A 144,179-nucleotide genomic window follows, 5' to 3' on the forward strand; every position below is an offset into this window, starting at 1 on the left:
AAAAAATGAAAAGCCATATTACAAACAGATAGTGTATCATGAGATATAAATTGAATTAAGAGGACTTAAAGGAAACTAAATGACCTCAAATATAGCTACAAATGAGGCATAATGATGCAATATGTACATATAGCTAGCCTAAATAGCATGTTAGCATTGATTAGCTTGCAGTCATGCAGTGACCAAATACGTCTGATTAGCACTCCACACAAGTCAATAACATCGACAAAACTCACATTTGTGCATTCATGCACAACGTTAAGTTTGGTGGACAAAATGAGACAGAAAAAGAAGTGGCATAAAACACGTCCTAGAAAGTCGGAGAAAGTTATACATGTAAACAAACTACGGTGAGTTCAAGGACCGCCAAAATTAGTACTGGAATCAGTGAAGCATGTTTAATATAAACAGTGTGCTTTATAACAATTAGGGAGGTTTGTGTCATGTTTGTCCTCCTACAGAAACCATATTAACACAAAAAATATGTTTTTTCCCCCTCATCTTTTTCTATTTTTCATACATTTTTGAAAAAGCTCCACAGAGCCACGAGGGCGGCGCTAAAGAGCCGCATGCGGCTCTCGAGCCGCGGGTTGGCGACCCCCGCCCTAGTTCGTATTTTTACAGGTAACACACGTCGCCACGCAAAAGGATACACACAAAATATGGGAATGGAACATTAGAAGGAAAACAGCCACTTGCGCATCCAAAGTTATTCCAAGACTGATCCGCAATGCCCTCCATCTACATTACGCCGGACCAATATTTATTCCAGATTTGGCTCTACTTTGGTTTTTTGGTTCTGAGGAGGTTGATTGCCTCAAAGACAAATTATTTTGTCTTCCGGGGTTTTATTTACTAAAATACTTAATTATAAGGCACAGACAGCTCGCAGGCGTACGTTTTTTTCCAGAATTGATTGATTGATTGAGACTTTTATTAGTAGATTGCACAGTACAGTACATATTCCGTACAATTGACCACTAAATGGTAACACCCCAATAAGTTTTTCCACTTGTTTAAGTCGGGGTCCACTTAAATGAAATGATTACTGTCACGATTTACTGTATGATGCTAATATGATTTTAGTTCAAGAATATAACTTAGTTACCCCAGTTTTAAATTGCAATTACAGTTGCGAGTCCAAGTCGTTCAGATGGCACTAGTGTCTAGTTCATGGTCTGTTGGCTAGTCAGTTTAGTCTTTGCTGAATCAAGTCTTTTGTTGCGCCCTAAAAAGTGTTAATACTGTAAGTATTGTACTTGATACACACCAGCTGTTTGATTGTAACGTGCATCTTAGTTGTCGTTTTCATTAACACATTTTGAGGGGTTAAAATTGCCATGTAAAATCGACAATGCTAATCAGTAGCATGTCAATAGCAAAGCCAATGTATATTAGCATCAAGCTAGCGCATTATTGGAAAAGTATTCAACTTATGCTGCAGTAAAAGTATCGGAGGATATGGGCTTGATACAAGCAGTCCTGCAGAGTGTTTACTTGTGCAAAGCTGGACAGCCACTTAACATCGAAATGTCCTCCGATAAACACCCGAGGTGAGTCTTTTCTTCTACTTTTGTCAAGTCATTTACAAAAGGTAAACATGCTCGGGGAGGGATTTTCAAACTGTGGTACATGTACCATTATTGGTACGCGGGCTCCATCTAGTGGTACGCCAAAGAATCACTTGATTGAACTACATTGTTTTAATTTCCTATATTCAAACACATTGTTACTGTTCAAACTGTGTGTAATATTACAGTGACCAAAATGTTAAATCCATCCATCCATCCATTTTCTACCGCTTATTCCCTTTGGGGTTGCGGGGGGTGCTGGAGCCTATCTCAGCTACAATCGGGCGGAAGGCGGGGTACACCCTGGACAAGTCGCCACCTCATCACAGGGCCAACACAGATAAACAGACAACATTCACACTCACATTCACACACTAATATACTTGTTAAATAAAACTCTTGCCTTGTTTTTAATGAATACTTTGGCCATACTTGCCAACCCTCCCGAATTTTCCGGGAGACTCCCGAAATTCAGCGCCTCTCCCGAAAACCTCCCGGGACAAATTTTCTCCCGAAAATCTCCTGAAATTCAGGCAGAGCTGGAGGCCACGCCCCCTCCATCTCCATGCGGACCTGAGTGAGGACAGCCTGTATTCACGTCCGCTTTCCCACAATATAAACAGCGAGCCTGCCCAATCACGTTATAACTGTAGAATGATGGAGGGCGAGTTCTTGGTTTCTTTTGTGGGTTTATTGTTAGGCAGTTTCATTAACGTCCTCCCAGCGTGGTAACAACACACAACAACAGCAGTCATGTTTTCGTCTACCGTAAAGCAGTTCGTCTGCCGTAAACAGCAATGTTGTGACACTCTTAAACAGGGCAATACTGCCATCTACTGTACATGCATATGTGACAATAACATCTCGGGCTTTTAGAGAGTGCAGTGCACAACTGCGCACACAACAAGGAGACGAAGCAGAATGCATCATCAGAGAGGGTGTTCAGCATGGTTAGAAAAATAGTGACAGAGAATAGAACAAGGATGGACAATTCAATCCTTAACTCAACAATGAGTAGATGAGTGTTATGTGTGTGTATATGTGTAAATAAATGAACACTGAAATTCAAGTATTTCTTTTATATATATATATATATATATATATATATATATATACATATATATATATATATATATATATATATATATATATATATGTATATATATAATAAAATAAATATATATATATAGCTAGAATTCACTGAAAGTCAAGTATTTCTTATTTATGTGTATATACATATATATATATATATATATATGAAATACTTGGTGAATTCTAGCTGTAAATATACTCCTCCCCTCTTAACCACACCCCCAACCACAATAAAATAAATATATATATATATAGCTAGAATTCACTGAAAGTCAAGTATTTCTTATATATGTGTGTATATACATATATATATATATATATATATATATATATATGAAATACTTGGTGAATTCTAGCTGTAAATATACTCCTCCCCTCTTAACCACGACCCCCACCTCCTGAAATCGGAGGTCTCAAGGTTGGCAAGTATGACTTTGGCCTCCTAAGATACTGTATTTTAATGTTGGTCATTATGGTGGTCTTTGGAGAGCCAAGTTTTGTCTGAGGGTGTACTTAGTAAAAAAAAAAAAAAAAAGTTTGTGAACCACTGTGCTAGGCTTTAGGGTACTAGGAGCTAGCACAACAACTGAGCACACAACAGCACAAAAGTTAGACGGACGTAATGAGTAGAGGTGTGACTCTTTGGTGATTTGATCCGGTTACGATTCTTGGGATAATGATTCGATTCAGAATCGATTCTTGATTCAACTTGTATTATTTGGTTGCTGACATATGATGTAGACGTGCAGCGAGTAAGCATGGAGAGGACCTCAAAATGTATTTTTAGAAATAGATTCTTCAAAAATATACATACATAATAATAATTTTGAAGTAGAAAAAATAAGATTTTTGATGTAAATATATTTTTTTGAGGACCCCTAGTAATGAGTGTCCTTTGGCTTAATTGAACAATATTGCAGTGTAAAACAGCACATTTGTCAATATAAACAAGTATCAAATAATTATAGTTGCATATTACTTACACGTACAAAGTCTTCAAGGCAGAAGTGCATTAGAAAATATCCAGTGACAAACGTGTCCGCATCATTCAACTTACTTCAGACCAATTACCACTCCACTTTAACTTGAAGACAGCATACATCCATTCCAGACGATCAATAACTAATAGTGTAGTGTTTTTTTAAACCTACCTCTTCTAACAATGCACATTACAAAATAATGAAAGGAAGTACGATTCCTGCTGATACCGTATCAGATCGATATTGGAATTCACCAATACTCAAGGCTCCAATATCAGTATTGTATCGGAAGTAAACAATCGGTGTCCAATTTGCAAACCAGAGATGCAGCTCGCAGTTAGTTTTGTTTTTTTTAACAGGCCCGTGGCATAATCCATGAATGAAATTAAAAGCAAGAACACAGAAAAGGATGAGATAATCGGGCCGTGCTAAAGCTAAAAAAAAAATCAAATGGTTACAAAATGAGAAAACTTTTAATATATATTTTATTTAATATTATTAGGATGTCCTAAAGTACTCTGGATGGATTATTGTGTGTTTAATAAACAATTAGGTCAGAATGTAGAAGTGACAATAGGAAGTTAATGAATGAATGAAATAAGTTTATTTGGGTCATATAATCAACCATTAACCATTTTGTGTGAGCAGTTTAAGAGTACAGACTATACATATTTAACAATCATACACATTTACACACAAAAGGAAAAGAAAAGAAAAGAAAACGCATGACCGAAAAAGGAATAGGCTGAAGCCAAAGCTTATATTTGCCTATCCTAAACCTTCACTGAAAATAAGATTACCTGGAACATCAACGTTAAAAAAAAAAAAAATCAAAATCAATGGGATGAAAGTAATTGTTACTATATTCTATCATTTTCAATTATTTCACCTTTCAATGTTTTCTTAAACCTTAACAAAGAAGTACATGTCTTCAGCTCATCACTGAGCTTCTTCCACCATTTAACTCCTAAAACTGAAATACATTTGTATTTTATATTAGTTCTTGCTTTACCTATTTCAAAAATCAATATCCCCGTAAATTGTAGTTTTCTCCTCTTAATTGAAATAAGCTAAGAATACAAGCTGGAAGGCTGTTGTTCTTTACTCCAAACATCTTTTCCATTGTTTTTAAAAACACAATATCTGAAAATGTGAACACATTAGAACTTATAAATAATGGATTGGTATGTTCATAGTAGCACACTTTGTGTATTATTCTAAGGACCCTTTTTTGGAGTTGAATTATTGGGTCTATGTTTGTTCTATAAACATTTCCCCAAACTTCAACACCATATGTTAATTATGGAAAAATAAAAGAATAATATAACATATGCAGACATTTCTTATTCAGCATGTGTTTTACTTTATAAAGAATGGCAATGGATTTGGATATTTTTCCCTTTATATATTTAATATGCGGTTTCCAACATAATTTATGATCAATTATTATTCCCAAGAATTTAGTTTCATATACTCTATCAATTTCCACTTGATTTAATTTTAATTGTGCTTCACAATTTGTCCTTGCACCACTAAACACCATACATTTAGTTTTCTTATCATTTAATGTTAACTTATTGATATCAAACCATTTTTTTAGCTGAATCAACTCAACCTCTATTACTTCCTTCAAGTCTTCTCCTGAACAATATACATTTGTATCATCTGCAAACATAATACATTTCAATGTATTAGATACTGAACAAATATCATTTAAATATAGTATGAATAACTTAGGTCCCCATACCGAGCCTTGTGGAACCCCACAAGTTACTCTTCTTGGCTGTGATTTAGTGAATGCATGAAACATGTCAGGTGCAGCAAGCGTATCAGCAGCAGGTGTCAGTCTAAACACATGTTGATACCTCTTACATGTTGATACCTCTTACAGTCCAACATAGCAGTTGTGTGCAAACGTGAAAGCATTTGATTTCTTTCAACCTCCTCCTGCCTCCATCCCTTCATCCCTTCATCCCTCCATCCCTTCATCCCTCCATCCCTGAGGCCTGTCAATGACTGCAATACAGAACAGATGGAGACAAAAAAATCTGATTTGTTGGACCTTGATTATGTCACACACACACAAAAAAAGGTTGGCGAAACAAGACACAATCAAAGCCATGCATATTTGCTTGTGGAATGTTATGTGTTCCAATGTTAGATATGGGGAAATAATTATAAACTGATAAACAATATCAATTAGAACACACAACACCTCTTTTCCCTTTACTATATTGTACATATCAAAGTCTCCACTCTGGTACATTTTCAGGCAGCTAAAATCGTGCATATCCGCCATCCTAGTCACTGCCGTTGTGTCCTTGGGCAAGACACTTTACCCACCTGCTCCCAGTGACACCCACACTGCTTTCAATGGAACTTAGATATTGGCTTTTACTATGTAAAGCGCTTTGAGTCACGAGTGAAAAGCGCTATATTAATATAATTCACTTCACAAAGCAGGTAACCTACTTTCTTTTTATATGAACACAAGAGTAGAAATATGGAATCAATCGTATATTTTTTATAGTTTTTTTTTGTATTTGTGAATCGTTGTTTTACATACAGAAAATTGTTTTCATACTTGCGAATGTTTTTTTTACTTGTAGAATTTAGATTTTTTTTTTTCACTTGCGAATCGTTTTTTTACTTCCAGAATTTCTTTGTTTTTACTTGCAAATTTTTGGCCGTGAGTACAAACATTTTTGTGTATTTGTGGATTTTAGGCAGGGACTTCACCCCTGGAATAAAAACATATATTTGTCTCAAGTGATAGCCATCATCAAACCAGTATCGTTTTTTTTTTTATTAAAGAAAATTCATTTTATATTTGCAAATCCTTTTCTAGTTGCAGAAAATTGTTTTTATACTTAAAAATATGTTTTTATGTGGCGAAATTGTTTTTTTGTACTTGTGAATCGAAAATTGTTTTTATAATGTTTTTTTTACTTGCAGAATTTTTTTTTTTTTTTTCATTTGTGAATCGTTTTTTTACTTGCAGAATTTTTTTGTTTTTACTTGCAAATTGTTGGGCGTGAGTACAAACATTTTTGTGTGTTTGCGGAGTTTTGGTAGTGACTTCACCCCTGCATTAAAAACACATATTTGTCTCAAGTGATAGCCCTCGTCAAACCAATATCTTTTTTTTTATTGAAGAAAATTGATTTTATATTTGCAAATCGAGAGGAGCCAGATGAGGTGGTTCGGGCATCTGGTCAGGATGCCACCCGAACGCCGCCCTAGGGAGGTGTTTAGGGCACGTCCGACCGGTAGGAGGCCGCGGGGAAGACCCAGGACACGTTGGGAAGACTATGTCTCCCGGCTGGCCTGGGAACGCCTCGGGATCCCCCGGAAAGAGCTGGACAAAGTGGCTGGGGAGAGGGAAGGCTGGGCTTCTCTGCTTAGGCTGCTGCCCCCGCGACCCGACCTCGGATAAGCGGAAGAAGATGAATGGATTTGCAAATCCTTTTGTAGCTGCAGAAAATTGTTTTTATACTTAAAAATATTTTTTATGTTGCAAAATAGTTTTTTTTGTACTAGTGAATCGTTGTTATACTTACAGAAAATTGTTTTCATACTTGCGAATGTTTTTTTTCCTTGCGAAATGTTTATTTTTTTCACTTGTGAATCGTTTTTTTACTTCCAGAATTTCTTTGTTTTTGCTTGCAAATTTTTGGGCGTGAGTGCAAACATTTTTGTGTGTTTGTGGAGTTATTCACCCATGCAATAAAAACATATTTGTCTCAAGTGATTGCCCTTGTCAAATATCGTTTTGTTTTATTGAAGAAAATTTAATTTATATTTGCAAATCCTTTTGTAGCTGCAGAAAATTGTTTTTATACTTAAAAATATTTTTGGATGTTGCAAAATAGTTTTTTTTTGTAATTGTGAATCATTGTTTTACTTACAGAAAATTGTTTTTATAATGTTTTTTTTATTTGCAGAATTTTTTTTATTTTTTCATTTGTGAATCGTTTTTTTTACTTGCAGAATCTTTTCGTTTTTACTTTCAAATTGTTGGGCATGACTAAAAACATTTTTGTGTGTTTGTGGATTTTTGGCAGTGACTTCACCCCTGCAATTAAAACATATATTTGTCTCAAGTGATTGCCCTCGTCAAACCAATATCGTTTTTTTTAATTGAAGAACATTTATTTTATATTTGCAAATCCTTTTGTAGCTGCAGAAAATTGTTTTTATACTTAAAAATATTTTTTGATGTTGCAAAATAGTTTGTTTTTTTTGTACTTGTGAATCGTTGTTTTACTTATAGAAAATTGTTTTCATACTTGCGAATGTTTTTTTTTATTTGCGAAATGTTTATTTTTTTCACTTGCAAATCGTTTTTTTACTTCCAGAATTTCTTTGTTTTTACTTGCAAATTGTTGGGCGTGAGTGCAAACATTTTTGTGTGTTTGTGGAGTTTTGGCATTGACTTCACCCCTGCAATAAAAACATATATTTGTCTTAAGTGATTGCCCTCGTCAAACCAATATCGGTTTTTTTTATTGAAGAAATTGATTTTATATTTGCAAATCCTTTTGTAGCTGCAGAAAATTAAAATTATTTTTTTATGTTGCAAAATAGTTTTTTGTACTTGTGAATCGTTGTTTTACTTACAGAAAATTGTTTTCATACTCGCAAATGTTTTTTTTATAAGTAGAATTAAAAAAAAATTTCACTTGTGAATGTTTTTTTACTTCCATATTTATTTATTTTTTACTTTCAAATTGTTGGGTGCAACTAAAAACATTTTTGTGTGTTTGTGGAGTTTTGCCAGTGACTTCACCCCTGCAATAAAAACATATTTGTCTCAAGTGATTACCCTCGTCAAACCAATATCGTTTTTTTAGTGAAGAAAATTGATTTTATATTTGCAAATCCTTTTGTAGCTGCAGAAAATTAAAAACATTTTTTTTACGTTGCAAAATAGCGTTTTTTGTACCTGTGAATCGTTTTTTTATTTACAGAAAATGGTTTTCATACTTGCGAATGTTTTTTTAATTTGTAGAATTTTTATTTTTTTTCACTTGTGAATGTTTTTTTTTACTTCCATGTATGTATATATATTACTTGCAAATTGTTGGGCGTGACTAAAAACATTTTTGTGTGTTTGTGGATTTTTGGCAGTGACTTCACCCCTGCATTAAAAAACATATGTTTGTCTCAAGTGATTGCCCTCGTCAAAGCAGTATCGTTCTGATACTAACCCGCCAGTGTCGACATTTGTATCGATGCGTCCGCCGCCCTCTCTGGTCGGGAGCGCGCGTTGAGAGGCAAAGGGGGAAGAGGGAGGCGCCGTGATCGTGTCCGCTGCCTGCCTGCCTGTTAGTGAGGAGTCAGGACTGACAGCCAGCTGTGGTGCGGCTACCGCGACAACAACCGCAGCTTCTTTTATTCCCCGCTGGAACCTTTACACCGTGTTTGGAACCTCTCTTGTGTTGCCGAATCGAAGGGAAACGACGCCCCCCCCAAAAAAAGGCAAAGCCAAACGGCAGTGTCGTTGGTGGTGCTAGCTAGCTAAAGACGAGCCTTCGTTCAAGATGAATCCGCTGTGTAACAGATGTAACCGAGTCGTCTACCCCACGGAAAAAGTCAATTGTCTGGATAAGGTAAGTGGACGAACATACATTTGACTCATCGCTCCTCTTTAAAGAATTGTTTTGAAAATATCGTTGTCAATCGCTGCCTTTGTTCTAAAAAAAAACACCTTGCGCTTTTTTTTTGTGAATGAATCGAGCTCCCTGAAGGGAACAGGTATCTACATCGCTAGCATGGCGAGCTAACCGCTAAGCTAACTGGCTTAACGGCACCGAATCGCTCCTTGTTTAGCTACATTCGTAACAAAATATGGCGTCTAAATTTGACGTTTTTAATGCTTTATTCGTTCCGTGTGGTTGTTTTCAAACCTCTACGGCGTCTCCTAACGAGCGAGGGGGGCCAGGCTGAGCTGGTCTGGGCCTGTACTTTGATAGCAACCGTTACCCCTGAGCCGTAAAGCACCCCCTTGACATTTGCATTGATTTAAAATGCCCCCTTTTTTCTCTTTAAAAGTCTATTCTGTGAACGTTGAACAAATCCGATGTGGTCACTTCCTGTTCAGGGGTGCTATCGGTGTCCACGCCTGTTATAGGAGCAGTCTGATTTTTAATCCCAGTGAGGCATAATTAGCTTGTCTAGATTCACTTTCAGTCCACAATCTAATCAATGGTGTCCAATCCCAACACTGGAGCATGATTGTAAATAACCAAATGTATTTCTAATGTATATACTTGTTCTTAAAGGCCTACTGAAATGAGATTTTCTTATTTAAACAGGGATAGCGGGTCCATTCTATGTGTCATACTTGATCATTTCGCGATATTGCCATATTTTTGCTGAAAGGATTTAGTAGGGAACATCGACGATAAAGTTCGCAACTTTTGGTCGCTGATAAAAAAGCCTTGCCTGTACCGGACGTAGCAGACGATATGCGCGTGACGTCACAGGTTGTGGAGCTCCTCACATCCGCACATTGTTTACAATCATGGCCACCAGCAGCGAGAGCGATTCGGACTGAGAAAGCGACTATTTCCACATTAAGTTGAGCGAGGATGAAAGATTTGTGGATGAGGAAAGTGAGAGTGAAGGACTAGAGGGCAGTGGGAGCGAATCAGATAGGGAAGATGCTGTGAGAGGCGGGTGGGACCTGATATTCAGCTGGGAATGACTAAAACAGTAAATAAACACAAGACATATATATACTCTATTAGCCACAACACAACCAGGCTTATATTTAATATGCCACAAATTAATCCTGTATAACAAACACCTCCCCCCTCCCGTCCATATAACCCGCCAATACAACTCAAACACCTGCACAACACACTCAATCCCACAGCCCAAAGTACCGTTCACCCCCCCCAAAGTTCATACAGCACATATATTTCCCCAAAGTTACGTACGTGACATGCACATAGCGGCACGCACGTACGGGCAAGCGATCAAATGTTTGGAAGCCGCAGCTGCATGCGTACTCACGGTACCGCGTCTGCGTATCCAACTCAAAGTCCTCCTGGTAAGAGTCTCTGTTGTCCCAGTTCTCCACAGGCCAATGGTAAAGCTTGACTGTCATCTTTCGGGAATGTAAACAATGAAACACCGGCTGTGTTATCCGGCACAACAGTCAGGGGGTGCATTCTACTGCGGGGGTGCGTTATCCGGCACAATACCTGCCGCAATACACCGCTTCCCACCTACAGCTTTCTTCTTTGCTGTCTCCATTGTTCATTGAACAAACTGCAAAAGATTCACCAAAACAGATGTCCAGAATACTGTGGAATTTTGCGATGAAAACAGACGACTTAATAGCTGGCCACCATGCTGTCCCAAAATGTCCTCTACAATCCGTGACGTCACGCGCAGGCATCATCATACTGAGACGTTTTCAGCAGGATATTTCGCGCAAAATTTAAAATTGCACTTTAGTAAGCTAACCCGGCCGTATTGGCATGTGTTGCAATGTTAAGATTTCATCATTGATATATAAACTATCAGACTGTAGTGGCTTTCAGTAGGCCTTTAAGCTATCTGAACTCACTATGTCAGGGGTCGGCAACCTTTACCACTCAAAGAGCCATTTTACCCGTTTCTCAAATTAAAGAAAACAATGGGAGCCACAAAACTCTTTTGAAATTTAAAATGAAATAACACTGCATACAAAGCTTTTTTTTTGCTTTGTGCTATGTATAAACCAGGGGTCTCAGACACGCGGCCCGTGAGACGTCATTTTGCGGCCCGCACCTTAATATGAAAATGTAATATTACTGCGGCCCGCGAGTTTTGTATGAATGGCGCTTGACAGCGTCATACTTGCCAACCTTCCTTATTTTTCTGGGAGATTTCCGTAATTCAGGGCTGCTGTCCTTTCAAAAGTCTGCTGATTTTCACCCAATCAACACCAATAAGGGTGTGCCGCAACGGCACTGCCATCAGCGCCCTCTACAGCCTGTACTAACAGCGTGCCAACCCGGTAACAAGTTGTATGCGGCTTTTGCCTGCACACGTAAGTGACTGCAAGTCATACTTGTTCAACAGCCATACAGGTCACACTGAGGGTGGCGATACAAACAACTTTAACACTCTTACTAATATGCGCCACAATGTCAACCCACACCAAACAAGAATGACAAACACATTTTGGGAGAACATCCGCACCGTAACACAACATAAACACAACAGAACAAATACCCAGAATCCCATGCATCCCTAACTCTTCCGGGGTACATTATACACCCCCGCTACCACCAAACCCCGCCCCTCCAACCCTGCCCCCCCACACATCAACCCCCTGTAATGTAAATAATTCAGTGTATATACTCTGATGATTAACTTCTGTGATGACTGTATTATGATGTTAGTATATATTTGTACCATGAATTGATTTACGTGGACCCCGACTTAAAACAAGTTGAAAAACTTATTCGGGTGTTACCATTTAGTGGTCAATTGTACGGAATATGTACTGCACTGTGCAATCTACTAATAAAAGTTTCAATCAATGATCCTCTGTTAGATTATAACGTGTTGATTAGTACTTTAAAAATGATTGTTCCATTTATGTTTACTTCTGTGCAAGTGCAACTTTGCAATATGTAAGTCACAAAAATGTAATCATCCATCCCCTCCATCCATTTTCTACCACTTGTCCCTTTTGGAGTTGTTGGGGCGTGCTGGAGCCTATCTCAGCTGCATTTGGGCAGAAGGCGGGGTACGCCCTGGACAAGTCGCCACCTCATCGCCGGGCCAACACAGATAGACAGACAACATTCACACTCACATTCACACACTAGGGCCAATTTTTAGTGTTGCCAATCAATCTATCCCAGGGGTCGGCAACCTTCAGCATACAAAGAGCCATTTCAGCCCATTTCCCCCCAAATAAAACCCACCGAGAGCCGCAAACTCTGTTCGATTCCCAAAATGAAGATAACACTCCGTTAAACTTGTGCTTTATGAAATCAAACATTTGACAAACAAACGACTCACATTTTGTTTCTGGGTGTAATGAAGCAAATCGCCAAAGGAATTTGAACATTAGAAAAAAATACACTGTTCCTTCCCCCATTAATGAATTTTTGAAAAAAATTAACTCGCTCCAATATTCTGAAGGCATACAGCTGCGGCATATTTAATTTGACTAAAAAGGGAAAACAACAACCATGTCATCAATGACGCAAATTAATTAAAATGTAAATAAATAAAATGTTTCTCTTTTTTGATCCTTCTATTGCTCGCTTAAAACCGCTAAAAACAGTACAATTGCTTGGCAGCACGAGATGACGCGTAGGGGCTGTGACATACATTTCAATCGACAATATATTCAAATATGTTTTATTTTTCAATCAATCAATCAAAGTTTACTAATATAGCCCTAAATCACCAGTGTCTCAAAGGGCTGCACAAGCCACAACGACATCCTCGGCTCAGATCGCACATCAGGGCAAGAAAAAACTCAACCCAATGGGATGACAATGAGAAACCTTGGAGGGGACCGCAGATGTGGGGACCCCAACTGTTAAATTAAAATAAACTAACTAAATAAAATAAAATTGAATAAATTAGGTATTTGTTGACATTTTGTTTCAAAGCCAAAGGGAGCCGCAGCGGAGGCATGAGGTTCCAGAGCCGCGGGTTGCAGACCCCTGATCTATCCCCTGGTGCATGTTTTTGGAGGTGGGAAGAAGCCGGAGTACCCGAAGGGAACCCATGCAGTCACGGGGAGAACATTCAAACTGCACACAGAAAGATCTCGAGCCTGGGATTGAACTCAGGAACTTAAATGGGGCGGTATAGCTCGGTTGGTCGAGTGGCCGTGCCGGCAACTTTACGGTTCCAAGTTCGATCCCCGCTTCCACCATCCTAGTCACTGCCGTTGTGTCCTTGGGCAAGACACCTTACCCACCTGCTCACAGTGCCACCCACACTGGTTTAAATGTAACTTAGATATTGGGTTTCACTATGTAAAAGCGCTTTGAGTCACTAGAGAAAAGCGCTATATAAATATAATTCACTTAAATAGTACTTTCAAAATGTATGTTCACTTCTGTGCAAGTGCAATTTTGCAATATGATGTAGACGTGCAGCGAGTAAGCATGGGGATGACCTAAAAATAGAAATAGATTCTTAAAATATATATATATACATAATAATAATTTTGAAGTAGAATCAATAAGAATTTTGAGCACCCCTAGTAATGAGTGTCCTTTGGCTTAATTTAACACTATTGCAGTGTAAAACAGCACATTTGTCAATATAAACAAGTATCAAATAATTATAGTTGCATATTACTTCCACGTACAAAGTCTACAAGGCAGAAGTGCATTAGAAAGTATCCAGTAACAAACTTGTCAGCATCATTCAACTTACTTCAAATCAATTACCACTCCACTTTAACTTGAAGACAGCATACATCCATTCCAGACGATCAATAAATAGTGTAGTACCTTTTATACCTACCTTTTCTAACATTGCACCTTACAAAATAATGAAAGGAAGTACGATTCCTGCTGATAACGTATCAGATCGATATTGGCATTGGCCAATACTCAAGGCTCCAATATCGGTATTGTATTGGAAGTAAAAAGCCTAATCCGACACTTGGGTGGTAAATCTAATCAATGATGTCCAGTCCTAACACTGTAGCGTATCAGCACTGCATGATCCTCTGTTGGATTATAACGTGTTGATTAGTACTTTAAAAATGATTGTTCCATTTATGTTCACTTCTGTGCAAGTGCAACTTTGCAATATGCAAGTCACAAAAATGTACTCAATGTTATCCAATCCCAACACTGGATCATAACATCACAATATAAGGTGATTAGTACTTTTACATGATTTTTTCAGTTATGTCCACTACTGTGTAAGTGCAACTTTTGCAGTACGTAAGCCACAAGCCACAGCATGCAGCAGAAAGCATGCTTAACTTCAGATGTGGGTGCGGTCTGCTTCTTGCAACAGCGCTTTAGGCAAGCAGATAATTCGTCTAATGGACGTCTGAATCGCCGTTGGAAATCGATCCCTGTCAAAAGCTGCTTGTTTGTTGACAGACGAGAACGCGACGCATTATCTTCCAGTAACATCAGCCCCCCTGCTCGGTTGCGTTCTTCTTAGATGCACCGTGACTAATGCTTTCCCCCAAAGTGCTTCAGACGGCGGTGTTGGTTCTGCTTCCCTCAAAGGTCCCTGGTCACACTGGCAAGGGCTAAAAATGCAGTCGTGCTTTGCCGGAAAGCTGCTTATTGAAGTGCTGCCGCGAGTGCAGCCTCCGTGCGCTGTGGAATCTGGCCCCGAGATGAAGCACATTCTGCAGACATTCCCCTCCCATAAAATGTGCTCCATTTGAGGCCTGCAGTGCCGTCTCCACGCCGTATGTCTTCGCTGCCATTCCGCAACAGCGCTCACTCCCTTCCAGAGGAACGCCAAAAAGACCCCTCTCTTTCCGCCCCTCAGTGGGTGTGCTTGTGTTTTATTTACGGCTTAGCTCAGGTAAAGAGTGGAGCCGCCTTCTTTTTCTTCTTCTTCTGCTGCCGCTGATGTTTGTATTCTCAGTCGCTTGTTGAATATCCTCACCTGACAGGCTTTTTTTCTTGCATTTTTTGTGCACCGTTTCAACCCACAAAGGCTTGTTTGTCTGACAGCTGCATTCCATCTAGCCGGGCTGGGCCCAGCAGAGGGAGTGTGTCCTCGGCTGCAGGAAAAAGACAGGAAGCAAATTCTGCTCAGCTTCTTGTCGTTGGTACTTTTCCTTCTCTGTTTGGCTTTTGTTCAACACTTAAAAGTGGAAATGCAATTTTGGGGGAATTATGCCCACCATTCACACTCCCTATGTAAGACAAGAACACATATCCATCCATCCGTTTTCTACATGTTTTTCTTTTTTTTTATCAGCCCTTTGAGACACTTGTAATTTAGGGCTATATAAATAAATATTGATTGATTGATTGATTGATTATGCTTTCTAATTTGTGAAATACGGCAATAACAAAGCAGCCAATGAGAGTACACTATTCCGCTTATAAAACCCTCTAAAAAACATCCAACAATACTCCCATTTGTATCTTGTGACCTGAATATTAACCAAGTATTAGTGCTATTGTTATTATAAGCGCTAACGCAGACAAACTACTTATAGCCGCGCCGTGATCACAAAGAGCTAACTAGCGTATGCTGCCATATTGACAATATTGAGACGGTGAGCAGCTGCATCGCCTCTTAGTTGGTGAAAGTTAATTCTATATTATAAATCATGCCTCTCACTTGTATTGTGAAAGGTTGTGGCCATAAACCAAGATGTTGGTCAACTTTGCAGGGGCGTCCATGGTAACGTTGCTTGGATGGCAACATATGTTGCTCCAAAACCTGTACTGTATGTACCTTTCAGCATTAATGGCGCCTTCACAGATATGTTAGTTACCCATGTCTTGGGCACTAATACACCCCCATACTATCACAGATGCTGGCTTTTCAACTTTGCGCCTATAACAATCCGTATGGTTCTTTTCCTCTTTGGTCCAGAGGACACGACGTCCACAGTTTCCAAAAACAATTTGAAATGTGGACTCGTCAGACCACAGAACACTTTTCCACTTTGTATCAGTCCATCTTAGATGAGCTAAGGCCCAGCGAAGCCGACGGCGTTTCTGGGTGTTGTTGATAAACAGTTTTCGCCTTGCATAGGAGAGTTTTAACTTGTACTTACAGATGTAGCGACCAACTGTAGTTACTGACAGTGGGTTTCTGAAGTGTTCCTGAGCCCATGTGGTGATATCCTTTACACACTGATGTCGCTTGTTGGTGCAGTACAGCCTGTACATTTACTGGTTTAAATGTAACATAGATATTGGGTTTCACTATGTAAAGCGCTTTGAGTCACTAGAGAAAAGCGCTATATAAATATAATTCACTTCACTGAGGGATCGAAGGTCACGGGCTTAGCTGCTTACGTGCAGTGATTTCTCCAGATTCTCTGAACCCTTTGATGATATTACGGACCGTAGATGGTGAAATCCCTAAATTCCTTGCAATAGCTGGTTGACAAAAGGTTTTTCTTAAACTGTTCAACAATTTGCTCACGCATTTGTTGACAAAGTGGTGAGCCTCGTCCCATCCTTGTTTGTGAATGACTGAGCATTTCATGGAATCTACTTTTATTCCTAATCATGGCACCCACCTGTTCCCAATTTGCCTGTTCACCTGTGGGATGTTCCAAATAAGTGTTTGATGAGCATTCCTCAACTTTATCAGTATTTATTGCCACCTTTCCCAACTTCTTTGTCACGTGTTGCTGGCATCAAATTCTAAAGTTAATGATTATTTGCTACAAAAAAAAATGTTTATCAGTTTGAACATCAAAAATGTTGTCTTTGTAGCATATTCAAATGAATATGGGATGAAAAGGATTTGCAAATCATTGTATTCCATTTATATTTACATCTAAAACAATTTCCCAACTCATATGGAAACGGGGTTTGTACATTTATGCAATAAATTGCTGATTAGTGACTTAAACAAACACAATGTGATTTTCTGGATATTTGTTTGAGATTCTGTCACTCACCGTTGAGTAACTATGATAAAGATTACAGACTTCTACATGCTTTGTAAGTGGGAAAACTTGCAAAATCATCAGTTTATTAAATATACAGCATGTATATAAAATAATGGAGGTTTTTGGATATTTTTAGAGCGCTTTATTGGCGCAATAGAGGTAATCCTATTAGCTACATTGTTAGCTGACTTTTGCTGGTGTTTATTTACAAGTTAGAATGCATAAAAAAAATGTTCTTGTCTCACATTAGCATTGTGAATGATAGACAAAATTACCCCTAAAAAGTGAAGTTCCCTTTTTAAGCACTCATTGATTGTAGTAATCTTTACTCCTTATTGGTTATTTTCCCTGAGATGATGAGTAAGATCCAAGCAGATTGTTTGTGGCAGTTGCAAAACATGTTACAAAGTAGCAAGCAGGATTTTAGAAACAAAAAAGGCAGATTTCAGTATTAAAATAAATATAATCCTTGTTATTGTAAGATTACTAATAGTGTTCTCTAGAAAGTGAGCATTCCAGCTAAATTCTTCCTGTGTGTGTGTGCGTGTGCGTGTGCGTGTGCGTGTGAGCGTGTCTGCATTTTGAATCAGTGCATGTTTCTACATGCAGGTGAAGAGTGACAGTCCTTTTCCACTTACTCACACAAATGGGAACACAATCCATTCAGGGATACTGCAGGGTTTCCCCTCAATGTATTTGATTGTGGCGGTGCACAACGGCAACATGTTTCCCCACCACACCTTAAAAATTAGGGTTTTTACATGAAGACACACAAAGTCTGACGCTCTTTTTTTTTTTTTAGCTTTTATTGCCAATCTTATGCTAACAACAGGCCCAATTCCAACAAGTATTTCCTTCGTGCACACACGTCTGTCTCCGTATTTCACTCCTAGACACACAACACTTACTCATTCTCTGCCAACATGGAGTGTTCACGGACCACGGGAAAAATAAACATCATAACCCACCAACTAGCACATTAACAACAGCAGGTAGTTAAAGTATGAATGGATACATGTAGTTTATTATTTGACTCATGATGCAAAGAAAATTTGGCCACCGAAAAAGACATTCACTGGAACACGGCTGCCGAAACAGAATGCCATACACACGGGGTTGTCTGGATCGGAGGCAGCATGTCTGTGACATACTTTAATGTACCGTATTTTCCGCACTATTAGCCGCACCTAAAAACCACAAATTTACTCAAAAGCTGACAGTGCGGCTTATAACCCGGTGCGCTTTATATATGGATTAATATTAAGATTCATTTTCATAAAGTTTAGGTCTCGCAACTACGGTAAACAGCCGCCATCTTTTTTCAACGTAGAAGAGGAAGCGCTTCTTCTTCTACGGTAAGCAACCGCCAAGGTAAGCACCCGCCCCCATAGAAGAGGAAGCGCTTCTTCTTCTACTGTAAGCAACCACCCGCCCCCGTAGAAGAAGAAGAAGCGCGCGGATATTACATTTCATTTCATTTGTGTGTTTACATCTGTAAAGACCACAAAATGGCTCCTATTAAGAGACACGCGTACAACGCAGAATTCAAACTCAAGGCAATAAGTCACGCAGTAGAACACGGAAATAGAGCAGCAGCAAGAGAATTGAAGCAACAAGATGACCTGCGCCACTAAGACAGGGAGACAGTGCCGGACGACATACGCCAACATCTGCCAGTGGATTGTAAATGCCTGGGCGGATATATCGGTCTCAACTGTGGTCCGAACTTTCCGGAAGGCAGGATTCACGGAACTGCTGGACAACAATAGCAACATTGACTCTGATGACTTCGACGAGACGGAGCCGGCCATTTTGGATCCCGTATTCGCCCAACTTTTTAATTCGGACACCGAAGGAGAAGAATTCGAGGGATTTATGAATGAAGAATAACTTCAGAAAGTGAGCGTTATGTTTATTTTGTGTGTTGTGACATTGCTATTGCTCTGCACTATTTTGAATTTTACTATGTTTGTGATTGCACATTTGCACATTACCGTACATTTTGGGAGTGAACAGAGTTGTTAGAACGCTGGTTTTTAATATATTATTAAAGTTTGACTGACCTATCTGACTGTTTTTTTGACATTCCCTTTAGCGCAGTTAGATGCGGCTTATAACACGGGGCGGCTTATAGGTGGACAAAGTTTTGAAATATGCCGTTCGTTGAAGGCGCGGCTTATAACCCAGGGCGGCTTATGGTGCGGAAAATACGGTATCCTAGATATGCCCACGGACAGCGATCTTCAGAATTTAAGATGACATTGGCGGCTTTTGAGGAGAAGAAGGCTCCCAGCAGCACAAAGCAAGTGTAACGTCAGGCTCTCTGCAGCTCACTTTTTGTCGCTACTGTTACTGTGGGACCCCATTTTTATGACTTGATGGGGTCTCATTTTGAAAATTCCTAGCGCCAACACTGTGAATATACGGAGGATGAACTGCTGGTTATAGAAGCGAGCACAAACAGAGGGTGAACGTTGGAGCAGACGGAAGCTGAAAGAGTGAGGTCGGCATGACTTGGCGGTGTAATTTTGGGACTTGGAGCCAAATTATGCCAACAGAAATGGCGTGCTTACCCAAAATCAGGTGGAAAACGTCCCTGACCAGCTTGACCAAACGGAAAACTGTCCATTGAGTGAGTCACTTTAATATTGATCATGATACATGCAGCACATCACCGTACAACTACAGTACATACACTGTCGAGCAAGCTGTGTACAAATTAAATATGAAATGTTGGGCTAATACTTTACAGATACTTTAATATGATTGTTCATGTTTTTCAGTCAGTATAGCTTGGTGTCCTAATGTGTTGTGCATTACATACTCAAAAGATATTCAGCTGCTGACGCAAAAGCAAGCTTATCTCTTGCCGTAGCTAGCTTATGGCTAATGCCGTAGCATGCCATCGCAAGATGACATTTCTATGCTAGAAACACAGTTCCTCAGTTTTCGCTCTTACAAAAACAATGTCGTAACAGCTTGGTTAATATACAGGTTACAGAATGTAAATTAAGTATTGTTGAAGGTTTTGGATGCATTTGAAAGGGATTTAGAGGCGGAATTGATTGCCCCCATTAGCTACATTGCCAGCCACCAAGAACAAGCTGATTTTTACAAATTAGAATGCAAAACAGAACTTTTGTATTCTTGTCTCTCATATAGATTGTGAAGGATTGGTACAATTTAAAAAAAAATGCAGTTCCCCTTTAATAGCTTCTTCTACGAGGCAATACTTCTGTTTTGGACAGTGCACATTGTTTTTTTTTGTTTAGTTTTTTTTGCAAATATTTTTTATTGAATTTTACAATTAAAAGCACACTTAGCAGTCATACTTTGCTCACGCAAACCCTTCATACAAGCACACATCCACTAATACACACTCACATGCACACCTGAGGAGAGAGGTGCACTTAAACTTTAACAACTCAAGGTTTACAGTATAAACGTTATTAGAAAAAATACCCAGACATTGTATATATATCCATCCATCCCGCTCTGGTTCAGGATCAGCAGGCTATCCAGACCATAGCAAGATGGATGAACATTCCTCGGCATCAAGGATCCTCAGGAAGTGATCCCAAGATCACCTCTCGAGGACCTCTCCATTGTTCACACTTAAAAAAGAAAAGGAAAGTCACAGAAATTGATCAGATGCAGCAGTGCACATTGTTAAAGTTAAAGTACCAATGATTGTCACACACACACACTAGGTGTGGTGAAATTTGTCCTCTGCATTTGACCTATCCCCTTGTTCACCACCTGGGAGGTGAGGGGAGGAGTGGGCAGCAGCGGTGCCGCGCCCAGGAATCATTTTTGGTGATTTAACCCCCAATTCCAACCCTTGATGCTGAGTGCCAAGCAGGGAGGTAATGGGTCCCATTTTTATAGTCTTTGGTATGACTCGATGTATGACTATTGCATGCAAATAAATAATAATCTCCAAAAAATTTAGATTAATAAAGTGCAAACTTCTGCCTTCAATAAAATACTGCTCTAAATCAAAATGTAGTATTGGACATATTGTTATATGCAAATAAATAATGAAGTAAGAAATATTGAGAGGACTATAGTCTCAGTAAGAGGATAAAAACAGGATTTTTCATTGTTCGTGCACCATGTCTTGGTGGTGTGCACAGTAACTGCTTTAATGATTGTTCTCCACTGTACTTCATTCTCATCATACATGGTACTTTGTGTAAACGATTCCATCACAGTAAGCTGCTTTTTAGCAGGAGTTTGTTTGTTAAAGGGCTGCACGATTATGGCCAAAATAGTAACACGATTATTTGTCATCAATATTAAAAGCACAATTATTAATCACAATTATTTACTGTTAGTTAAAAAATATCTTATAGCACTTTGTATTTTAAACAAACTGTATGTAAACTTGGCTTTCATTTCAAAATGAACATATTAAAAATAATTCATTAATAATAGATTAAGTGTACAATAGACAATGGGCTAAATAAAATATATACGCCATTGCAAAGTGCGATCATTAAGTGCAAAGATGTGAAAAAATATTATGCATAAAGGTACATAAAAAGGAACACATTCATTGTACTGCTCACAGTACATACAGGACATATGTTTTTGGGTAAATAAAATGTTATTACTTTCGTTATTTTGGCGAGTCTTTGAGAGGTGGATGGATACAGGGTCCCTCGGTGTACGGTTGATGTAACGGCCGTTTGTATTTTGGGCGCCCTTGCTTTTGTAGCTGCTCATTGGGACTTTGTGCTGGTGGCAGGCAGCCCGCTCAGTTAGCAACCAGCTTTACAGTGCGGGCAAATGGTTGAGAAAAGAAGAGAAGTGTTGTTAATGCTTAACATGTCTTCGCAACTCCATTATTTGTTTGGATGTGCACACCAACGCAGCTTTGCCGTGCAACTCATTGTAGCGTTTGTTGTTGTTTCGTCCGCGCAGGAGCCTTTCCAGGTTTCGGGAAACAAGCGGGAGTGCCTAGAGAATGGCGAGGCATGCGGGCGTGTTCCGGGGTTAAAAGCCTGTTGGAAGGGGTGTAATAATGTAATAATGCATTTATTTTTCTTAATATTTTTGGGAGCTCCTAGCAGCTGATCTACCTTCAACCTCTGTTGTCACTCACTCTTACTCACTCTCACATAAGTCCACTGTCTATCGGTTGCACCTTTGTGATTGGCTGACTGTTGGTTGTGAACGTGCTCGGTTTGACATGTAGTGAAGCCTGTTTTAAAAAAAAATGTATATCACCAACGATCACCCTCATTTAATTGTAGCTGCCAAAATTGGGATCACAATTCAAATTTGATTAATTGTTGCAGCCCTACTTGCGGTCTTGTTCGCCTCAAAGAGTTGCAGTTTCTGCACTCGACTGGATGCTTCAGATTCACATGCAGGAATAAGTTTGTTGTGCTGTTGCCTTTTTTAAACAAACTTTACAGCTTGCAGTCATTGTTTCAACGCCTGTTGCTGCAAATCTCAAACACTTTTCTTTTCTTTGGAGCAAATGTCTCGCTCTTGTTAGCATTAGCCATGTTTTGCTAGCTGTGTGAAATTGCGCTAAGGAAGGGATTGCAGGCCGGAGGATCCCGGGACCAAAAAATATGCCACAGCGAAAGGAGAAAAAACATCAATTTTTTTATTTTTTAAATAGTCTACAACGAAAAAAAAATTAATTTATTGATAAAATTGATATATCGCCCTGGCCTAATATAACAATAGTACCGTATTAAAAGCTCTATCATTGGCCATATTTATATAATTCATATTGTCTATATTGCGCAACCCTATGCTGAAACAAAAAAATTAGGAAAACATGGCCGAAACTTCAAACACGGGCTCCCGGTTCACGTCATCACAACATCCAGTTTGGGCAGTCTTTTTTCAGTGATAAAAGTCTGATGAAACTTTGGGCCATTTCCCAGCCAAAAATTCAATGCATCACTAAATGCATTACTTTTGATATTTTTTCCTTTTAATGCGGGGTGGAGTAAAAGCATTTAAGGTACCGACTAGAAAGACTTGGATGGTTGGATGGATGGATTTTTGCACAAATGTTCATTTTCAACACAAACCCGTTTAAGATTAGATACACATTGTACAGGGTAACAGAACAGGAACGCTGATTGGTCGCCACTTACGGTGGGTGCCCCATAAAAGGTGGGAAAAAGGAAGACGCTGGGGAAAGATGACATATTGAACATTGTTAACACATGCAGATGATTTAATTACCAATTTTATATTTGGCCATGACACATGTGCCTGTCATTTAAAAAAAAGACAAGTTGTGGTATTATCTATCTTTTTTGATTGTCACACACACTAGGTGTGGTGAGATTATCCTCTGCATTTGACCCATCACTCTCACCCCCTGGGAGGTGAGGGGAGCAGTGAGCAGCAGTGGTGGCCGCGCCCAGGAATAATTTTGGTGATTTAACCCCCAATTCCAACCCTTGATGCTGAGTGCCAAGCAGGGAGGCAATGGGTCCCATTTTTATAGTCTTTGGTATGACTCGGCCAGGGTTTGAACTCACGACCTACCGATCTCAGGGCTTTTAGTTGGTAGTATCATCATTACATTGTTCACTTTTGTTCTGCTTTTTGAGTCCTACAGTAATATGGCGGTGTTTTATCTGTGGTGCAGCTCGGTAAATTAAATGAAAATATCTCTCTTTTTTTTAAATTTTGCCTATCGTTGACAATCTTTATCAGACACAAGAAACATTTTTTTATTTGTAACAATAATATATATATTTTTTAATTTGTCATAATCGTCTCGTTCTACGTGGCCAGCAACGCTGTTAATGGGACCAATCCATTCTGCCTCTAAATCACTTTAAAAATGCATCCAAAATTGTCAACAATACTTCATTTATGTTCCATAACCTGTATAATAACAAAGCTGTAGCGGTATTAGCAATAAGCTATCTACGAAAAGAGGTAAGCTAGCTTTTGCATCAGCAGCTGAATGACTTTGAGTGTGTAATGGACAACACGATGGGATAAGACACCAATCTGTACTAGGGATGTCCCGATCCAGGTTTTTGCACTTCCGATCCGATACCGATACTGGCCTATCCGCGCATGTATTAAAGTTTAAAGTTATTTAGCCTACTTAGTTGTCAGAATCATGTTGAAAAGGGTTTTAGTACTCTTGATAACAACTAGCCAGCTGAATTAGGTGAGTTTGAATAATACACAATGGGTTGGTAACAAGAAACTGACCTGTTTATTCAAGGATAAACACAAAATAGACAAAATTATACATGACAAACAGAAATGGCATCATTGAACCAGGGCTGGGCGATATGGCCTTTTTTAAATATTGCGATATTTTAAGGCCATGTCATGATACACCATATATATGTGGATATTTTGCCTTAGCCTTGAATGAACACTCGATGCATATAATCACAGCAGTATGATGATTCTATGTGTCTACATTAAAACATTCTTCTTCATACTGCATTAATATATGCTACTTTTAAACTTTCATGCAGAGAAGGAAATCACAACTAAAAAAATCACTATTTTTTTCATACGGTATTGATGTGGAAATGTTTGCCTCCGCATTTTGATGGTGTGGGCGTGTGGCACCGAACTGAGATAAGCGTCTCGACAGACGTTACAATATTTGAATAATGATGACGAAAACTGTTTTCTCTGTCGTGTCCGTGTGTCGAAAATTGTTATGCGCTTATTTTTTTTATTTGATTTTGTGTGAGGCATAGATTTGCCGTGCGCAGAGGACACTTGAGCAGTGCGCAATTGCACAGGCGCGCACCTTAGCGGCTGCGCTAGCATCACAGCTAACGTTAGCCATGCTGCTACCTCTCTGCTGGGAGAGGACGTATACGTATGTGACGTATGACGTGACAGTATGTGACGTGTGTAAGAAGGTGCGCTTGCTGTCTGTGAGAAGGAGACAGAGGAAAGAGTGAGAAGAGCCAGTCGTGTAATGCCAGCAGCTAAAAGCAACTGCGTGAGAATCCACAGACCTGTGCATGTGTTGAAGGTGTGCTGGAAAATGCGGAACGGAAATTAGGGAGCAGCAGAAAAGTGGAATGTATTATTTAAATAGGTGCGTTGGAAAACACGGACCGGAGTTTTTTTTAAACTGGACCTGGATCGGCATTTTCCCATGCCTTGCCGATATGCATTTTTTGGCAAATATCGGCGGCCGATCCGATCCAAATATCGGATCGGGACATCCCTAATCTGTACTGACTGAAAAACATGAACAATCATATTACAGTATCTGTAAAGTATTTGCCTACATTTCATATTTTCTTTGTACACAGTTAGCTCAACAGTGTATGCAGTTGCACTAACAAGATTGATGTGCTGCACATATATATATATATATATATATATATATATATATATATATATATATATATATATATATATATATATATATATTTATAGTGACTTACTCCATGGGCAGTTGTCCGTTTGGTCAAGCTGGCTGGGGAACGTTTCCAGTAGATTTTGGGTAGGGGGTAAAAACGTTTTTACCTCTGCGGGGTTTGTTAGCGCAAACTGTTTGTATTTCGTTGTGATGCAGTTTCTTTGAGCAATGTCCTCCTTGCCAGATACAAGAAGCTTTTCCATCTACGATAACATTGTGTTGCCACTCAGTGCAGCAGAAACACTCCATTTCTGTCGGCAAACTCCTCATTTGCATGTTAAGTCATGGACTCTCTCGGGCCCGTCTGCTCCAACATTTCACCCTCTCTTCGTGCTCGCCTGGCTTCTATAACCAGTTGTCCACCCTGCGTATATTCAGGTTCAAAAATATAAAGTTGTGAATCCTTTGTTATATCCTTTGTTGACGGGAGTAGGAAGTGCATTGCTATGAGCACTGAAATCAAGTTCCGGTAATGTTTAAAATGACTAAAATACGGTAAAAACGTTTTGTGTTCTTGTCTCTCATAATGATTGGGAATGATTTGCCAAAAAAAAGTGCAGTCCACCTTTAAATATTTGCTTTATCCTGATATTGGATTCTGCTATTGCCGGAATTCATGCAGTCAAACATTAAATCCTGTCATTTTGCAAGCACATTAGCTGCACTGCTTCCCTTTTTATCGCTACCTTTTAATAGGAATTTATATCCAGCTTTTTTCTGTTTTTAGACAAGTATTTCAAGAACCGATTGTGATTTTCCAAATGCCGCCCGCAGACAGTCACAGTCACCTGAGTGTGCTTTTTTTTTAGTTCTTCTATCTTAAACAACAAAGAACCAACTCTGTTTTGTTGTTGTTTGCTTTGTGAAACTTTTGATTTATTTCATCTCAGTCCAATCCTGCCTTTTCTTTAAAAGTACACAAATCATACGTGACAAAGCGGAAGTGGCCGTCTGACAACCTCTGGATTCTGTTGAATATCTTGCTTTATTTACATTTATTTACATTTCCGTGTGGTTTGGGAAGTGTGATGATTGCACGCTAAGCACATTTATGGGCTTGGTGTGTCATATCATATTAGTGTCTGCTTACTTTAAGCAGCCCAGACAGTCCGTTTTAGCAGCATGCTAGGCTATTAACAGTGTCCAGATGTCAACTACTTTTGTCTTCAGGCTTACGTTGCCTGCACGAAACAACACTCACCAGACTAAGCAGCTGCAACAAAACTTTATCGTTGTATTAAATTAGTGTGGACGATGCGAGGTTGACTGAGCATGTTTGCTCATGAGTGGACACACAAATATAACCTACTTAGAGTACATGTAGTCTATATTCTTACACATGCCGACATGCCCTTGAGCTGTGAAGATGCAGGAAGACAGTGTAGTTTTTTTAATGACTGTTTCTAGGGCTCCATCTCTGCAGTGTCCTCATTTCCATCTGACTTCCAGGTCAATGTTCTGTAAGCAAACGCTTGCTTTCTTCCTTCAATCCTTCAAGCTGGACGGCTTCCGCTTTACACGTTTGAGAAGTTTTGCATGATCTCCAGTAAACACAATGACTTGACACAATGCAGTCTCCGTTAATTTGCATTTAATTAATTAGGAATGTATGATTCTGCAAAGCAAAATCTTGTTTTGCTTATAATTTACATTGCGATTTTATGCTTTTTTTTTTTTTTTTTACACACATGTTCAAAACCATGTGCTAATGTTTTACAGAAATCATACTTTTGTCTTTACCTTTTTTGTCCTTAATATCAGACTAGTCAGTATAAGAGATGTACAGTACAGGCCAAAAGTTTGGACACACTCATACAATGCGTTTTCTTTATTTTCATGACTATTTACATTGTAGATTGTCACTGAAGGCATCACAACTATGAATGAACACAATTAACAAAAAAAGGTGAAATAACTGACAACATGTTTTATATTCTAGTTTCTTCAAAGTAGCCACCCTTTGCTCTGATTACTTTTTCGCACACTCTTGGCATTCTCTTGATGAACTTCAAGAGGTAGTCACCTGAAATGGTTTTCACTTCACAGGTGGGCTTGAAGCTCATTGAGAGAATGCCAAGAGTGTGCAAAGCAGTAATCAGAGCAAAGTAAAGGAGTGACGTATGCCATAACGCAAGTTAGCAAATTTGTAGTTTTTTGTTTGGCCACCTTCCTCAAAGTGCCAGTAAAATCGATACAGATCCCTTCAGGCCATGACAGAGGTGTCATTCAACTAGTTGTAAGTTGATGTATCATCCCAAAAGTTATGAAAATATTTTATGAAGGTTGAAAAGTTACTTAGTGCTGGTTTAATAAATGATAACTTGAAATAAGTTTTGCAGTATTCACTACACCACTAATACTTTGTTTGCCACAGAATGTTTGTGATGACAAGCAAAATAACAAAATAACTTGTTCTCTTTACCCCTACAAAACGTACCAAAAAAAGAAGCAAAACCGTGCCCCTGTACTGTTTCACCTCTATTAAACACAATTATAAATATGAACAAAATGACTGTTGTCAGCTGTTAGAATATATTACCTCAATCAAACATGGCAGAAATGTCTGTTTGAACATATTGCGAGAGTAAATAGTAGGGATGCAACGGTACTCGCTATAAACCTGCACGAGACAATCCGTCTTTAATTAAATACATTTTAAAAAGTGATCAAGATCGGATAATATAAAAAAAATAATTGTGATAATTTTTTTCGCCATGTCACCTAGCCCTGGATGACACACCTTTGGGCTGAAGAGACACTTCTGCTCTATTTTTGAAAACAAACAAACACAATGGAGGGAGTACACAGCACTTAGACCAGTCTAGGCGCATTCATCACTCTGCTTTATAGTGTGTAGCGCCATTATCCAAATATGGTCTTTAGGAGTACGTGTCCATGTAAAAAATATGACAAACAAAAGACGACAGCCGGATAGATATTTATTTGGCGAAAGTAATGCGTGTCACAGGGTGTGCTAGTGTTTCAGAATTCAGGTTTTGCATGAGTGACGCTGAACCAGCATAGCTGGTGTGCTTGTGGTTTACGCGCCCAAGAGGAAGTACTCGACGGTGTTCCACTTTTGCAGGTGGACCAGGTTTGCCCCAATGGAATGTGGGATAGCAGGTTTTTGTGTGGCATATAAATGTTTGTCCAGTTAGGTCATATCAGCAGAGTACATGCAAAGGGGCAGTGTTGTTTGATCTGGTAGGGTTTCAAAGTCCGAGCTAACCAGAGCCTGATAGGACAACCTTTTCCCCCTGTGTAAATAGTGTATTTCAGCATTTACTGTCACAAAGGGCTGGACAATTATGGAAAAAATAATATTCACGATTATTTTGATTGATATTGAAATCAATTGTTCATTCATTTGAAGATATTAGTATTATTAATTGGACCACCAAAACTCAACTTTAAGTATTATTTAAAAGAACAACTGGATATAAATTAGTAACAAATAAACAACACGTAAAATAATAGTAACAAGTTAACAATCAACTAAAATAATACAAAAAACAATAACATTTAGTTTTTCCTTAAGTGTTTTTGATTTTTTTACCTTTTGCACTTATTTTACCACCATAGTTTGTGCTTTTTGTGTCATGAATAAAATTCTATATCAATCAATCAATCAAGCTTTATTTATACAGCCCTAATCACAAGTGTCTCAAAGGGCTTAACAAACTCATGCAACATCTCCTGATCTACACCCCCAAATGTTTGTTAATTAAATACAAAACTCCTCACTTTTATTTGTGCAATACATCTTTGGACAATTTTGACCAGTATTTTAAATCAAAGCATCATCATTTTGTAAATGTATCGATAATTACATTAAGTACATTATGCTTGTGGAAGGTACTTTATTTAAACCTTCATTTGGTTAGCGCATGTCAGAGTGAATGTTGCGCATAGCGATGTTATTGTGAAGAGGAAAAGTCTGGCTGTTTTAAAAGAGATTCAAGTGTGACTGCTGTCCTGTTGATCTTGCATCGATGATGTCATTCACAACAACACAAGCAAATGTGATGTGTTGGTGCACGGCTTGACGGGGCGGTTTAGTGTTTCGAGGATGAATGAGCAATATCCAGGATTTCCCCTTAAAATATTTCAGGGTTTCCCCTAAACTGGCAAGATACCTGTGGTGGTAAGGCGTGGTCATGGGCGTGGTCATCGTGACATCATCAAGTAATTAGCATAATGTTATGATGATATGATTTTCCTTAAAAGAGGCTAAAAAAATGTATACATTTAAAACAAATATGTTATTATTAATTAATATTGATATATATATTTTGAATCGTTTTGCCATATTTTCAATTGTTGCTTTTTTTTTTGTTTTTGTTTTTGACAGAGTTTTAGTGACTTTTTTTTATTTGCTCGAGTTGGACTTTCTCGCATTAAAAGCTGCCGCTGTCCTCTTAATATTTGCACATTTTGTAGATAGCATTAAGGGGAACCCCTGTAATTGAGTGTGGCGCGCCGCCACACCTTAAAAATGTTATTTATTTATTTTACTTGAAAACCAATTCAAGTAATATAATGTATTGTAGCCCCTAGACGAAATCACACAAAGTCTGACGCTAGTTTTAAATTGTATTAATAATCTTATGATAACAAACGACACAATTCCAACAGGTTTTACCTTCACTTTCGTCTCTGTTTGTCTGCGCTTCCCCCGACACACCACAACAGTTCCTCATTCTCCACCAATCACCTTTCAGGCACGGACAGTTTTATTACAAACTTGGTAAAAACTAACATCATATCCAAACCACACAAACATAAAACATGAACTGGTTGTTACAGTATGAATTGATATATATAGCCTATTATTTTCGCACTATTGACAAGTGATGTACCGAAAACCAAAAAAGTACCGAAAACAGTGCTGCTAAAAGCGGATATAAACAAAACGCATGGCATTGTCTGGATGCATTGTAAGCATGTCTATGATGTCATTTTAATATATCCCAGATTAAGGCTGGGCGATATATCGAGTTTGTAAGATATATCAATATATTTTTAAACAAGATATGAATTAAGAAAGTAGCGTAATATCGATATAATTTATTTCACGTTAAAATGACCAAACGCCGCGTATTTGTTGTGTTCCTTGTTCTCCCCCGCTGCCCCTCCATGGGCTACTAAACCCCTCCCCTTCCTTCTTCCAAGACGTGTTTGCACGTATAAGAACATCCATGATTGGTTGGTTGTTTACTATGATTAGTCATGATTGGTTAGGGACAGGCCAATCAGAGGCAAGATAGGGCGGGTCATCAAACCAGGAAGGGAAATCACAAAGTGCTTGACTGCAAATGTATTTTTTTATCTGAGTTTGATACATTTTGTATTATTTGCACAGCTATGTTATTTATTTGACATAGAAATAATATTTTTCTATTTTATTAATGTTATGTAATTCTGTACTACTTAAACAGTTTCTTTTCTGTGCTGTTAATACCCATCTTGACTAACTGAGTTAATAAAAGTGCCACTGACCGTTTACAGTACAGTTGTCATTCACTTCAATTTCACTGAATATCGCTCAAAAATGAATATCTTTATATGCATACTTTCACCCAAAAATATATATCGTGATATATATTAAATATCGAGTTTCAGTAAAAATATATCGAGATGTACTTTTTCGTCCATATCGCCCAGCTCTATCCCAGATATACCGGCGGAAAAAGTTCTACAAAATGTCCAAATATTAGGAGGACACTGGCAGCTTTTAAGGAGCGAGAAAGTTCAACTGAAACAACCGTGACGTCATGCTCGCTGCAGCTCGCCTCTTGTCAGGTACACCGAGGGACATAAATAAGTACATTCTATAACACCAGAAGAAGATTTTAGATTTGTTGCGAGTTGTTTTTAATAAAAATGTCATTAAAAGTATCTAGACCAGGGGTGCTCATTACGTCGATCGCGAGCTACCGGTCGATCTCGGAGGGTGTGTCAGTCGATCACCAGCCAGGCATTAAAATAATAGTCCTAAAAATGAGCGATCATAAATCTTCACTATGACGTCACTTTCGTCACTTGATTGACATTCACGGAACCAGAGGGTCTTCTGAGATGACGCTGGCTGCTGCCAGCTCATTAAAATTACCGACTGGAAGGCGAGAAACACTTTATTTCAACAGACTCTGGCGCCGTACCAGTCGTCAAAACTCCAAAGACCGACTGCACAGTTGCACAGTTGCGCTAACAAAACGAGTCTCAGAAAGCTGGCGTGCACAAGCTAGCAAGCTACGGAGTTTGCCGACAATGTATTTCTTGTAAAGTGTATACAAAGGAGTACGGAAGCTGGACAAATAAGATGCCAAAAACCAACCACTTTCATGTGGTATTGGACAGAAAGGAGGACTTTTTTCTCCTCCATTCGAAAATGCGGACGTTTTTAGCACCACTGTCTGATTCCTATCAATGCAAGTCATCACAATCAGGTAATACACCAACTTATATTCTTGTCTTCATGAAAGAAAGGAATCTATATGTGTTAAACATGCCTGTATTATCTTTAAACACCTTAACTTGTTAACAATATTAACTATATGTGTTAAACATGCCTGCATTATCTTTAAACACCTTTAACTTATTAACAATATTAACTATTTGTGTTAAACATGCTTGTATTATCATTAAACACCTTTAACTTGTTAACAATATTAACTATATGTGTTAAACATGCTTGTATTATCTTTAAACACCTTTAACTTATTAATAATATTAACTATATGTATTAAACATGCTTGTATTATCATTAAACACCTTTAACTTGTTAACAATATTAACTATATGTGTTAAACATACCTGCATTATCTTTAAACACCTTTAACTTATTAACAATATTAACTATATGTGTTAAACATGCTTGTATTATCATTAAACACCTTTAACTTGTTAACAATATTAACTATATGTGTTAAACATGCTTGTATTATCTTTAAACACCTTTAACTTATTAATAATATTAACTGTATGTATTAAACATGCTTGTATTATCATTAAACACCTTTAACTTGTTAACAATATTAATTATATGTATTAAACATGCTTGCATTATCTTTAAACACCTTTAACTTGTTAACAATATTAACTATATGTATGAAACATTCTTGTATTATCATTAAACACCTTTAATTTATTAACAATATTAACTATGTGTTAAACATGATTGCATTATCATTAAACACCTTTAATTTATTAACAATATTAACTATATGTGTTAAACATGCTTGCATGATCATTAAACACCTTTAACTTATTAACAAAAACATATATTTCATAAATAAGTAAATATAAATGATATATATGAATGAGGTAGATCCCCACGACTTGATCAATTGAAAAGTAGTTCGCCTGCAGAAAAAGTGTGAGCACCCCTGATCTAGACACTTGAAAAAATCGCAACAAAGCACAATAAGCAGCAATAATTGAAAATATGGCAAAATGTTAAAAATATATATTTTGTTAATACAAATTATTAATAACAGACATGTTTTTAAATTTATGTATACGTTTTTTGAGCCTTTTTTAAGAAATATATCATCATAGTAAATTATGCAACTTATTCTATGGTGACCACGCCCATTACCATGGCCTTGGCCACACCTCCACCACCGCAGGTAACTTGGCAGTCTAGGAGAAACAAACAAATGTTCCTTCTCCTCACTATGACAGCATTTCACTTCCATTTATGTCATTTATGTACTTTTCTGTGTTTAACAGCGGATTGCTAATTACTGGCCAATTCTGTGATTCCGTTCGTGGTTACGTTAACGCGGAAATCATATGGCCTCGCTTTTTAATTTAGTTTAGTGATTATTGATTAGGCATACTAGCGCTGTCTCAAATAAAAAGTCGCAACCATGGTGAGATCCAGAAAATAGTTAAGAAGCACTTTGTTAGAATTTTGCATTGATTTAATAATAAAAGTGCTTCACTTTTTTTTTTACACTTTTTTGTCCTTTGCTTAAAAACGCTTGCCATTTATCTCATGACTGTTTCATTTTTGCAGTCATGCAGTTACGACAGTTCAATAATAGCTAACATTCCCCGCTAAACTTGGCCAAATGGCAATCAGCTACGTAAGGGCATGATTTGCGTGTTTTGAGCAGGAAGAAGGCGAGATATATTGGGCATGTTGCACGTTCCAAAGTTAGCGCCTTGCATGCAGCCACCTATCCGTGACTTTTTGTTTTTGTTTTTACACTTGTATGGCAACTAAATGGTTTAAATGGACCTTTGAGAGGTCACCGTTGAACAGTAGCTGTGCAGAAAGTCACACTCCTTTCTATGTAGCTGTAGAAAACGGTGCGGCTGCAGACGTGGCAGCAAGCGCCACAGGAAGCACAGGAAAGGAAGCTGCAGATCCACAAGGGATTTGCCCTCCACAACAATGAAGCAACACATGCACTTGGCCTGCTGTCAACACTCTAGGTGGTCCTCTGCATCCACACATAGAGAAGCCCTTCTTATTGAAACCAGCCTGAAGCTAGATTGGCACTTGATTCAGTAACAAAGTGAAAATGCCGTGTGTGTTTAGCTGTGATTGTGTCCACTTGTCAGCTTTGTGCACATGATGGCAGCTTGGTTTATTGCCAACTGTGCAGCGGACTAGGTTGTCAAACTTAATGGCTGCACAAAACGGAAGTAGCAGGTTCTGCTTTACTGCGCCATGTTGGACAATGTCCTTCCATATTCGTGTTGACCACACGAGTCCTTTTCTTGCTTTTTTCCCCCATTGTGAGCAATGAAAGATAACAATAAAGAGGCCAAGTTAAGGACGTTTCCTGCCATTCCTTCTCTACCCTCGCCCTGTCTTTGCACTCTTCCTCCACCCTTCCTTCCTTCCATTGATGATAGCGTTGGTCTTTTCTCTCCGCCTTGGCCACCCCTCCCTTTTCTTGCTCTTTTTTTCTCCACATTTCCTCCCCTGTCTTCCCATTTCTCCCAGTCCTTCTCAATGCCTTGCTCAACCCTAAGACCGAAGACAGGCCCAGTGCCAGAGGAAGAAGGGAGAGGAGAGAGGACGGCTTGGGTGTTGGAAGGGCCTGTAGAGATTATGTCACATGGTGGTGTCAGAAAAGTAGTTTTGGATTATACCCTGTAACGATATGAACATTTCATGTCACGGTTGTTGTTATCGCGGTGTTGTTGAATCTGAAAAAGTACTTGAAAAGCTGATATCTTATGACCAATTAAAATAAATAGAAACCATTTAACATTTTTATTATGCTTCATTGATAGTATTTTAGTCTTAGTATTTTATCTGTTTTAATGCCGAAGTTTTTATTGCTATGAATATGTGTTTGTACTGTAGCATTTTAAGATGCATTTGAATTAAGTGTGTAACAAATAAAATCTATTAATATTATTTATTATTTTTGGTGGGCATCTTAAGCTGTTCAGCAGTCCTTGAACGTACACCATAAAAACACCTCTGTCTCGTAATCTTTTGAGTTTGTTTACATGTTAGCGTTTAAGTTAGAGAGCTGGTCCTAGTCAGTACGTGAATTGATCAAAGTACAGTCATCAGTCACAATTTTTCAATAATTTTCATTTAAAGTGGTAATAGGCACAAGGGTTAGTGCATCTGCCTCACAATACGAAGGTCCTGAGTAGTCCTGAGTTCAATCCCGGGCTCGGGATCTTTCTGTGTGGAGTTTGCATGTTTTCCCCGTGACTGCGTGGGTTCCCTCCGGGTACTCCGGCTTCCTCCCACCTACAAAGACATGCACCTGGGGATAGGTTGATGGGCAACACTAAATTGGCCCTAGTGTGTGAATGTGAGTGTGAATGTTGTTTGTCTATCTGTGTTGGCCCTGTGATGAGGTGGCGACTTGTCCAGGGTGTACCCCGCCTTCTGCCTGAATGCAGCTGAGATAGGCTCCAGCGCCCCCCGCCACTCCTAAAGGGACAAGCAGTAGAAAATGGATGGATGGATGGAATACTAACCTTTTAAGAGTTTTACCGTGGTTATAATCAATACATTTTATTGTTACATCCCTATCCCAAACAGGGAAACTGCTTTTTTCTTTTCACATATTTCAGCCAGGTGATATTTTACATTCATTCATAGTTGAATAGCTAATTCAGGCCTGCATGCATCAGTCAGAATCGATTGTCGCTCATCTGCTCCATGGTTCTTGTGTTCATCGTCCAGTAATGGCAATGTTAGGGCAATCGATTCAAGTCTTGACGGAGATGAGAGAGTTTCCTTGTCCTCACCTGAGTGGGGAAGCGCTGGCTCATGGGGATAATTAACATTGGTGGCTAAGCTACACATGGGGGGGGGTGTGCAGACTTTTCCCACTGAGACCTGCATATAGCAAAATTTTAGCTGCGTGACAACCCTTTAGACACCCCTGCCCTAAATGGTTCATGTATCGGAATCAATAAAGCTTACATTTTTCCTTGTCATGTGTACGTTCCTTAAGACAGCTGATATTTTGACCTGAAATTGTCAGGACAAATTAAGATTTTAATTAACGCCTGCATTGACCCAGCATGTCGAAGTGGGATACGTCTTTACAATCGTACAAATCTGTAGAGGTCTCTTTGAAAGTATAGAAGGACAAATATGTTACATTCTCTTTTTAGTGCAACACAGCCAGCCAGCCCTGCCCTACAGAGCTATAAACAGCCACCATGCAATTTGCTTGCAAAATGTCTACTGCAAGCGACTGTTTCCACATCTACTTTGTCTGTATCTGGCCAAGTGAAACTTCACTCTACAATTAGCTTTTGTTTTGCTGCGCTCCATGTGTGACTCTGTTTGGAAATGTCTCCTGCTTCATTTATGTTGACATATTTTTGTCTCTCCCCCTCTCTGCTCCCAACAGTACTGGCATAAAGGATGCTTCACCTGCGAGGTCTGCAAAATGACTCTAAACATGACGAATTACAGAGGTTTCGAAAAGAGACCATACTGCAATGCGTAAGTTGTCACCTTGCATGCTTTTGTATGTGTGTGTGTCTGTGTGTCTATATCGTGTTATGCCTAGCACTCATGCCTCAGCTTGCATTAGTAAGCTTTAAATGTGTTGCATCTAAATGTGTTTGTGCATGTCGTTACCCAACACAAGACCCCTCTCTCGCTCCTCCTCTCTTGTTTATCCGGGGCTCTTCTAACCACCCCATCCCTCACAGTAAAGGCCTGTACATGTGCTGTGGGAAAGTTCCTCCCTCCCTTCCCTCCTCCGTGGTGAAAGGAATGGAGCTGGGCGGCGGGGGTGTGGGGGGGGCGTATAATCAACAAAGGAAATTCCTAAAGTTCCTCTCGAGTGATACAGGAGGACAGAGTGCCAACTAGCTTGTTCACTCATCCTCACACTCCACACTCAATCCTCATCAGGAATGTGTGGCATCTCCCATTAGAATGATGCTTCTTTTTCTCTGCATGTTTTGTTTTTTGAACAATAATTCGCAGCCATGAATCAAACTAGTGATGTCGCTCTTCTGCGGTATAATGCTAGCTAATAAACAGTTGTTATTAAAGGATTTGCCCTCCAGTTATTTGAGCCAGTGTCAAAATTAAACAACATCCCTATTTCCCCCTGCTTTAATAAGAAGCATATTTTTTGCTTCTTGCCCTACAATTCTTTTTCCTGCGTGAGGATTCAATTATTTTGGCTCCTGCTAGCGCCCGTTGACACACAGCTAAAATATGGTCTCCGAATGCTGTCCAACTTTTCCTCGTAAGTATTTTTTCCCTCTTGACTTTATTGTCCTGCAAATAAAAACTTGCCTTGTTTAAACAGTGCAATCATCGGATTTATAAAAGGCTTTAGAAGTTCCTCTAAATACAGTACAGGTGCATGTCAATAATTTAGAATATGGTGCAACTGGAGTTCAATTTACATTTTCAAGGAGAGCAATTAAAGCCCTGGGAAGTTTTTGCAATTAAATTGCTGATTAGTGTTAGTTTTGCCACTCACATTTTTTAAAGAGGAACCGCACTTACTTTGGAAGTTTGCCTATCATTCACAATCCCTTTATAAGACAATAACACGTTTTTCTTTTTTATGCATTCTATTTTATAAATACGTCCAATACGAGGCGGCTAACAATGCAGCTAATGAGTGTACGCCCTTGCGCCCATAAATCCCTCTAAAAAACATCCAAACAATTATTCATTTACATCACGTTACCTGAATATTAACCAAGTATTGGCAATATTGTTAATGTAAGCTCTAACGCTGACAAACTACTTTTAGCGGCACGGTGTTCACAGCTTATGCAGTTACAGTATTGACATATTGAGCTGCTACTGCTGCTGTATCAGCTCTGAGCTAGGGAAAGTTCATTGTAGATTATAAATCATGCCTCACAAGATTGTTGCCATAAATTGGTCAACTTTAACAGTCAACCTCAACCCGGCGATGACAAGAAAGACACAAAGACGCCCACTTTTTTATTTAATTTTTTTTGTTTTGTTAGACTGACAGGTGAATACAAGTGGCCTCGGGTTATGGACAAGTTCACATCCGACACAGTAATTGGTGCAACCCAAGTTGTATAGTGTAAGTCAGAATTTCTACCTAAAATATACATAATTTAACTATGAGGTCACTCACACTGCACAGAATACATGAAGGAATTTAAAATGCACAAAAAAGATTAAATACTAGAATTAAATAAATGAAACAATAACAAAAAAGAACTCCTTTTCTGAGACCATTACTTATATTACGTACTTTGTCCCTCACTGTGAAATCAACAATTTATGTGATGCCTCCGCTTTAAAATGCTACCACATCAGATGTTCTGCCATAAAAAGCAAGGTTTGCTCTGCAAATTGAAATGTTTCCATGCTTTTGTTGTTTTTAACCGCGTTTTGTTGCCAGTGGCCGGAGCCCTTTTTGTTCTTCACCAGTCACTCTGGCTCGATCATGTTTGTTTCTGTCTGGAAAAATAGGAGCAATGACGTCACCGACATTTTTGTCAAAATTGTCGACTATTCGTTGTTTTTGTGCATGTATGTTGTCTGGCAAAAAAACCAAAGATGATTGTGCAGTTGCATACCTGTAAACATTGACACAAAATTAACATTAATACTGTGACCCCGAAAGGGACAAGCGGTAGAAAATGGATGGGATGGACTTTGTGTCTAACTAGGGCTGGGCTTTATGGCTAAAAACTGTATCACGGTATAAGTGTTACATATCGGGAGACATCAATAATGGATTTTTTTTAATGACCTATCAGAATTAAGGAGCAGTAGAAAAATACATTAAATATAAATGTTTTTATTTAAAATTTAACCTTTCTCTGATTATAATCCCCTCTGGGGTTTCCTCTTAATGTACTTGATTTTTGGCGGTGCACCGCAGCAGCATATTAGCCGCCACGACTTAAAAATGTTTTTTTTTAATGTGAAAACAAATTAAAGTCATATAATGTTTTGTATCGATATCAGTTTGTTATCCAGCCCTTAACGTAGCACAACCAGCAAGCTAATGTATCTGTTTGAGTGTGTGTGTTGTAGTACTCGTCTATGAAATGTGTTAATAGTATGGAACAAAACCATCAAGAACCTCCTAGTTCATAAGGCTCGAAACCCAACGTCTTCCAAGCACAATGTCTGCGTCTGTGCTCTGTATCCTCGCATGATGAAGCTTGTAACCGACCACCACATGTTTGGACTGCCCGCGCAAGGCGAGCACAGATGTTACTAATGCTACTAACAACAATGGCTCTGTTCACTTTTGCTGGTGTGCGCCCCAGTCTGCATGGCGGTGTGACAGTGGGGCCCAGCTTGTGCTCTGCAAACAGCCATGGACTGGAGCAGCTCAATGGAATTGGATGTGCTTTACCCGCTCGCAGTCCATGAAAATGTTTCTCATGAATAGGGCCTCTTCATTATTGTTGTGACCTCCTCAACGTTTTTTTTTGTTTACCTCCATGAATGAGCGCGTGTTTTTAATATCTTGTGTAGGTAGTGCCTAACTGATTTTCCAAGGAACTTTGTGCATATGTAAACAGGGCTTTTAAAAATAGATATTTTTGCCAATTATTTGCACTGAGTAATATTGCAAGTATCAATATTTTCCTATGTCGATTGAGAATTTGTTGTATGGTAGTACCTTGCAGTCATCTATGACCATGCAATTTAGCTTTTGTAGAAATTCTTGTGAATATCTTCATTCATCCGGGTATTTGTATTCTCATTTAATCAACCCCAACAGGACATTTCAGGTTGCCTTACAAGAAGTTGTGCTTCTCATCCGAGAATGCTTCCTTCATCTGTTCATGCTCATGACTCGATGGGACAGCTCTAGTCTGAGGGGATGAGGCAGGATCTAAAGTATTTATCCTCTAAGGTAGTGAGACATGTCTCAGCAAGAATTGCTTCACTCTTGTGGTGCAAAACGACAGTTGTTATATCACATAATCTAAGCGACTGTTGTTTTGCACCACAACAGAGGATAATTACTTTGGTGCTGCACCATCATCATAGGGCCTGTCCCCACAGAACTGTTTTTCAGTGGAAATGGTGAAGATATATGGGCAGCACGGTGGAAGAGGGGTTAGTGCATCTGCCTCACAATACGAAGGTCCTGAGCGGGATCTTTCTGTGTGGAGTTTGCATGTTCTCCCCGTGATTGCGTGGGTACTCCGGCTTCCTCCCACCTCCAAAGACATGCACCTGGGGATAGGTTGATTAGCAACACTAAATTGGCCCTACTGTGTGAATGTTGTCTGTCTATCTGTGTTGGCCCTGCGATGAGGTGGCGACTTGTCCAGGGTGTACCCCGCCTTCTACCCGATTGTAGCTGAGATAGATTAACCTACTCAGTAGCCTAGTGGTTAGAGTGTCCGCCCTGAGATCGGTAGGTTGTGAGTTCAAACCCCGGCCGAGTCATACCAAAGACTATAAAAATGGGACCCATTACCTCCCTGCTTGGCACTCAGCATTAAGGGTTGGAATTGGGGGTTAAATCACCAAAAATGATTCCCTGGCGCGGCCACCGCTGCTGCCCACTGCTCCCCTCACCTCCCAGGGGGTGATCAAGGGTGATGGGTCAAAAGCAGAGAATAATTTCACCACACCTAGTGTGTGTGTGACAATCATTGGTACTTTAACTTTTAACTTTAGATAGGCTCCAGCGACCCCAAAAGGGACAAGCGGTAGAAAATTGATGGATGGATGGACGATGAAGATATGTACCGTTTCAGCCTTTTATTCCCATGCAAACTGCTTTTTTGTCTCCAGAGTGGGAAGGTCATTGTCGTTTCCATGGGGCGAAGGAAGCTGCCAGAGTACCCGAGAATGATGACGTCCCGGTCTGTCTCCGCCCCAGGCAGGGAGAAGGGGATTCATTTATTTTTTTAACCCAAAAACGAAACACAAACGTTTCTCTGTGGACATGCCTTTAGATTACAGCTGTCCTGTCTAGTAATGAGCATGAATTGAAGAAGTCTGCTAAGACGAGAGGCAAAATGTCTTCTGAGGGCGTGTCCCCACAGAAACGTTTGTGTTTCGTTTTTGTTTTGGGTTAAAAAAAATAAAATGCGTCCCACAGTCAAATAGTCCTATCAATAGTGAGTCACATCCAGGCGGAAACATTTTCTGGGTGAGAATGATGTAATACAGTGCCCTGCCATACAGTAAGTGGTGCTGGAAGCAAACAAAGCCATCGGAACCACCAAAACTATAGAAGAAGAAACCGTGCACGCGCATTAAGTTCTATTCTTTTATTTATTTTATTTTATTTTTATTGGGGCGGTATAGCTCGGTTGGTAGAGTGGCCGTGCCAGCAACTTGAGGGTTGCAGGTTCGATCCCCGCTTCCGCCGTCCTAGTCACTGCCGTTGTGTCCTTGGGCAAGACGCTTTACCCACTTGCTCCCAGTGCCACCCACACTGCTTTAAATGTAACTTAGATATTGGGTTTCACTGTGTAAAAGCGCTTTGAATCACTAGAGAAAAGCGCTATATAAATATAATTCCCCCTTTATTCTCTGCTCATAGATCAACAAAAAAAAAAAGGGATGGCAGATGCACGCAACAAATGTGACTCTTTAATTTGGACTGACGACGAGGTGGAATTACTTTGTTTACTTAAACACACGACAGCCGCAGAGGAGACAGAATGAAGAAAAAGTGTCCGAAGGAGGTGCACACAAATGGGAAAATAAAGAAGAGGATGCTGGGTCATGTTATGTAGTCTTTAATTGTTTGATACTGTATGTGCTCTATTTATAAAAGTGAATTTGGCCAAAAAGAAAGTAACGAAATGGCTGTCATTGTTTACTCTATACACAAAAAATTTCACCAACATCGCCTCGTTCTCATTCCACACTTTTAACAAAAGTTACCGTATTAAAGGTCACTAGTACAGTATATAATGGTAAAACACTGGTTTTAGCAGTAGTAATGGACCACAATGGAAACAAGCCTTTTGGCTTTTTGTGCCATCCATTTGCCTTTTTAAAGCATTACATGGATTCAATTCTTTAAGATGTCAATAACCTTCTCAATCAATCAATCAATCAATCAAGTAGTGTACAAGAGTAAAGAAAACAAACAAGCACTCGTTCTTCTGGTGGTCTGAGCCTGACCTTGTATTTAAAATAATATGACGTGTTTATTATTTATTATGTGTCTGTACTGCATGTCTAGTTGATAGATGATAAGGTTTTGTTGCCATAGTGATAATAGTAGTAACTACTGTACATCACAATCACAGCTTTGTTGTTGACAGCTCTTGAGTGTTCGGGGCGGCGACACAGCGGCAGGGAGGCGGCGACGTCATCATTCTCGGGTACTCGGACGGCTTCCTTTGCCCTATGGAAACAACAATGCCGGAGTTTTCAGACCTTCCCATTCCCGACTGTTTCACAAAAACACAGATTTTGTGGGGATAAATAGCTGAAACGGCAAATATCTTCACCTAAAAACGGTTTTGTAGGAACAGTCCAGCTGGGATCGATTTTAATGCCCTGAGAAGTAATAGAGTACCATTTATTTTCCTTCTCACCCTGTACTGTTTATGATAGATGCAAAAGGCTATGAGATATAAACACAAATGTATTACTTTCGCCTGTCAGTCTTTTTAACTGTTGCACCTGTTGTAGTTGTGCTGTCATCTTTTTTTTCTATCAGGACTAAACTACTTTCCCTGCTAGAGTTGTTGTGGTGCCTGCAGGAAAGAGCGAGACCTCTTTACAGTATATTTATTTGGTCTTTAACCGTTTGTTTACAACAGCCCTTGTAAGCATAAAAATCCTCTGTCGTTGAACTTCTCACTGAAGGAAAGTTCGAGGAATGAGTTCTGAAGTTTTCTGCATGGTAGCTCCTCTTTGATTAGACATGAGAGTCATGGGGGGATTGAGGCAGATTTACATTAGGAGGTCAGAAATGTACACAGATAAATTCCTCACTACCCCTGGAGGCTGTAGGAGCGAGTGGCGGATGCTGTTTTAAGCATTGGTTATTTGAAGTGGGGGGGAAATGATCTTGTGTTTTGCCATAAAAACACGTTACTTTCCCTACTTCACTCTCTCATTGGTTAGCTTTGTGTAAAACTATTAATCTCTTGTCTTCAAACAGTGTATATTTATCACAGTGATAACAATACTCAAAATAAAATAATGCTTTTCCTCTTTTCACATTACGTTTCTAGCCTTGATTGGATGAAGTGCTCTCACAGTTAATAGCTATAGTGCAACCTGTTTTTGCTGTGATTTTGACAGCACCTTAATACCGTTCAGCAGTTTGTTCTCTTCAATGCTATTTGACCACAGGATTGGGAGGGAAAACACCCATGAAACAGCCCAGAACTGGTTTTGTGGGGTGAAGTGTTCCTTAAAATGTTGCCCTTTGCTGTTTCCAGGCCTTCAAGGTTGAATTCCTCATCTCTTGGTCCCAGTATGCGAACATCTCTTCCCTCCTGCACAGTAGGCTGCATGCGTGCGTGCGTTTGTGTTTGTGTGCACACGTGTGTGTATAGCCTCCCAAACACACAACCTGTAAATCGTACTTTGCCTCTAATTTAGTTACTACCTCTTTAGTGCTCACACGTTGCATGTGCCACCCATCCGGGTCTGTGACTCATGACTGTGTTACGCAACCTGACAGACAGATGAGTGTTCTTGTGAGTCACTCGTATGGTCACACACACACGCACACACACTCACTCACTCACTCTTCAATGTCCCAACTAGTCACCACCCTTTTATATACGCTCCACTGTTGTGTGTGCAAAGCAATTTAAAATGGTCCTTCAGTGGAAGAACAATTGCTGAATACACGTCAGTGATGACAGGAAAATTGTTAAAAAGCGGCTGGGTGAGGCCGCGCATACACACTCATGCTTCAGACAAGCAGCGCCTTTGATGCTGTCACAAAGCAGTTACTAAGAATAGATCCGTAATTTCTCAGATTACGCTGCGATGCATTTTCATGGGAGAATCTGAGAGGGTATTTCGGCTGAGATTATTCCCAGGCACACATTCGAAGGAGATATACTTGTTAAAACATGGCACAAGCAAGGCACTTTTAAGGAGTAAACTGGACTTGTTGCAACAGGTTAACCTCAAACAACAATGATGTGTACTTCAGTGGTCTAACTATTCGTTGACATTGTCGCAAAATATCGACAATAAAATTTGTCGTCGACAATAGTCGGTGAAGTTATCACTCGTGTTTTTCCGGACGGAAACGGGTCAGCGCGGCCCCTCGCACAACATCGCAGGTAGAGAGACATGTAAAGTGTGAGAACATCCATCCATTTTCTACCGCTTGTCCCTTTCGGGGTCACATTTCATCTTTATCTCGTTAAAGGCATTAATACTTTGCTCTTTTTGCAAAGTGGACCCAATTTTTGTATGCAGTGCATTCAAAGCCGAGGCATGATGTCGGACATCTGGAGGATGTGATCTCAACTCTGTAGGATAGTTAGCTTGTTACTTTGCTAGCTAACTATCAAGTTTAAGACAAATTGTGTAAAAAATAGATTTAACTATCATTTAGCCAAAGTCTTCCAGCCAAACTTTGTCTAAACCAATTGAAATATACATTATTTTTTTAGTCAGAAACTTCAGATGTGAAGCAGCGTCTGCACAATAAACGTCAATTACACACACGTGTGCCCTCTCAAACAATGGGCACCACGGCACCGATGTCAATAAAGAATAAATATACAATATATTAGACAGCTAAAATGTTCAGAATTATCTGAGTCAATTAGATTGCTTAAAATGCCAGGAGTTAATTAATAATAAATAATATACCTGTGTGCTGCTCTTTAAACACGTAACTAAATGCAGTTTTTTTTAGGTAGTTAAATTTGCTTTTGCTTTTATTTTTACTGTCCTTTGGTTTTATTTATTTTTTTTAATACTGTGTTTTAATAGTTTACCTGTCCTTGCTTTTAAATGGACAAAAGTTTAAGTTATTTTGTTTTTTGCAACATGCTAATGAGCAACAGTGATACTGTAAATAAAATATTTCTGAATGAATTAGTCATTGTTGTGCCGATATTATCGGCAAATAATTGCGTTAAAATGTAATATCGGAAATTATCGGTATCGTTTTTTTTTATTATCGGTATCGTGTTTGTTTTTTTTTTGTTGTTTTTTTTTTTTTAATGAAATCAACATAAAAAACACAAGATACACTTACAATTAGTGCACCAACCCAAAAAACCTTCCTCCCCCATTTACACTCATTCACACAAAAGGGTTGTTTCTTTCTGTTATTAGTATTGTGGTTCCTACATTATATGTCAATATATATCAATACAGTCTGCAAGAGATACAGTCCGTAAGCACACATGATTGTGCGTGCTGCTGGTCCACTAATAGTACTAACCTTTAACAGTTAATTTGACTAATTTCCATTAATTACTAGTTTCAATGTAACTGTTTTTATATTGTTTTACTTTCTTTTTTATTCAAGAAAATGTTTTTAATTAATTTATCTTATTTCATTTTATTAATTAAAAAAAACAAAACACCTTATCTTCACCATACCTGGTTGTCCAACTTAGGCATAATAATGTGTTAATTCCACGACTGTATACATCTGTTGATATCGATATCGGTATCGGTAATTAAAGAGTTGGACAATATCGGAATATTGGATATCGGCAAAAAGCCATTATCGGACATCCCTAGTTGTTAGTTAGCATATGCCAAACATATCTTAAAATACATTTAAAAGCATATGGCTAAATTAAAGCCACTGAATAGGTTTATGTGTCATGACCCGATTGGTCGACTAATTGTTAAAATAATCTCTGACGAGGCGACTCTCAAAATAGTCGTTGTTTGCAACCCTTGTGTACTTGCAGCCATGTTTTTCTTTGAAGACTACTTTCATTATTTAGTTCCACATCTTGATGAGCTAGTCGGGCCACTGCACAGTCTCTGTAGTTAACATAGTAAACAACTGCGTCTGAAATGTTTCTGATCAGCAGTTAGGCTGCGTGCCAGCATTCAAGAGTGAGCATGAACGGTCGAGCATGTGTTTGCGACCTTTTAGATGGATGAAAGTCTTGATCTCGTGCTCCGGGGGTTTTTTGTGTGACAGAGCTTTTCAAATGCCAACAACTCCTTCTTTGGCTTTTAAGTGTTCTCTATTCAACGGCTCTGTCTGTAAAAAAATCACCAAACATGATCCTTCATCACAGCTGGATTAAAGGGGATTATTTTCGTTGTAACATGTTGTCAAGGAAACTGTAAACAAGCGTCTTAAATGGGCAACCCTGCCGGCGCAGTGAGTTAGATTATATTTGAGGTCAGTCCTTACCCTGAGGGAGGCTGGGGATTGCAGTCCATAGGAGTTGTCCTCGCCATGTGTCTCAACTGCCTCTAGGACCGCGCTGCGATGGCATTAGCCTTCTGTAGTAGACCACAAAACTACTTGACATTCCTTGCTTATCATCAGAACTGTTAGTGTATTCATCAGGCAACTGTGTGGATAGCGTGTTGTTAATGCTCACTTTTAGATATTTAGTTTCAAACAATGTGGCTCAAAAAGTCACGACTGTAGGGCACTTTTTTATTGCATAGAAACTACAACCGCTACTGTGGACCGACCCCTAACTCTAACCAAACCTATTTGCAAAAACAGGTACAGGTACCTATTAGTACCTATTTGTACCTGTTTTTGTGTATTTGGGATCTGCGTAACTCTCGAAAATTTGAAATCAAACCATGGAGGAAATATTTATGAAACAATCTTGCCTTTTTTCATACTTCTTTCAATCAAGCGAATTGGAATTAGCCTTTTTAGCCTTTTATTTCCCAATTGAGACATCAGCGGATATGACCGTATATGGTAAAGATTTACCTAAAGTGATTTGCGCAAGTACGCCATTGTGCTCCACGTTATAGTCAATAAGCTTCTTCTTTTTCGCTATCCCTTTGTAGTTGGGCAGACTGGCTTGTATATGCACATGCATCCTCCGCAGTTGCCATTTATAATACAAGTTAGCATATAGTTCAAACCTATATCTGTCAGTAGAATCGCCATGGAAGCGCTACAAACTACAACATGGATAATGGGGAGAAGAGCCAGTCGAAGTGGAGGCAAGTAAATAAGACCGCCCACAAAACAGCGCATCCTGAAGAGACGTTCAAAAAGCAGCATGAAGATGATCTGTGAAACATAATTATGTACAATTTTGACCAAACACCCACCAATATATGTTATGTAGACTTCAAGGAACTATTTTTAATGTAGAAAAAAAATGACACCTTTTAATGCTTCATTATGCCACAGTTTCATGGCACCAGCTTATGGTTTATTTATCCCACTTGTGAACCTTGACTTGTACCTCCAAAAAATGGACCACAGAGCTGTAGTTTGATCGACTTCTAGTTTTTTCCTTCCACAAAAGCACCAAAATGTCCACCAAAACAAAATACGCAATGGTACAAATTAAAGGGTGTTTCAGCAGAAAATATTATATTATATATATTTATATATATATTATATGATCAGTTTCAAAGCAACATCGATAAGTTCCAGCTCCAACAACCAAGTATGTGGCTTAAGTCGCCATTGTTCACTACCACTAATCAAATCAAATCAAATCAACTTTATTTATAAAGCACATTTAAAATTTACCACAGGGGTAGCCAAAGTGCTGTACAATGAGCAGGTTAAAAGATAAAACGAGTACCGAGCAAACACAACACAACACAAACAGAACATGATAAAAAATAAATAATTAAAATAGAATTAATAAAAACATAAAAACATAAAAACAGGATCACAGCAGGTGTATTATGGGGCGCCATTGCAGGATGGATATCACTCAGTGTTAAAAGCCATGGAACTACTACCGTACTACTACTACTACTGCACAGGAAGCTAAATAGCCAGTAAATCAGAGCTGTTTCCTGTCAGGAAAACACTGCCTCTAGTGTTTTAACAGAGTATTGCAAGCCATGCGCTCAATAGCAAAGAACAAGACTGTCAGATGGGCGGCTTAATGACTACGTTGTAACATAATAATAATAATAATGTAATAATAATATACCGGTAATAATAATTTCAAAAAAGACAGGCAAGGGCAGACTGTTGAGTCAACAGTCTGCCCTTGCCTGTCTTTTTTTTTTTTTTTGCTGCCCTCGGTCTTCTCTTAAATAAATGTGTTTCCTGACCGTAGCCAACATTCACATGCTGAGAAGTAAATACAAAACAATTATCCTCCTATTGTTTGTTAGCACGTCTTGTTCAATGCTGAAATATACCCTGTCACAAAAAAGCCTTCCATCATTCACAATCATGCGGTTCCTCTTCCTGTTACCTCCCCCACAGAGCCAGATCAATATGTGCCTGTGTGTGCACGTGTGTTGTACTTCTGTACACTTGCTATGGCTCTCCCCCAGATCACTGCAACCTTGGGGCTCCTATTACCGACATGCTTCACTTCCTCTTTCAGAGGCTACCTTGGCTCCACGTTGAGTTTCATACTCGCATACCTTCCTGTCTTCAGGGGCTCCTAACTCAACTTAAGGACCGCGGCAAATTACAAATGCCCCTAGTTTGGGGTCAGAGGCTGCTCACTCCTTTTTAAAAAAATATATATAAATCCAGTTTTGAAATTCTGTAGGACAAAAGTCGTGATGAATGTGTTTTTTCATGCCTGTTGGTGCTTCTTTCATGTTGCAGACACTACCCCAGGACAGGCTTCACCTGTGTGGCTGACACTCCAGAGAACATCCGTCTCAAACAGCAGAGCAAGATGCAAAGCCAGGTAAACCTTTCTGCCAGTAGCAAGATCTACAGCTAAGTCAAACTCCAGCTGTGGAACACACACACACACACACACACACACACACGTTGGCACACTTCCACAGAGGAGGCAGCGTGCTTAATGCGAAAAGCTCCGCTCGAGTTAACCCTGAAAGTGTGTGTGCAAGTGCAAAGGCTACTTTACGATGAAGTATTTAAGATGCAACACTGGTCTGGAGAGTGCAACCATGAAACTGATTTACAGGCTCAGTGGTAGAGATTAGTTCTCAACCATTATATTTACACTGCTTATTTGCACTCATTTGCGCGGAACAATCGCTATTTAATAGCGATGCTATCACGGCCGTTTCCAGCAGGAGGCCCACATATGTTCTATGCACCCTCATTAGACAAAAATATCCGTCTTATCTGGGTCATGTGTTACTGCGCTAATAGAAAAATGGCTCCAAAAGGGATTTGGAAACATTTCAACTTGCCAAAGCGACAATGTTCTCACTTTGGCTGCCAGCACAACAACAAAACACATTGCATTCTTTTAATTGCGATAATGGAATTATCGTTGTGAAGTGTCTGAATGAATGTTAAAATAATTGTCCTAAATGAAGAAGTGTATATCATTTGTCTTATCTGCGTTTTAGTGTCGCACACTGCAGATTAGACCACAGTTTGTGCATGTTAGAGGGGGCTTTGTGGAGTATTGAGGTGACAGCTTAGTGACAGATGGTGTTTTTAATGTGAACAACAACATACATCACGGGAATCACTGCATTATGAGTCGGGATGTAACAATAAACGGTATTAATGATAACCGCGGTTGAACTTCTGACGGTTAATATTGTTTTGAATTGAATGTTGTCTATCTGTGTTGGCCCTGCAATGGAGTGGCGACTTGTCCAGGGTGTACCCCGCCTTCTGCCCGACTGCAGCTGAGATAGGCTCCAGCACCCCCCGCGACCCTGAAAGGATGGATGGATGGAATTAAAATTATCGAAAAATCGTGATTTTTGATAAACTCACCGACCGAACTAGCGCTAGCTAACTTAAATGCTAACGTGAAAACAAGAGACATTACCGTCTTTCCATATTAAGAAACAACATACCACAAGCTATAACAAAAAGTGAACAAGCGTGACGTCACATAAACTAGACGTGAAGCAAAGTGAACACTTAAATTTCCTTTATCAAATAATAAAATCTTTTACAAATGAAAATGGAAAAAATAAACATTTAAACACTCCAATGAAAATATGTCTCTTAAAAATTCAGAACAATATATAATTTTTTATGCCACAAAAATATATTGTTAAATAGTCATAGACTTGGTTGAAAGATTTCAGTGTGTTTATAAATACATTAAGAACACATCAACAATACCGCGACAATAATAACTGCGGTAATATGGGTCACAATAAACATGGTATGGAATTTTCATATTGTTACATCCCTAATTAGGAGTAATGTTTGATCATACAACTGAGCACAATTCTCTACAGGACAGGAAGGCATTCTTTCACAAGAAACACACAAATCCTTACACAGGAAGTACCAAAAGAAAAGCCTGATTTTTTAAAATCTAACAGAAACAACACTTGGGTGCTTTTAAACACAGAGCCAGTCATCTTGGTAGGAAGATAAATAGGTGAAAAAATTAAACTATTTTTTGGGGAACATTCATTCAGTCTGGTGTCGTTTTTAAGCATTTGTGGAACCAACACACTGCACTGCTGCTTGGCCTGCTTTGCTACGAGTCCTTATTGCTATGGGGTGCACACATCGTTACAAGACTTAAGGGTTTGTGCCACACGATGAAAAGACAAGTTAAGAACACAGGAGAGAGTGAATTGTGGAGAGAAAAAGAAAAAGAGAGACAGCAAGACACCAATGCAGGCAGGGAGAGTGGGAGAGAAAAGGGGAGGAGTCAGGTTGAAAGAAGGGGAAGACTTTGATGCAACATCTCCAGTAAGAAAAACCAGAGGAATGCAAAGAGTGGACGGGGAGGAAGTCCTTCCAGATTTACATGAGACGACCACATGTAAGGCAGTAAAATATGAATCCATGCAGGAGGAGCTCAAAGTGGCAAGGAGTGGTGGGTGGGGTCGGAAAGCGGCTCCATGATTGGAGGAGAGCAGAAGACGCAAGACACGTGTAGCAGCTCATGTTGGTAGGACATAAGACTTCATGATCACATCATGAGAAGTTCTCGTCAGCCCTCACTGAAGTGACGGTGTGGCGTAGAGCTGGGCGATATTGACCAAAACTGATATCCTGTTATTAATGTCCAAATGGCGATCTACGGTATATACCGGTGTCTTGAACAAAACGTGGAAAGTGATTTAGGTTGCCTAAGCGTTTTATAGCTAAATAACCAGTGTTGAGAGTAGTCACAGATTATTTTTGTTGTTGTAAATAGTAACTAGAGGTGGGGGAAATAAGCGATTTTAAGATGCATCACAATTGAGACATGTACGATTATAAAATCGATTCGTCAATAATCGATAATTGATTTATATTTTGTAAATAACGTAATGCAGACAGTTCTAAAATTTGTCTGACTGCAGCGAGCCACCTCACCGAGAGATCCAACCAGCTCTATTATTATAGGCACTTATGTTCCAGTTTTGCACACATGTCCATGAATACCTTCAATTAAACTGTTTATTGTTTCAAATGCACCGTTTTCATAAGTTGCAAGTGATAAACGCTTATATAGTGAAACGAAAAGAAATGTAAAACTGCATCAATATACCGTATTTTCCGCACTATAAGGCACACCGGATTATAAGGCGCACCTTCAATAAATGGCCTATTTTAAAACTTTGTTCATGTATAAGGCGCACCGCATTAAAAGGCGCATTGAATAGACGCTACAGTAGAGGCTGGGGTTACGTTATGCATCCATTAGATGGAGCTGCGCTAAAGGGAATGTCAACAAAACAAATAGTGATTGTACTGACACTTCTACTTGCTGCTCTCTGTTGAACAACCCACTGTTCCAGTTTGTCCTCCAACTGTAGCCATCTCGCTTTGTTCCCTCGGAAACTCTGTTTAGTCTTCTTTACTTGGCGCAGGTCATCATGTTGCTTCCTCTACTTCCGCACCATTGATTCGTTAATGTTAAATTCTCTCGCTGCTGCTCTATTGCCGTGTTCTACTGTGTGACTGATCGCCTTGAGTTTAAACTCTGTGTCGTAAGCGTGTCTCTTAATAGGAGCCATTTTTGGATCTTTACATAAACTTTAGGTCTCGCAACTATGGTAGGCTGCCGCCGACTTCATTTTCCCCCGTAGAAGAAGAAGTTCTTCTTCTACGGTAAACAGCCGCCGACTTCATTTTCCCCCGTAGAAGCTACGGTAAGCAGCCGTAGAAGGGGGGAAATGAAGTCGGCGTAGTTACCATAGTTGCGAGACCTGTTGTGGCTCAATATTGGCGCAGCGGATTTGTCAGCTTTTGAGGAAATTGGAGGTTTTTAGGTGCGCCTTATAGTGCGGAAAATACGGTACATAAATTAGAGATGCATCAATAATGGATTTTTTCTCGAACCGTAGCTCTTGAATCGTAATGGAATCGTGAGGTGGCCAAAGATTCCCAACTCTGGTTGTAACGTAACGTGTTGTTTATTCTTATAAAGTAATTAGATATGTCAAAGCAGTCTTTGTTAATTTGGTTCATTAACGTTAGGTTTATAGCCTAGCGCTTGTGCGCTTGGATAGATGGAGCTTCCACTCGCTCACTGCGGTGAAAGCCGCTGGCTGTTGTGAAACTACTTTACTGTTTAAAAAAATAAATGTTCAACGACTTATTACTTCTTGTTACATTCTAAAACTACTCTTCAACCACACAGCTGCTATATTAGGTTAGTCCGCACGGTCTATGGAGAAAGGCACTTGCAAGCCGAGTAATCGTTAAACATTTTACATTGAGCGAGTAGTAGAGAGGAGCTATCGCTAGCTCAAGCAAATTTGTGTTTGTGTAAATAAAGCTGTAGTCACTCACCAATAGCCAAATGCAGTCGGTGACCAAACGATTACATCACTCGAGAGTCGAGAAGTTTGCACCGAAGCTGCCATATTATTTTGAAAAGTTTATTGTGTTGCGTCATAGTGTGTCAGAGAAGCCTACGTAAACACGCAAAGGGCGGGGTTGAGGCCCCGATGCTTGGCTCGTCAGGCACAGAGAAGAGCAACCGGCTGTAACAAAGGCACATCAACAGATACCGGTATCGTGGTATCGTCTCAAATACATCCAGTATCTCTTTCTAAAATATACCGGTATACCGCCCAGCTTTAGTGCGGCGCTGTGTGGATGAAGGGTGACGGCTTGCAGCAAAGGAAACAAGGGCGGGAAGTGTGAAGTAAATTGGAAATTGTCATCAAAATGTCACAATGTCATCAAATGTAAACGCCCCGTCAATGTTCACGCTTGGTGAGCTGGGAAGTGACGTGATCACCTCTAACCTGCTGGGCGTTGGCACACATACTTTTTGTATGCTACCTCTCCTTGTATATGCCATATATGGTTACCACCTTTGGCCTTCACTCCCCTGTTCAACAGGAAGTGAGCGTCACCACAAAAGATGAAGCAAATGCATGCTTAAAAAAAGCCTGACTGCACTTTGCTTTCACCAGAAACGCTCTTTAGTGCTATTAATACCAAACCCACAGCATGATAACCGCCTATAGAAATCACGAAAGATAAGAGACGTTTTATTTTCAAATGGGAAAATCGTATGATTTTAATGTCCCTTTTTTTAGTGAGGACTATATATAGTATGTATATTTTATGCAATGGAAAGTGTATATCTGGTGAAATTGAATAAAGAAAGGAATTTACACGTGCAATAGTAATTATCTTCCTGTAAACTTGGGATGTAAAACAATATGAACATTTCATGTCATGTTTTATTGTCATTATCACAGCATTGTTAAATGTGTTCAAATAGTACTTATACACACACTGGAATCTTTGAACCAGGTTTTATTAAAAAAAAAAAATGTAATAAAATAGACTGACACACAATATACTTGAATTGGAAGAATAAATAATACATTTTGTTCTGGCTTCTAATTCTTATTTTTATTTGAGTGTTTAAATATGTTCGTCTTCTGTTTTAATTTGTAAAGGTTTTTAAAGTGTTTTTTTTAATGATGAATAAAAAAATGGGTTTTGGGTGCATCACTTCCTGTTATGTGATTATGTGATGTGAGTGCACTTCCTACTGTCATTCCTTCGGTCTTTTGTCATTAGTCCTTCAAGTATAGATCAATCACTCTGTTTTGTTTATTCAAGTTTACATTGGCGTATGTCGTTTCATAATGGGGAAATACATTAATGTCTCTCGTATTTGTGTTCGTATTTAAGATAGAGCTAATATGCTTCTCAAATAAATGAGCAGTATCACCGGTGTGTGACTTTATACAAAGTGTTATTAATCAGGGTTTTACAATCATTTTAATTTAAAACCGTATTGCTAACCACGAGTGGGGGAAGAGTGGATGGTGAGATCGACAGGCGGATCGGTGCGGCGTCTTCAGTAATGCAGACGCTGTATCGATCCGTTGTGGTGAAGAAGGAGCTGAGCCGGAAGGCAAAGCTCTCGATTTACCGGTCGATCTACGTTCCCATCCTCACCTATGGTCATGAGCTTTGGGTTATGACCGAAAGGACAAGATCACGGGTACAAGCGGCCGAAATGAGTTTCCTCCGCCGAGTGGCGGGGCTCTCCCTTAGAGATAGGGTGAGAAGCTCTGTCATTCGGGGGGAGCTCAAAGTAAAGCCGCTGCTCCTCCACATGGAGAGGAGCCAGATGAGGTGGTTCGGGCATCTGGTCAGGATGCCACCCGAACGCCTCCCTAGGAAGGTGTTTCGGGCACGTCCGACCGGTAGGAGGCCACGGGGAAGACCCAGGACACGCTGGGAAGACTATCTCTCCCGGCTGGCCTGAGAACGCCTCGGGATCCCCCGGGAGGAGCTGGACGAAGTGGCTGGGGAGAGGGAAGTCTGGGCTTCCCTGCTTAAGCTGCTGCCCCCGTGACCCGACCTCGGATAAGCGGAAGAAGATGGATGGATGAATGGATGGATTGCTACCCATCAAGAGTTGTAACGCAGTTTATCATGATGCCGTTCATCGTAACATCCCTACTGTCATGTTTGCCCAATGACACGCTCTCATTTTGCCCGTATTTTGCGGCGCCCTACCAATCCACAGCTACCTTGGCTTGGCAACATTCGGGAAAAGATTGCCGTTATCCTTCAGCCTATCTGGCCTTCAAAATAAAAGCCCCACAGTAGGCAGTCTGGTCTTCCCACCAGCCTGTATGTCATTTGTCATACAGTGTACCCTTTTGCTATATCTGACATTAAAGGGGAACTGCACATTTTTGGGGAATTTTGCCTATCGTTCACAATCATTATAAGAGGCATGACGATGGATGTTATTCTTAATTTTTTTTTCATTGTAAATATTAAATAAATGCGATCAAAATTTTGTTTACTATGGAGCCTATGGGAGCCGCGCGATTCCGCCTATAAAGCCCTTAAAAAAAACATCCAAACATCTCCATTGAGGTTTTATATACATATGTATATATACTCTCACTATTGTGTTAGATCCACTATGGACTGGACTTTCACTAATATGTTAGATCCACTATGGACTGGACTTTCACAATATTATTGGGTGGGGGGGTTACCCACATATGCGGTCCTCTCCAAGGTTTCTCATAGTCATTCACATCGACGTCCCACAGGGGTGAGTTTTTCCTTGCCCTTATGTGGGCTTTGTACCGCGGATGTCATTGTGGCTTGTGCAGCCCTTTGAGACACTTGTGATTTAGGACTATATAAATAAACATTGATTGATTGATTGATGATGTAAGTATACATGTAATGTAGTAAAGAGCACATTTTTAATAACATTTAAAGGTGCCATATGTGGTCATGTGGCCAGAAATGGTACTGCAATCACGGTCAAAATTCTGTAGTCACTTCTCACTCTCCATGACTGAGGTTGCCAGATACGCAGCCGAATCGGAATCCTACTCCAAGGAACTTCAAATGGTAATTGACGAGTCCTACGCTGTAGGTTTGTCTTGTTTATGCTTCTTGCAAGATGGTTTAAAAAAGTATTTATGCCACATTTTACTGATATCAATTAGCCTTGTAAAGTAACGCATCAATATTTTCATCGGGAGTCGGGACAGATTGTAGGCTTTATCATGCTAAAATGTCTAGTTTGACTGCACGGACCACCATCGAAATAATTATATATAATAATATATTAAAGGGACAAGCAGTAGAAAATGGATGGAATATATTATATATCGCATAGGCCTACTTTGATGGCAAGACAAGGCCAACAGTAAAATTACCGCCACATTTCGTTCAGCATAACTCCCATGTTGCATCCAACCTGTACGCACATCACCATCTTTCAGTGCAGAGTGCAATTCTATGAACCAACCCACGTTACTCAAAAACCACGTTACGCATAAATCATATAGCCTACTACCATGTCAATACACAAAGTAGAAAATCATTACATGTAATGCATTATATTGTGCCAAGCAAATACCACCCCATATGTGCCTGGTGCACATACAGTATCAGAAACTGCACTTAGCCGTGCTAATGTCGGAACGTATTTCCTCAGTGTATCAGCATATTGAGAACTAAATAGGCACTGACACTATCCATATCCATCCATATAGGTTTTATTTGTCGAAAATATATGTTGCCCTGTCAGTTGGAATACACATCGACATATAGGCTAACGGGCATATATTTCCGCCATTAGCCTATTTGTTCATGTGTCATTGACCGGGCTAGCATGCTAAGTAAGCATTACACTAGCTCCTAAGCATTCATTGCACGAACATACTAGCTTTGTTAGACAAGATCATAGACTGTATTGGACAAAATAGTTTACATACCAAATGTCAATTTCCATTTATTACAAGTAATTAGGAAACGTAAATTCCTGACTTACCGATTAAGGAGGAAAATAGCAAGTTTGGCATCAGATGAAAAAATCTTCTCCACCTTCAATCGTGCATCCCCGATACAAATCCTCGTTTTGTTCATGGCTTTGTCATGAATAAGCTGAGAATCGTAACGACGCCTTTTAAATGTACTAAGTTCTGACATGTTTAGTAACTTTACCAGTAGCTCGACGAAGAGGGTGGTGTGCAACTGGCAACCTGGATGTGACACACTCACAGACTTTCTAACTGGTCAAACGGTGGAGGGCGGGGCATCGAAATGAAAACGATAACAAGATTTCAGGGCTGTAAATCCATCCATCCATCCATTTTCTACCGCTTAGTCCCTTCGGGGTCGCGGGGGGCACTGGAGCCTATCTCAGCTACAATAATCTAATTTTGAAATGAGCATATCCTGGTTGAAGTACCGTTATCAGTCATAAAGGTATTCGAAAAGAACATGATTTATTAATGCCTTTTGACATATAAGCGCAATTTAATGATGACTTTACATTAAATTATTACATATGGCACCTTTAGTGTTTACCTATTTTGATCATTTTAATCATACGCAGCGCATTAATTTACAAAACGCATCACGTTTTCTTTAGTCAAAGCATACTTCATGAGAGCCAACAAACATAATAAAACATCACTTACTGTACAATATCTGCTGTCATTAGGATCCTGACTGCTATTTACAAGTTAGAATGCATTTTTTAAAATTTCATCCCTTATATCTTTCATAATGATTGTGAACGATAGGCAAAATTTAAAAACAAATAGTGCAGTTCCCCTTTAAGGATGCCTGTTTCAATTAAGTTAATTACCTTCAAAAATGTTGGTTTGCCAGTAGACTGAGATTACATCCTTGATAGTTTTATTTAAACAGGAAATTAAGAATGTGGGTCTATAAATAATCATCAGTTTGTTGGAATTTCCTGGTTGTCGCACACTGACCTTTCCCAACTAATTATGTAGTCCTTTTCAATCGGGCATGTTTGATTTGTTCCCGACTAACTTTGGTGTATTTTTTACCCTGTGTGTCCCATGTAGGCTCGCTACAGGGAGGATTTTGAAAAGAACAAAGGGAAATCTTTCACCGTGGTCACAGACACGCCAGAGCTGCAGAGACTTAAGAAATCGCAGGACCAAGTCAGCAATGTGAGTGTCACTTTTTGTCACTTATTCCCATAAGGATGCGCTCGGGCACACTGCTTGTGAAAGTCTTCCCTGAAAAGTGTAAGCAGAGTTGTCTAGAGTTGTTTACTTCTCACTTCTTGTAATGCAGGATTGTCTTCATTTTTTGACGTCATCGCATGATTTGCCATGATGCTATATATATTCTTTAAAAAGGCAAAAAAATGTGAATATACATTTAAAGCAAATCGGTTATTATAAAGTATAGTATTAAAAAAAAAATTCTTACATAATATCATTTTGTTCTAGTTTTAAATAGTTGCTGCTTATTGTGCAATATACTTTAATGAGATTTGTTTTTTTTAGGGATTTCTCCAATCCTTTTAGTCACTCTTTAATAAGAACAATTGGCAACAAATCTAGCATCTATTTTTTTGTTTTATTGGAGACGGTACTAGTGTTTTGAGACATGTCCATGGCGAAAAGCAAGCTGACATCACACCTGCTTTGCACTGCTGGGAGCCTTTCTCATTAAAAGCCGCCAGTGTGATCTTAAATTCTGAAGATTATCTCGAATATATTAAAGTACGTCCACAGCGCGGACACGCTGCCTCTGCTCCAGACAACCCTGTGCGTACGGCTGGTGTTAATGTGTATGTTAATGTCTTATGGTGGTAATTTTTCCCATGGTCTGTGGAACACACCGTGTCGGCAGAGAATGAACAAGTGTTGTGTGTCCAGGAGTGAAGCATGGAGGCAAACGTGTGTGCACGGAGGAAATACTTGTTGGATTTGGGCCCGCTGTTAGCATAAAATTTGCAATAAAAGATAAAAAGAGCGTCAGACTTTTTCTTATGGACGCCACAATACATTATATCACTTTATTTTGTTAGGTGTGGCGGCCAATATGAAGCCTGTACATTAAGGAGAAATCCTAAATGTAGTTAAACCGTATGTATAGCGTAGCGCTTTTATTCTGAAGCCGGAAAAGTGTGTGATTGTTTTGAGAAAGTGCCTTGACATGTTTTGATGTTGGATCAACCGTTGCACTAAAAGAAGTCTCCTTTCGACATCTTGCCAATCGTCTTTCATTTCTGGTGAGCTTTTATGTCATCTTACTTACTAACAGTAACAATCTAAATGTTATGTTATCACTGCACCTTGATCGTAATCTGAACATTGAAGTGAAGAACCACCCACCTCTGAACGAGCACGCAGCAGGCGTTTACTGCAGAGATGTTGCCTCTTCTCACGGCAAAAAAGAGTCCTTTCTTGTCGGGAGAACAACTTGCCATGGCTTTGAATGTGATATTTCCGTAAGGTAGACTTGGCTTTGAACTTAATATTTCCATAAGGTATACTTTCTTCTGTTCATTTCTGCTCGCCTGCGGCTCATAAGTAGCAAGTGAACTGCAGCCAAGTTCCCCCCGTTACGGCACGGCCCGAGGGTCAAAAAGGAAGTGTTTGCGTTAATCGTCTGTTCAAAATATTAGTGCCCGTATTTAAATTTATAGTTAACGCGTTATCACGTTAACTTTGACAGCCCTAATTACACATTTTTGTGTTGAATTGAGAATCAATTCAGAATTGAATTGTCACGTCAAGAACCGTAATCGAATGGAATCGTAAGCTGTCTCATGATTTAATTTGTTTAATTAAAAAACTAACGGAACCATTTTTTTTCTCACGCATTACACAAATAACATTTTACGAAAATCGTGTTGAAAAGAGAATCAATTCTTAATTTAATCATCTCAAAAATCGTAATCGTATCGTTAGGTGTTTTATGATTTATTTTGTTTTATTGAGAAATAAAAAAATACAATTATTTGTAAATATCAATCAGTTTTCAGGACACAGTACTGCACCATCACTGCTACAATGAAAGTGGTAAATTACATAATTGTAGCGCTTGATTAAAACAGTACAGTGCCTCACTTTCTATTGATCTCTCCAAAGCGTTTGACACAGTCGACCGCACAATTTTGAAACGCAGGCTGTTTCTCATTGGACTGTCAGAACAACCGTTTGCTTTGTTTTCAAATTATTTAGAAAACAGGACCGAGTGTATCAAATGTGAGGGCCTTTGTTCAGAATTTGTCACTGTTCTTAAAGGGCTGCCTCAGGGATCTGTATTGGGGCCCCTCTTACTTATTTTATATATCAATGATCTCGAACAACATTTCTCTGATGCTAATATGCATTTTTATGCTGAGGATACAATTGTTTATTGCTCTGGATCATCTGTTGAACAGGCTGTTAATTCCCTGCAGAAAGCTTTTGTCGCTGTGCAGAATTCACTTATTGACTTAAAACTGGTTCTCAATGCTGACAAGACAAAACTTAGGCTGTTTTCCAAACATAGGAAGGTGCCTCAAACACCCTTTGGTAGTGTCCACTCTAAAGGGAATGTCATAGAAGTGGTGCATGAATATTAGGGCTGTGAATGTTTGGGTGTCCCACGATTTGATTCAATATCGATTCTTGGGGACACGATTTGATTCAAAATCGATTTTTTTTTTCCAATTCAACACGATTCCCGATTCAAAAGGATTCTCTATTCATTCAGTACATAGGATTTCAGCAGGATCTACCCCAGTCTGCTGACATGCAAGCAGAGTAGTAGATTTTTGTAAAAAGCTTTTCTAATTGTAAAGGACAATGTTTTATCAACTGATTGCAATAATGTAAATTTGTTTTAACTATTAAATGAACCAAAAATATGACTTATTTTATCTTTGTGAAAATATTGGACACAGTGTGTTGTCAAGCTTATGAGATGCGATGCAAGTGTAAGCCACTGTGACACTATTGTTCATTTTTTTTCTTTTTTATAAATGTCTAATGATAATGTCAATGAGGGATTTTTAATCACTGCTATGTTGAAATTGTAACTAATATTGATACTGTTGTTGATAATCATTTTTGTTTCACTACTTTTGGTTTGTTCTGTGTCGTGTTTGTGTCTCCTCTCAATTGCTCTGTTTATTGCAGTTCTGAGTGTTGCTAGGTCGGGTTTGGTTTTGGAATTGGATTGCATTGTTATGGTATTGCTGTGTATTGTTTTGTTGGATTGATGAATACAAATAAAAAAAATTAAAATTAAAAAATAATAATTATTAAAAAAATTAAAAATCGATTCTGAATCGCACAACGTGAGATTCGCGATTCGAATTCGAATTTCTCACACCCCTAATGAATATAAATATCTTAATGTTTTGATTGATGATTTAATTCCGTAATAAGAGATGTTTTTCTCTTGGTGTAAAATAGCGCCATGTCCTGCCACATTTTTTTCTGTGCTAGATTATGGTGATCTTTTTTATATGAATGCTACTCATTCCTGTCTTCAGATGGTGGACTGTGTTTACCAGGCTTCTTTGCGGTTCATCACAAACTGTAGAGCCATGACACACCACTGTGACTTGTACTCTCGGGTGGGACGGCCTTCTCTGTCCACTAGGAGACAGTGTTATTGGTACACTTTTATTTACAAGGCTCTTCTGTGACTTTTGCCCGAATACATTTGTGCATTGATTTCACAGAGAAGTACGAACTCTTATGCACTGAGATCCAACAATCAGATGTTGCTCTCTGTCCCTTATGCTCACACTGAGCTAGGGGAAAAAATGTTGTCTATGCAGCTCCTTGTGCTTGGAACATGCTACAAAGAGACTGGAAGCCGACTGAATTTTTATCCTTAAATGCTTTTAAATCAAAACTGAGAGCATTTGAAGGAGCCTCAGTTATATGTAACTGTTTTACTTGATGTCCATCCTGTCATTTTAATGTGTAATGTGAATGTAATTTTATGTGTAACTTTGCTGCCTCTTGACCAGGACTCCCTTGAAAAAGAGGTTTTGCATCTCAATGGGTTTTTTTCCTGATTAAATAAAGGTTAAATAGAAAAATTAAAAAAATTGAAAACCAAACGAAACCATTTTTTCCGTGCATTACACAAATAATATATTGTGAGAATGGTGTTAGATTGAGAATCGATTCTGAATTGAATTTTCACTTAAAAAATCAGAACCGAATGGAATCGTGAGGTTTCGTACATTTTGTATTGTTAAAAAATAAACAACTCATTACACAAATATGTTACAAGAATTGTGTTGAATTGAGAATCGATTCTGAATTGAATCGTAACCTCAAAAATCGGAATCAAATCATGAGGTGTCTGTCTTATGATTAATTTTGTTTAATCAAAAAACAAACGGAACCCTTTTTTTTTAGTATCACTCAAATAATATATTACGAGATTCGTGTTGAATTGAGAATCGATTTCCGAATTGAATCCTCTCCTCAAGATGTAAAATCAAATCGTGAGGTGTCTTATGATTATTTAATTTTATTAAAAAACAACCATTTTTTTCACACATTACACAAATAATATATTTCAAGAATCGTGATGAATTGAGAATCGAATCGAATTGAATCGTCATCTCAATCGGAATCAAATTGAATTATGAAATATTTTGTAATATTAAAAAAGTAACTTTTATTTTTTTCACGCATTGCACACACCTACGGTTGGTGGAATATGCCCAATAGTCCGTCTCAACCAAGTACCCCCTGTGGAATATTTTTGCAGTTTTAAATAGTGCCCAATTAGAGAGAATACTTTTTTGTAGCACCATCATCTGATTTATTACAGAACAAAACAGTGTTCATTTAAATGTCTTGTCTGAAACATTCAGAATGAAAAATACATATAAAATCACTTAAATTGTTACAGGGTTTCCGCGGGGCATTAAAAAGCATTCAAAGTAATTAAATGGATTTGCGAAAAATAAGGCATGTCCAGAGGCATTAAAGAATGTAATACAATTGTAGGACTGGGCCGGTAGTCAATTTGTCAATCAATCAAACGATAAATAGAAATTACGTTGAGGTCATGGATAAATGACTACATCTCTGGCTTTCAAACTGGATGCAAGATCTTATAAGGTCTGAAAGCGCTGCCTCCATAGCGACCACTACGGTGGACGGCAAAATTCAATGACTCCAGGGGCCCAAACTGTGCCATTCTTTGGTAATTTGGTCCTTAACTCTGACATCATGTCATGGTAATAAGGAAGCTCAGTTAATTCATACTTGACACCTTTATTTCAGTCGTCTCCAGTTCAACACACATGAGCTAACATTAGCAACCCTCGTGACGCAGACACCTCACATGACCTACGGTGGCCTAGGATGGACAACTAAGACAATTCTCACAACAGACCACAACTCTTTATCCTCTGACATTCCCACAGTAAATGAATAATAGTTTCTTTATGCATAACTTGCTATCGACTGTACCCATTTTTAAACAACTGAGGGGGTGTAAAATTATTAGTCAATTATTCGAGACGTTTAATTGACTCAGCCTCTTTTTAGTGCATATAAAAGGCTTATTTGCATTTTCTAATATCATTCTGTGACATGTCTTTTTTTTAAATGTTTAAATCAGTCATTTGTTTCCAAACACATGTCCTAGTATGATGTTCATTTATTATTGCATAAAACATTTTTAACTATTTTAAAAAAATTGGATCCTGATTAAAAACATATCCTCCAGTTTGTAGCTATTATAAGGCGTATTTTTAGAGGATATCCATCCATTTTCTACCGCTTGTCCCTTTCGGGGTCGCGGCGGGTGCTGGAGCATATGCATTTTACAGCATGTTTTAAAAAGTTTCTTTTGGATGTTTATTTAGAGGGATCAAGTGCAGTTCCACTTTAATAGTGTTGATTGAAGGTACATTGTGATGATTGACAGGCGGAACCTTTTTATTTGGCGATTGTGTACGGCCAGTGCACAAAGTCAGAACACCGGAAGCTTGGGAGGCCACATCTTGTGAACGTACTCATGCTGTAGTGAAATGAAAGAATGAAATGAATCCATGTCGGGGGAATGGGAAATTTGCAAATTGCAGCAAAAGTGGCTGGCAGGCTAACTTTTCAAAATGTGGTTAAAGTCTGTCGATCACACAGAGGTGTTCTGCAGAATGTGCCAAAAGACCTCAAAACTTTACTCAATGGACATCAATGTGATGAAATCACACACGCTATTAGCTAATTACAAGTCGGCGATTAAAGGTGGACAGCAGTTAAAAGTGCCAAACTTCTTTGGCATGACCAACAAAGCCACTTCTGCCGTCGCCACCACGAATGTCAGCTGCTGCTACCACTACAGAAAAATAAATAAATAAAAGTACATTCTCAGATTAGACAGTCTGTTAGCCAATTCTAATTCACTACATAGTAAAAGTTAATGTTAACTTTTGATCTATTTAAGATTATTATTTTCCTGATACGATACGGATATTGGAGCTTATTATTATAGTTTTGGCTGATACCGATAGTCAGCTAATACAATATTAGCAGGAATCATACATATAGTACTTTTGATTTTTGTGACTAATGATAGAACAGCTGAGATAGGCTCCAGCACCCCCCGCGACCCTGAAAGGGACAAGCGCTAGAAAATGGATGGATGATAAAAAAGGCTTGATGAAGTGGAATTACTCAAACAGAACAATGGTAGGTATCAAAGACACTAACGTATTTATTATTAACAGTGCGGAATGGACTTACTCTGTCTTTAAGTTGATGTGGAGTGGTAATTGTTTTTAAAGGCACATAGTGGCCACAATAATTTGTGAAGTTAAGCTCATGATGCAGTAAACTGAATGATGTGTAAAAGTTTGTTACTTGAAACTTTCTAATACGCTTCTTTCTGCATTGAAGACTTTGTATGTGTAATTAATACGCAATTATATTTGTTTGATACTTGTTTATATTGACAATTGTGCTGTGTCACTTGACTAAAAAAAAACTACTTTGTGTGCTTTTTTTGGAGGACATTTGGATGTTAACTGGCTGTCCAGCTTTGCACAAGTAAACACTCCGTTAGTATCAGAGTGCTTATATTGGAGCCCATACTTGTTTTTTTGCCGATACCAGACCGTTAATCGATATCAATATTGAAACCGGACACCCAATTTGTAGTGTAATAATAATTAAGACGTCATCCAAATTGTTAAAATCTTCATTTAATAATTTATATTATTTTTCTCGATTATAATAATAAACCATAAGTTATTTACTGTCCATATTCTTGTTCAGCACAGAATCATAATTATTTTCTACTGTTTGTGTGTGCATGTGTGTTTATATGTAAGGGAAAAAAAAGGCAAAAATCTGATACAATATTTGAAAAGTCTAAGAATGCGGAGGATTTTTTTTTTTAAATGCTACAAACAGACATTATATATCAAAACTTAGTGCCAGATTTGTGTTATAAGTGACAAATGGTATTATTAGTTATTAGTATACACATTTCAGCTTTTTCTCGTTACAATACCTCTTTTTGCTCTTTCTTACATTTTTACTGTGCAGGTCAACAAAACCCAAGCTGCTCTCTTTAAATGGCCCCTAAGCCACACTTTGGACATGCCTGTAATAACTAATTATAATATACCGTATTTTCCGGACTATAAGTCGCAGTTTTTTTCATAGTTTGGCCGGGGGTGCGACTTATACTCAGGAGCGACTTATGTGTGAAATTATTAACACATTAGCGTAAAATATCAAATAATATTATTTAGCTCATTCACATAAGAGACTAGACGTATAAGATTTCATGGGATTTAGCGATTAGGAGTGACAGATTGTATAGCATGTTCTATATGTTATAGTTATTTGAATGATTCTTACCATAATATGTTACGTTAACATACCAGTTGGTTATTTATGCCTCATATAACCTTATGTGGGCTCTGTACCGAGGATGTCGTTGTGGCTTGTACAGCCCTTTGAGACTTTTGTGATTTAGGGCTATATAAATAAACATTGATTGATAACGTACACTTATTCAGCCTGTTGTTCACTATTCTTTATTTATTTTAAATTGCCTTACAAATGTCTATTCTTGGTGTTGGCTTTTATCAAATAAATTTCCCCCAAAAAATGCGACTTATACTCCAGTGCGACTTATATATGTTTTTTTCCTTCTTTATTATGCATTTTCGGCAGGTGCGACTTATACTCCGAAAAATACGGTATTCTGTCATCTATACAACAAAGCTGACATTGTTTTGTCTTTAAATAGATGTAACGTCTATTTTCAGCATTTTTTTAAACAAAATAAAAATATATCAAAATGGTCCCCGCATACCTTGGCTTTTTTGTGATGCAGCTCTTGGTGGAAGAAGTTTGGACACGGCTGATCTATAGTACCCGATGGGTGCCTTCAAGTACCCCATGGGTTAATAGTATCCCTGTATTTGAGAAGCAGTGGTCCATGAAGTGCATTGTATTCATTAGCAAAGCTATATTTATGCTCTCTGTCCCACATCAAGAGGCATTAAATAAGAGCAATGGAGTAGAAAGACACACGTGATTTATTCCATGGCCTCCCTTCCCATGGGAATCACTTTCTCTCTCACACACATCACACATGCTTCACTACATGTAATGACACAGTCAGAGAGGAGGGTGCTGGCTAATCGCCGAGATCAAGGAAGAGTGCTGGCCGCAGAAAAGGTGCATTATGTATTTATGGGTGGGTGCACACAGAAACCACATGATGATGACGAGCAGGATTGAGGCCCGACGCCCCAAATGAGACATCTGCTTGCAATCAGCGCGTCAGATGAGTCCTCCTTCCTTTCCTTTGTTGTCTGCACACAACAAACTGACATCTTCAATTTCATCTTCTTCCTTTTATTTACATATTGTCCCATTGTCCCTCACTTTGAGTTTATGGGGGCGGGGGGGTTTCCATCCACTGCGTATGTCACTTCCTGTAAATCCTCACCATCTGTTCACGCTCGTCAAAAACAAACCCTAGTTATCTCACACACGCCAGAAGCAGCGTATTGCTGCTGAGATCATTGTCCTCTCCATCGCTTGGCTCGCTGTCATCGTGCAAACACTCAGTCACTCGCCCTTTGCTAATGGACTCCTCTGCCGCCGAGCACACTGGGCCTTTTGATGGCGTAAATCTTGACCCAGTCCACTCTGAGACAGTCTGCTGACAGCCCGCTATTCATGAGCGGCCAGCTTCACCAGTCAGATCTTCTTTTATGTGTAGGCCATCTTTTGTGACACACAATTGAATCCCACCTGAAAGTCGACGTGATTTAAAAGACACATTTCCTCTTCAATGTTGCTGGCTCATGCTGGACCTTTCCCCCCACCCCTCACCTGATCGCTCTGGTGTGTCAGCGAAGGTTGCCATGTGTGACATGCTGCCGAGATGTCACATCCTGTCAGTGTCTTCCCTCCCCACCCATCACAGCTCAAGTGCAATTGGGAGACATCTGCTGGAGGAAAAGTGAACCGCATGTTGAATTGTTCTGATTTGTGACGTTTGTGTCCTCATCTAGATCAAGTACCATGAGGAGTTTGAGAAGAGTAAGACTCCACATCCGCAAGGCAACCCCAGCCCAGGTAGTCCCGCTTATTAAGTGTTTAAAGCAACCCCTGCTAGTATGCAGTATACATTTTTTGTGCTCAAATCACTCAATGATAACTTAAACCCTTTTTTCTGTTTTTTTTCCAGCTGCTTTCCAGCCCATGGCAGCCCCTCAGAACTACCACCGTGATCCTCACCCTGAGCCTGTCTCCCAGGCGGCAGCTGCCCCGCCTCCCAGCGCTGCTGGGGTACGATCCAACTCGCACGGTTCAAAGTTTGAAAAGGAACCTAATTAGCAGGCAAATGTGTTATTAGTAGGCCAGGGGCAGAATTCACTTGAGCAAAACCCCAAGTGTGAATAGAAGATGGAAGAAAGTGTTCACTAACCTCCTTGTTTGGATGTTGATTAAGTTTCAAGATATGAAATGTTTCACCATCCAAGACTGACATTTTTTTCAGTGTAATATCAATAATGGTGAACTTCTTTTACAGTTAGTAATGTCCATTTTTTTTTTTAAATCGCATGTACTGTATAAAAGATTTTAATGGTGGCCATAGTTTGACTCCAAAACCGACTAGTTCCACTATATCCTATGATAAAGTATCATAGGATATAGTGGAACTAGTCGGTTCAATAATGGTGAACTTAGTTTACAGTTAGTAATGTCCATTTTTTTTTAAATCGCATGTACTGTATAAAAGATTTTAATAGTGGCCATAGTTTGACTCCAAAACCGACTAGTTCCACTATATCCTATGATAAAGTATCATAGGATATAGTGGAACTAGTTCCACTATATCCTATGATAAAGTATCATAGGATATAGTGGAACTAGTCGGTTTTGGAGTCAAACTATGGCCACTATTAAAATCTTTTATACAGTACATGCGATTTAAAAAAAAATGGACATTACTAACTGTAAAAGAAGTTCACCATTATTGATATTACACTGAAAAAAATGTCAGTCTTGGATGGTGAAACATTTCATATCTTGAAACTTAACACAAATGTAAAAAAAGAACAGAAAGAAGAAACTGTTGATATTAAGATATAAAGCCCCAAATAGCTCTAACTTTAATAAATACAGTAACAAAGGTGAAGTTAAGCAACGATTTTGTTGATAATCCCAAGTGTAAAAAATAGTTAACCACCCTTAAAGCAATCATATAAATTTTTTTCGACACACAAAACACTTCCTTGTGGTCTACATAACACAAGGAAGTGGTTATTTGGTCAAAATGGTGCATAGATTGTTTTTACTGACCGTTTTCAAGCCGCTTCCTGTTCGCCTCTTCAGGATGCGCCGTTTTGTGGGGTGTCTTATTTACGTGTCTCCACTTTGACGGCGTCTTCTCCTCGGCATCCATGTTTAGCTTCCATATGGAGTCTACTGACAGGTGGAAGTTAAAACCATACGCTACTTTGTATTAGAAATAACAACAGCGGAGGATGCATGTGCATGTACGAGCCAGTCTGCCCACAACAAGAGGATGGAGAAAAAGAATGCGCTTATTGACTACAGCGTCGGACTACAATGGCGGAGACGCTTTTTGCTAAATAGCTGCCATGTATAGATAATCTGCTGACGTCACCAATGGCAAAAAGTCTGCAATGAGGCTAATTCCAAACGACTTGTTTCCCGGAAGTATGAAGGAAGGCACGATGACTTTGCATTCCGAGCCACGATTACAAACAGGTAGATAAAATCACTTTAAAGAAATTAAACATTTTAAAAATGTTGTTTAGAAGTACTACAAAAAGTCTATTAAAAAATAACAGAAGGCTTCTGTCATTTAGAGCAGTGGTCCCCAACCACCAGTCCGTAGATCGATTGGTACCGGGCCGCACAAGAAATTAAAAAATAAATAAATAAATAAATACAAATAAAAACATTTTTTAATTTTTTTATTAAATCAACATAAAAAACACAAGATACACTTATAATTAGTGCACCAACCCAAAAAACCTCCCTCCCCCATTCTCATTCACACAAAAGGGTTGTTTCTTTCTGTTATTAATATTGTGGTTCCTACATTATATATCAATATAGATCAATACAGTCTGCAGGGATACAGTCCGTAAGCACACATGATTGTATTTATTTATAACAAAAAAAACAACAACAAAGACATTTTGACAGGGTATCCGCGGGGTCCATAAATCTCAAATCCAACAATTTGAATTTAAGGCCTTAAAATGTGTAAACTTGGCCTAAAATCTCATAAAAGGTCTTAAATACGATTTTGAAAGGTCTTATAAATCTACTACAATATTTGTATTCAAAACCAGTCTTGCTTTTAAATATTTAGATTTTGGAGGACGCTACAACATAACTACAAAAGGAACTAAAGTAGGCTACCTGTGCTGCCAGGTCGGAAATGATCAATAACCACCAGCTATTGAGCTGTGCGCATGTGTTGTTTTAGCTCTGCATAGCAGCGGAGAAAACTTAAAGAAAGCCCACAGCAACGCCAAATGACTTGCATAAGATGAGTAAGTGCACGTTCAACTTTCAATTCCAATTTTCCTTTTGTACTTTTTTACCAGCCGTGACTAGCGAGGCTCTGTCGGTAGCAGTCCCGCCTCCACTCAGATAAACAAAGATTGTGGATTACTGACAAGGGTTTATTCTGTTTATATGCAGACATATGAAATGTCCGCGAAAACGTGGAAATAAACATTCATTTCCGCTTTTTTTTTTTTTAGGAAATATATTTAAAAAATGGAATCTATACAAAAATTGTTGAATGCTGGCCTCAGCCGCAGGTACTCGCTGTTCCTCTCGCCTAAATGCCTCTCCGAGCCACAACGTTGACGGCTGTCTACTTTGCTTCAAATCATATTTGGATGATTACAATCCTAACAGTTATAGTTCGAGAGCATTTATTAGAAGCCAGCAAGACGGTATATTTGACAGAGATTTCACAACACCAGAAGTATATTACCCGAAGGGGCGTGGCTATAGGATAGAGTTCTTTGGATGCATTAGGGTTGTCTCGATACCAATATTTTGGTCCCGGTACCGGCCTTCCAGAGGCCCACCACATCATTTAAAGTGGCCCTGCAGTTTCCCACCACATCATTTAATGTGGCTAGCGAAAGGCTAGAAGTAATAAAGCACTTTTGGCCAAATGTATTTGTTCTTTGAATGTGTACAGAAAAACATACAATTGCTTATGATCTACACTTAATATTACTGATCATGCAACAAGGTATTACAAGCATCTGGAAGGCCACATTAAATGATGTACCGTATTTTTCGGAGTATAAGTCGCACGGGCCGAAAATGCACAATAAAGAAGGAAAAAAAACATATATAAGTCGCACTGGAGTATAAGTCGCATTTTTTGGGGACATTTATTTGATAAAATCCAACACCAAGAATAGACATTTGAAAGGCAATTTAAAATAAATAAAGAATAGTGAACAACAGGCTGAATAAGTGTACATTATATGAGGCATAAATAACCAACTGGTATGTTAACGTAACATATTATGGTAAGAGTCATTCAAATAACTATAACATATAGAACATGCTATACGTTTACCAAACAATCTGTCACTCCTAATCGCTAAATCCCATGAAATCTTATACGTCTAGTCTCTTACGTGAATGAGATCAATAATAATATTTGATATTTTACGGTAATGTGTTAATAATTTCACACATAAGGCGCTCCTGAGTATAAGTCGCACCCCCGGCCAAACTGAAAAAAACTGCGACTTATAGTCCGAAAAATACCGTAGTGAAGAACCACATTAAATGATGTGGGGATCCACATCAAATGATGTGGAGATCCACGTTAAATGACCTGGAGGGCCATATTAAATGATGTGGCAGGGCACTGGAGGGTCACATTAAATGTAGTGTAGAACCACATTAAATGATCTGGAGAACCACATTAAATGACGTGGAGAGCCACATTAAATGATGTGGCAGTCCACTGGAGGGTCACATTAAATGATGTGGAGAACCACATTAAATGTTGTGGCGGGACACATTAAATGACGTGGAGAGCCACATTAAATGACCCAGAGGGCCACATTAAATGTGGAGAACCAAATTAAATGACGTGGCGGGAAACATTAAATGACGTGGACAGCCACATTAAATGATGTGGCAGGCCACTGGAGGGTCACATTAAATGACCTGGAGGGTCACATTAAATGACGTGGAGAACCACTTTAAATAACGTGGAGAACCACATTAAATTATGTGGAGAACCACATTAAATGATGTGGCGGGACACATTAAATCACGTGGAAAGCCACATTAAATGACCCGGAGGGCCACATTAAATGATGTGGCAGGCCACTGGAGAGTCACATTAAATGACCCGGAGGGCCACATTAATGATGTGGAGGGACACATTAAATGACGTGGAAAGTCACGTTAAATGACCAGGAGGGTCACATTAAATGTGGAGAACCATTTTAAATGACATGGCGGGACACATTAAATTAAAGTTAAAGTTAAAGTTAAAGTACCAATGATTGTCACACACACACTAGGTGTGGCGAAATTATTCTCTGCATTTGACCCATCACCCTTGATCACCCCCTGGGAGGTGAGGGGAGCAGTGGGCAGCAGCGGTGGCCGCGCCCGGGAATCATTTTTGGTGATTTAACCCCCAATTCCAACCCTTGATGCTGAGTGCCAAGCAGGGAGGTAATGGGTCCCATTTTTATAGTCTTTGGTATGACTCGGCCGGGGTTTGAACTCACAACCTACCGATCTCAGGGCGGACACTCTAACCACTAGGCCACTGAGTAGGTTAAATGAGGTGGAGAGCCACATTAAATGATGTGGCAGGCCACTGGAGGGTTACATTAAATGACCTGGAGAACCACATTAAATGACGTGGAGAACCACATTAAATGATGTGGCAGGCCACTGGAGGGTCACATTAAATGACCCGGAGGGCCACATTAATGATGTGGAGGGACACATTAAATGACGTGAAAAGTCACATTAAATGACCCGGAGGGCCACATTAAATGACCTGGAGAACCACATTAAATGACGTGGAGAACCACATTAAATGATGTGGCAGGCCACTGGAGGGTCACATTAAATGACCCGGAGGGCCACATTAATGATGTGGAGGGACACATTAAATGACGTGAAAAGTCACATTAAATGACCCGGAGGGCCACATTAAATGACGTGGCGGGTCACATTAAATGACCTGGAGAACCACATTAAATGACGTGGAGAACCACATTAAATGACGTGGAAAGCCACGTTAAATGACCCGGAGGGCCACATTAAATAATGTGGCAGGCCACTGGAGGGTCACATTAAATGACCCGGAGGGCCACATTAATGATGTGGAGGGACACATTAAATGACGTGGAAAGTCACGTTAAATGACCCGGAGGGTCACATTAAATGTGGAGAACCACATTAAATGATGTGGCGGGACACATTAAATGAGGTGGAGAGCCACATTAAATGACGTGGAGAATCACATTAACTTATGTGGAGAACCACATTAAATGACGTGGAGAATCACATTAAATTATGTGGAGAACCACATTAAATGACCCGTAGGGCCACATTAAATGATGTGGCAGGCCACTGGAGGGTCACATTAAATGACCCGGAGGGCTACAATAAATGATGTGGAAAGTCACATTAAATGACCCGGAGGGTCACATAAAATGTGGAGAACCACATTAAATGATGTGGCGGGACACATTAAATGAGGTGGAGAGCCACATGAAATGATGTGGCGGGACACATTAAATGAGGTGGAGAGCCACATTAAATGATGTGGCAGGCCACTGGAGGGTCCCAATAAATGACATCTGTGCTCCAACTGACAGGAGTGCTGTGCTTTTTGAAGGAGGTATTGGCAAAGTGCTGATCAAAGATCCCCTATGTGAGAAGAGTACTAGCCCTGCTTCTTTGACTATATGTTGTGCTTTCCCCGCTCATGAACCCGATGGCATGTTGCGTCCACAGAAGCGGTACCGGGCGGTGTACGACTACGCTGCCGCCGACGAGGACGAGGTGTCCTTCATGGACGGCGACGTGATCGTGGACGTGCAGCAGATCGACGTGGGCTGGATGTACGGCCGCGTGGAGCGCACCGGCCTGCAGGGCATGCTGCCCGCCAACTACGTGGAGGCCGTCTGAGAGGAGGATGAGAAAGGAAAGGAAAGGAAAGGATAAAAAAAAAAAAAGCCCAGTGCCATCTCATATTAAATGCCGCTTCTCTTGATTTAACCTCATTTGACCCCGCCCTCTTTCTCTCTCTCTCTCTCTCTCTCTTTCTCTCCCTAACCTCAAGACTTCTTCTGTCCACCTTCTTGTCAGTCCGTGCTGATGTCTGTCTCTGTTTGGGTGTGTCTCCTCGTCACGCAGCTCCAATCCTCACTATAGCACTTAACTTCCCCACCTTCAACACAGATCTTTCTTTCTTTCTTTGCAGACTGGAACGTGTGTTTAATCGACGCTCAAACACTTGTACATTCCTTTGACCTCCGTCCCACGGAGAAGTTTTTGAAATATATATATACATACATATATATAGACCTGTCTAGCTAATGTGACGCCCACATTGTGGGTCATGTTCAACTGGAAAAGCGCAGCTCCTGCTGTTTCCCCTCAAGACATCCTACTTCCTGTTTGCTCCCAAATGGCGTTGACTTTTTCGTCTTTTTTCGTCACCGTTTTGTCTATAAAGTTGTCAGAGAAAAGAGGAGGACTTTATCGTTTTAACTGCGAGGACACTTTTTCCCGTCTTATCTTTAGTAAATGTGGGTCTCCTTCCTCCTCACTCACGCTGTCCTTCCTTCGCCTTTGTTGTGATCGCCAAGATGCTTATTTTCAAAAAAAGAAAAGGAAAAAAAAAAAGTGTATTAAAGGAATAAACCAGCAATTCAAGTTTGTGTAGTCGGAGTTGGACGTGGCTTGGAACGAGGCGGGGACGGAGTGAGCGTTTGTCCGTGTAAATAATCTCCTTTTCTGACTGCGCTGGGGGATGTGTGGTGTTTGGGGGTGCTCTCTATGTAGCCAGGGGACATTTTGTACCACGGTGTATGCATTGTTGAGGTCAACTGTGGACGCCACGCCTGCGCATAGGTGGGGGAATCTTTTTAAATGGTGTACGAAAGCATCACAGGCTTTTTTTTTTCTTGTCAGTTTGGGCATTCACACATTTCCCATGACTTCTAAAGGGAGGAATGCAAAGTTTGTGATCATATTTCTATAGTTACTAATGCCATTGTTTGTACGGAGATCCTAAAGACAAGCAGTGTTAGGATGCTCTCGAGTGGAGCTGCCTGTTAGTCAACCAAGGTCTTTTTTTTGGTTTTGTTACATCCAATCTTTACACATCAAAAAACGTAGCGCCACCTTCTCATTGACTCGCTTGTCCTCCTCGCCCTCTGCTGAACCCGTTGTTCCCTTCAGCCTTCGTCGCCCCTCTGTGCTTTCGTACCCATCATTCCGTTCTGCTCGCCATTCTGCTTTATATACCGTAGGACTCATGTTATTTGCAAGTGGAGCGTGCAGACCAGTTTTGTGCAATTCATCTTGAAAAAAAAATTTTCAGTATGGTTTTCTTGTTTTACAAAATGGAATAAAGATAGCATATGCATATTGACACCTTGTCAAAAATTTAAAAAAAGACAAAAAAAGTGCAGCATTCTCAGATGTTAGGACCTGAAATCATCTCCTGTCAGCACTTCATCTGTACTGATGACTCTGCAGATTCAATAAAAATGTCATTTTTCTCAAGACTGTTTGGCTCAGGTTTATGCTGTACATCATTTAGTGTGTTCATTTTGGGCTTTCGGCTCGCTGTAGCTCTGTGTGCGCTCATGTAGGCATGAGACGGCTCATTTAAGTGAACGTTGAGAACGGATTCCCAGTTGTTGACGTTTTTTATGAATATTCAAGTTTAGTGTCGCCAAGTGCCCACTGCTGGTGCGTGCCACCCGACTGGCAACAGGACTAGAAAATGAGTCAGTTAAAGGAAACATATAATATATCAATATATATTATATACTGTATATATATAATATGTAAATATTACATATTTTATATTGCTACTATGGTACATTTTTAGTCTACTTACCTTCCATCCTTGCCCTTTCCATCCTTTGTAACTGAGCTACTGTGAGGAACAATTTCCCTTGTGGATCAATAAAGTTTGTCTAAGTCTAAACTGAGCAGCATTTGGAAACTTGTTTTTTAATTTAAAAACTATATATTTGAATATACATTTATATTTTTAGAATTATATAATCTTATTTTTTCATTTGTATTCACTTGTAGGATTTATTCTGAAGGGTAGTAGTTCAAGCGCGCACACAACAGTTAGAGATGTCCGATAATATCGATAAATGCTTTAAAATGTAATATCGGAAATTATCGGTATCGGTTTCAAAAAGTAAAATTAATAACTTTTTAAAACGCCGCTGTACGGAGCGGTACGTATCCGGAAAAACACGGACGTAGGCCAGTATACTCTGGACCGAAGCTGTGTGCCTTTGTTTTTGTAGCTGTTGTTTTGAGGCTTGTTTAAAAAAATAACAAATAATGCACTTTGTGAAAGTCAAAGTACCGGTATAGTATTTCCCATAGTTGTAATGGGTATCAGGATTATCTCAGGTAGAGCATGTCCCAAATTCCAAGCTGCTGTTTTGAGGCATGTTAAAAAAATAATGCACTTTGTGACTTCAATAATAAATATGGCAGTGCCATGTTGGCACTTTCTTCCATAACTGGAGTTGAAGTTGTTCTCTTATTTTGGAAAACCTTGTTTTTGATTGATTGATTGAAACTTTGTATTAGTAGATTGCACAGTGAAGTACATATTCCGTACAATTGACCACTAAATGGTAACACCCCAATACGTTTTTCAACTTGTTTAAGTCGGGTTCCAGGTTAATCAATTCATGGTAATATCCAGTGGGGCAGCACAACAAAATTAGGCATAATAATGTGTTAATTCCACGACTGTATATATCGGTATCGGTTGATATCGGAATCGGTAATTAAGAGTTGGACAATATCGGAATATTGGATATCGGCAAAAAAGCCATTATCGGACATCTCTAATGGCAATACAATTTTGTAGTCTCATATTTCCATACTTGCCAACCCTCCCGGATTTTCCGGGAGACTCCCGAAATTCAGCGCCTCTCCCGAAAACCTCCCGGGACAAATTTTCTCTCGAAAATATCCCGAAATTCAGGCGGAGCTGGAGGCCACGCCCCCTCCAGCTCCATGCGGACCTGAGTGACGTGTTCACACGTCCGCTTTCCCACAATATAAACAGCTAATGATGGAGGGCGAGTTCTTGGTTTCTTATGTGGGTTTATTGTTAGGCAGTTTCATTAACGTCCTCCCAGCGTGGTAACAACACACAACAACAGCAGTCAAGTTTTCGTCTACCGTAAAGCAGTTCGTCTGCCGTAAACAGCAATGTTGTGACACTTTTAAACAGGACAATACTACAGCCATCTACTGTACATGCAGGGGCGCCGAAAAGGGGGGGTAAAGGAGACGGATTCTAGGGGCCCATGATGGAGGGGGGCCCAGAGAGGCCCCTAATGATGATGAAATTATAATACAGAAAAAATAATGACACTGTGTTGGGGGCCCTGTAAAGATCCTTTTCATGGGGCCCAAAATCCCTAGCGGCGCCCCTGTGTACATGCATATGTGACCCACCCATAATGTGTCACATTTTTGTGTTGATTTATTTATTTTATTTTGTGGTTTGAATTCGTTTTTGGAGCTGTCATTCCACATTTATCAGTATTCACATTGGTCAGTAGGGGGCAGGAGGGCGTTTCTTCCCAATTGAATGCTATCACCTGCAGACCGGAAGTGTCTTGTCATTCTGATGAGAGCGACCAGTCTGTGAACAATTGAAATGTCCTGTGTGCTTTTTCCTCCTGTATAACAGGTTAGTTTTGGTGAATCAACTCACTGAATAATATCCATGTGATCTTTATAAGTTTAAGTACACATTCTGATGGTGGAGCCTAACTCTAAAGTGTTTGTGAGTTGTAGTTTGTATTTGTGAATGAATCCAGTGCACAGCTGCAGTAATCAATACAAAAAGGCGACGTGAGTGCGCAATGTTTATATAGGAACTTCTGATCCTAATTCAGACTCCCAAATTAGAGCTCCCGTTTTCTTATTGATTTTATAATGTATATTTGTATAATGTGTGTGTTCTGAAATAGTGACAGAGAATAGAACAAGGATGGACAATTCAACCCTTAACTCAACAATGAGTAGATGAGTGTTATGTGTGTGTGTATATGTGTAAATAAATGAACACTGAAATTCAAGTATTTATTTTATTTATTTATATATATACACACACACATATATATATATATATATAGCTAGAATTCACTGAAAGTCAAGTATTTCTTATATATATATCTTAACCACGCCCCCAACCACGCCCCCCCCCCCCCCCCCCCCGACCACGCCCCACCTCTCGAAATCGGAGGTCTCAAGGTTGGCAAGTATGCATATTTCTATGTCCTATTTTTTTATTGTAGTTGTACTCTTTATATCCATTAATTTGTTTCGTTTTTTCATATTGTTAAAATGCCACACATTTAGTTTTTTAGGTGAGAGGAAAATGTAAACTAGTGGTGCCACTGTCAAACGCATGGAAATATGGCTCCGCCTTAATGGAATATGTACAATGAAAACACAACCAAAAATACAATTATAGCCAATATTTCAGAATAATTCCCACAAATACAGTAATATTTATGTAAATACATTATTCTGATCTACAGATTGGCGCTTGATTTAAAAAAAACCAAAAAAAGTTAGCAAGAACTACAATAACGAGCCATTCTTTTGAACGGCTCTTTTGAAGGAACGGCTCCTCAAGATCCGGCTCCCATCTGAGAACTAGAGATCTCCTCTCTCCGCTCACGTCTACCAACAAAACTCACAGGGAAGGTAATGTACCACATTTGATTTGTATTTAAATGATTACATATGAATTATGTATGTAAATGAATGACATGGAAAGACCGTAACTGCATGTAGTTAGCATTGACTCTAACACCATACATTTCACAACTCTGCTTTTATGTTTTAAAACTTTATCACTAGTTTACTACTACTTTATTAATACAATAGTAACAATTAAGACCGTACATGCTTTTTCGCACAAAAAATGTAACGTTTACGAATTTGTTGTGCACTTCCGGGTCTTGTTCTTCTGTCACATCATCTAGCTAGTTTACACTGCCACCTGCAGGAGGTACCCAGCTACTGCATGTAGCCCTGTTTTTCCATTTATTGATTTAATGCACATTGTGTGAATAACTAACGAACACTACAAAACATACTGTATTAAAAGACAATGACAAACGGCAGTATTTATTATTCATTACAAACATATACGTGGAAATTATATTCCAAAAATAAATGGCTCAATGCGTTTTCCAGGAAGTAGGGTGGGGCGGGGATAGTTAGCCCTGAGTTCTGCCTGGCGTGTGCTTCACGACTGATTAAAACACTGCTTAGCCGAACCAACACTAAATAAAAATATATATGTTGAAATGCTTATTATTAGTATTATCAAGATGTTTAAATATGTTGTCACAAATTAACTTATTTCGTCACCGAACTCACTCGGACACGCCTTCCAGTAAAAGCACCGGGTTGTCGCTATACTGACGCTCCGCCCATTTCCGAACGCCTCCGAGTCGAGTCGATCTCTTCCTACGGACAGTCCCACTTTACTACTACAGTCTTCGGTTTGCTCTTTCGCAATCCGTGTCATCATGGTGGACATCATGGTGTTGATGTTCTTCGCCATCATGGCCCTGGTCTTCCTCTCCTACATCATCTACATGCTGTGATGATGGCGGCCGAATGGAGGAGGAGGAGGAGGGAGGCGAGCATCCCTGCTCTCTCCATCATGGACGCTGTGTTAGGATGCGTTCAGTTGCATACGGTAAATATGACCATTTTTAATGTAGATTATTGTGTTTTGTTATCAATAAAAGTCAGAAGTTGTTATGGCTATCTTCAATGGTTTGCCAGGGAAATGTGAGCACAGCATCATCTGTTTTCAGGGAGGAGACCTGAACCAGGACCTGAACCAGGACCACGAGGGACCCTCATGTCATGCAGAAGACTTTCAATCCACACATGCTCGCCAATCATAATCCGTATGCATACAGGAGCGAGAATTTGCACCGTAAACTTCATGTCATTATTTATTCCATCATGTTTTTGTGTCCAATCAGCACTCACGCCAAAACAAAAACGCAATACGGGTTTGGAAGCCTTTTTTTTTTTGTTTTGTGGGGTTGTAAACATAACCTTTCAGTTGACCACAACATGTGTTATTAATAATGTATTTGTATTAATGCACTGATGTGTTTAATAAAGAGGATTTTAATGAAATCGGTCCTAGTTATTTGTGAAATTGTTCCTCTGGGTTTATAATAATGATCACTGATGCAGGGAAAAGTAGCACAAATGTTGGTATCAATCCGATACCAAGTCAATACCGGGCCAGTATCGCCGATATCAATATTCTCTCGTGAACTTTTTTCTACGTCGTCAAATTATTTTGTAAATTTTCCTTTGATTTGTTGATCATATTTGTAATAAAATACAAGACAAAATTGTTTTTATTAACAAACATATTCGTAAAGATTTTACAACAAAATTATGAAAATATTGTTACAATTATTTCCTTTTATTTTATACAATTGTTTGAGCAAAAGACCTCCAGTGTAAACCGCATAATATATCTAAACACTTTCAACAATACACTGATATCCCTAACAATAAACGTTTAAGGGAATTTAAAAATATAAATCTCTTATATATCTGTGTCGACATTTGGATCGATCCACCCAGATGTCGTGTTTCTTTTTGTCCAGCAGGGGGCGTCGTTAGCCTACACTGGTAGTAAGAGAGGGGAGGTTTTGACTCACACGACTTTTCCAAACGTGCATGAAAGGTGTTGTGTAAAATGTGCATGAAACGTGACATTTTGGATGTGCATAAAATGTGTCGTTTAAGATGTGCATGAAAGGTGACATTTTAGATTTGCATGAAAGGTGCGGTTTAAGATGTGCATGGAAGGTGACATTTTAGATGTACATAAAATGTGTCGTTTAAGGTGTGCATGAAAGGGACAAGCGGTGGAGAAATGGATGGATGGATGAATGGTGACATTTTATATGTGCATGAAAGGTGATTTTTAAGATGTACATGAAATGTGACGTTAAAGATGTGCATAAAAGGTGACATTTTACATGTGCATGAAAGGTGACATTTTAGAGGTACATAAAATGTGTCGTTTAAGATGTGCATGAAAGGTGACATTTTAAAGGTAAACAAAATGTGTCGTTTAAGATGCGCATGAAAGGTGAGGTTTAAGATATGCATGAAATGTGACATTTTAGATGTGCATGAAAGGTGCTGTTTAAAGATGTGCATGAAAGGTGACATTTTAGATGTACATAAAATGTGTCGTTTACGATGTACATGAATGGGACAAGCGGTAGAAAATGGATGGATGGATGGATGGATGAATGGTGACATTTTATATGTGCATGAAAGGTGAATTTTAAGATGTGCATGAAACGTGACGTTTTAGATGTGCAAAAAATGTGTCGTTTGAGATGTGCATGAAAGATGACATTTTAGATGTGCATGAAAGGTGACATTTTAGATGTGCATAAAATGTGTCGTTTAAGATGTGCATGAAAGATGACATTTTAGATGTGCATGAAAGGTGACATTTTAGATGTGCATAAAATGTGTCGTTTAAGATGTGCATGAAAGGTGACATTTTGGATGTGCATAAAATGTGTCGTTTAAGATGTGCATGAAAGGTGACATTTTAGATGTGCATGAAAGGTGACATTTTAGATGTGCATAAAATGTGTCGTTTAAAATGTGCATGAAAGGTGACATTTTGGATGTGCATAAAATGTGTCGTTTAAGATGTGCATGAAAGGTGACATTTTAGATGTGCATGAAAGGTGATATTTAGATGTGCATAAAATGTGTCGTTTAAGATGTGCATGAAAGGTGACATTTTACATGTGCATGAAAGGTAGCATTTTAGATGTGCATGAAAGGTGCTGTTTAAAGATGTGCATGAAAGGTGACATTTTAGATAAAATGTGTCGTTTACGATGTACATGAAAGGGACAAGCGGTAGAAGATGGATGGATGGATGGATGAATGGTGACATTTTATATGTGCATGAAAGGTGATTTTTAAGATGTGCATGAAACGTGACTGGGACCCATTACCTCCCTGCTTGGCACTCAGCATCAAGGGTTGGAATTGGGGGTTAAATCACCAAAAATGATTCCCGGGCGCGGCCACCGCTGCTGCCCACTGCTCCCCTCACCTCCCAGGGGGTGATCAAGGGTGATGGGTCAAATGCAGAGAATCATTTCGCCACACCTAGTGTGTGTGTGACAATCATTGCTACTTTAACTTTAACATTTTAGATGTGCATGAATGGTGACATTTTATATACTTATACATATATATATATATATATATATATATATATATATATATATATATATATATATATATATATATATATATATATATATATATATATATATATATATATGTTTATTGATGCATTGGTATGTAAATGACACAAGAAACAACCAAAATAAAACATTAATTATAAAATCATATAACATAACACATAATTTTGTGTTATTTTGATCAGTACACAATATCATTATTATTTGATTATGGTTTTATAATAATCTTAATAACCATGTTAAAAGAAGATATTTATTAAACTAAGCAATGAAATACAATTTGTGCGTAAAAATAATGAATTAAAGCCAGTGTTTTTTCCTGTGGCTATTAAGATATATTGCTATTATAATGCAGTCATATTGTATTAATATGTATTGTATTATTATAAAACTATGTGATATAAATACACCACAGTGACAGTAGCTTGTAGTTTCAAGTCCATCTGCTTCCACTTATCCGAGGTCAGCAGCCTAAGCAGAGAAGCCCACATCTCATGACCATAGGTGAGGATTGGAACGTAGATCAAGCAGTAAATTGAGAGCTTTGCCTTCCGGCTCAGCTCCTTTTTCACCCGGGTGGTGCAGTTTGAAGTTTGTGTGGGAAATATTGCTCATTCCTGTGCTGATAGTATCTTCTATAACCCCCACAATACTCTCGCTGTTCTGTCACCACACACACACACACACACACACACACACACACACACACACACACACACACACACACACACACACACACACACACACTCTCTCATCATGAGCACATTAAAGAGACAAGAGTGTTTGGAATGCAAGTAGGGCAGAGTCTTTGTAGCATGTTACAGTATGTTAGCATGTTAGCATATCATCATGTTCATGTTATGATGTCATCATGTGAGCATGTTATCATGTTAGTCTTTCTGTAGGAGATTCCTGAAAACAGTGGGACACTCTGGTCTTCTAGAAATCTACATGATCTTTGAATATGTCTTTAAAAGCAGCAGAGCCCTCCTGTCATATAGATGATCTTTGAATAATGTTTTTGTATATTCCTAAAAAAAACAGCACAACACTCTTGTCTTCTAGAGGATCTTTACAATACGTCTTTAAAAGCAGCACAGCACTCCTGTTGTATAGAGGATCTTTGAACAATGTTTTTTTTTGAAAATTAAATTCTAAAAAACAGCAATGCACTCTTGTCTTCTAGAGGATCTTTGAATAATGTTTGTGTAGTATATTTAAAAAAAAACCCATCAGAACACTCCTGTCTTGTAGAGGATCTTTGAATATGTCTTTAAAAGCAGCAGAGCGCTCCTGTTATATAGATGATCTTTGAATAATGTTTTTTTATATTCCTAAAAAATCAGCAGAACACTCTTGTCTTCTAGAGGATCTTTGCAATACGTTTTTAAAAGCAGCACAGCACTTCTGTCATATAGAGGATCTTTGAACAATGTTTTTATTTTTTTATTAAATTCTAAAAAACTTGTCTTAAAGAGGATCTTTGAATAATGTTTGTGTAGTAGATTTGTAAAAACATCACAACACCCCTGTCTTATAGAGGATCTTTGAATATGTCTTTAAAAGCAGCAGAGCGCTCCTGTCATATATATGATCTTTGAATAATGTTTTTGTATATTTCTAAAAAAAAAACCCAGCACAACACACTTGTCTTGAAGAAGATCTTTGAAATGGGTCTTCAAAAACAGCACAGCACCCCTGTCGTATAGAGGATCTTTGAACAAAGTTTTTTTTTATTAAATTCTAAAAAACAGTAGTGCACTCTTGTCTTCTAGAGGATCTTTGAATAATGTTTGTGTCGTAGATTTTTTTAAAACATCAGAGCACTCTTGTCTTCTAGAGGATCTTTGAAATATGTCTTTAAAAGCAGCAGAGCACTCCTGTCATATATATATATGATCTTTGAATAATGTTTTTGTATATTCCTAAAAAAAACAGCAGAACACTCTTGTCTTCTAGAGGATCTTTGCAATATGTCTTTAAAAGCAGCACAGCACTCCTGTTGTATAGAGGATCTTTGAACAATGTTTTTAGTTTTTTTTTATTCTAAAAAACAGCAGTGCACTCTTGTCTTCTAGAGGATCTTTGAAAAATGTTTGTGTAGTAGATTTTTAAAAACATCAGAACACCCCTGTCTTCTAGAGGATCTTTGAAATATGTCTTTAAAAGCAGCAGAGCACTCCTGTTATATATATGATCTTTGAATAATGTTTTTGTATATTCCTAAAAAAAACAGCAGAACAATCTTGTCTTCTAGAGGATCTTCGTAATAGGTCTTTAAAAAGCAACACAGCACTCCTGTCATATAGAAGATCTTTGAATATGTCTTTAAAAGCAGCAGAGCCCTCCTGTAATGTATATGATCTTTGAATAATGTTTTTGTATATTCCTAAAAAAAACAGCAGAACAATCTTGTCTTCTAGAGGATCTTTGTAATAGGTCTTTAAAAGCATTTGTGTCATATAGGGCAGTGGTTCTCAAACTTTTTCCAGCCATAATGACCAACATTAAAATACAGTAGCATAGTAGGTCTAAGCATTCATTAAAAACAAGACAGGGGTTTTATTTAAATGTTTTTGGCCACTGTAACATTACACGGTTTGAACAGTAACATCGTGTTGAAATATTTAATCAATTGATTATTTGACCACTAGATGGAGCCCGTGTACCACTACACTCTGAGAATCCCCGATAAGGGTTGGAATTGGGGCTTAAATCACCAAAAATGATTCTCGGGCGCGGCCACCGCTGCTGCTCACTACTCCCCTCACCTCCCAGAGGGTGATCAAGGGTGATGGGTCAAATGCAGAGAATAATTTTGCCACACCTAGTGTGTGTGTGACTAACTTTGAACTTATATAGAGGATCTTTGACTAATGTTTTTGTATCTACTGTAGTTTGCAAAAAAAAAATAATAATAGCAGAGCACTCCTCCTGTCACATAAACGATCTTGGACTATGTTGAACAAGGTATGTGCGTGTGACCTTTGACCTTACTGCACCTGCAGCCTGATGTTGTGCAATGTGGATGTTTCAGGAAGTGGGTGGAGCTTTGATGACGGCTGGGGTGGTGAGGAGTGAAGCGGGAAAAGTTTGAGTGGGGGGGGGGGGGGGGGGGGGGGGGTGTCGGGTCGTCTTCCTGGTCGTGGTCTTCCTGTTGTTGCGCTGCAGGCCGCACAGGAAGTGGTTTTCCTTCCGCCTCACCAAGAATGCCCGGACCCCCAGGATGAGTCGTGCACAAAAGAAGACGACATGTCATAGATAATAAGGGGCGGGGTCTTCATCCCGCCAGGCCAATCGCGTTGCCCCTACGAGCTGTGGTTGCTGTCGCCCATGGCAACAGAGGTTTTTAGGGAAGCATGAGCGGGACAGCTGGCAGCAGGGAGGGGGGGGAGGGGGGGTTACTAGCGCTGTGCCCCCCCCCTTCACCCCTCCTAAGCCAATCACATTGCAGCCGCCCTTCTGGCTGCTCGCTTCTCATTGGCTCTCCATGTGTGGCCCCCTGCAGCGGGAGGGGGCGGGGCCAGTCCGCACAGTCAGAGCTTGAGGACGAAGAGCGGGAGTCATCCAGGAGACAAGTGAGGTCCTCCACTTCCACGCGCGTCACCATGCGCGCGCATGGAGGCTGCAGCCTCGCCTCGGTGACGCCACGGCGGCCACGTTGCGGTTGTTGTTGTTGTCGGGAATACTGGAGAGTGGGAGACGCAGCCATGGCCGAGAACAGGAGGAGGGAGGAGGGTCGCTGAAGACATGGAGCAGGTAAGGATGCGCGTGTGCGTGTGTTGCGTCAGCGCAGGGCGTTTAGGTGTAGAGCATCCCCACGAGACGTGACACTCCCTCAGAAACGACACGCTCCCGTTCATTATGGAGGTGTGTGCTCACGTGACCGCGTCATCTTCACCTTCATGGCTGACAAATGTTCCATCCTATCTTCATCCTCATCTTCACCTTCATGGCTGACAAATGTTCCATCCTTTTCGTCTCCTGCCACCTTGCTCCTGGGTGACGTCACACGTCCTCCCGCCAATAAGAGAACCCGGAAGCCTTCATAATGTATGTAGTGCCCACCCGCCCGACTTGCTCAGGGTGACCATAGCTAACCCACCCACTCTTGTAGAGGTGATGTCATCAGTGCTGCCAGACAGATACTATACTATACTGTATGTACTATATTTATTATACAAGCATGTACCATATGTACTATATTTACTAAATGTGCTATATGGACTATACAGGTATACTGCATGTACTATATACAGATATGTACTATTTTTACTATACAGTATTGTATGTACTATATACACTATACTGTATGTACTATATTTACTATACAAGGATGTTCCATATGCTCCATATGTCTGACAAGCCTGTAAATGTGTGTTAGTCTTGTATGATGTCTTTTTGTTATTTTTTTTGTGTGTGTGTGTGATGTGTAATGTCTAGTGTTTAAATGTACGGCAGTGACAATGAATTTCCCCAAGGGGACCAATAAATCTCAATCTAAAAAAATCTATATGTACTATATTTACTAAATGTACTATATGGACTATACAGGTATACTGCATGTACTATATCCATCCATCCATCCATCCATCCATCCATCCATCTTCTTCCGCTTATCTAAAGTTGGGTCGCGGGGGCAGCAGCCTAAGCAGGGAAGCCCAGACTTCCCTCTCCCCAGCCACTCGGTCCAGTTCCTCCCGGGGGATCCCGAGGCGTTCCCAGGCCAGCCGGGAGAGATATTCTATATACAGATATGTACTATTTTTGACTATACAGTATTTTATGTACTATATATACTATACTTTATGTACTATATTTACTATACAAGTATGTACCATATGTGCTATATTTACTAAATGTACTATATGTGCTATATGGACTATACAGGTATACTGCATGTAGTATATACAGATATGTACTTCTTTTTACTATGCAGGTTTGTACTGTATGTAAAAACTGTATAGTACTATTGAACATAGTAGTATAGTATTCACTCTATTAGGTACACATGCACAGCCTATTAAACAATAATATTGCTGTATCGCACATGTAAACAATACTCAAAAACTACTGCCACCTAGAGGATATTTGAGGATTAAAAACAAAAACAGCAGAGCACTCTTGTCATTTAGATGATCTTTGGCTATTTTAATTTTTTTTTGCATAGCATCCCTAATCTGTGGATGTTGACTGGTGTTTTTGCAGTCAGTCCTAAAAAAAAAACAGCGATCCCGTGTAAGAAAGGATCTTTGATGAGTGCCCCCCCCTCCCCTCCCAAAAAAAATTAAAAAATTGCAGTGCGCTCCTGTCCAATGAAAGATCTTTGACTCAAGTTTTTTGCAGTAGGTGCTTAAAAACGGCAGATTGTGCCTTTACTATAAAGGATCTTTGATTAACATATTTTTCCCCAGTAGGTGCTAAAAAAACAGCAGAACACTTTTGTTATATACATGATCTTTGAAGTGACTATTTTTGCAGTAGTTGCTTAAAAACAGCAAAGCAATCGTATACGGTAAAGGTTCTTTGACAGCGCCCCCCCCCCCCACACACACACAAAAAAATAAAAACAAATATTCCTCTTGTCATATAGGATCTTTGATTGATGTTTTTGCAGTAGGTGCTTAAAAAAGCAGAGCATTAATTTATTTTAAAGAACCTTTGATTAGCAATGATTGGCCCAGTAGATGCTTAAAAACAGCAGAACACTCTTGTCATATACAGGATCTTTGAAATGACTATTTTTGCCCCATACCACCAACCCCCCCAATACCCCCCACCCCCCAAAAAAAACCTTGCAGAGTGCACCTGTCATATAAAGGATCTTTGACTGATGTTTCTTTACAATAGGTGCCTAAAAACTGACAAAGCGCTCCTGTCATAGAGGATCTTTGATTGATGTTTTTGCAGTAGGTGCTTAAAAACAGCAAAGCACTTCTGTCATTTAAAGGATCTTTGACCAGTGTTTTTTTTTCCAATGAGTTCTTAAAAACAGCAGAGGCAGAGCACTCCTGTCATATAAAGGGTCTTTGGCTTGCGTTTTTTCCATTAGGTCCTTTAAAAAACAGCAGAGTACTCCTGTACTATAAATTATCTCTGACTAGCAGCATTTGTTTTTGCGGTAGGTTCTTAAAAACAGCAGATTGTCCCTTTACTATAAAGGATCTTTGATAAAGAAAAAAATCCCCAGTAGGTGCTAAAAAAACAGCAGAACACTTTTGTTGTATACATGATCTTTGAAATGACTATTTTTGCATTAGTTGCTGAAAGACAGCAAAGCAATCCTATACGATAAAGGTTCTTTGACAGCCCCCCTCCCATACCACCAACCCCCCATTACCACGTCCCCCCCCAAAAAAAACATCTTGCAGAGTGCACCTGTCATATAAAGGATCTTTGACTGATGTTTCTTTACATTAGGTGCCTAAAAACAACAAACCACTCCTGTCATTTAACGGATCTTTGACAAGTGTTTTTTTTCTCAATAGGTTCTTAAAAACAGCAGAGGAAGAGCACTCCTGTCATATAAAGGGTCTTTGACTTGCGTTTTTGCCACTAGGTCCTTTAAAAAACAGCAGAGTACTCCTCTACTATAAATGATCTCTGACTAGCAGCATTTGTTTTTGGGGTCGGTTCTTAAAAACAGCAGAGCACTCCTATCATATAAAGGATCTTTGACTGATGTTTCTTTACAATAGGTGCCTAAAAACAACAAACCACTCCTGTCATTTAAAGGATCTTTGACAAGTGTTTTTTTTCTCAATAGGTTCTTAAAAACAGCAGAGGCAAAGCACTCCTGTCATATAAAGGGTCTTTGACTTGCGTTTTTTCCACTAGGTCCTTTAAAAAACAGCAGAGTACTCCTGTACTATAAATGATCTCTGACTAGCAGCATTTGTTTTTGGGGTCGGTTCTTAAAAACAGCAGAGCACTCCTATCATATAAAGGATTTTTGACTACTGTTTTTTCCCCCCAGTCTGTTCTTAAAAACAGCAAAGTGCTCCTGTCATGTAAAGGATATTTGACCTGTATTTTTTTCCAATAGGTTCTTAAAAACAGCCGAGGCAGAGCACCCCCGTAATATAAAGGATCTTTGACTTGCGTTTTTTTTTCCAATCGGTTCTTAAAAACAGCAGAGCATTTCTGTCATATAAAATATATTTGAGTGATTGTTTTTTTTGCAGGAGATGCTTAAAAACAGCAAAGCATTCCGGTCATATAAAGGATCTATGACTACCGTTTTTTTCGGTTCATAAAAACAGCAGAGTGGTCCCGTTATATAAAAGATCTTGACTGGTACTGTTGTGTTTTTTTGCATTAGGTGTTTAAAAACAGCAGAATTCTCCTGTCACATGATTTCCTCTCCGGGATGAATAAAGTGTTTCTGATTCTGATATAGAGGATCTTTGACTAGTGTTTTTTGCAGCAAGTTCTTTAAAAAAAAACAGCAGCGCGCATGTGAGCAATGTTGTCTTTCTAAAGACAAATCTTGTGTGTACTTATTGTTGTTGTGGTTGTGAGAGTGTGTATACTCACACACACACACACACACACACACACACACACACACACACACACACACACACACACACACACTCACATTTGTTGCACATCCATTAATGTTATTGATTGATGGGCTGCATGCTGGAAGATTCAAGGTAACTATTACTGCTAGGAATACTTATTATACTTATTATTATTTATACTGTGTGTGTGTGTGTGTGTGTGTGTGTGTGTGTGTGTGTGTGTGTGTGTGTGTGTAGTAGTAGTTCCTGAGTGACACGGGAGCAGAGAATACAATGACGTAATGTCCAAATATGATTATGCCGCTTCCTGTTGGGTCATGTGACCGCGAGGATTATTGTTGTTTTGCAGCGAGGCCATGGAGCTTTATCTTAGCCTTGTGTTTCCTCTTTGCGTGTTTGTTGTCTCATCGGCCAGTGTGTGACTCACGAGTGTACAAACACTCCAGTGACATCATGGCAAACATTAACAACCATGCGACAACTTGCACTTACTTTGTTTACATCGATGAAAAACCCGCTTCTAAAAGTGACTTTTTCCCCCCAAAATGGAACTCTTTGATTCTGTTCTACCTTTTATTATTAACAGTGCTTAACTTCTTTATACACTTGTAACACACTTCAAATGTCACCATGTCGTTTGTTTGTTTACATCAGGGCTACCCAAACCTTTTCTGCTAAGGTCCACAGACGGACAGACTAAAGAAGTGAAGTGAATTATATTTATATAGCGCTTTTCTCTAGTGACCCAAAGCGCTTTTACATAGTGAAAGCCAATATCTAAGTTCCATTTAAAGCAGTGTGGGTGGCACTGGGAGCAGGTGGGTAAAGTGTCTTGCCCAAGGACACAACGGCAGTGACTAGGATGGCGGAAGCGGGGGTCGAACCTGGAACCCTCAAGTTGCTGGCACGGCCACTCTACCAACCGAGCTATACCGCCCCGGGGGACATTTTGGTAGTTTTTACCTTCAAAAATCAGTACAAAATACCATTTTTTTTTTAAGATCTAGAAAATGCTGTTTCGGAAGAAATTTTGGCGTAAATGGTGAAGATTCAAAGCCGAACTGAAATGACAAAAGTTTTCACGCTGGCCAGATAGCTCAAAGTAGCAAAAAATATGAGCAAAATGAGCTGAAAAAAACAACATGCTAACATGCTAAAATAGCACATTCACAGTTAGCATTAGTGAAATACCAAAACATATGACACTGTGGTGTACACCTGCTAAATTAGCTAAAAGGATAGCATGCTATCTGTATCAGGCGTCACATACCAAAATATATTACTGAAATGTAAGCCTGTTAAATTAGCTAAACATACTAATATTTAGCCTGTTAAAATGCTAACTGTAACATGCGTCAAGCACCAAAATATATTACTGAAGTGTATGCCTTTTAAATGAGCTAAAACAAATGCTAATTTTAGCATGCTAAAATGCTAACTGAAGCATGCAATAAATGCCAAAATATATTACTCTGAAGTGTGTACCTGAAAAATGTGTTTAAATAGCTAGCATGCTAATATTAGCATTAGAGATGTCCGATAAAAGCTTTAAAATTTAATATCGGAAATTATCAGTATCGGTTTCAAAAAGTAAAATGTATGACTTTTTAAAACGCTGTTGTGTACACGGACGTAGGGAGAAGTAGAGAGCGCCAATAAACCTTAAAGGCACTGCCTTTGCGTGCCGGCCCAATCACATAATATCTACGGCTTTTCACACACACAAGTCAATGCAAGTCATACTTGGTCAACAGCCATACAGGTCACACTGAGGGTGGCCGTATAAACAACTTTAACACTGTTACAAATATGCGCCACACTGTGAACCCACACCAAACAAGAATGACAAACACATTTGGGGAGAACATCCGCACCGTAACACAACAGAACAAATACCCAGAACCCCTTGCAGCACTAACTCTTCCGGGACGCTACAATATACACCCCCCGCTACCCCCTACGCCCCCACCTCAACCCCGCCGCCACCAACCCCGCCCACCTCAACGTCCTCATGCTCTCTCAGGGAGAGCATGTCCCAAATTCCAAGCTGCTGTTTTGAGGCATGTTAAAAAAATAATGCACTTTGTGACTTCAATAATAAATATGGCAGTGCCATGTTGGCGTTTTTTTCCATAACTTGAGTTGATTTATTTTGGAAAACCTTGTTACATTGTTTAATGCATCACAAGAAAATTAGGCATAATGTGTTAATACCAAGACTGTATATATCGGTATCGGTTGATATCGGAATCGGTAATTAAGAGTTGGATAATATCGGATATCGGCAAAAAAGCCATTATCGGACATCTCTAGTTAGCATGCATCAAGTACTAAATTATGACTGAAGTAAATACCTATCAAATTAGCTAAAAAAAAAAAACAGATAGCATACTAACGTTAACATGGTAGGAGGTATCATTCATTAAGTAAAAAAAGATTGTATACCTGCAAAATTAGCAGAAAAGCTAGCATGCTAATATTTAAATGCCAATGTTTGTTGGCGTTTAAAAAGTTAGCTATGTCGCAAATGGCCCCCAGGACGCACTTTGGACACCCCCGGTTCATGCTATCAGCTAAGTCGAGCTAGCGCTATACGATATTATTGACTGGCGGTGTGGAACAGTCGTCATGTATGACCTCATCTTTTTCTAGCGGCAATCTTTTTCTTCGTTCGGGACAGTCGTGTATGCTAAGCTAGCTCTGAGAGCGATGGCGGGAATTAGGGCCAGGGCCTCTTTCTGTCACATTGCAGCCACGGACAAGATCGTCCTGCAGCAGGGTCGGTCGGACCGACACCGGGAGAGCCAATGAAAGGAGCGTTATTCGCCCCCAGGGATGACCGGAACGTCACGCTCCGTTTGAGTCATCAGCACTTTTCGGTCAATAGTCATTAGGGTCGGCCTGGGCGGGGCCTCCTGCTGCTGCTCTTGCTGCTGCTGCTGACCACATCCATCAGGAGACAACTTCTCTCTGCTTTAACGAGCGCGTTGTCTTCATGATGGAGCAAGACCACCAAGCAAACTCATGCTTGCTCGTTAGCCAGCTGGATTACACCTTAGCGCTTCAGCACAGGCACTTGGCACTTTTTAGAGAGGTGGTGCTTGGACCAGGTGGAGATTTGGGGTAAAGATCTGGATATAGGTGCCAACATCACATTTATTAAAAATAGTCAATACATCCACCATTTAATCATCATTGTTCAGCAAATTACTTTTAAAAAGTAAATATAGTTACCCGTTGCTTTACCAAAAAAGTGATTGGATTACTAACGAAATCTTTAGTAAATGTAATTAACGACTAAGTGTAACCGGTGGTCTATTCCTCTGCGTTGTGGGGATTTTATGTATAACGACCGACACCCATACTTGCCAACCTTGAGACCTCCAAATTCGGGAGATGGAGTTTGGTGGTAGCAGGGGTGTATATTGTAGTGTCCCGGAAGAGTTAGTGCTGCAAGGGGTTCTGGGTATTTGTTCTGTTGTGTTACGGTCGGATGTTCTCCCAAAATGTGTTTGTCATTCTTGTTTGGTGTGGGTTCACAGTGTGGCGCATATTTGTAACAGTGTTAAAGTTGTTTATACGGCCCCCCTCAGTGTGACCTGTATGACTGTTGACCAAGTATGCGTGGCATTCACTTGTGTGTGTGTGAAAAGCAGTAGATATTATGTGATTGGGCCGGCATGCAAAGGCAGTGCCTTTAAGGCAGCGTTTCTCAAAGTGTGGGGAATAGAGACATGACAGGTGGGGAATAGAGACATGACAGGTGGGGAATAGAGACATGACAGGTGGGGAATAGAGACATGACAGGTGGGGAATAGAGACATGACAGGTGGGGAATAGAGACATGACAGGTGGGGAATAGAGACATGACAGGTGGGGAATAGAGACATGACAGGTGGGGAATAGAGACATGACAGGTGGGGCGCGAGGAACGGGAGGAAATTTCACTTTAAATTAAAAAAAAAAAAATTATATTCTTAGATTTTATTTTTTTTTTACTATGCTTTCATTTTCTATACACACTGTAAATCACTTTGTGATTCTGTCTGTGAAATCTGCTATATAAATAAATGTAAATGACTTAGTTTTCCTGTAAGCTTTAAATTTTTAGGTAGGAGCGAACGTTTGACAGACATAGCAGCAGTCACTAATGGGGGCGGGGCTAAGCGGAGCAAAATGAAAAGCTGTCCCACTGTCAAACGACACAATTGCGAGACGTATATGCGACATTGCAAGTGATCTTGAGTAGACAAATGAAAAGAAAGTGGTTTTGCTTTCCAAGTGGACGAAGCTACTGACAGCAATAAAGACTGTCTGTTCATCGCATACGTCCGCTTTGTGAATGGCGAGTCACTGCGAGGATTTGCTGTTTTGCAAATACATGAAAAATAGAGCCACTGCTGATGAGCTGTTCAAGATAATGGACAGTTTCCTCAAAGAACACGACCTTAAATGGGAAAACTGTGTGGGCTTTTGCTGCGATGGCGCATAGACCATGGCAGGGTGAAGAAACGGGCTGCAGGCTCTAATAAAGAGGGTTGGACACACTGTGTCATTCACCGGGAAGCACTGGCGTCAAAGCAGCTCAGCCCCGAACTCAATGAGGTTTTAACAGATGTTGTGAGCGCGGTAAATTTGATCAAAACACGACCACTGAAAGTGCGACTGTTCTCTGCACTGTGTGAGGAAATGGGAGCTGATCATACAGCCGTACTGTTTCACAGTGAAGCAAGGTGGCTCTCCCGGGGCAAAGTGCTGTCACTTGCCCTGTCTTGCCAAATGCATAGCTCCTCCTTTTTTGCAAAGTGGCACTTTTATTTGATTTATTATTGAACTTGATGCAAGTTATTTGATTTATTATTGAACTTGATGCAAGTTATAACACTTTTATTTGATTTATTATTGAAATTGATGCAAGTTATAACACTTTTATTTGATTTATTATTGAACTTGATGCAAGTTATTTGATTTATTATTGAACTTGATGCAAGTTATAACACTTTTATTTGATTTATTATTGAACTTGATGCAAGTTATTTGATTTATTATTGAACTTGATGCAAGTTATAACACTTTTTGATTTGTTACTGAACTTGATGCAAGTTATAAGACTTTTTGATTTGTTATTGAACTTGATGCAAGTTATTAGGGCCCGCAATGGCCCATTGCAAAAGGACTCCCGAAGGGAGTCCTTATGCAATGGGACATAAGGACCTATTGTTTTTTTATTTATTATTGAACTTGATGCAAGTTATACCACAGCTGCACAGTTATTTTATTTATTATTGAACTTGATGTTATTTTATGTTATTGAGTTTGAATGTATACAACTTGATGTTCAATAAATTTGAAAATGTTAAGCTTGGCATTAGCGTTCTGTTAGGCCGATGGGGGCAGGTGGGGCTTGAAAACTCCCTCTTGTCCAAAGTGGGGGATGACAAAAAAAGTTTGAGAACCACTGCTTTAAGGTTTATTGGCGCTCTGTACTTCTCCCTACGTCCGTGTACCACTCCGTACAGTGGCGTTTTAAAAAGTCATTTTGGGACATGCTCTCCCTGAGAGAGCATGAGGAGGTTGAGGTGGGCCAAAGATGCGAAAGTGGCAAGTGGACGTTTGTTCCGCACACTTTACCGACGAAAGCTATGCTACGACAGAGATGGCAAGAATGTGTGGATATCCTGCGACACTCAAAGCAGATGCATTTCCAACCATAAAGTCAAAGAAATCTGCCGCCAGACCCCCATTGAATCTGCCGGAGTGTGTGAGCAATTCAGGGACAAAGGACCTCGGTAGCACGGCAAGCAATGGCGGCAGTTTGTTCCCGCAGACGAGCGAGCTAAACCTCCTGGATGTCTTGGCTCACACCGTCCCTTATGCCACCGAAGATGATCAAGAGAAGAATATCGACCCTAGCTTCCCTGGCCTGCTGACATCAACTCCAAAACTGGATAGATCAGCTTTCAGGAAAAGAGCGCGGATGAGGGTATGTCTACAGAATATATTAATTGATGAAAATTGGGCTGTCTGCACTCTCAAAGTGCATGTTGTTGCCAAATGTATTTCATATGCTGTAAACCTAGTTCATAGTTGTTAGTTTCCTTTAATGTCAAACAAACACATACCAATCGTTGGTTAGAAGGCGATCGCCGAATTCGTCCTCGCTTTCTCCCGTGTCGCTGGCTGTCGTGTCGTTTTCGTCGGTTTCGCTTGCATACGGTTCAAACCGATATGGCTCAATAGCTTCAGTTTCTTCTTCAATTTTGTTTTCGCTACCTGCCTCCACACTACAACCATCCGTTTCAATACATGCGTAATCTGTTGAATCGCTTAAGCCGCTGAAATCCGAGTCTGAATCCGAGCTAATGTCGCTATAGCTTGCTGTTCTATCCGCCATGTTTGTTTGTGTTGGCATCACTATGTGACGTCACAGGAAAATGGACGGGTGTATATAACGATGGTTAAAATCAGGCACTTTGAAGCTTTTTTTAGGGATATTGCGTGATGGGTAAAGTTTTGAAAAAAACTTTGAAAAATAAAATAAGCCACTGGGAACTGATTTTTAATGGTTTTAACCCTTCTGAAATTGTGACAATGTTCCCCTTTAAATGCCTCTCAGGATAATATACATTGTTTTAAGAAGCCCTACTGGGAACCTGTGTGTGTGTAGCTTTAATGCTCATGAGCTGTGATTGTGTCTCCGAGAAGCGCTATTGTGTACTTTTTACAGATACACTATAACTCTAACATAATAACCAACATAATAGCTCACTTACCATACATGACACACAACAAGGTAAGATTGAGGAGTGGCACAAGAGGACTCCAACGTTAGCTATGAGATGCTAAAGTGCTAACATTACACTCACTTTAACAGCATCATGATGCAAGGTTAGCATATTCACTGCAGAACAACAAAATGATCAAAATATTTTAAGTATTTTAAGATGTGTAGGGAAGCCTGCTTTTTTGTTTTTCCATGTAAAAACCTCTTCTCTCAAAGGTGGAGCAAACATTTGAGGGAAATAGTAGATTAGCAGCTTTTAAGGACATAGTTGACTGTTAGCGCCTCATTAAAAATCACTTTTGCGTCGTCGTGGACCTTTGAGTCATATAAAGTGCGGCCTAAAAACCGCGGCATATGGATGACGTGACACGTTTATTCCCACATACCGAATCACTACTGTGCATGAGACCGCAGCGTGTGCATGGAGTCGTGCACAGTGTAGCGTTTCACGTAGCAGTGAAAGTGTGCACGAGCGTTAAAGAGCCTCCTGTTGACTTCCACACGGCTCAGGGAGAGGGAATGTAAGCACGTGTGCAGGGATAAAGGACAAGAATGTGTGTGTGTGTGTGTGTGTGTGTGTTCTTGTATTTCCACCCTTCTTGAGACATCAACAAGGAAAAGTGCCTTCCATATGAGGACCGGTGAACAAGTTAGGACATAAATCATGGTCCCAATACGGAAAACCATTGCATCAAATAGAGAATGTCTCATTAGCACTAGATATGTCCGATAATATTCCGATAAATGCTTTAAAATGTTATATCGGAAATTATCGGCATCGTTTTTTTTATTATCTGTATTTAAAAAAAGGACCTTATCTTCACCATACCTGGTTGTCCAAATTAGGCATAATGTGTTAATTCCACGACTGTATATATCGGTATCGGTTGATATCGGTATCGGTAATTAAGAGTTGGACAGTATCGGAATATCGGATATCGGCAAAAAAGCCATTATCGGACATCCCCAATTAGCACCCTTGGTGGTGAAATCTATCAAAATTAGGGTGGTCCCAAAAAGGAGGGATTTTTCAAATTGACTGTGTGTCGGTTTTAAAAGTGCTCCCCCTCTGGTCAACATATGAAATAACAAGTGTGTGTAAAAAATGTCAAGTGGCCCCCCTCTGGCCAACATATGTAATAACAAGTGTGTGTAAGAAATTAAAATGTTGGCCAAATGTTTGGCCAAAATTAATTAAAAAAAATATATATATATATGTATGTATATAGAGACATACTGTAATAACTTGAAGTAAATAATGAAGATTAAAAACCAATTACAAACAAAACAATTGAAAAAAAAAATTAAATTAACTAAAAGCAGTTTTTTCTCACAATGTGTCGACTTTTTTCCTTATAAAATTGGGAACAATTTCTCATCTTCTTTCTGTTTCTGTAATTTTTGCAATATTTTCTCGTACAATTATTACTTCCATCCATCCATTTCCTACTGCTTTTTTATGTAAAATTATTACTTTTTAATGCAAAATGGCGACATTTGCCATGTAAAATTCTGACACAATATTGCCAATTTTTTTGTTGTTCTTGTGAAATAGTGAAATTTTTTGAGTAAAATTATGACTTGTGCCATAATTTTGCCAAGTAAATTACGATTATGTTTACAATATTGCCAACATTTTAAAGGTTTTTTTTAAATAAAATTGTGACTCATGTCGAGTAAAATTACTACTCTTTTCATAAAATAGCCAAAATTGTAAGCTTTTCTTGTAAAATTGCGACTGTTATTGAGTAAAATTTCCCACTTTTATCATAATGTTGCACAAATGTTCAGTTTTTCTTGTAAAATTTTGACTTGCGTTGAGTAAAATTATGATTTTTATTATAACACTGCCAAAATTCTAAGTTTTTGACCTTTTTCTTGTGAAATTTCAACTCATTTTTCACAAGCTTTTTTATATTTGCATAGTATGTATATATTATTAATGTTGTAAATACAAATCTTTATACATCTACAAAGGGTGGTCCTAAAGAGGTAGGCATTATTTGGAGGTCGCAAGATGGTAACAAATACAAGAATTTATGTGTGTGTGTGTGTGTGTGTGTGTGTGTGTGTGTGTGTGTGTGTGTGTGTGTGTGTGTGTTCTTGTATTTCTACTCTTCTTGGGATACCAACAAGGAAAAGTACCTTCCATGTGAGGACCGGTGAACAAGTTCAACTGAAATCATGGTCTAATAGAGAATGTCTTATTTGAAGCCCTGGTGGTGAAATCTATGTGGTCCCAAAAAGGGTGGATTTTTCAAATTGACTGTGTGTCGGTTTTAAAAGTGCTCCCCCTCTGGTCAACATAAGAAATAACAATTGTGTGTAAAAATTTGAAGTGCTCCTTCTCTGGTCACCATATGAAATAACAAGTGTGTGTTAGAAATTAAAATGCGCCCCCTTTGGCCAAAATTCATTAAAAAAAATATATATATGTATGTATATAGATTATAGAGACATACTGTAATAACTAGAAGTAAATAATGAAGATTAAAAAACGATTACAAGATAGGCTCCAGCACCGCCCGCGACCCCGAAATGGAAAAAGCGGTAGAAAATGGAGGGATGGAAACAAAAAATAAATAAATAAATTTACTAAAAGCTTACTTTTTTATATTTGCATAGTTTTGTATATATTATTAATGTTGTAAATACAAATCTTTATATACCTAGAAAGGGTGGTCCTAAAGAGGTAGGCATTTTTCGGAGGTCTCAAGAAGGTACACATACAAGAATGTGTGTGTGTGTGTGTGTGTGTGTGTGTGTGTGTGTGTGTGTGTGCGCCTCATGGGGGAACAGGTGGTCCAATCTGACGCCCCACCCCAGGACACCCCCTCCATGTACCCTGAGGGCCCCCCGCAACTTCCAAGCCTCCCAAGTTTGGACTGTCAGGAATGTCTTCCTGCTTTGTTCCAAGCAGCAGCCACTTTGTCAACATCTTCACTCTCAACATCTTCACTCTCAGTTTTGGGTCACACCCCTCAATCAATTCTTCCATCAATGTAATCATTTCTAGTTCGAGCTTCATTTCTTATTTAAAAGCCAGACTTTGTTTGGTTAAAAGCAAAGCTGGTGCATTGCGTGTGAAGCGCGTCTGCACAGCGTCCGTGTTCTTAATGTTCAAGCAAAGGCCAATTGGTGGATGGCTGCAGGCGCACAATGGCCAGATTGTCCCGGGACAGAAAGTAGGACAGCGAGTAAACAGCTTCCGCTCTGCTCGGGGAATACTACTCTCAGTAATAGCCGTGTGTGTGTGTGTGTGTGTGTGTGTGTGTGTGTGTGTGTGTGTGTGTGTGTGTGTGTGTGTGTGTGTGTGTGTGTGCCTGGGGTCAAAGTTCAGCCCACATGGCCAACGTCTGCTTGACTTAACAGGCCTCCTCACTCCAGAATACTGCAAAAATACATTAAAAAAAATATTTAGTCCCTGTTGTGAACTTTTGTTATTTTTCAAAAATGTACAAACTGATATATAACAAATATTGGAATATGGGATCCATTATTTAAATTTGTTTTAACTATTAAATTAACCTAAAATATGACTTATTTTATCTTTGTGGAAAATATCGCACAAGCCACTGTGACGCTATTGTTCATTTTTTAAATGTTTTTATTTTATTTTTTAGAAATGGCTGTGATTATAATGTAAATGAGGGATTTCTAATCGCTTTTTCTTTCGCTTTGCATACTAGAGTTACAGATGTACTTGCACTTACAGATGTAGCGACAAACTGTTGTTACTGACAGTGTTTTTCCAAAGTGTTCCTGAGCCAATGTGGTGATATCCTTTACACGCCGATGTCGCTTTTTGATGCAGTCTTTAATATCATTGCTTACGTACAGTGATTTCTCCAGATTCTCTGAAACTTTTGATGATATTACGGACCGTTCCCTGTTCTGAACTTTTGTTATTTTACATTTTTTTACAAACTGTGGATAGTTTCCAGTAAAACCAATAAAACAACAACAATTGTACTAATGTTAAAAGTGGCCAACTATTTAAAGTCTTGCAAACAAATGTAATTTACAGAAAGGGTGGAACACTAATGGTTATTTTTTAATTAAATAACATTTGGTCATAGCTTACTGTTATGCTGGATCCACTATGGACTGGACTCTCACAATATTATGTCAGACCCACCCGACATCCATTGCATTCGGTCTCCCTAGAGGGGGGGGGGGGGGGGGTTACCCACATATGCGGTCCTCTCCAAGGTTTCTCATAGTCATTCACATCGACGTCCCACTGGGGTGAGTTTTTCCTTGCCCTTATGTGGGCTATACCGAGGATGTCGTTGTGGCTTGTGCAGCCCTTTGAGACACTTGTGATTTAGGGCTATATAAATAAACATTGATTGATTGATTGATTGATAGCATTTTGTTTGATTAATTTTATTTTATTGCATTTTTTAATCTGTTTTATTCAAAGTATTTCATTGTGTTATATTTCTCTGTCAAACGGTCGTTTTTTTTATTGTATTGAAATGTTTTTATTAAATGTTATTAATTTAAAAAAAATTACAAAACCAGGATAGTTTGCAGTTAAAGCAAAAAAACAACAATTTTCATATGTCGAATGCAGTAACAGCAGACTCATGGTTGAATTAAATTAGATCAAATAATTAAATAAAAAATAATAAAATGTAATAATGAATTATATTGTTTATTTTATTAACTTGATTAAATGTATTTTATTCAACTTATTTTAGTTTTATGTCATTTTCCTTTTTTTTGGCTGCCGCTTGACTGTCAGTAAAACGCTCACTTATTAATTTAAATTGAAATATTTTTATAAAATGTTATTAATTTAAAAAAATGTACAAACCAGGATAGTTTGCAGTTAAAGCAGCAAAACAACAATTTTCATAGGTTGAATGCAGTGACAACAGACTCATTGTTAAATTAAATTCAATCTAATAATTAAATAAAAAATAATAAAATGTAATAATGATAATAATACATTATATTGTTTATTTGATTAACTTGATTACATTTATTTTATTCAACTTATTTTAGTTTTATGTCATTTTCCTTTTTTTTTGGCTGCCGCTTGACTATCAGTAAAACGCTCACTTATTAATTTAAATTGAAATATTTTTATAAAATGTTATTAATTAAATTTTTTTTTACAAAACCAGGATAGTTTGCAGTTAAAGGAACAAAACAACAATTTTCAAGGGTCGAATGCCGTAGCAACAGACTCATGGTTAAGTTAAATTAAATCAAACAATTACATTAAAAATAATAAAATGTATTAATGATAATAATACATTATATTGTTTATTTTATTAAATAGATTTTATTCAACTTATTTTAGTTTTATGGGTTTTTACTTTTTCTTGACTATCAGTAAAACGATCACTTATTAATTTGAATTGAAATATTTGTATTAAATGCAACAAGAACAACAAACTAATATTAAACATGCACATCTGTTTAAAGTTGTGCAAATAAATGTAGCATACAGTAAGGGTGGAATGCAGTAGAAACACAAAATGTATTAATTAATCAAGTAAAATAAAATAAGATTAAATGTAATTAATACAAATAATAAATATAGTAATTATATTAATTATTTTATTAATATTGTTGTGTTAAATTAATCGAATTAATTGATTCGACCTTTGTTATTTTGTTTAGTTCATTGTATCAAATTAATCTATCTAATTGTATTGAATTTATTTGTTGTGGTTGTGTTTCTCCTTTTCCTTTGGATTTACCATTATTCAAACCATTACTTATATATCTATTTTCCTTCTTTTTTGTTTACTTAATACTTATATCATGTTTATATATTGCTGTTGATGTTAGCTCTATAAATCAGTATAAAGTGATGCATGTCTTATTTAAAGCTCAGTCTTGCGTTCTTGCATCCCTGTCTTGTATTGCTTTCGCTGTTAATCATGGCGCCCTCTTGTGGTGGACAGTTGCAACCGCACGCTGTTGTCTCCTCTATGGGGATTGAGGATTCTCTCTTGAGGAAACTCTCAGCCATGTTGAGCAGGACAAAAGCAGATGGTGGACTTTTTGCTGACCTCAGCCCAAATGCAGAAAATTCTTTACTTTGAGAGAAAAACACATTCCTGCAGCCAAAGTTGACTTCTTTTTACAACTTTGTCCATTTTGAACGTGCATGCACGATTTAATGAGAGTCATGTGCGTGTGTTTGTGAGAACATGATGGAGTCCTGTCAAAAAAGCTCCATGGAAGTGTTCCTCTCTGGTGTGCATCTTGCTGACCTCCACAAACCGGGAGCTTCCTTTAAGGCCATGTCTAGACTAACTTGTGTCTGCCCTTTAAGGCCATGGAAATGCCCCTGGATTAGCATATGATCCCCTCAGACACACGGGATTATTCCATTCGGACGTCTTTGCAGTAAGAAGCGCACTTTAAGTGTTGAAGAAGAGATCTGCGCTCGCGTGCTTCCTCTTTTTAGTACTTAATTAGCTCACCTGCATTAGCTCTAGAGGCTAGTTTTAAAGCTGTCATCCAGGTGTAAAAATACGTTAACCTTGTGGAATTACATTTAAATTAGCTTCAAGACAAGAAAGCAAAACTAAAACATTCTTAACTCACTTGTAAAATTTGTACAAGGGTGTTAGTCTTGTTGCTAGGCAGATTTCATACATTTCAGACATTTAAATGACAGGCCCCCACGTCAGTGAAAAGGCCCTCCTAAGAAGCAGCACACACACAACAATCTATTTCAACATATTGCAAGTGACAGGAAGCCATCATTCCGTTTATTTTATTTGCAATTCTTAAATGCAAATCAAAAAAACAAATTTTGGACCATTTTTTCTATTTTCATTTCTGAAACAAAAGTTGTCTAATGAAACTTTTTTTAAATGACAATAGGACGCCTGCTGAACAAATATGCTACCTAAAAACATGCTAAACGCAAAGGAAAATCTAAAATAACGCTTCCAGGTCAATTTGTCATCAAACAAATAACCACGCATTTTTGCATTGTGGATGAAATTTTATCGATTTTTGTGTTTATCTGGAAAAATTTAAATCCATAAAAGGTAAACAGCACAAAATCCAATTTTATGGCAATATTTGAATGAAAATCAACCCTTTTTTGTTTGTTTTAAAATCTGCCATATATAATAAAAATTTAAAAACAGCCCTAATTTTATTTTTTGATTTGCGTTTCAGAATTGGAAATAGAATGAACGGAAGGTACACGGACCTCTGTGGTTATCGTTGTATTTATAATGTAGTTTTTAAATTTCAAATTTCAAAATGTGAATCAAATTTAATTAAAACAATATTCAAAATAATTTTTATTAAAAACAATTTACTTTAAAAATGTAAGTGAAATATAAAATTCCAAAGTTATTTTTGAAAATACTTTCATTTGAAAAAACTATTAAAATGTTTAAACGTGTTTCTAAATCTAGTTAAATTCAATTAAACAATAATTATACATTATTTTCATAAAATATTTATTTAAATTTAAAAAAAATCATGTAAAATATAAATATTTAAAATATAATTCAAAAATAAAAAAATTTTTTTTTATTTTTTTATTTTATTTTTTACAAAAATATCTAATTAAATCAAAAAAATAGTTAAAAATTATTTTTATAAAAAAAATTGTATGTAATTTGAAAAATAACGTTAAATATACGATAATGTGTACGTCTTGTTGCTCGGCAGACTTCATACATGCCCATCCATCCATTTTCTACCGCTTGTCTCTTTTGGGGTCGCGGGGGTCGTTGGAGCCTATCTCAGCTACAATCGGGCGGAAGGCGGGGTACACCCTGGACAAGTCGCCACCTCATCGCAGACTTCATACATGTTACATTCTTATTTTTACTGTTATAGTTTTATTCTTATTGTTGCTTTTTATTTTTATTCTTATTGTAATATTTTTCTATTTTATTTCCATTATTATTCCCCATTATTTAGTTTTTACTTTTTAAATTCAATCTCAATTCTGTACACTGCTGCTGCAATTTAAACTTTCCTGAGGGAACTCTGCTGAAGGAATCAATAAAGTACTATCTATCTATCTATCTATCTATCTACATTTCAGACATTTAAATGATGACAGGTCAGTGAAATAACTCCCCTAAAAAGCAGCACACACATAACAGTGAGCAGACAGGTTTGTTTAAATGTACTACAATTCTGGTTGTATGGTTATCGTTATATTTATAATGTCATTTTATTTTATTAAAAAAATTATTTGATTTAAAAAAATGCAAGTTTGAAATTTTTAAAAAGTCAAAACTAATTCCATTGAAACAATAGAAATTATTTAGGTTAAAAAAATATTTTATTTAAAAAAAATGGTGTAAAATATGACATTTAATTTGTTGTTGTTGTAATTAAATATTTTAAATTAAAAAAAATATAAGCTTATTCTATTAAAACAATAAATATAAAAAATATTTTATAAAATTTTTGATTTCATTTTTAAAAATCTTGTTAAATAGAAATATTTATAAGGACACTTAATTTGATTGAAAAACATGTTTTATGAAATACATTTTTTAATTGAAAATGTTTCAAATGATCATCTAATTATTAGTTTCCAGTATTTTCATTTGTATTTTTTTCCCTAAAACCTCCCAACTTCCAGTCAGCACTGCAACCCCTTGGGTTACATTAGCGTGACACGTCCTGTAACCTAAGAGGTCAGGCCTTCAGAATAAAAGCACGCATGTAATTTTCCTCATTTTACCTTGTTTTCTGTCAAATATCAGTCATTTTTAAAAGCCAATGTTGAGAGGCATGCCACAGGTCTGTTAAAAGCGGTGATGATGATTCGCATGTCACATCAGTAAGCGTCCTTTCTAGTTCTATGGTTATCGTCACACTCTTTGCCAATACGTTAAATTGTTTGTGACTTCTTAAGGTTCCCCCTGTAACAATGACAGGAAGCATGACCAGAAAACGGGGATATTTGATATCCATAAATACCCGCAGAGTAGCGTATACTTTCCAGTAGGTTCCATTTCAGCGGCGTTATGCTCCTGACTCACACTTGACCAGCAAAGACGTGCGGAGTAAATATTATCCACCGTAAAGAGACAGACTGCTTCCTGAATATGACTCAAAGACAAACGCCGTCTTCATTGTTCATCGCCTCCCCGACTTTCAGCCCTCCGTAGGAAGTGACAGCGTGGACAGGAAGTAGGAGCTGTGAAAGGTAGAGCGGCGTTGTCGAGTGACACGCAGTGGGAAGGAAATTCGCTGGAACTATGAGTTTATTTTCCTTCTTGGTCTGGCAGAAGAAAGGCCAGAGGAAGAGAGGAGAAGGACTTCCAAGCATTTTTAGCAACAGCTCCTGTTTTTAGCAACCTTGGAATATCCCAATGAGTCACTCCTTCTTTGTCTTTGTGGACCACGGACCGGTTTGCACCAGCTTGTTCAAGGTCCGACATCCTCGTGGGTTCTCCTTATTGGGTGAAAAGCGAGAATGTGACCCGAGGAGCACATTGTGGTCGCCAGCTAGGTTTAAATTGATTTCATAACCAATTGTATATCCTGTCAAGGGATAATATACTTAGAAAGTACACTAGGTTGTACTTAAGAGTAGTCAGTGTACAGCTTGTATAGCTGTTTAGATTTACTATTCACTAAAGAAATGAGTCAACGAACACTCCTCGCCATCCCACAACTTCCCGCAATTGACTTTGAGAGATTTTCCCAGGAAAAATGCTGTAATTGAGTTGTCATAAGATGTAAGATAGTCTGAATTCAAAGCAGTTCCACCTGGGAGTTTACTCACATCCCCTATGTTGGTGTATGGCGGGAATCAAACCTGGGGTCCTGGCCACATGCTATCACATGATATTCAATGAGAGGGCATTTCATTTGATCTCATTTAATTCTATTTAATTTAAACAGGGCAAATCATTCAATGTACTTTTTTTAAATTTTTTTTATTCAAAATGATTTTTTTGAAAATCTAATTGTAATATAATTTAATTAAAACATAAAAAAACATGACATTTAAGATCATTTATATTGTAATTATATTTTATTTAAAAAATGAAAGTTTCAAAATGTTAAAATGTAATTAATAAATGTAATTTAATCAGGGTTACATTTACATGTAAAAACAATAATTTTATTTAACAATTGTTAAAAATGTCAACATTTTTATTGTACTATGAATTATGTAAAACAATCATTCTTAATCATTTCCAAATAATTAAAAGACAAAAGTTCCAAAATGTTATTTTGAAATTAATTTAATTTAAAAAAAAAGAAGTTTTTTTTTAAATTTGAATTTAAAAATGGAATCCAACTGAATTAAAACAGTAATTCTAAATAATGTTCATAAAATATTAAAAAAATTTTAAATCATGTAAAATAGATTGAATATTGCATTAAACTATATTTAAATACTTATTTAATAAAAAATGTTTTCAAAATATCATCAACAATTGTGAAGTAAAGTGAGTTATATTTATTTCGCACTTTAACATTGAGAAACCCGTTCTCAACATTAAAGCTACAAATAGTTACACCAGTGTGTGTGGCACGGGGAGAATGGTGGGTGAAGTGTCTTGCCCAAGGACACAACGGCAGTGACTAGGATGGCAAAAGCTGGATTCGAACCAGGAACCCTCAATTTTCTGGTCCAAATATTGTGAAATCTAAAAAAAAAAAAATGTTTTCATTTAATTTATTTATTTCCAGCCTTTTCTCTCTTACTAGCATCCAGAGAACCTCCTTGAGCGGTCAAATGGGCGCTCAGCCGACTAAACGGGCTGCAAATGATTGTTTACGTCTCTGTCCAGGGATTACGTAACGGTCAGGAGAGCCTCCCTCATAGCTGTCTCAAGGCAGGAAAGGGCCACCCCCTGTGACCCCCTGGAGGGGGGGACGCTCAGAATGTGTCGCCTCGCATCGCCGTCACACTGGCGTTGAAATGACGGGGGGCGCGGTGCTTGTAGGCCTGAGACTGTGCAGAAGACAAATAGCAGAGAGTGACACCCCTTCAGTGACCCTCGAAACTGAACACTTAGTGTATTTACTTAATGTAGTTAGACGATCTCGGAGGCACGGCGCCCCCTGTGGGAGGGGAGGCAAAAGTCTTTCTGGTCATCTTGGGGCCTGAGCAGCGAAGCAAGTCCCGCAGGGGCCCTGTTTAAATTGCTGTGTTTTTTCTTCCATACGTTTGGACGCCTTTTTGAGTCCCCTTATCATGGATGAAAAGTCCCCATATTTTGCAGACGTGTCAGGTATGGCGAAAAATTGTATATTTTGTAGGTCCCGAAAATGAAATTTCAAAATTGTCTCTCTAGCGCCACCTTTAAAATTATTCATAAAAAAATAACTCCTACTCCCAGTTTCACGTATCGACACGAAAATCGCAGAAGACGTCTTTCTTGACGGACACACATAAAAGCACTTGAAAACAAACAGGAAGTCAGCCATCTTGGTTTTCATCTTACTTGAACAAACTTCTCTTCAGGACTTTGGCCAAATGAGTCACGTTTAAAACGACAGCTACTACATATGTAGGCGATATATCAATTGCGAATACATTTGGCCTACGCCATAAGATGTGGGCGGGGCATGGCGCCAAACATTGCTCCGATGATTCGCCGCAATACACGAAAGGTTAATAAGTCGGCCCCACAAATTCAGCTCTTGATCGTATTTGGTAGAAATGATGATGATGACACCCTGAAGTGCCCGATGGGTCAGTGCTAGGGACTGCCGATAAATGCTTTAAAATGTAATATCGGAAATTATCGGTATCAGTTTCAAGATTATCGGTATCGGTTTCACAAAGTAAAATGTATGACTTTTTAAAACGTAGCGCCAATAAACCTTAAAGGCACTCCCTTTGCATGCCGGCCCAGTCACATAATATCTACGGCTTTATGCAACAGCCATATAGGTCACACTAAGGGTGGCCGTATAAACAACTTTAACACTGTTACAAATATGCGCGGGGCTCTCCCTTAGAGATAGGGTGAGAAGCTCTGCCATCCGGGGGGAGCTCAAAGTAAAGCCGCTGCTCCTCCACATGGAGAGGAGCCAGATGAGGTGGTTCGGCCATCTGGTCAGGATGCCACCCGAATGCCTCCCTAGGGAGGTATTTAGGGCACGTCCGACCGGTAGGAGGCCACGGGGAAGACCCAGGACACGTTGGGAAGACTATGTCTCCCGGCTGGCCTGGGAACGCCTCGAGATCCCCCGGTAAGAGCTGGACCAAGTGGCTAGGGAGAGGGAAGTCTGGGCTTCCCTGCTTAGGCTGCTGCCCCCGCGACCCGACCTCGGATAAGCAGAAGAAGATGGATGGATGGATGGACAAATATGCGCCACACTGTGAACCCACACCTAACAAGAATGACAAACACATTTTGGGAGAAGATCCGCACCGTAACACAACATAAACAAAACAGAACAAATACTCAGAACCCCTTGCAGCACTAACTCTTCCGGGACGCTACAATATACCCCCCCTTCCACCCCTGCTACCACCAAACCCCGACCCCCCAACTCCGCCTACCTCAACCCCACGAACCCCCCCCCCCCCATCTCCCAAATTCAGAGATCTCAAGGTTGGCAAGTATGCTCTAGTACAGTGTTTTTCAACCACTGTGCCGCGGCACACTAGTGTGGCGTGAGATACAGTCTGGTGTGCCGTGGGAGATTATGTAATTTCACCTAATTGGGTTAAAAATATTTTTTGCAAACCGGTAATTATAATCCGCAAATGTGCCGTTGTTGAGTGTCTGTGCTGTCTAGAGCCCGGCAGAGTAACCATGTAATATTCTTCCATATCAGTAGGTGGCAGCAGGTAGCTAATTGCTTTGTAGATGTTGGGAACATGGTTTGTCATGATTACAATATGTGGGAGGCAGCGTATAGGTAAAAAGGTATCTAACACTTAAACTAAAAATAAACACAAGGCGAGTGCCGCTAAGAAAAGGCATTGAAGCAAAACAAAAGTAAAACTGAACTGGCTGCAAAGTAAACAAAAACAGAATTCTGGGCGACAGCAAATATTTACAGCGTGTGGAGCAGATGGCGTCCACAAAATACATCCGTACATGACATGACAATCAACAATGTCCCCACAAAGAAGGATTGCGTCTGCACAACTTAAATAGTCTTGATTGCGAAAACAAAGAATGTGCGGGGAATAGCATTCAAGGAAGACATGAAACTGTGACAGGAAAATACCAAAAAAAAAGAAAAAGCCACCAAAATAGGAGCACAAGACAAGAACTAAAACACTACACAGAGGAAAACACCCAAAAACTCAAAATAAGTCACGGCGTGATGTGACAGGTCGTGATAGTACATCTAATTTGAGATAAGAGCTACATTGATGCATGCTTGGTTATGCTTTGAATTCATATCCAACAATTGGGAGAACAACTTTTTATTGTCAATATCGGCTACTGAGTTTAATTTTTTAATGTTTTCTGCTAGTGGTGTGCCTTGGGATTTTTTCAATGAAAAAAGTGTGCCTTGGCTCAGAAAAGATTGAAAAACACTGCTCTAGTATACTCTGGACTGAAGCTGTGTGCCTTCATTGTTTTTGTAGCTGTTGTTTTGAGGCATGTTTAAAAAAAAAAAAAAAGCACTTTGTGAAAGTCAAAGTATTTCCTATAGTTGTAGTGGGGATCAGGATCATCTCAGGGGGAGCATGTTCCAAATTCCAAGCTGTTTTGAGGCATGTTAAAAAAAAAAAAGCACTTTGTGACTTCAATAATAAATATGGCAGTGCCATGTTGGCACTTTTTTCCATAACTGGAGTTGAAGTTGTTCTCTTATTTTGGAAAACCTTGTTTTTGATTGATTGATTGAAACTTGTATTAGTAGATTGCACAGTACAGTACATATTCCGTACAATTGACCACTAAATGGTAACACCCCAATGAGTTTTTCAACTTGTTTAAGTCGGGGTCCATGTTAATCAATTCATGGTAAAGTTACATTGTTTAATGCATCCAGCGGGGCATCACAACAAAATGAGGCATAATAATGTGTTAATTCCACGACTGTATATATCGGTATCGGTTGATATCGGAATCGGTAATTAAAAGAGTTGGACAATATCGGAATATCGGATATCGGCAAAAAAGCCATTATCGGACATCTCCAGTCACTACTTGTAATGGGTGAAGCCTAGCGGCGAAAACTGCCCCACGCCTTCACCAACCTGCCATTATTGCACTTTAGGTGATCAGAGACGGATAGTAGTCATAATACGAGTCATACCAAAGACTATAAAAATGGGACCCATTACCTTCCTGCTTGGCACTCAGCATCAAGGGTTGGAATTGGGGGTTAAATCACCAAAAATGATTCCCGGGCGCGGCCACCGCTGCTGCTCACTGCTCCCCTCACCTCCCAGGGGGTGATCAAGGGTGATGGGTCAAATGCAGAGAATAATTTCGCCACACCTAGTGTGTGTGTGACTATCATTGGTACTTTAACTTTAACTGATGGGTGGTGATACATTCCAAAATATGTTTTGCAAATGACAGGATGTGGGTGTGGCATGCCACCAAACTTTGATCTTGATGGTTCGCCACAAAACATGATTTCACAAGTTCAAATCTTGATCTTAATTGCTACAAATGATGATGACAGTCTGAAGTGGCTTTGTTTCTTTTTTTTCTTTTTTTAACTTAATGTGATTTTATTCTATTAGCAAGTTTAAGCCCTTAATGCAAAAAAGTCCCCATATTTTGCAGGCGGGTCAGGTATGACGAAAAATGTTATATTTTGGGGTTTGTCCCAAAATGTGCATCATTACAAGCGTCATGCATGCCGGCTGACGCACGTGATGCAACGCGGTGCAACAGGGGCGAGGGCCTGTTCAACGCTGCTCGCAGCTTTAATTATTGTTGTTGTCATGGTGGCCATGTCAACATATAAAATAGTAAATAGTAAGACACATATGATTAAGTCCGAGGCCAACATGGAGGAGGATGTCGATGTCTTTGCCCTTTGTTCAAGCCTGCTTTTAAGTGGTCTTAATAGCGTAATGCCACTCTCCTCTGTGTATTTAATCCCCTTTAATTTGCTCGCACTTTCATTCCTGTTTCATGATGATGGTGATGATGATGATGGTGTAGCGTAACTTGGCAGCAGATGGAGCTTCCTCTTCTCCCGATGAGTAAGCTTCCCCTGGCTGTGCCTGCACAGAATTCTAAAAATATTTGTTTTACATCACTTCTTCCCCTCACAAGGATTCTAGTGGATTCTGTCTGGAAGGGAATGGAATGACGCAATGTGGTATCCATATTTTCCACCAAATGACATTTATGTCTGATGTAGGTGGTAAAGAAATGATACTTCCTGTTTGGCTCAAGGGTCACATCCTTGAAGGTTCGTAGTTAATGCATAATGGCTCAAGGTGATTTGTTGCCTTATTTGCTTTGGTATTTTATAAAAAACAATGCAGAGTCTTCAATTTACTTGATTTTTAAGATCACTTTGATGGATTATAATTCCTTTATCTTTAAAGGGGCCTGAAGCCTTTATTCCCAAAGCAAAGCCATTCTTGGTTGAGCTACTTGTTATATTGTTTGTAATATGTTCTTACAACTAAAGATATTATGAGCACTGTTTTTTTGAGCTTTTTACTTTTCCGGGGGTCACTCAATAATTTGGAAATGTTTAACAGGCTGAACAAACAAAATTAATTGCAAAAAAACCCCAAAAATGCCTCCATCTCAGTTTTGTGTTGGATGAAACAAAACATTATTGCTACAATTAATGTAAATGTCAACATTTAAACATTTTCTTGTAAAATAATGGTTTTCATTGTTGTTTTGATTGCATTTTCAAAATGTGAAGGCATTAAAAAAACAGCACTGCACTGCTTTAAACCAGTGTTTTTTAACCATAGGGCCATAAAATATCTGTTTCTCAGCTGTGGTTCTGTATGGGCTGAAGTGGTACTCTGTTGTAATACACTTTTCCACCACTTGTGGCAGCAATGACAACATCAAACAAACAGAAGAGAAGTTTCCTAAGCGCAAAAAATATGACTAAAGTGGTGAAGCTGTATTTTCATTTGCACTTAAATTGTGTTCATTAATAATTTTGTTAACTTATTTTAGCACAACATAATTGTATGTCATTTTTTAAAATCAGTTATTAATGAGTCCCTTATTATACGGTATATTTGGTTAGTACTTATTTTTCTAATCAGCCTGATCCAAGCCTAAGGTTTATGTGTTAAATAAATAATAATCTTTGTGATTAACACATGGTCTCATATCATTTAAAAAAAAAAATCAAGAATAAGATTACTAATTCTGTTTTAATGTTTGACTGTAGTAGAAAAGTTGCGCCTCGGGGTCAAATCCCTGCTTTAAACTATTGCAACATTATTACAACCGTATACATTAAGGATTGCATGAAATACAAAGAAAAAGACAATTAAAATTATTTTATTTTTTCGGTTATGAGTATTATCAGTGTTTTTGTAATATTAGTAGCAGCAATATCTTATTTTTTTAATTCACTGAACCATTACAAAACAATAACATTTACAACAGAAAGAGGCATTTCAAATCCAATGTAGTCAATAAATTCCAGAATGAGCAATTTCAACATAAAATAATTAAGATTAAGATTGCAGCTGAGAGAGGCACCATGCAGCACCCTCCTCCCCCACAGAGGGACAAGCGGTAGGAAACATTGAATGGATGGATGGATTAGTTTATTTCAAAAGGGACAATGCAATTTCATAAAACACATGACTACACATGGTTAAAAAAGCCAGAATTAGCCAGAAGGCTAGTTTTCATCTGTAGTCATGATGTAAAAAAGGCAGTAAAATTGCAATTTAAAAGAAAAAGAAAAGAAAAAAGCACACAATACATATACGATATAAAAATACAAAATAAAATACAACATACCAACATAACATATATCTTATTTATATCATAATAAAACTAAGATAAACACAAGACCAGATATAATAAGAGACAAGATAACGTTTGTTGTTGGAAAACGAGTCCACCTCTTTTGGGAACATTGTGCTTTACTTTGAAGGGCGGGTCACTCTATTTCCGGTGCATTTCCGGGTTATTTGGCGCCGCTTCGCCTTGTGCAGCGGACGAATTGAGCGAACAACGGATGAGGTCTGGCGGAAGGAGAAGACGGAGAAAAAGAAGAAGTAGAGTCGGAGGGGGCGGAGGACGCGATGGAGGGGGAGCTCCCTGAGAGAAACACCACACAACGGGCATTCTAGCCGGGGAAGTGGCGGCGGTGGTGGTGGGCACTGAAGAAGGAAAAAGCGGGATAAGTGTCGAGCAAGTTTGCAGCCGGAGCTTTGTTACCCACACCCCACACGTAGGACCCTCCAGTGGACCCCCCTGTGGCTGCGGTCCAACAGTCTCCTTCGCCCGATGAATGGAGTTGCCTTCTGCCTTGTTGGAATACCTCCATACGCCTCCGAGCACCACGTAAGTCCGCGCCGTGTTGTGGAGCTTGTGGAGGTGGGAGTCCGGGGCGCGCCGCCGCCGAGCGTGATTTCCTAAGCCGATTAAAGGCCAGTTTACATGGACGCACACGCCCGCACAGATAGCCGCACTCAAAGCAACTTTTCTGTGGTGTTTCTTTGCTTTTTTGTGGTAGCCAAATGCTGCCCGGGGAATGTTGTACGTCCCCGGGCTGGTGCTGGTCCTTTGTCTGGCCCTCGATGCTGGAGGCCGGCTGTCAGTCCGAGGCAGGACGTCCCAAGCTGGGGTGTAACCTGGAGGAGATGAGGGTCTACTTTATGATTACCACACATCAGGGGTGGGAGTGGGCCTCACCCCAGAGCATAATACTCACTTATCCCCATATTTTGTGGAGTTTTCTTGTTTACTCTTTCACAATCACAGCTATGAATGAATTCATTTTACATTTCAATGTAGCTGAAGTTTGCTAGAATGTTGGGTTTCAATTATTTTATGTCATATTTTTTTCACGTGCCCCCATAATTGAAATACTGTTATTACATATTCACGATAAATCTAAACAAATACTTGGTCATATTTACTTATTTGAGCACTGCTACCACCTAGCTGGAGGCTTGTGTATTGTTCAAGCATGAATAAAGACGCTAATATTAGAAGTAGGCTTCCATTCACATTTTACAATTGTTGGTACTTTTGTGTTAATAAATATTGTTTTTGATAGATACAACTCATTTTTTTATTGTTGATTATGATAACTGCTGTCCAGTTGTTATATATTTTCTATATATCATTTCTGAGTGTTATTTTCAAGTATAACACTAAGTTGCAGTTGCAAGTCCAAGATGTTAGACGGCAGTTTTTGATTGATTGATTGAGACTTTTATTAGTAGATTGCACAGTACAGTACATATTCCGTACAATTGACCACTAAATGGTAACACCCCAATAAGTTTTTCAACTTGTTTAAATCGGGGTCCACGTTAATCAATTCATGGTAAAGTAGTGTATAATTTAATTATGGTTTTTTTTTTTTTTTTTTTGATGCGCCCCAAAAAGTGTTTGTACTGTAAATATTGTACTTATTACACATCAGCTGTGCATCTTATTTGTAGTTTTCATCAACACATTTGGAAGTGTTGAAATTTGAAATTTAAAGTCTCTAATGCTAATAAGTAGCATGTTAACAGCAAACCCAATGTATATTAGCATCAAGCTTGTTTTTGATTGATTGATTTAAACTTTTATTAGTAGATTGCACAGTGAAATACATATTCCGTACAATTGACCACTAAATGGTAACACCCGAATAAGTGTTTCAACTTGTTTAAGTCGGGGTCCACTTAAATGGATTCATGATACAGATATATACTATTTTCATAATACAGTCATCACACAAGATAATCATCACAGTATATAAATTGAATTATTTACATTATTTACAATCTGGGGTGTGGGATATAAGTTTGGTTGGTATCAACACTTCAGTCATCAACAATTGCATCATCAGAGAAATTGACATTGGAACAGTGTAGGTCTGACTTGGTACATATGTACAGCAAGTATTGGACACAGAGAGAGAGATCAGAAATTATAAGAAAAACTCTGTCTAGTGCATTTGTGTAAAAGTGCAGCCTTACTTAACCTGTGTTGAAGGTTTTTTTTAAAGTCAATTTGAAACTTTACGTAGAGGTAGTTTGGCACAGTGTGTTCTCAGTGCTGCTGGAGTGACCGGCAAGTGCAGAAGTGCAAAGAGCCACGCAATACAGGTCCTGAAACATGGCATGGGTAGATTTTACATGAATCGGTGCACGGTCTGATCGGCGGGATTCAATCTGTGCCAAAAAAGTATACCCGATTCAGTACCAATCCCTAATTGGAAATCCCTCTGCCTATCACGGCTCACACCCCCCGACACTTGGAGTAGAAGATTTTAAAAATATATATATCGATTTTTTTCCTCATCTAGTAGTGCAGCGATATGAACCCCACATTAATAGAAACATATTTTTGTATTTTTTTTATGAAGTTGCTATGTGGTCTGTAGCGGTGATATGAAGGATCGAAAAATTGGTTTTTCTTTATTTTTGTTAAGTTGCTGCATGGTTGCTAGTAGTGATATGAGTGCCCACATGGTTAAAATAAATAAAACAATTATTTACTTTTCCTAAGTTGCTGCATGGTTTTTAGTACTGTCGGGATATGAACTGCATGTTTGAACATAGCTGGAATTTGGAAGTCTCGGCAGGTGTGAAAAAAGTAGTGTGGAGTTTGTATGTTTTTCCAGTGTGTGGGTTTTGTGCGGGTACTCCACGTTAGCTTAATTTAATCCTCAACAACAGCTGTGTCCAAACTTTTTTCAACATGCTAAAAAGTCAAAGCATTTTGATATTTTATTTTGTAAAAAAAAATAAATGCTAAAAACATTACATTTATTTCAAAACAAATCATTTGTGTTATACAGTAGGTGGCAATATATATTATTGTTAGTTTTAAAATTAATTATAATTAATAATAATTGTTAATACAAAATGTCTGATTTTTTTATATTGCAATATGAATGTTTGGTTGTTTTTTAAACGTTTTTGAATCATTTTATTTAATCAATAAACTGCGGACTAACAAAACCCAAGCCGTTAATGGCCCCAGGGTCGCACTTTGTACACCCCTGTTTTAAATTGATTGATTGATGGAAACTTTTATTAGTAGATTGCACAGTACAGTACATATTCCGTACAATTGACCACTAAATGGTAACACCCGAAAAAGTTTTTCAACTTGTTTAATTTATGGTACAAATATGTACGATCAGCATAATACAGTCATCACACAAGTTAATCATCAGAGAATATACATTGAATTATTTACATGAAGATGTGAATATAAGTGTGAGTGGTTGTCCTGTGATTTACTGATGAGCATTCCAGGGTGCATCTCTGGCATAGGCTCCAGATAATGACAACATGGTACTTTTCTACCTGGGTTTATTAGAATTCTTTGAAAAAGCAGTACAAGTTTCAACCCCAAATGTTGTGTTTGACATCACAGCGGATGAAAAGATGGGAAAAGTGTGACCTCTGCGGCTGCAGCAAACATCACGAGAACTCGTGTTTTGGTGTTTTTGCCCGTTTCCTTGTTACGTAAACAAGATTGTTAAAGTAGTAGGGAGGGGGGAAAAGATTCCTTGATGTAAGGATAAACTGTTTCATCACTTTTTGGATTGGGCTTTCTTGTCATAGGTTTCGTCTGTGTGCTGCTTGGAAGTCTGTCACAACTTTTCTATAAAAGAGACGGATTTTCCCCTCCTCTGTGTTCTCTTCATTCCCTCCAGCTGAGAATGTTTCCTCCTTTGAGGTTTTGTTGTGTTTTGGTAGGGAAAAAAATGGAAACCTTTGACATTTAGGATGCAGCAAAGCAGGCCTCTACGTGTCATCTCATGTCGTTTTCTGCTTTATATGTTCTATAAAAAAACACATTCAGCAGCCATAGTTACATATGGTGAGGTTTGTGATGTTGCCATAGTAACTACACATAAACATGCCAACAGCTGTTTTCAACTTATCAATGTAGCTTAGCGTTAACGATGTAAACCGCTTCACTCAGTGCACACAGTGAGGTTTAAAAAAGAGACCGACCGATCATCGACTGGGCCGATATTTGGCATGTTGACATATATTGGTGTACCGTATATTCCTGACTATAGAGCTCACTGATATATTATCCGCACCCACTAAAATTTAGAATAAAAAATATTTTTCCCATATATTAGCCGCACCGCGAAATTAGTTATTTACACAATAAGATTCTGTGAAAGTTTATTTACATACTGTAATTGTTTTCAAACAGCTGATAAACAAAACAGAAGTCATTATCATGTACCCACAAGATGCGGAGGCCACCCCTCCAATCTGCTTAACAGACTCAACAACTCCACAGTGACGTTTTGGTGAATTTACGAAACTGAGACAATACAAAAAGAATGCCATTGTAAGTTAATAATACTAACGCAGACACTCATAAACGTGTTAGCATATTAGCTATTGCTAGTGATGCTAGCGTCATTACGTTACGAAAGCATGTACAAATATGCATGAAAACACTCTTACAGACATCACACATGGGACGGTTTAGTAAATATAAACAGTTTTAGTTAGACTGTAAAACTTACAAACATTCTTTAGAGTGATTAATGAAGAAACGCTATGGATGGCTAAAAGACTGAATGGCGATCTTCCAATTTTTGCAAGGAAATCCAGTTTTTGTCCTTTTTCGGTCCCATTTTGTTTGTTTTCGCCACTGCAGCAATGGAGTCGCTCGACAGTCTACAACACTCGCAGTGTGGGCTCATTATTATTATTATTATTATTTTATTTTTTTGTCCTGTCAAGCTTCTCAGGCAAATCATATAGTTGATGTAGATGCCCATGTCGGCTGTTCAGATTTACTTTACAAAAGAGAAGTGTAGGATACTTCTCTTGTTGCCATATTTGTATTTGACTTTATTAAAGGTTTCATGTTCCGTGATTCATGTTTAAATACCTTAAACTGCGAATGAAAATCGTCTCCAAATATCGGTTATCGGCCTCTTTGACTACTAATAATTGGTATCGACCCCCGAAAAACACATTGGTGGATCGCTAGTTCAAACATAACTTTTTTTTTTTACAGTTGTGTCACTTGTGAAACCCTGAAATGTGGAAGAAAACCTTGCATAAAAATGGCTGCCGTTTCTAAATTGTAAGTGCCTTATTGTTGTGCAACCCCTTGAATGAAAGTCTATTATTTCATCTTGTTTCATTTCAAACCATTTTTGTGGCAGTGCATGAAGGCAAACATGACGAGAGACTGTCCAAATATACTTCTGAGTGTAATTGTATGAGTACAAATCCTCGAATGTGCCTCATATCAATTGAATCCAACTTTATTTCAACAGCACGGTGCTCATGCTGCACATGCATCCATCCACACTGGGCGGGGCGGATCAATAGAATGTTCCGCAGCCAGGCGGAAGCGAGCAGGGCGTGGCCGCCGGCTAATGCAGCACTGATGCTGCAACGGCGTACTGAAAACACCCAAAAGCTTTTATGAGCTTCTTAATTGATAATGAAGGCCTTGGCCCCCTCCATCTTCATCCCCTCCTCGGCAGACCTGTTAGCAACACACAGTTTTATGTTTAGCTGCAGCTCCTTTCAGCGTTCAGCCGCACACTCGTTAAAGCCGGACCCCCGCTCGCTTGTCCCTTGTGTGGCGTCAGACCTCAGCGGAATCAACCCCCAGGGGAAAGACTTCTGTGCAGTCAGCAGGTCCCGGGATCAGGTCCTGAACTGAAAACATCTGCGTGATGCTGTGCAGGACTTGGCTGCGAGCACTGGCAGACGCCGCCGCCTTCAAGAGGCGCACTTCTCGTAATCCTGCAGAGCTGCCAAGGTTTAGGGCCGAGGAAGTCCATGTTGTGGTCCATGTGGTGCACATACAGTGCCTCGGTTTTTGTTCCAAAAGGTCAACATTTCCCATCCAAATCATGTAAATTCAAATAATCCATTCCAGACACCCAAAAATACTTTTATAGAGAATAATGCTTGTTTTACATTCTTTAATTTTCTCAAAAATCTACAGTGCGCCTTATAACCCGGTGCACCTAATGTACGTATTGATTCTGGTTTATTAGTTTATTAAGGGATCCCCATTAGTCTACACCGCAGTGGAGACTATTCTTCTTGGGGTCCAGGCAAAAAACATCACACAATCACAAAACAAAAGATTACAAGGCAGTACAATATGATCAAATAATAAAATGTTGTACTACAAAAATAGCAACAACAAAGAACCAAAAAAAAACAACAACTTCGAGTTTACATAGTAATGTTCATACTAAAGATAAAAAGAGCAATATAAAAATAAATATATATATTTTTGCAAACATAAAACAAATAACCAATGGCCTAAAACAGTGGTTCTCAAATGGGGGTACGCGTACCCCTGGGGGTACTTGAAGCTATGCCAAGGGGTACGTGAGATTTTTTTTTAATATTCTAAAAATAGCAACAATTCAAAAATCCTTTATAAATATATTTATTGAATAATACTTCAACAAAATATGAATGTAAGTTCATAAACTCAGTGAAGCACAAGCTCAGGTTTCTCACTAAAATGTCTGTCAAAAAGAAGTGTGAAAAGAAATGCAACAATGCAATATTCAGTGTTGACAGCTAGATGTTTTGTGGACATGTTCCATAAATAATGATGTTAAAGATTTCTTTTTTTTGTGAAGAAATGTTGAGAATTAAGTTCATGAATCCAGATGGATCTCTGTTACAATCCTCAAAGAGTGCACTTTCTAGGTGTCGAAATCTTGATTTATAATTGAATCACTTGTTTATTTTTCAACAAGTTTTTAGTTATTTTTATCTTTTTTTCCAAATAGTTCAAGAAAGACCACTACAAATGAGCAAGATTTTGCACTGTTATACAATTTAATAAATCAGAAACTGATGACAGTGCTGTATTTTACTTCTTTATCTCTTTTTTTCAACCAAAAATGCTTTGCTCTGATTAGGGGGTACTTCAATTTAAAAAATGTTCACAGGGAGTACATCACTGAAAAAAGGTTGAGAACCACTGGCCTAAAATATACACATTAGTGTACCAAAGACAAACAATAAGTGACGAAAAAGTACCATCCATCCATTTGCTACTGCTTGTCCCATAATCAATAAAATAGTCAATAATCAATAAAACCAGTCATGACATTAGGTACAATCTAGAATAATCTCTTTCTGCAATACTTCTCCTCTTGGTTGTGCTTACCGACCTCGAAGTAATTTTATTAGTTACACGGTGTAATGATAAGTGTGACCAGTAGATGGCAGCCATCATGCATGACGCCAGCAAATACCGATAAGCAACCACGCCCAAAAACTTGATATTTCATTGAGAATATAGAACATTACACACAGTGCTATAAAATATGTCGGAATGTTTTATTACGACTTTGGTAATCTACAAAGCCGCACCACTTGATTGAACGTGGAGCATTACGACTATCGTAGTCAGACGTACTGTGCATCAACATACAGGTATTATTAAGGTGTGTGGATAAGGACCCCTAAATGGCACCCACTAGGAGACATATTATCTCGCGTTTTGTTTTGCAAACCAACTTTTCCTACTTATTGGTACCTGCTGATGTGTATTTGTGATCTGCTTAAAGGGAAAAAGGAGAATTGCACTTTTTTGGAATTTTGCCTATCGTTCACAATCATTATGAAAGACATGGCGATGGATGTTTTTGTTTTTTGGATTCTAAATATTAGATAAATGCGTTCAAAAGTCAGCTTTCAATGAAGCCTATAAAGCTCTTAAAAAAACATCCTAACAGTGAGGTTTTATGTGCATGATGTAATGTCGAATGATGTAATATATGTAATGTAGTAACGAGCCCATTTATAATAACATTTGATATTTACATATTTTGATCATTTTAAGCATTAATTTCAAAAACGCATCACAAAGTTTGCTTCTTTTTTTCATCACTGATTATTACTCACTGCAGACTTCATGAGGGCCAACATCACTTTCTGTGCAAAGTCTGCTGTCATTAGGATGCCGATTGCTGGGATGTTCATATTCCTATTTAGGTGACAAATGTCTCATAATCATCACCAAGAAAAGAGGTGTGGGGGCAGGATCGATCAAGCGTCTTTTCGTGTCATTCACGCCATTTTCAGGGCTGTCAAAGAGTACCAACTTGTTGGAGTACCTACTCAGACTTCTTCTGTCCATGTGAGATGCATGATTTATGATCGAGAATAAACTTACAGGGAGCAAGGAAATGATCACGGCACCGCTATAAATAATTTGTCTGCGCTAGCGCTTATAATAACAATATCACTAATACTTTGTTAATATTCAAGTCACAAAATGTAAATGGAGTATTGTTGGCACTTTTTGAATGGTTATTTATTGGATTTACGGCGTCATCTGACTTTTTATTTAAATTGATTTAATATTTAGAATGCATTTAAAAAAATCTACCTGTCTTCATGTCTTTCGCAATGATTGTGAACGACAGGCAAAATTCGAAAAAAAGTGCAGTTCCCCTTTATGTCCGCCATTGCAGCCTGCGCCGCAGTCAATAAGCTCTTTGTTGTGGCGCAATAATCGTCCGCTGTTGCTATTTGTAATATAAAGTAACGTACAGTTCTAACTTATATTTGTCAGTACACCCGCAATAAGAGCGCTAAAAACTAGAGATGTCCGATAATATCGGACTGTCGATATTATCGGCCGATAAATGCTTTAAAATGTAATATCGGAAATGATCGGTATCGGTTTCAAAAAGTAAAATGTAGGACTTTTTAAAACGGCGCTGTACGGAGTGGTACACGGACGTAGGGAGAAGTACAGAGCAGTTGCGTCTCTCAGTCATACTTGCCAACCCTCCCGAATTTCAGTGCCCCTCCCGAAAATCTCCCGGGGCAACCATTCTCCCGAATTTTTCCCGATTTCCACCCAGACAACAATATTGGGGGCGTGCCTTTAAGGCACTGCCTTTTCGTGCCGGCCCAATCACATAATATCTACGGCTTTTCACACACACAAGTGAATGCAAGCATTCTTGGTCAACAGCCATACAGGTCACACTGAGGGTGGCCGTATAAACAACTTTAACACTGTTACAAATATGCTCCACACTGTGAACCCACACCAAACAAAAATGACAAACACATTTCGGGAGAACATCCGCACCGTAACACAACATAAACACAACAGAACAAATACCCAGAACCCTTTGCAGCACTAACTCTTCCGGGACGCTACAATATGCACCCGCCGCTACCCTCACCCCCCACTTCAACCCCGCCCATCTCAACCTCCTCATGCTCTCTCAGGGAGAGCATGTCCCAAATTCCAAGCTGCTGTTTTGAGGCATGTTAAAAAAAATAATGCACTTTGTTGACTTCAATAATAAATATGGCAGTGCCATGTTGGCATTTTTTTCCATAACTTGAGTTGATTTATTTTGGAAAACCTTGTTACATTGTTTAATTTATCCAGCAGGGCATCACAACAAAATTAGGCATAATAATGTGTTAATTCCACGTCTGTATATATTGGTATCGGTTGATATCGGAATCGGTAATTAAGAGTTGGACAATATCGGATATCGGCAAAAAAGCCATTATCGGACATCTCTACTAAAAACTACTGTTACAACAAAGATGACGGGTTGAAGGCGGTGTCGAAGTGGAGGCACGTAAAAAAGACCCGCCCACAAAACGGCACATCCCAATTAGACGGTCAGAAACCAGCTTGAAGATGGTCTGTAAAATATAATCTTTGCAACATTTTGACCAAATAACTACCATTACATGTTATAAAGACCACAAGGAAGTGTTTTAAATGTAGAAAATAAATCATAAAATGACCTGTTTATTGCGCCTTTTAATCCGGTACGCCTTATTGTATGAAAAAAGACCTGAATAGACTCGCTTATCGGCAGTGCGCGTTATAATCCGGTGCGCCCCATTGTCCGAAAAATACGGTAAGAATTAGAGTACCCACAAAATTCCTTTAGTAAGTGCTACTGGGAACACACCACTTTGTGTGTCTGGAGCTTTAACGCTAATGAGCTGTGTTTGTCTCCAAGCGAATGTGTCTCCAGGGAGAGCTATTGTGTACTCTATCCGCTTTTTACACAAACACTGTAACTCTGTCCAACATAATAGATGCCGAACATCACATACAACAACGTAACATTAAGGACAGGAGGATACAACTGTTAGCAACAGTCGCATAGCTACAGTATATTAGCTACAGTGCTAACATTAGACTCTCATTTGTATGTCAACATCATGGTTAGTTAGCATATTTGCTGAAGAAAAAAAAGAAAAGATCAAACTTAGCTCCCACACTTGTCGTTGACTGACGGGTAGTTGGCAGAGCTATTTCAGATGTGTTGCGAAGCCTGCTTTTTACCCCCAAAAATTAAATTGTGTGTTTTCAGCTTATCTTACTTAAGATGTTTCAGAATTGTTTGTATTGAAGCCAGAGCTATACTGATTTTTGAATGACAGATGACGATTGAAGTATCAAACAATCAATTTCCTTTATTTAACCAGATAAAGACTCATTGAGATTAAAGTCTTTTTTTTCAAGAGCGACCTGACAAAGAGGGCGGCACAAACAAAGTTACAATAATGATTACAACAAAGACAATACAACAGAACAACAGCAGTCATACCACAACAGGTCAAAAATAATTTAAAACAATTACCGTATTTTTCGGATTATATATCGCAGTTTTTTTCATAGTTTGGCCGGGGGTGCAACTTATACTCTGGAGCGACGTATGTGTGAAATTATTAACACAATACCGTCAAATATCAAATAATATTATTTATCTAATTAACGTAAGAGACTAGGCATATATCAGCAATCGTCACACACACACGTCAACTAATACAAATTTGGCGGGGGCTGGTCATGGCAGAAGTGCATTGTGAAAAAAAAGATGCTACCTGCTACTACTTCCGTGCCGTTGTCTACCTTTGGAGTTGGCAGAGTTGTTTAGAAGCGACACCGAGGAAGAAGATTTCATTGGATTTAGCAATTAGGAGTGACAGATTGTTTGGTAAACGTATAGCATGTTCTATATGTTATAGTTATTTGAATGACTCTTACCATAATATGTTACGTTAACATACCAGTTGGTTATTTATGCCTCATATAACGTACACTTATTCAGCCTGTTGTTCACTATTCTTTATTTTAAATTGCCTTTCAAATGTCTATTCTTGGTGTTGGATTTTATCAAATACATTTCCCCAAAAAATGTGACTTATACTCTAGTGCAGGGGTCTCAGATACGCGGCCCGTGGGCCAATTGCGGCCCTCGAGACGTTATTTTGCGGCCCGCACCTTAATATGAAAATTTAATGTTAGTGCGGCCCGCAAGTTTTATATGAATGGTGCTTGACAGAGTCATATATGCCAACCCTCCCGATTTTTCCGGGAGACTTTCAGGGCAACCATTCTCTTGAATGTCTTCACCCAAACAACAATACTAAGGGCGTGCCGTCACTGCCTTTAGCGCCCTCTACAACCTGTACAAACAGCGTGCCAGCCCAGTCACATCTCGTATTTGGCTTCTGTACACACACGTAAGTGACTGCAAGGCATACTTGGTCAACAGCTATACAGGTCACACTGAGGGTGACCGTATAAACAACTTTAACACGGTTACAAATATGCGCCACACTGTGAACCCACACCAAACAAGAATGACAAACACATTTCGGGAGAACATCCGCACCGTAACACAACAGAAACACAACATAACAAATACCCACAATCCCATGCAGCCCTAACTCTTCCAGGCTGCAATATACACCCCTGTTACCACCAAACCCCGCCCCCCCTCTCCTCCGTGCGTCGGTTGAGGTGGGCGGGGTTTGGTGGTAGCGGGGATGTATATTGCAGCCCGGAAGAGTTAGGGCTGCAAGGTGTTCTGGGTATTTGTTCTGTTGTGTTTATGTTGTGTTACAGTGCGGATGTTCTCCCAAAATGTGTTTGTTATTCTTGTTTGCTGTGGGTTCACAGTGTGGCGCATACTTATGATATGATAAAGTTGTTTATACTGCCACCCTCCGTGTGACATGTATGGCTGTTGATCAAGTATGCCTTGCAGTCACTTACGTGTGTATGCAGAAGCCGCATAGAACATGTGACTGGGCCGGCACGCTGTTTGTATGGTGAAAAAGCGGACACGACAACAGGTTGTAGAAGACGTTAAAGGCAGTGCTATCACAGCACACCCTTAATATTATTGTCCGGGTGAAAATCGGGACATATTTCGGGGGAATGGTTGCCCCGGGAGATTGTCGGGAGGGGCACTAAAATTCGGGAGTCTCCTGGAAAAATCGGGAGGGTTGGCAAGTATGTTGCTAGGGCGGGATAGCTATTCAAAGAAGGTGAATTCATTAAAAAGTACATGTTAGATTTTTTTTAAGAAATCTTTTTTTGCGGCGCAGCCTCACCCAGTTTCTGCATCCAGTGGCCCCCAGGTAAATTTAGTTTGAGACCCCCGCTCTAGTGCCACTTATATATGTTTTTTTCCTTCTTTATTTTGCATTTTCGGCCGGTGCGACTTACTATCCGAAAAATACTGTAAGTTATAATTCAATTTAGAAGCAAGTACATTTCCCAAGAGAACTGCTATCTCGATCTTTTAAAATGGACTCAAACTCCCCAAAGTGATCAATTCTGGTAGCTTCAGATCTTTATGGATGTCATTCCATGACCAGGGAGCAGCATAACTGAATGTTTTTTTCTTCCAAGTTCTGTGTTGGCTCTAGGAACCAACATGTATGGTGGAGGTCCAATGTATTATTGTTGTGCATGGAAGCAATAACCCTATTGATTTTCACTGACATGTGACCGCTAATGTTTGAGATTGCCGAGGTCAAAGGTTATGTAGTTTCTAGCCAGCGCCCTGCAACCTCTCATAGATTTCCCCCTACAGCTATTCAATGACGTGTTGACAGCACCCACTCTGCTAGTACGTGTGTGTGTTTTGTGTAGTGCAGAGCGTCGCACTGTAAGCATCTCCCGCGCCTTCGCACCTCTACCTTCCCGCCCCGTCACCACGAGGCCCACAGTCTCTTTCCCGCAGGAGACGCCAGTTGCTGCTCGCACCTCACTGCCACAGTCCTTGACCTACACTGTGTTTGAGAGTGTGTGTGTGTGTGTGTGTGTGTGTGTGTGTGTGTGTGTGTGTGTGTGTGTGTGTGTGTGTGTTAATCACATCCATATGCACACAATCCTGTACAAATAATCCACACATAGTTTTTTTTACAAACACACCTTTCCCACACACCCTGGGTCTGTGGTCAAAAGCCCCTTTTGATCTGGGTTTATGTGTATTTAGACTTAGACTTCCTTTTTATTGTCATTCAAATTTGAACTTTACAGTACAGATAAGAACGAAATTTCGTTGCATTAGCTCATGGTAGTGCAGGTATTAGCGGGCTGCAGAGTGCATGCCAAAGCAACAGGTGGCACAATAACCTTTAACCCTAATGCCATATCAGCTAAAAGATACTGGAAGAAAGTTGTTTCCAAAAATGGCTGTCATATTTGTGTTTGCTTGTGAGTTAGCAGTTTGCACACACTTCCTGGTTCATGGAAGACACCGAAAAAAGCGATGCAATCAAATGGTTTGGTTATTAGTAGAGATGTCCGATATTGTCCAACTCTTAATTACCGATTCCGATATCAACCGATACCGATATATACAGTCGTGGAATTAACACATTATTATGCCTAATTTTGTTGTGATGCCCCGCTGGATGCATTAAACAATGTAACAAGGTTTTCCAAAATAAATCAACTCAAGTTATGGAAAAAAGTGACAACATGGCACTGCCATATTTATTATTGAAGTCACAAAGTGCATTGTTGTTTTTAACATGCCTCAAAATAGCAGCTTGGAATTTGGGACATGCTCTCCCTGAGAGAGCATGAGGAGGTTGAGGTGGGCGGGGTTGGGGGTATATTGTAGCGTCCCGGAAGAGTTAGTGCTGCAAGGGGTTCTGGGTATTTGTTCTGTTGTGTTTATGTTGTGTTACGGTGCGGATGTTCTCCCGAAATGTGTTTGTCATTCTTGTTTGGTGTGGGTTCACAGTGTGGCGCATATTTGTAACTGTCATGACGAGGACTTTGGGAGTTTTGTTTTCCCGAGATGCAATAAAAGTTGGAGCGGACATGGCGTGAAGGTAAATACATATTTTATTTTAACACTAACAAAAGGTACAAACTAAAGGCGCGCACAAGGCGGAGAACAAACTTGGCTATGAAAACAATAAACTAGAACAAAGGCAAAAACTATGGACATAAAACAAAAGACTTACTGTGGCATGGCATGAAGCATAATCTATATTAAACATGAATCTCAAGGGTAGCATCGGTCGCGGAGGTAGCAGAGGTAGCAAGGGTAATGTCGCCAGGCCAACCAACAGAAAGTGACAGGCTTAAATAATAGTGACATCATTGGCAACAGGTGCGTGAGTGCAAACGTGAAACAGGTGAAACTAATGGTAGTCATGGTAACAAAAACAATAGAGCGTAAACAGAAACTAAAAGAGTCCAAAAACCAAACAGAACCTAGCCAAACAAAAACATGATCAACAGACATGACAGTAACAGTGTTAAAGTTGTTTATACGGCCACCCTCAGTGTGACCTGTATGGCTGTTAACCAAGTATGCATTGCATTCACTTGTGTGTGTGAAAAGCCGTAGATATTATGTGACTGGACCGGCACGCAAAGGCAGTGCCTTTAAGGTTTATTGGCGCTCTTTACTTCTCCCTACGTCCGTGTACCACTCCGTACAGCGGTGTTTGAAAAAGTCATAAATTTTACTTTTTGAAACCGATACCGATAATTTTCGATATTACATTTTAAAGCATTTATCTCTAGTTATTAGATTACTATATCTGCACCTTTGTCCAGGTGTTTGTTTTTTTTGTTTTACAATCATGTTTGCTTACGGACTGTATCCCTGCAGACTGTATTGATCTATATTGATATATAATATAGGAACCACAAATATTAATAACAGAAAGAAACAATCCTTTTGTGCGAATGAGTGTAAATGGGGGAGGGAGGTTTTTTGGGTTGGTGCACTAATTGTAAGTGTATCTTGTGTTTTTTATGTTGATTTAATTAAAAAAAAAAAATATATATATATATATATATATATATATATATATTTATTTTTTTTAATTTCTTGTGCGGCCCGATACCAATCGATCCACGGACCGGTACCGTGCCGTGGCCCTGTGGTTGGGGACCACTGCTTTAGAGCACAGCTGTAACTTCCTGGCACTAAACCTGCAGAAAATAGTTATTTTCAGGTATGTCTATGTTTACATGTTCATGCGTTACACTATTTTGTCACACTTTATTAAACATTTCTTACATATTTCTTTTTTGCACCGTCGCCGTCAACCAACAGCGAACGCCATAATTGTCATGCAAGAAGTCAGTTATTGGTAACCTCGAATGCAGTTCATGTGGACGGTAGATGGAATATTTCTGTTGGTGTGGACATGAAACACACACAATAATGTATGCACGTATGTGCAGCGCTGTTGCTCTGCGGTGTTTGCACGAGGACGTCCTTGACACCAGCTGGTGTTGCGCTCGGGCCGAGGACATCAGTCCTCACCGACCTTGTTTACTTGTGGTGGGCGGCCATTGTTGTGTGGCTCTACAAAGCCGGGTGCGGCTTTTAATTTATTGATTCCTGTCACAACTGTCTGACGATGCATGCATTTTCAGGCTTGTGCAAAATAGGGCTGCAACTAACGATTATTTTGATAGTCGATTAGTCAACGATTATTTTAACGATTATTGGACTAATCATGATACCTGTCTATTACCTGACACCTTCTATGTTAGCTACCTCTCTTTGTTTATAAGGTCAATTTTCTGCTGGATCTACTCTCTTTTTTATGCTGCAGCAGTTACATATACTGTAATATTTGACATGGTAATTGTTATATATTGTATATATGATATAAACATATAATATAATATTAGTATATATCATATACTGTATATATATATTATGTAAATATTGCATATATGTTATGTTTTATATTGCTACTACGGTACATTTTTTGTCTAATATAATATGATAATATAATTAACATGTGCTCAATGTTTCCTTACCATTATTGCTATGTTGTCTATTACCATTGTTGGTATTTTGTCCCTTACCATTGTTGGTATGTTCATTCTTCCTACGTTGTTGATACAAATTATTGTTACAGTGTAATAATTATTGTTACCTGTGGTAATGCCACCATGATACAACATTTGTATTATAATCCTTGAACAAAGTAACAGTGAAACTCAATGTATTAATCACTGAATTGAGAACTGGGGGTGGGATTAAATAAGTTATCTTCTTCCCACTCCCTTTCAGGCAAAGCTTGACCATCATGCTTACATACTGTACATTACCTTTTGCATTATATTAATTCATGTTATTACTTGTTGTATACTCTGTACTGTTTTTATGTCATTGCCTGAAATAAATTAATAAATGAAAAAAAAGAAAGGTAGAAGCTAACACTCTTACCGAGGTTGAGACTGCATCCTCCCTCCAAATGTCTGACGTCATGCCTCCGCTTTAAATGCTCGCGTCTCACAGATGTATTGCCATAAAACAAGGTCCGCTTTGCAAAATGAACAAGGTAATCATGTTCTTAACAAGAATAAGAGGAAATATCCTCAAACTTTACATCAGGGGTGTCAAACTCATTTTAGCTCAGGGGCCGAAAGGAGAAAAATCTGAGCTATTAAAATCATGGCATTAAAACTAAAAAATAAAGACAACTTGAGATTGTTTTATTTGTCTTACTTTGGCAAAAATAGAACAAACACATTCTGAAAATATTACAATAAAAATATTTTTTTTAAACGGCAGTGTTAAAGTTTAGATCTATGTAGGAAAGAAGAAAGTGAATGAATGTTTATAACTGAATACATTTACATATGCATAAAAGTTTGTTTTCTTTTGTATTTAAAAAAAATATATTTAAGTAACATTTATGACAACCTTTTTCCAAAACACAATATAGAATGTGAGATGCAACAGGATAATGCATACATTTATCATTTGTTTTCAAAACGGTTACAAAAAAGTGGGACCCCAAAAATGTACTGTGGGACCCCATTTTTATGACTTGATGGGGTCCTGGGACCCCATTTTGAAAATTCTTAGTGCCAACACTGATGCAGGCGGGCCGGTTCTAATACTAATCAAATATCATCCCTGGCACCATAGATAATTAATTTGCGGGCCGGATCTGGCCCACGGGCCTTGACTTTGACATCTAAGTCTTACATGTTAGCACTGGCCTTGTTTTTACGAGTGCCCCACTTCTGCCCGGAAAAACACGAGTGATGACGTCACGACTATTGTCGACAAATATAATTGTCGGCGACAAATTTTATTGTCAACTTTTTTACATTTTCATAGAAATATTATTACTATGAACCTCATCACCACATTATATTTTCATTACAACAAATGTTAAACATTTGAAAATAAAATCACCTTTTATAAATCAGACAACTTAATTTAATAAGAGAAATTAAAAATGTCAAAAATTGTGAAAAATACCCAATTGCCCAGAATGCTTTACTTACTAACTAGAAAGATAATTTCATTGATAAAAAATTTACAATTAGATGCAACAATGTTACCATATTATAGACCTGGACGATAAATCAATTTGATCAATAAATTCAAGTTTAATGTGGCAGACGTTTTAAAAAATCAATGTCTTTTCTTCTCTTGCTGCGGCATACTCTTTGCCCCAAGGAGCTTCCGGAGCGTCCGTCCTTCCTCTTATTTCCTGAGGGGGATTCTCACACACATAGCACAACATGGCTAATGCTAATGCAAACGAGAGGAAGACGTTTGTTAAAAAAAAAAAAGAAAAGTGTCGTCAGTGGTTTGGTTTTGGGGCAACAGGCATTGGACAAATGACTGCACGCTGCAAAGTTTGTTTAAAAAGGCAGCAGCACAACAAACTTACTCCAGCATCTGAAAAAACGAGGCATTCAGCCGAGTGGGGGACATGCAACTCTGTATGAGGCGAAGTAGAACATAACAACAGACAAAATAACTCCAGTTTACTGTGGTGAAATTCATGATGAAAAAGAAGCACAGTGGAAAATAATCACTAAAGCGGTCGCTTTATACGTCGCTTAAGATGTTGTGCCCAAAAAGTGAAAAAGCCTGCATTTATCCAACCATTAAAACTATAGAGACTTCTCCAATCCAAACACGAGCCTGGAATTCAACATTGCAATATTGTGTATATTGCATGTATATTGTACAATATATATTGTAGTTTGTCGTGTAACGGTGGTGAATGTTCTTCTTTGTGCCTCGTGGTTTGCTGCTGTGCGACATATTCCGAGGGGTCGTTCATCAGAAATGAAGAACAGGTCCGGTCTTGTTCTGAAGCCCACACTGGACTGTGTGGGATCGACCCGGAGGCAGCGTGGATCAGAGTCAAGGTTCAGAGGTTAGGCCCCACCCCCAAGAGACTGAAAACCTCCAGTGGCTGGCCGCCACGGGGGTTAAGTGGTGGCCAGAGTTTGACGAAGCTCCAATCAGACGTCTTGTTGTGTCTGGAACACGCAGATGCTCTCGTCTCCTTATCGTGTTTTTATTTCAACTATTGAGTGCAAACAAGTGCGGACCCTCTTGCTTTCAACCTCGCCCCTCTGGGCTTTTTAAGAACATCGGGATCTCAACTGGAATGTGAGCGAGGCAGTGAGAGGAAGGTGCGGAGGAAGAGGGAATGAGGAGAATCCCGATGAGTCACGGTGGGAGAACGATGCCCACAAACAAGAGAGGAATGCCTTACGGAATGTTGCACAAACAGAGCAGGTTGAGAACTTTTAGAGAGTTGGATATTTTTCAACGGTATCCTTCTGAAAAATGCAGTTGGTGACATAACTCTAAACCCTGTTGTTGATTTAATACAGGCTGTTTTGACTGACATAGTCATGGGATGGAACTAACAAGCTAACAGGGAGGCGTGGAGGAGCTAATGCTAACAGCACCATCACAATGCTGCCTCTGTTTACATTCTTCAGAGCGGTCACGGGATGTTATTTTGTAGTTTGGTGTTCCTATTCTGTGCTATTTGGCAGATATTTGAAAGGAAATTGGCTTGAGATTTGAAAGGCTTAATGGAGTTTAATACTTGCCTGTAACCAGCAGAGGTGCTGTTGATTTGATTGATTGATTGATTGAGACTTTTATTAGTAGATTGCACAGTACAGTACATATTCCGTACAATTGACCACTAAATGGTAACACCCCAATAAGTCTTTCAACTTGTTTAAGTCGGGGTCCACGTTAATCAATTCATGGTAGATTCAGTTTTAAATAAAGCCTAGGTCAGGGGCCGCATGGAGGAACATCTATTCCCAAGTGGTAAAATCATGGCATAATAACTTAAAAATAAAGACAACTTCAGATAGTTGTCTTTGTGAAAATGTTCATATCACAGATAATACTCTTGACATAACGCGTCAAGTTAGTTGAAAATTTTAAATTAAAAAAAATGGTGCAGTTTTAAAAACACAACTAAGGACATGTTGAACTTAGACTCTCTCTCAATGTATCTACAAAGCCATTCCACTTTAAGGCAAAGCCTATCTGGGATTGAATAAAATGCTAAATAGATAATGTATAATAAACACTTTTTCTCAGTATCAAATACAGTCCGTGTACGTTGCGACCGTCCGTTTTTCGTTTGGAATAGAACAAATATTTTTCATAAAAATCTATTTCACCCGTTTTTTTGTTTTAGTAATAAAAACCACAAAAATGTCAAATGGATCGTTATCCATTATCCGTTTTTATTAATGTATTTGAAAATCAAAAATAGGAATTAAAACAGTGAGCGGAAAACCCTTCTCTCTATTCCCCGTTCAATGTTTGGAGATATACCGTATTTTCCGCACTATTAGCCGCACCTAAAAACCACAAATTTACTCAAAAGCTGACAGTGCGGCTTATAACCCGGTGCGCTTTATATATGGATTAATATTAAGATTCATTTTCATAAAGTTTCGGTCTCGCAACTACGGTAAACAGCCGCCATCTTTTTTCCCCGTAGAAGAGGAAGTGCTTCTTCTTCTACGCAAGCAACCGCCAAGGTAAGCACCCGCCCCCATAGAACAGGAAGCGCTTCTTCTTCTACTGTAAGCAACCACCCGCCCGCGTAGAAGAAGAAGAAACGCGCGGATATTACGTTTCATTTCCTTTGTGTGTTTACATCTGTAAAGACCACAAAATGGCTCCTACTAAGCGACAGGTTTCCAAGACGCAATCTCTCCATCCGCACACGGACTACTATTTCACAGCAACTGCCTAAAGACTTTCAAGAAAAGCTGGCTACTTTCCGTGCATATTGTAAAAACAAGATAGCTGAAAAAAAGATCCGGCCAGAGAACATTATCAACATGGACGAGGTTCCACTGACTTTTGATATTCCTGTGAACCGCACTGTGGATACAACGGGAGCACGTACGGTGAATATTCGCACCACAGGGAATGAGAAGTCATCCTTCACTGTGGTTCTAGCTTGCCATGCTAATGGCCAGAAACTTCCACCCATGGTGATATTCAAAAGGAAGACCTTGCCAAAAGAGACCTTTCCAGCCGGCGTCATCATAAAAGCTAACTCGAAAGGATGGATGGATGAAGAAAAGATGAGCGAGTGGTTAAGGTAAGTTTACGCGAAGAGGCCGGGTGGCTTTTTTCACGCAGCTCCGTCCATGTTGATATACGACTCCATGCGCGCCCACATCACGCTGGTTTTTAATATATTATTAAAGTTTGACTGACCTATCTGACTGTTTTTTTGACATTCCTTTAGCGCAGTTAGATGCGGCTTATAACACGGGGCGGCTTATAGGTGGACAAAGTTTTGAAATATGCCGTTCATTGAAGGCGCGGCTTATAACCCAGGGCGCCTTATGGTGCGGAAAATACGGTAGTAGTAGAAGAAGAAGAAGAGCGACATTTGCCTGCTCAATAGAGAACCAATAAAATGTGTCACTTTCCATGTTTCTGGGCATTAAAAAAATAGAAGGGAACCTTCTACCGTGACCAAATTGTTTTGACGACACTGACACCATTCTTTGCATTCTTCTTCTTCTGTTGTTCCGGGTCACTCACATACGAGGATCCTGAAAAGAGACACTGCGTATGTGCAATCCACAGGAATACAGAAATTTGTTTTACACTTGTTGTTTAAATTCCCATTTTCTATTTTCAAACATTAATTAATGAATTCCGGTAACGGATAATGGATAACGAACCAAAAAAACAAGAATGATTATGTTAAATTATTTTTCTTTTGCACATGAAAAACATTTGCGACGTATACGGATCCTTTTCAAGAGGGTTGAGGTCCACTCTGCGTCCAATTTTCTCTTTTTTGACAGAGACACTTTGAGGCAATGAGGGTGCCAAACCACGATGTGTTCGCAGCAGAGGTTGCCTTGCAACTTCCGGTTTCTTTCGAAAAAGAAAAGAAAAAAAATGATCGAACGTTTTATCGAATGCATTTTTTTATTAATATCGATTTTGTGTCTATCGCAAAACATATATTAATACAATTTTATCACCCAGCCCTACTCTGTACACACTCTGAACCAGACACAAAGGAAGTATTGTCCTAGTACAAATTGACAAATCACAGCCTTCACAGTTAATATTTTTTCGAGGTGCACACACAGGAGGGTTTAGAGGGGGAGAAGCAAGAAAGAGAACATCAGCGATGGAAAGTTGAGCTACTCAGCTATGGCACAACTGGTCTGGCGGCATCATTCTGCACTAGCATGGAAACAGGACCTCAGAACATCTCGAAAAGGGAAAGTTACACATAAATTTTCCAAGTCAATACAGGAAATGTAGTAAAAAGGCCGTCCCAAGTGTGCAAACTGCTTTTGCCAACAAAGAAGTTAGCGCCCTCTATAGCCACTGTCTTGAGATTTTAGACGCGGCCAAAAGAAAATGAAGTGTAAAAGTGAATGAAAGTGTGTTTGTTTCTTCTGTGCCTTGGCTTTTGATGCTGAGGCAGCACTCTGCATCACCTAGTGCTACTAATGGTATTGCCTGACTAGCATCATCAGTTAGCCTCTTTGAAAGTGCTGCTTATTTCAAATATGAATGAAGAAGAAAGGAACAGAGGAGATGGATTTAATGCTCCACCTATCCAACTTACTTCTCCTGACCTCAGCTTTGATCTCCCTTCAATGCCTTCTTTGGTCTTCTTCTTCCAGTGCTGTGGTTTTCTCCCTTCAGTGCGCACATTCCGGCATTTTAATACAGATTCATCCGCTTCAAAAGCCGCTTGTTAGAGCCAAGCATCGCCCATAAAGCGGCCTTAAAAGGTTGATTTGATTCTTACAAGTCCTCCCCCTGCCGTCGTGTTCAGTGTGCAGATTAGAGAGGAGTACGACTCATATCCCTCCAGGGTGGCGCTGTGACCTTCTCTTGCGGTGTTGGAACGAGTCATTGCGCCACAGAGGACAGTTTGTGTCCGTGGGGGGCATTTGCGGTCGCCCCGGAATCAAACGATGGCTAACACACACCGACAGACGCTGAGGAACCGCGAATGGCGCTGGCATATGGAGGTCTTTATTACATTACACAAGCAAAGGTCAATGACTCTGGGATCAACATCTGTCCTCTGAAGACGCCCTGGTCCTCGTCAAACTGACCTCAGTCTCTTCTGTCCTTAGACTGTACTATGGAGGTTCATTTGTGTCTTTATTACGAAAGCTTTTTTCTTTTTGCACTGAGTTTATGTAGCTGAATTGTGTGCGTTTTAATTTCTTAAAGGGGAACATTATCACCAGACCTATGTAAGCGTCAATATATACCTTGATGTTGCAAAAAAAAGACCATATATTTTTTTCACCGATTTCCGAACTCTAAATGGGTGAATTTTGGCGAAATAAACGCCTTTCTAATATTCGCTCTCGGAGCGATGACGTCACAATGTGACGTCGCATCGGAAAGCAATCCGCCATTTTCTCAAACACTTGAGTCAAATCAGCTCTGTTATTTTCCGTTTTTTCGACTGTTTTCCGTACCTTGGAGACATCATGCCTCGTGTGTTGTCGGAGGGTGTAACAACACGAACAGGGACGGATTCAAGTTGCACCAGTGGCCCAAAGATGCGAAAGTGGCAAGAAATTGGACGTTTGTTCCGCACACTTTACCGACGAAAGCTATGCTACGACAGAGATGGCAAGAATGTGTGGATATCCTGCGAGACTCAAAGCAGATGCATTTCCAACGATAAAGTCAAAGAAATCTGCCGCCAGACCCCCATTGAATCTGCCGGAGTGTGTGAGCAATTCAGGGACAAAGGACCTCGCTAGCACAGCAAAAAATGGCGGCAGTTTGTTCCCGCAGACGAGCGAGCTAAACCCCCTGTTTGTTGTTGATGTCTTGGCTCACACCGTCCCGAAGATGATCAAGAGAAGAATATCGACCCTAGCTTCCATGGCCTGCTGACATGAGGGTATGTCTCCAGAATATATTAATTGATGAAAACTGGGCTGTCTGCACTCTCAACGTGCATGTTGTTGCCAAATGTATTTCATATGCTGTAAACCTAGTTCATAGTTGTTAGTTTCCTTTAATGCCAAACAAACACATACCAATCGTTGGTTAGAAGGCGATCGCCGAATTCGTCCTCGCTTTCTCCCGTGTCCCTGGCTGTCGTGTCGTTTTCGTCGGTTTCGCTTGCATACGGTTCAAACCGATATGGCTCAATAGCTTCAGTTTCTTCCTCAATTTCGTTTTCGCTACCTGCCTCCACACTACAACCATTCGTTTCATTACATTCGTAATCTGTTGAATCACTTAAGCCGCTGAAATCCGAGTCTGAATCCGAGCTAATGGCGCTATAGCTTGCTGTTCTTTCCGCCATGTTTGTTTGTGTTGGCTTCACTATGTGACGTCACAGGAAAATGGACGGGTGGTTAAAATCAGGCACTTTGAAGCTTTTTTTAGGGATATTGCGTGATGGGTAAAATTTTGAAAAAAACTTCGAAAAATATAATTAGCCACTGGGAACTGATTTTTAATGGTTTTAACAATTCTGAAATTGTGATAATGTTCCCCTTTAACTGAATTATCTAACATCAAATTATGCTGCAATTGTCATAGAATAAAAATTTGTGGGCAAACTTTGTGTGTTTAAAAATACAGTGTTTTAAAACTTAGAAAATCTGAGGCACTCTAAAGTGTAAAGTGAAGTGAATTATACCGTATTTTCCGCACCATAAGGCGCCCTGGGTTAAAAGCCGCGCCTTCAATGAACGGCATATTTCAAAACTTTGTCCACCTATAAGCCGCCCGGTGTTGTAAGCCGCATCTAACTGCGCTAAAGGAATGTCAAAAAAACAGTCAGATAGGTCAGTCAAACTTTAATAATATATTAAAAACCAGCGTTCTAACAACTCTGTTCACTCCCAAAATGTACGCAAATGTGCAATCACAAACATACGTATATCAACATGGACAGAGCTGTGTGAAAAAAGCCACCCGGCCTCTTCGCGTAAACTTAAACTTACCTTAACCACTCGCTCATCTTTTCTTCATCCATCCCTTCGAGTTAGCTTTTATGATGACGCCGGCTGGAAAGGTCTCTTTTGGCAAGGTCTTCCTTTTGAATATCACCATGGGTGGAAGTTTCTGGCCATTAGCATGGCAAGCTAGAACCACAGTGAAGGATGACTTCTCATTCCCTGTGGTGCGAATATTCACCGTACGTGCTCCCGTTGTATCCACAGTGCGTTCACAGGAATATCAGTTGCTGTGAAATAGTAATCCGTGTGCGGATGGAGAGATTGCGTCTTTTCATGAACCGGATCCCTGACGCTTAGTAGGAGCCATTTTGTGGTCTTTACAGATGTAAACACACAAAGGAAATGAAACGTACGGTATATCCGCGCGCTTTTTCTTCTTCTACGCGGGCGGGTGGTTGCTTACAGTAGAAGAAGAAGCGCTTCCTGTTCTATGGGGGCGGGTGCTTACCTTGGCGGTTGCTTGCGTAGAAGAAGAAGCGCTTCCTGTTCTACCGGGAAAAAAGATGGCGGCTGTTTACCGAAGTTGCGAGATCGAAACTTTATGAAAATGAATCTTAATATTTATCCATATATAAAGCGCACCGGGTTAAAAGCCGCACTGTCAGCTTTTGAGTAAATTTGTGGTTTTTAGGTGCGGCTAATAGTGCGGAAAATACGGTATTTGTATCGCGCTTTTCTCTAGTGACTCAAATCGCTTTACATAGTGAAACCCGATATCAAAGTTACATTTAAAGCAGTGTGGATGGCACTGGGAGCAGGTGGGTAAAGTGTCTTGCCCAAGAACACAACGGCAGTAACTAGGATGGCGGAAGCGGGAATCGAACCCGGAACCCTCAAGTTGCTGGCACGGCCACTCTACCAACCGAGCTATGCCGCCCCGAGATTAAAACACCTTTATTAGTACTTGGCCAGTCTAGTAAAACATGCCTATGCTTTTCAGCCTTAAAGGAGTGTTTTAAAATTCGGTGCAGAAATATTTGTTCCTTTAAAAACTCACCTCATAGGCTGGTTCTGAGACAGGATCAATTGCCTCAGTCTTAATTTACCGTAAGTGAGTCTTGAATTTTGAAGCAACGAATATTTCTGCTCTGATTTTCTGCACTGAATTTTTGACACTAATTTTTCAAACACTGAATTTTAACAAACTGAATTTTTAAACACAATGTTTGCTCACAAATTTTTATTCTATGAAATTGTCAGCATAATTGGATGTAAAAAAAAAAATGTTGTTGGATAAATTCAGAGCTATCGTAACAAAGACAAAAATGTACCACCATACAGGACTTGTTAGCATTGCACCACTTGCAAAACTCCAAATAAGAACGAAACTGTCGTGTGTGTGGGCAAAAGGCCACAACGCAACGTTTTTGAATTATTCGTATTGGTGTAGGCAAGAACTAAGTACTATACTAGACCACAGTAACTGCTTTGTCTGGTAATTTGTAAGAGACTGTATCGCTTCAGGGGTCTTGAGCTCACTAGATTGGAGTGAATTCTGACCATACACACAAGAATATATGATGAATCAAAGTTCAGATCCCTGCTGCAATCAATTATTGTACATCGCCTGCTCCAGCCCACAAAGGCGCTACTGTCCGTCCTCTCACTGTCACAAAAGTCAAATTCAGGAGGGATGCATTGTTTTAGAGGTTCCCTATTATCCAAAAATGACTTTTTAAAATGAAGTACTAACAGTAGTATGTAGGTCTGTCCGAACCGATAATGATGTTGGCTATCGGTCCAATATCAGCAAAAAAAAGTATAAGATTATGTCAGGTTGCATATAAGCCCTCTGATACAAACAGTTGTGAAGCATGTTTACTTCAGCAAAACTTGACAGCTAAATGAGCTGCAATAAGCACACAAGTTATACATACATAATAAGTGTCATCAATTGAACAATCTTGCAGTCGAAAGCGTTTGTCAATACAAACAGGTATCAAATAATAATTTTTGCCTATTAGAAGCGCATTAGATAGTATTAATTAACAAACGTGTCTGCATCATTCAACTTACTGTGTCATCAGTTTAATTTGATTAATTATTGTGGCCATTATGTGTTTTCAAAAACAATCACAACTCCACTTCAACTTAAAGACAATATGTTTTTATTGCAGACGGTTAGCGTTTTTCATACCTACCGTTGTTCTCTGTTTCACTCGTTTCACTTGATCAATAATATTCCACTCTAGAAAACAATAAAAGTATGTATGATTCCTGAGGATATTGTATCGGATCAACGTCGGTATCGGCCAATAGTCTAGGCTCCAACATCAGTATCGGAAGAGAAAAAGTTGTATTGGGACACCCCCAGTAATATGTGTCGCGAGAGTCTGTTTCTGAGCACCAACCATGGGAAAAAACTTATAATTCCACTAACTTGTTTGTTTCACTTTTGAGAGAAGAGGTACTCAAACACTTGCTTTTGAAGTTGCTATTTTTCATGACGTCATGAAGGAAACATTTCCTCATGGACATGATCTCGCCCCTGACCTGCCCTTAGCTAGATGAGCCTGCCACATATACAGTATATGCTCCACCATAAAAAAAATAAAAAAAATCAGGCTTCACTACACATTCTAAAATGCAGCATGAAGCTCTGCCTACTAGCCTTAGCTATTGATGTAGAAGCTGTAAGTTTCATTATTTCTTCAGGAAACGGGCTCACAACACTGTCCAACGCTCTTATTTTCTGGGTTCCACTTCCCGTTACTTGTGTTTCCAGGACCTTTACTTTGTTTGCCAGCGTACCTGTTCTCGTTTAGTAATCATGTCTATTTATGTTCAGCTGTTTGCTGGTTGCTGGAACATTGTTTCTCGTATGTTCATTGTGTGGAGATTGCTTGTAGTCTGCGTTGATAATTGCATAGCTTTTTCCTTTGCATAGCTTTTTCCTGTGCATTCCCAGCTGCACTAGTGTTGAATAGGTGCAGAGTTACGGTGTAGATGTAGTGAATAAAGTGCACAATAACGCATTTTGGAGACACTGGCATGACCTGTTCGGCAAAGTCATGCGTTGTTTTTGTTTAGGTGTTAGTTCCTGTCCAACGCTCTTATTTTCTGGTTTCCACTTCTCGTTACTTGATTTTTTTTGCCAGCGTACCTGTTCTCGTTTATTAATCATGTCTATTTAGGTTCAGCTGTTGCTGGTTGCTGTAACATTGTTTCTGGGACGGAAGTTCATTGTGTGGTGATTGCTTGTAGTCTGTGTTGATAATTGCATTGCTTTTTCCTATGCTTCCTGTGCACTCCCAGCTGCACTAGTGTTTGTTTTCCGTACATTAAGTACCTTTTACCTGCACGCTGTCCCCTGTGTCCGCATCTTGGCATCATGACAACTACCGTTACCATGCGGCCCAAGCGTCACAGACACACTCTGCCTGACACACACACAGCTCATTAGCATTAAAGCTACAGACATGTTCCCAGGAAGGCTTACTTAATCTCAAAGCACTTTTTAAATTGTCGAAATTCCATGTACGTACAATACACTATTGTGGGACCCCTGAGACGAATTTAAAGCTGGTGAAAAATAGTAAAGTACAACAGTGTTTTTCAACCATTTCTGAGCCAAGGCACTTTTTTTTCATTGGAAAAATCCAGAGGCACACCACCAGCAAAAAACATTAAAACATGAAACTCAGCTGCGGATATTGACAATAAAAAGTCGCAGTTGTTGGATATGAATTCAAACCATAACCAACCATGCATCACTATAACTCTTGTCTCAAAGTAGACCTGTCACATCACGCCGTGACTTATTTGGAGTTTTTTGGTGTTTACCTGTGTGTAGTGTTTTAGTTCTTGTCTTGCGCTCCTATTTTGGTGTTGATTGTCATGTCATGTACGGATGTACTTTGTGGACGCCGTCTGCTGCTCCACACACTGTAAGTCTTTGCAGTCGTCCAGCATTCTATTTTTGTTTACTTTGTGCCTGTGAATCGGTTGGGAAAATCTCTGCACTACTGACCCGTCTCCGCTCGGCATGGTTTCCTGCTGACCCCACTATGGACTCGACTCTTACTATTATGTTGGATCCACTATGGACTGGACTCTCACAATATTATGTCAGACCCACTCGACATCCATTGCATTCGGTCTCCCCTATCAGAATCAGAATCAGAATCAGCTTTATTGTCATTACGCAAGGTAACGAGATTGAGGCCATTCCATACAGTGCGATGTGTGCATGCTAGAAAAACAATGTGCAAATATATAAAAATATAAAAAATGTAGAAGTGCAATGAATATGGTGTGAAATGAATATATACATGAAAAAAAACAAAAAAAAACAGGGTGGTTGGTGGAATGGGTTATTGCACCGAAGAGAAGGAGGGGGGTTTCTCATAGTCATTCACATCGACGTCCCACTGGGGTGAGTTTTTCCTTGCCCTTATGTGGGCTCTGTACCGAGGATGTCGTTGTGGCTTGTGCAGCCCTTTGAGACACTTGTGATTTAGGGCTATATAAATAAACATTGATTGATTGATTGATTGATTTGCAGCCAGTTCACTTTTAGTTTCGTTTTGCGTAGCCATCCCTAAATTTCAACGCCTTTTCTTAGCGGCACTCGCCTTTTGTTTATTTTTGGTTTAAGCGTTAGATACCTTTTTACCTGCCGCCACCTACTGATATGGAAGAGTATTACACGGTTACTCTGCCGAGCTCTAGACATAACAGACACTCAACAACGGCACATTTGCGGATTATAATTACCGGTTTGCAAAAAATATTTTTAACCCAATTAGGTGAAATGACATAATCCTCCCACGGCACACCAGACAATATCTCACGGCACAGTAGTTGAAAAACTCTGAAGTACAATATGAGACCTTTTAAAAGGTACTCCAGATGAATTTTTAGGCCTTGTCAAAAGGATCCACATGTCCAATTTCATGGATTCTTACACCGAGCAGAATTTTGATTGCATTAAACATTCTCTTTGCCGCTTTGAGAATTCCCTAAATGGCCGGTGTACACCTCTGGACGACTTCCTCCGTGCGATGTGAGCACTGGTGCATGGCAGGAATGCAGAAACCAGATGACCTCAAATGGAAACTCCAGGCAGGCCATCTCCCTTGCTCTAATAAACACTGGGGCTACGCCATCCTCCAGAACTCCCAGTCTGGCTCGAGCACGCGCACGCCAAGGCCCGCTGTCCCCGGAGAGCGCTGACGTCACGGCCCGGCAGCAAACTTATAATCTTTGTCTTGTAATTACAAAGAGGCGGAGATGAGCTAATTTTGTACATGTGGGCCTCCTGGTTGGGGGAGGGTGGCGGGCGAGCTGGAGCGTTCGCCGGCCTTCGCCCAGATGTAGAAGAGAGGAGGAGGAGGAGGAGGAGGGCGGGGGAATTTTTCTGGAGCTGCTGCACTTTTTGAGGGAAAAAAAGAAGAGTGGGTGAATGAATGAAGGAGGTCTCTTATTGCAGCGCAGCTCAAACGTGACCGCTCTGATTGCTCCCAGAGGTTGTGGTCGCTCAGCACACTGGAGGAGAAACGGGATGGAAAGAGAATGTTTGGGGAGGGGGTGCGGGGGGGCTCTGCTATATGCCATCATTGCCGCTGAGGTTAGGACACGCCCAACCCAGGAGGAAATAAAGCTGCCGAAACTTGACGGTGAACCGATCTCTTACCACCATCTCCCGGGTGGACCCCGCCTCAAAGCCATCTGGGATAGACTCCAGCCTCCCCGCAGCGACAATAAATAGAATGGCACTCCAAGACGGAACATTCCTAATTTAGTTTCATGATGTAATAGTGTAACAGTATTCCTTTGGAGCCATTTATACAGCACAGAGCGCTGCCACCTTCTGGCTTGGAGGGTTAACACAGTTAGTTACATTTTACATTTTTTTTCATATTTCTCATTGAATATCCTAGTAAGAAATAATGGAAATCACATTATAATTACCTTTTACTCTAATAAAAAATAGACTGGTCTAAAACGGGGGTCTATTTAAAGGCTTGAGTATACAAATGAGTTTTAAGATGGGACTTAAATGCTTCTACTGAGGTAGCATCTCTAACTGTTTCCGGGAGGGCATTCCATAGTACTGGAGCCCCAATAGAAAACGCTCTATAACCCGCAGACTTTTTTTGGGCTCTGGGAATCACTAATAAGCCGGAGTTCTTTGAAGGCAGATTTCTTGCCGAGACATATAGTACAATACAATCAGAAAGATAGGCTGGAGCTAGACCGTGTAGTATTTTATATGTTAGTAGTAAAACCTTAAAGTCACATCTTAAGTGCACAGGAAGCCAGTGCAGGTGAGCCAGTATATGATCAAACTTTCTTGAATCACGTTTTTTACCATTCGCACTTATTTGACCAATATAGAGTGTG

General features: G+C 39.2%; 2 protein-coding genes across 4 annotated transcripts in view; both read left to right on the forward strand.

Annotated features, from left to right (window-relative positions):
• Positions 1-8,898: 8,898 nt before the first annotated feature.
• On the forward strand, positions 8,899-75,115 carry lasp1 (LIM and SH3 protein 1). The gene is made up of 7 exons (XM_061981286.1): positions 8,899-9,255; positions 36,477-36,571; positions 48,762-48,846; positions 57,878-57,985; positions 67,339-67,402; positions 67,515-67,615; positions 73,337-75,115. Exons 1-7 carry the CDS (start codon positions 9,187-9,189, stop codon positions 73,508-73,510), a joined length of 696 nt encoding a protein of 231 aa, XP_061837270.1. The 5' UTR covers positions 8,899-9,186; the 3' UTR covers positions 73,511-75,115.
• Positions 75,116-85,431: 10,316 nt separating this feature from the next.
• Positions 85,432-144,179, forward strand: part of arhgap23a (Rho GTPase activating protein 23a) — a 150,335-nt gene continuing 91,587 nt past the window's right edge. For 2 of the 3 annotated variants that reach the window (XM_061981287.1, XM_061981289.1), the window contains exon 1: positions 112,791-113,630. In XM_061981287.1, coding sequence (XP_061837271.1) covers positions 113,574-113,630 — 57 coding nt within the window. In that variant the 5' untranslated portion in view covers positions 112,791-113,573. Of the gene's footprint in view, positions 85,666-112,790; positions 113,631-144,179 lie in introns of those variants that run through there. The other variant, XM_061981288.1, reaches the window with a different exon arrangement.

This window comes from Nerophis lumbriciformis, linkage group LG24, assembly GCF_033978685.3.
Source record: "Nerophis lumbriciformis linkage group LG24, RoL_Nlum_v2.1, whole genome shotgun sequence".
In the NCBI taxonomy this organism is placed as follows: domain Eukaryota; kingdom Metazoa; phylum Chordata; class Actinopteri; order Syngnathiformes; family Syngnathidae; genus Nerophis; species Nerophis lumbriciformis.

Bases quoted from the DNA above. Each gene is read 5' to 3' on its own strand.
- lasp1 (XM_061981286.1), top strand. From the start codon at position 9,187: ATGAATCCGCTGTGTAACAGATGTAACCGAGTCGTCTACCCCACGGAA. The intron at 48,847-57,877 runs GTAAACCTTTCT...TGTCCCATGTAG, and splicing joins AGAGCAAGATGCAAAGCCAG to GCTCGCTACAGGGAGGATTT. The intron at 67,616-73,336 runs GTACGATCCAAC...TTGCGTCCACAG, and splicing joins CGCCTCCCAGCGCTGCTGGG to AAGCGGTACCGGGCGGTGTA.